This window comes from Micromesistius poutassou (genome assembly GCF_964030765.1).
Source record: "Micromesistius poutassou genome assembly, chromosome: 14".
NCBI lineage: Eukaryota > Metazoa > Chordata > Actinopteri > Gadiformes > Gadidae > Micromesistius > Micromesistius poutassou.
In genome coordinates, this window is record NC_140284.1 from 16,459,114 (window position 1) to 16,582,107 (window position 122,994).

At 45.4% G+C, this 122,994-nt stretch overlaps 6 protein-coding genes across 7 annotated transcripts in view; 5 read left to right on the forward strand and 1 right to left on the reverse strand.

Moving 5' to 3' along the window:
• The window catches only part of LOC311358254 (uncharacterized protein), a gene marked incomplete at both ends in the record, with an annotated part of 150,307 nt that extends 145,489 nt beyond the window's left edge, over positions 1-4,818 (reverse strand). The window contains 2 exons of the mRNA XM_084478253.1: positions 4,237-4,558; positions 4,809-4,818. Of these exons, the coding sequence (XP_084334379.1) occupies positions 4,237-4,558; positions 4,809-4,818 (332 nt within the window). The remainder of the gene's footprint in view (positions 1-4,236; positions 4,559-4,808) is intronic.
• Positions 4,819-11,447: 6,629 nt separating this feature from the next.
• Positions 11,448-44,981, forward strand: acvr2aa (activin A receptor type 2Aa). The gene is made up of 11 exons (XM_084478618.1): positions 11,448-12,609; positions 23,219-23,432; positions 27,517-27,629; positions 29,986-30,140; positions 35,770-35,913; positions 37,391-37,534; positions 38,377-38,522; positions 38,653-38,767; positions 39,875-40,013; positions 42,151-42,281; positions 44,750-44,981. Exons 1-11 carry the CDS (start codon positions 12,555-12,557, stop codon positions 44,942-44,944), a joined length of 1,551 nt encoding a protein of 516 aa, XP_084334744.1. The 5' UTR covers positions 11,448-12,554; the 3' UTR covers positions 44,945-44,981.
• Positions 44,982-51,842: 6,861 nt separating this feature from the next.
• LOC311358677 (methyl-CpG-binding domain protein 5-like) lies at positions 51,843-65,126 on the forward strand. Of its 2 annotated transcripts, none has more exons than XR_014638088.1 (10): positions 51,843-51,909; positions 55,093-55,799; positions 57,684-57,786; positions 57,922-58,081; positions 58,341-60,482; positions 62,214-62,425; positions 62,520-63,497; positions 63,653-63,716; positions 63,845-63,920; positions 64,213-65,126. XR_014638088.1 is itself a non-coding variant. In XM_084478796.1 (10 exons), the coding sequence occupies exons 2-10, from the start codon at positions 55,678-55,680 to the stop codon at positions 64,270-64,272; spliced, it is 3,930 nt and encodes a 1,309-aa protein (XP_084334922.1). In that variant the 5' UTR covers positions 51,843-51,909; positions 55,093-55,677; the 3' UTR covers positions 64,273-65,126. The 2 variants fall into 2 exon arrangements, 1 of the variants encoding a protein (XP_084334922.1); XM_084478796.1 differs by having other exon boundaries at positions 63,653-63,729.
• Positions 65,127-66,933: 1,807 nt separating this feature from the next.
• On the forward strand, positions 66,934-77,041 carry epc2 (enhancer of polycomb 2). Its single transcript, XM_084478087.1, has 14 exons — positions 66,934-67,307; positions 68,492-68,651; positions 70,270-70,415; positions 70,603-70,809; positions 71,119-71,267; positions 71,547-71,676; positions 71,798-72,013; positions 72,838-72,921; positions 73,800-73,948; positions 74,421-74,716; positions 75,101-75,228; positions 75,382-75,535; positions 75,938-76,271; positions 76,917-77,041. Exons 1-14 carry the CDS (start codon positions 67,155-67,157, stop codon positions 76,981-76,983), a joined length of 2,373 nt encoding a protein of 790 aa, XP_084334213.1. The 5' UTR covers positions 66,934-67,154; the 3' UTR covers positions 76,984-77,041.
• Positions 77,042-79,277: 2,236 nt separating this feature from the next.
• On the forward strand, positions 79,278-101,100 carry kif5c (kinesin family member 5C; the record flags this gene model as incomplete). Its single annotated transcript, XM_084478187.1, has 25 exons — positions 79,278-79,403; positions 85,009-85,096; positions 85,520-85,593; positions 86,520-86,624; positions 87,018-87,066; positions 87,157-87,212; positions 87,422-87,509; positions 87,977-88,101; positions 89,140-89,244; positions 89,723-89,871; positions 92,178-92,326; positions 93,432-93,619; positions 94,105-94,173; positions 94,977-95,183; positions 95,607-95,753; positions 96,772-96,960; positions 97,384-97,501; positions 97,726-97,802; positions 97,904-98,013; positions 98,497-98,598; positions 98,690-98,750; positions 99,087-99,158; positions 100,083-100,187; positions 100,385-100,598; positions 100,880-101,100. The coding sequence occupies 25 exons, from the start codon at positions 79,278-79,280 to the stop codon at positions 101,098-101,100; spliced, it is 2,994 nt and encodes a 997-aa protein (XP_084334313.1).
• Positions 101,101-118,855: 17,755 nt separating this feature from the next.
• LOC311358028 (ly6/PLAUR domain-containing protein 6B-like) lies at positions 118,856-120,023 on the forward strand (the record flags this gene model as incomplete). The annotated part of the gene is made up of 4 exons (XM_084478009.1): positions 118,856-118,979; positions 119,156-119,254; positions 119,414-119,547; positions 119,850-120,023. 4 exons carry the CDS (start codon positions 118,856-118,858, stop codon positions 120,021-120,023), a joined length of 531 nt encoding a protein of 176 aa, XP_084334135.1.
• Between the last annotated feature and the right edge of the window lie 2,971 nt (positions 120,024-122,994).

Below are 122,994 nucleotides of genomic sequence, written 5' to 3' on the forward strand. Positions count from 1 at the left end.
GTCTTTAAGCCCTTTAAACAAATACATCTCGTAAACTGCCTTTGCACTTCTTTGTTTTATAAGCCGTTTCATTTACATATTGACATCACTAGAATTGTAGCCTACTTTTATATCAATAAGGACAAGATGTGGTGGGTGAATGTCAGTCAACATTGTAAAGCGCTTTGGATAAAAGCGCTATATAAATGAGGACCATTTACTAAGATGTACAGAAACCTTACCAATAAACCAGATCCAACTGCTAAAATGTGCTTGTGTTTCTTATTGATCAGGCCATCAGCTAATTAAAGTGATTGCTGTATAAAAAGCTGTTTTAATCATAATACCCATAACAATGTCCGTGTGCCAAGGGAGCATCCCAGCTAATCGGCAACAAATGGTTCCGCAGCGGCTGGAAATGTAATTACACGAGTCGCCAGAAGCTCAACAGATAAGAGGTTGCCAATAAAGCATGAAGGGGACCAATTTCTAAAAAGACACTGCTATTCGCTTTCTCAAACAGATGATAATTAATACAGCATTTCATATTTATTAAGACTTGTACTGTAGGTCATTTTATGTTTGTCCTTTGTCAGTCTATATTTGTGAAATTCCAAAGGGCAACAAACCATTCATTAAGGCTCTCAATTAGCTAAAAATTATATACTGTTGCCTATACTGGTATAGTTTCGTTAGACCATCAATGTTATTTTCACCTGCAATATTTCTGTCTGCCTGTCACTATCTAGGAGAATAAAGGAGGGATATTAATAAATGTTTCTCTGATCGCTGTCTGACAATATCCCTGTTGGTCAGCATTATTCTATTATAGCCATTTCATTTACTGTAAAATGCACCTCGGATTACATTTAAACTGGAAACATAATCAATGGGCTTGAATTATGGTAAGCCTGACCACAGCATATTAGCTTACGTCTTACACATAATTCTGAAAATAGTTCCTTCGCGACATACTTTCAGAGCGTGTGTCTCTTCTTCCTAATGTTTACATAACACACAGGCAACACGTAAAAAATGCAACATTGTAAATTATCATTATTATTATTATTGCACCACACATTTGGTGTTGTTGAAAGAAAACGCTGAGTGAAGTAACAGTCACATCTTGGTCTTATTCGTCCCAGTCCCGGGGCGTCCCAGGACAGCGGTCGTTAGTGCTGGGGACGAAAACGCAGCCGAAAGAACGTTGAGAGCGCACTGCGGGTGGCCGGGGAAGAACTATCGCCGGCCACATCTTTCAGGGTCTTGAGTAGCAGGAGACGTGCCGCTCAATACGGAACCTCGTTAACCTGTGTGCCTCCAGAGATCCATCACTGCCTGCACCTCCGCATTAATGGCCAGTCAGCAAGCGCTTTTTTTTGTTCGCCCCAAGTCAGGGAAATTAGTCACATCCTACTGCCCAACTACGCTTACACTTCCAAAGACTCCTGCCTCTGGTGATGAAAAAGGAGAAAGAAAATGTTGTAATGTTTTCTAAAAGGTATTTTAATATTGATGAATCAAAGGAGAGCTTGGGGCCACGTTTGCAGGGGGTCTGTCTGTGTTTCTGAACGGATTTAAGATGTTGTTACGAGAGCTGGTTGTTTACACCTAAAACAGTCAACAAGGGTAAAGACATACTGTACATTTACCCTAGAATTAAGTTACAATGTGGGTGGTGATGGTGCTGGTGGTGTGTGTGTGTGTGTGTGTGTGTGTGTGTGTGTGTGTGTGTGTGTGTGTGTGTGTTTGTGTATGTATTTGTGTGTGTGTATGTATGTGTATGTGTGTATGTGTATGTGCACGTGCACGTGTGTGTGTGTGTGTGTGTGTGTGTGTGTGTGTGAGTCAAACATGCAAAATCAGACACCCCTGCTTCTCCCCAAACTGAAAGTGGTTTTACATTTTACGATGGATTTCATTGTTTACAATGTAGGGGCCTTTTTGAAACTCAAAACCCAATAAAGCAAACGGAGACATAGGGTAGCCTACTGCCAAATAAAACTCCACAAAATGAAAGACCAGAAAAAATCCACAGTGTATACGTCCAGTGTCCGAGATGACGCAGGCAGGACAGGAGCACACAAGTCGATGGATTGATTAGCTCATGCCGACGGATGGATTAGGACCGCTGAGGGAGCGCGCTGGCTATAACGAAAGCGTGATTTCACCCTCTGTTCTCCTCCCAGAGGGCCGTAGTAGGAGAGAGGAAGGCCATTAGTGGACGGGTTAGCCGCCGCTGTTTACTCTATTCCAGCGTGGAGCGCTCTTTGAGGACAAAAGAGGGGCCTGAGAGGGCCCCCCTCAACAAGGGTGACAACACAGTAATGCACACTGCGGCTGCTTGCGCGGGCCTTTTTTTGTTCTCGGCACCCATTGAGATTATTCAAGGCAGCGCTGGGTGCCATAGCTTTGTTCATCCGTGGGGCCTTTTGCTCCTGGATGATGAAAAGAGTTCCCAGGGATGAGGCACAAAGCAGCCCGTCCATCAGATGAGTCTGTCCGCCGCCGTCTCAAAGCGCCATGGTAGCTGTTGTCATGGTGCTCCGTTTGAAAACATCACAAGAGATACTGAACTTTGAGCCCGTCTGAATAATTTTGAAGATGTGAATGGGAGGATATTCAAATACATTAAGAGGTCTTTTCACCATTAGATTAGCGGGGTTGTGGCGGGGATAAGTGTCTTCAATTGGAGGGTGGGCTGAAGAGCAATCATGCACATATTATTGGTTTGGAGAATTTGGCGGTTTTGATCAATACTAACTATTATACATTCTACAGTTACTGTTTCAATGAAGGCACAAATTCGTCCACAATGAGTGGGTAAAGAGTTATGTTGTTGTTTTATTCGCAGAAATAGTCAACGCTGATTTATTTTCATCATCGGCAGGCGATCTTAGCTTGAGGTTTAATTGCGAGTTTGCTGTTTGTGTTTCTACTGCACAATATTTCTCTTGTTGAGATTCTTCAGAGATGGGGGGGAGGCAGGGGCGCGCTCCTCAAATCACACGACCCCCTGCGGTGTTTAAGCTCCACAGCCCTGGGCTTCATATTTCATTTGCATTTCAGATCTTGATCTAACCGCACAGCTATTTGCAGACTGCGTCAGCCTTAAAACAGGTCTGTTCAACACCATATCACCCCCACATCACAACTTGAACGAGGACCGTCAGCTGTAATGAAAAAATGTGTGTGTGTGTGTGTGTGTGTGTGTGTGTGTGTGTGTGTGTGTGTGTGTGTGTGTGCATATGCGCGCGCGTGTGTGTGTGTGTGTGTGTGTCTGTGTGTGTGTGTCTGTGTGTGGGTGTTATTGTGTGTGTTTGTGGGTGTGTCTGTCCTGGTGTGATCAGCTAATACATGCTTGATAACTTTATTACACGCTGACACGAGTAGTTTTTGTGAAGGCAATGAGAGAAGCAGCAACCAGGGACTGGCTAAGAGAGGTTCATGATGGGAGAGGTGGTTCTTCTACCTAAGTGCTCTGCCTCAGTGGGCCCCTAATAGGGTGACTGGCTGTCCAATATGCCTGCTATTTTGTTTGGTTTTCTGTGTTCAGACTGCGTGAATTCAGCTGGCCATGGTTTGCCATCAAGTGTATTTCCAGCTTGGAACAGCCCATTACTGTTAAGTCAAACAACGAGTGTTCACAGACTTTGCAAATGCTCCAGGTGATCCTCTTCCATGCACATAGCTCACAGCAAATGGTTTGATAAGAAAATCACAACAACAAAGGAAATAACCTAACCCACTAAACTACTTTGCTAATAATGATCCCCCATGAATGACTTAAACTGCTGCGTGAGTAAACTGTGGCCACTAGCGCTATTCTACTGTGTCAGACTACCATTAGCGCTCCGGGCATTACTCTGAAAGACGGACATCAACTGGATGTGAATCATAACATGCTAGACAGATTTTCTTTACCAGAAAGAAAAATGCTTGCTGGGCGATGGCTTAAACACAGTCTAATAAATGACTTCAGTGATAAGGTATCCCAATGATCGATGGGTCGAAATAAAAAAAGCTGGCTAAGCTTGAAAGAGGCATTCAGGGGATTGCCAGAGTTGCTTTTCAGCATGTAAACTGCTCCCAAAAGGCAGATGTGGTATCTGGGTTCACATCAGGACAGGGGATATGGGGAAAACACACCTTACTATTTCTATTTTTAACAAGACAAGTCTGCATGTGTGTGTGTGTGTGTGTGTGTGTGTGTGTTTCCGCATGTGTGTGAGCGCATGTGTATGTGTGTGTATGCACGCATGTGTGTGTGTGTGTGTGTGTGTGTGTGTGTGTGTGTGTGTGTGTGTGTGTGTGTGTGTGTGTGTGTGTGTGTGTGTGTGTGTGTGTTTCCGCATGTTTGTGAGCGCATGTGTATGTGTGTGTATGCACGCATGTGTGTGTGTGTGTGTGTGTGTGTGTGTGTGTGTGTGTGTGTGTGTGTGTGTGTGTGCGTGTGTGTGTGCGTGTGTGTGTGTGTGTGTGTGTGTGTGTGTGTGTGTGTGTGTGTGTGTGTGTGTGTGTGTGTGGATATGTGTATCCAGTGCTATCGATGAGTACGTCTTGACACGCAAGGTTCTGGCTGAGTGCCAGATCAGTTTAAAAGGAGAAAAACACACAGTTTTATGTTTTTATGAGAGACTTTTGCCGCCAAAGTACAGCTTTGTATTCTTAATTACGCTGCGGTTAACCCAGTTGTGCTTTCAAAACGGGAGCTAGCAAGGGAGAAGCTAACCTGCACTGTGTGAGCATACTCTTCTTGACAAGTTGTTCAAAAGCTCTCCACTAATAATAGACTCAGCAACTAAATGGAGCTCATCTCATCGCCCAACCCATGAACATTACTTACCATTGATGGGAAGTTTTTCCCTGGTCAGTGGTTCTGCCGAGGACAAATAGCAGCATCAGCTTCTGCAAATGACACGATGTGTCTACACCATTAAAAAGGCCTCATGAAATCAGTCCCGACGGAAGGGTTGAAGGAAGGAAGAAAGTTGCGGGGGTGGAGGAGAACGTTTTGAAAGTAACATGATGAAAACATGCTTTTGAAACATGATCAAAAGGAGAGAAAAACTTGACGTTAAATGCAACTCATTAAAGCAGTGGCACCCGTGCCAAATGAGTGGGTGCCACTGACGAGTCTCTGGCAGTGACCCTTTGGCCAAAATACTTTTAGCCTATAGATAACCTAAGCATTCACCGGGCGTTTCTCCAACTACTTAAGTGGCTAATAGGATTACAGAGAGGGCGAAACTCTAATATAATTGGACTGACTAACTCTTTCTGTTATATATCGCGACTCCACCAAAACAAATCAAGGACATTCTTCTTAATATTGGGCGTGTTGTTTACCTTTTTGACTTTTTAACTAGGATCAAATATTATTATTATAAATGATATGAACGTATGAATCTTGAAAATAAATATGATGAAAATTACTTCTGTATTATTGTTTATACAGTATAACTGTATGTTCTACCTGTTACTACTACATTAATAATACCTTAAAAGATTTTATAGATCCTGAATGGGGTGATTTGAACTTTTTAAATTATTAACATCACCACAAAACAGCCAAACAACAACAGCCTATTGAATAGGACCTGTCTCGACAAACGCACAGCCGCTACAACCTTACCCCAAGTCACCGTGAGCTCAAATCAAAAGCAAGGCCTCTCCTCCAGTGTGTGATAGGTGGCGCTATATGTAACCGTACACATTGAACCGTACCATGTTATCAAGTTGAGAGTTACAATGAAGTGTTCAGTGAAATGAAGTGGCTTTTTAATTACTGGAGAGAGGCCATTAGCAGCACACCCACTCACGCCAGGCTCTGCTTGGCACAGTCTCAGCACCTCAGCGGAAAGGAACAACAGCGGGTGCTGAAGCCCATCAAGCAGTCAGTAAAGCAGGAAATTCAATTTACAAAACGGAAAGATGGAGCAACAGAGAGAGAGAGAGAGAGAGAGAGGGAGAGACGGGTGACATTTGAATTGTAGGTGCTTTTGCAGAACGATGTTTTCAATTGGACATATTTTTCTCTTTTGGGTGGCGTGGGGCAGATATTGCTTTTTGCCTCCAATTCATTTTCCGGATTGGTTATACTTGGGTAGAGGCTGTCTGTCTGATTTAATTGGATTGCACAAGGGAAATATCGGACAAATAAAAGATGCTGGACCAAATATGGGTCCAATAGCTCTGGTCCAATGGGCCTTTACGACGCCAAAGTATATAAAAAACAGACACAACTGAAGTATTCTATGAAAAAACGTTACTTGACATAAAACATTCTTAAATTGGCTGACATTTCGTTCAAGGAATCAGGATAAGGTGTCTCTCGGTGCCTTAGGTTCTGTCCTGTCCTTGCATTTTACCCAGATGGAGAAAGCCAGCAACACAGGTCTGGACTTGAGCCGCTGATATGAAACCGCTCTTTGTAGACCTGCAAAAAAAGAACCCACTACACGCGTCTGTTAAAAGGCAAACAAGACGTCCTCATGAAAGGCCCCGAATGGGTCAGCAGGGTACATTCTGCTGGAATGGACAAGGGGCTGGTGACGGATGGGTCCGGTGGGGCGTTGGTATGCAGAAGGCTCAGGCTACATCCCACCGCTGCAGTGGTGTTGGGTGGAGAGATTAGTGGCGGTGCTCAAGCCCTGTCGGCCGTGTTGACGACCAGGAGCAATGACAAACCAGGTTGAAGATACAAATGGTTTGGAGGCGACGACGGCCGTGCGGTGCGGTCCTCGTCTTCGGTGCGATGTTGTTGCGATAGTGCCAGGGGGTTAGGGGTGGGGGGGGATGAGGGGGGAATGACCTTTCTAGGGCATAAGATAGAGTAACACTTTTACTCAACACGTGTTGCTCATGATCACTCTTGTCTGATCCTGTACTATTCTGTGTTGTACAGTTCCTGGAAAAGTGATTGGGTGGAGGAGGGGGGTCCTCCACCCAATGCACCCAACAAACAACGTTTAAACAGCAAGTAAAACAGGTACAAACATAAGCAAACTATGCAGTGATCTGTAGTGGAACTGGCTGCATATGCGATGTCACATTACCGTTGCCTGCTGTGGATCTTGAGGCGTGAAGGAAGAAGGAGGGCCATCGTTATTCCTTCATGCCACCTATCTTAAACTCAATCTGCAAAGTTAACACGCTTCATCAAAAAGCAGAAACACCTCTGACACAAAACAACAGCAGCAGACAACCGTTTCACCGGCTTTCTTCTCACATGCAACATCACTTGCGATTTGCAGGCGTCACTCGATTGAATAATTGTTTCATGAAGCCTATGTAGATGCAGAGATCCATCCAACAAGGAGAAACTAGTCGAAGGATGCCAGAAAGATAAATATGTCCAAGGGTAGTCGAATGCCTGGTGTGAACAGTTCATCTCTGCGGCGCTAAGCGGCTGCCTGGTGTGCTGTCTGCCAAGCTGCCGCTCCTTGGCCGCTGCCCCACTTGGCAAACAACACCTTTGGGTTTTTCATTTATTTGCTCCGTGCACGGACAAGTGGTGGAGCGAGCATGGCTTTTTTCTTTTTTTTTCCCTTACGGAAGCTACTTCTTCGCAGAGCAGATTCCACATCAAATGAGTAGGAGCTGTGGTGGTATCGCGTGTGGCAGGCCGTTTGTTATCATTAGATGCTTAACACACACTTTAATTGGAAGGGTTCCTGTTGTACTCAGACCCTCCATAGAGAAAGTGTTTGTGTACGTGCATGTTAGCCATTTATTGTCAACGTTGATGTGATCTGGTAGCTACAAGGCAGTGCACATCAAGTTTTTAATCATAATAACGACTGTGTCGACTTGACGGTGGCCATATTCCATCAATGTCCCGGTCCTCCCAGATACACCATATGTCTTTTTATGTGGTCCCTCCCCCCTCTCAACCCTCTATCCCCTCATGTTCTCTCTTCATCCCTCTCTCGCTCTATCTTATGCAAATACAAAACATAAGAAGGCAAAGGCGTTCAGTGTACAGCAGTGTTCCGAGCGGTTATGTAAAAGCCGCGGTACATTGTGTACTCTGTAGCCTTCATTTTAAATGCTATTCCTGTAATAACCCCTCCAGCGGCACTGCCCTCAAGAAGAAATCCCACAGGAAATCACTCACTACTGGCTGCACATCTTTCTTTGCCCGATACGTATCTCTATTGTTGAAGCCCTGCTAACTGAGTATTGCGTAACAAATAAAATAATATCCCTGAGATTGTATTCAATGTTTGAGAATGTGGTACTGAAATGTGAATGTTTTGTGTACCTGTGTTCAGTCCCGCAGCCGAAATCTTGATATCTTTCGCAGCAGCTATCCGTCTATGTATCTATGTATCTATGGTTCAATCTATGCATTTGTGCATCACCCAGGTGGTTGAATGCAATATGAATGCAATGAATTAGGAATTAGGGATAATGAAGTAGTATTGTAAAAATGTAATGCTACCTTCACGTAACATCCTTTACGTTTCATCTTGGGGAACCTTAGGTCTATTTTGTGATGACAGAAGTTGTTGCTCATGGGGAGTTAAGACCTGAAGGCATGACACTATTCTAATTAGCACACTAATGCACTGGTGTAAGCAATAGTAATATTGGTAGAGTGAGTGTGTCAACTGACACGGGGTGCTGACATGCACACACATACACAAACGCTTACGCATATGCACACACACCTCAGTTGCTCCCAGAAAGCCACATGTTCACAGTGAACCTTAGTTGGCTCAGGGAGGAAGCACTGTTCTGTCGATCAAGATTAGAGAAGCGGAATGGTGTCATGGCTGCCCAGGTCACGCCAATAAGCTTCTGTCACCTCTACTACACACAGCTCTTCTTCCTGGTCCCCACACATGCTCCGCCTTTTCTCTGAGCACCAATTACTGTGGTGCCTCTGTGTCAGGAAGCCTTTATTTAACTTAACCTTTGGCTCTAAAGATTTGCATGCCATGACTAAGGGAAATGCAATCAGCTATTTATGTGCTTTATGATTTGTATAAACAAATATTTTAGGATCAATGGAATGTATTATTTCCCTCTATGGCTATTAATAGCAGCCTTTGCTTGGACAATGATCTTGCATAGGTGCAGTAAGGCACATATTTTAGATCTTAACATATGTGATGCTCATATAGATTAATGTGTTGAGTAAGAAATTAATAAAATATGTGAACTAAACTAAACTGAAGACTGCCCACATACTTCATGTTCCCTTCCAAAGATAGTCACTCATGGATGATGCATAGTGCTAATAATTATGGAAGGATTATGTCAGCTATAGATAAAATATAAGAAAAAATATTATAATGATCATGAGAAAGAAAAACAGAATGTCCAGAATGGGATGTGGAGTCATTGTACGATTTGTAAGTCATTTTCTTCCTTCTCATAGTCACTGTAAGAAGGAAGAAAAAGCATGGTGTTTGCTATAGTGCCATGGCCAGTTTGTCTTACTGTGAATGAGAAGGATAGGTTTGCCATGTGCCAAGGCTTAAAATTGATTTAAGGGGACAGGAGATAATGTGATTTACTACTGCTTAGGCCAAGTAATTAGCTATCTGTGCAGTGTGCACATGAAGGAGAATCACTTGGCCCAAGTTTGTGTCATAACCATATGTAGCCAACATTGGCAAGGGCTTCCTTGCTATTTTTTAATTTTGAATGGCAAAAGTATCACATAGATTGTTTTACATTAGGCAAGGTTTTAAATCTGTTATGATGCATTATCACACACTAGGGACTTTGTACTCTGAGTGGGTGTGTGAGCATGTGTGTGTGCGTGTGTGTGTGTGTGTGTGTGTGTGTGTGTGTGTGTGTGTGTGTGTGTGTGTGTTTGTATATGTACGTGTGTATGTGTGTTAGCATGTGCATTTTTGTGCGGGCTTGGGTGTGTGTGTGTGTTTGGGAGGGCTGGGAAATGTCAATCCTTCCCAGGGACAAGGTACATGTATGTCCGTCCAAGGACGCAGGCCTGACAGGGATGACATACACTGACAGATGCACTGCCATTCCTCTGACATCTACCCGACATCTGGCTCCAACTCTTTGAAATCCATCGGGTTAATCTCTCTCACTTTTAGAACTTTGATTGAAAGTTAATGAGCTCACCGGGAAGCGAATGCCGTGCTGCCTATTTCCATCTCATGGACCCTACAAAACAAAATGTCTGACATATAACCACTGTTTGCTCCTGGTGAACACGTTTTAACTTTGGATTTGTGGCTCTGTTGACGTTTCTCAGTTGCTGTACCATGCCTTTAAATATCATTAATCAAAATAAGGTCATGAACAAACCAAGGTACGAATACACTTTATAAAGTCTTTATAAACAGTTAAGAAACACATGGAAAATATAATGCAATAATTGCTTCTTATTAATATCATCATCTGATCGTAGCAAGCTCTGTCATGATTAATGCTTCCATCCAAGCCAATGTATTTGGAGTACACACTTTCAATCCAGGGGATTTCCAAAACACCTGGAGGACAGACAGACAATTAATCTTCCATCAAAATGTATATAAGATAAGTCCACGATGCATGTTCATTCGGTATTATAGTAATGCACTATTTTTTTTAGGAAACATCTGAAACAGTGGCTTATCGGGAAAATGACAGTAGATAAGGACTAGTGCTGAGGATTATTGAAACACGGATTATATGGATAATAATTGATCTGCATATAATGGTCAGCATTGGTGACTGCATTGAGGTCAATCTTTATGCTTTAGGGTTCAGGATTCAGTTAATGCTTCCCCTTACTAGTCCTATGAATCAAATTGCATATATGGCCGACAAATTATTAAAGTTTGGAAATACAAATTTGTGTAGCAAGCTGGAACACAAATAAGCTTGTGTCTTTACTGGGAATGTTGGAACAGACTTTTATCCCAAAATTTGCCCACAGATAAGGCTAGGTGCCCCTTTATAATGTAACATAGGCCCAAAAGTGGCAAATATGGAATTTTAATAAATATAGGGGAACATAGAGGTTTTTAGACTATCGCTGTTTCTCTATAATCCTCATAATATAGCTCCTGTTAATTATCAACATGTTAAGTTTAACAAAAAAACTAAAATGTATTTTTTTTTAAATAAATAAAGCCAATGTTATTCGTAGGCCTATTTGTATATTTTACTTGTGTGAAGCTTTTAAAAATAGCTGCTATTAGATATCTATCTATGATCAAAACAACAAAGAAGAACCCATTTCATGAATTGCAAAGACGATAAGCTACAGTACATGCATTCTAGTCTGTTGGACCCGACCATATCCAACATTCTTTGACGGTAGGCGTCCCTTTTTGTCGAACAGCAGGAACAAACGTAATTGGTTGAGGCTTAGCAGGCGGACCTGCTTCGAGGATTCTGGTTGGTCACTGTGAACGTCACTCAGTCTTTGGCAACATAGTGACAGATGAGTGTGAAAAAAACAAAAACAATCTCGCTGTGCTAGCAGCCATCTTGCGTGATCTTGTACAAGAAGAGAGGGGGGAATGTGATTACCGATCGGAACCGCAGCCGGAGTAAACCTCAGACGTTTACAAGGATACGCGATTCTCCAACCAACACTAAATTCAACCAACACTTGCAAAGCTCCATGTTGGTTTCGGATATAAGTTTGGTGTAAACAGTGTTACACGGCAGGCTGAACGCTAACGTCGGCGCTAGCCCCGCTAGCTCAGGTCGGTGTTCGCGGTTGTCATCACCCGGGGACTGTGAGTTGTTACCGGACCGGTTCGGGTCGTTCAGAGACCCCCGACAGACTCGATGGTTCAATAACGGACTGTTCTCCAGTGGTTCTTCGCTGTCCACTTCCCCGTGGATTGCCCGCCGTGATTATTCGGAAGAAGAAGACCGATGTTTTTCACATGGGGGGGAAAACATCGCAGCCTCGGCCGAAGTTGACTTTAAACTAGAAGCTGCGTGCGTTTAACTCCGTGTCTGCAGTGTTCATATTATAGTCGTTTTGAATAATAGTACATCTATGCAATTCCATATACAATGTGGATTATGTGTGTGCCTTTAAAGGCTTTTCTGCACAGGGCTGTCTCCTCCGTGCGTTGTTGACCTCGATTGTCGTATGAACCACATCGCGCAGCGGGCGGACACGGTGCCTACTAGTACTTTATTGATTGTCGGTCTGTTCTGCCTTCTGATCTGGGGCGACCTGAGACGATGCTTAATGTACATTATGTTGAGTTGTTGTGCATCGGTGCGACCTCCTACTTATTTACGCAGCTTGCCAGTCGACCTGTCCAATAAGCTATATATATATCTCCAAACAACCTCAAGGGATTTGCGTTCGACGGAGAGTCCAAACCTTTGAGACTCGTGTGTTTCTAACATCAGATCGATAGTTTTTTTCCTTCTTGCGCAAGCTGGACATGCCAGTGAATGTGAAGTGGATGGTCAACTAAACACCCTGGTCCCCCCCCGGCTCCATGCTGCGGTTCTCCCCGCCGCTCATCTGATACACACCGCTATACAAAGCAGCCGTGATTGGTTTGGGACTCTAATCCTCTGGAGTCACTGCTTCGGGATTTAATCGAAATAAAGGATTTGTCATTTGATCGAAAATGGGATCAGCGACCAAATTGGCATTCAGCGTTTTTCTCATCTCCTGTTCCTCAGGTGGGTTGAAATCATAACCTATGTTCATAACCGATGTACACACACGCTGCTTATAGACTGGCATTTATGTTGTGCGGTCTTATTGTTCATGTACTGTTATACAAAACATATTTTGAGAATCATATGTGGGCATTGGTGTATGAAAACATTGTACTTGTGTGATGGTGTACTTGTGACACCGTAGACGCTTAGGAGCGAGCGAATGTATTGTTCTACAATGCTGCTTCCCCCCTCCAACTAGGGCAGTCGTCATGACAAGTTTACTTATTGTACAAATCAAACATTTGTATTTGTGTCGACGATAATGCTGTGTGTGTGTGTGTGTGTGTGTGTGTGTGTGTGTGTGTGTGTGTGTGTGTGTGTGTGTGTGTGTGTGTGTGTGTGTGTGTGTGTGTGTGTGTGTGTGTGTGTGTGTGTGTGTGTGTGTGTGTGTGTGTGTGTGTGTGTGTGTACGCACGCACATGTATGTTCCTGGACCCATTCATCCAGTTGGATAAGTGGCGTGAATGCTGGGCCTCTCTATGCGGAAAATGGCCAACGTGTGCGTGATTGAGAGCGGGCAGTTGTATAATGCATACATCATGCAATGATTAATGCATTGTGTTCTTTGCGTGCGATGTAAAAACGCCTGCATTTTTGATCAACCCGCTACCACATTAAAATATTATAGATGTATGCAGATGTATGATTGAACAGCAGACCTGAAACAAGGAGCCTACTCGATGTTAGCGGGTCAAAGAGTAAACGATGCGAGTACATCGTTTCTGATGATAAAAATCGTAATACAACAATATAAATAGAGATTGGAGTCGTGGAATCTAAAGGGAAATGAGAGGGAAAGCTTTGTCATTTGAGATCCAACATGTCCACATGTACTCAATCCAATTAAATACAACTAAATCAAAGTTGCTGCTTCAGTCACGTCTAGATTATAGCGGGTATCTGCTGCACTCATAACTGCCATGGACTTTGACCTGATTAGAAAGATATGGAGGTTCTTGAATTGAGTGCAGGCTCTTTTGTGATGCGACGGAATAACACATTTTTATGTTTCTTGTTACAACAAACCCAGTCTCAAGAAAGTTTATTTATATGCTGCAATTCACTATACCCATACCCGGCCTTCCCAGGTTCTTGTATAATCCAATGTTGGTGTCGGTAGATGCAATGAATACCGAAGGCATTTGATTATGTAGCTATCAAATCATCATTTGGAATTAGTATCTGACGTTAACACCAAAGTTGAAAGGTTCTTTGGCAGGTTTACCGTATGGAGAGATTGTGCATGAAATCTACATCTCTGTCTCTCAAGGTTTGTTTAGAACTGATATCTTGCGTCCAGGGATAAGACTAATTGTATGTGACTAATTGTAGTCACACCTGGCCTTAAACGTTTCTCTTCAGTGACCACTTGTGACACAATTATGCTTTTATGCTTAACACTTAGGCTAGTTAATTGCATACAGCCCTTCCTTATGTTATAGGGGCTTTATTCAAATCTGTCTTTCCCCTGAGCAGGCTGGCTCTTGTCCGTTTCATAGTTGTTTCACAGCGATTTATATATACCGGCGTATATAATATACAGTTGCCTTATACAATATTAAATGCCACCGAGCCATTTTTGTATTAGTTGAGGGGAGTTGAGAGGTGGGTTTCATGACAACTTGATCTCTCAATTACGTGTGTAATTGTCTTGTGTACTAAGCTTGTGTCCCTCTGTTAGATGAAGATATCCAATCAGCCCCACGCACACACACAGTAGTTTTAGCCAATGCCGTGCAGGGGTTCAGGGCTGTCCACATCTTGCTCTGAAGGCCTACTGCTGTTCAAATCAAACAAGTACAACGTGGACACAATTTTCTCACTGGCACTTAATTGTTATGTTAAATTCTTTGGAGTTCAGGGCAGGATAGAACTAAATAATAATCCAAACGACAACCAATTCCATGTCCTATTACTTTTGCATCACATTTGCCCTTTTAGCTCAGGCTTTGCCAGCTTTTCCCGATCCTTGCAACTAGACCAGCAGGATGGATGGCTGCCTATCATTCCCATCAGTACTTAACCAGACAGCCCAACAGTGGACCATTAGAGAATGACAACACTTCAAATCCTCCTAAAACAAAGAATTATCTCTTCCCTTTTTGATATGGCAGTCAGGGATAATGTCACACTTAAGGCTTGAAATCCTCCATTTATGGAATCCTCTGCCTAAAGTGATGCAAAGCTTCTTTGTTCACCCCTGAATTGATCCCTTTTTTTTTTTTTAAGATTAAAGGAATGACGTCTTTATTATGACAATCTATCTCCAGTTGGATGACAGCACAGTGATTAAAGTGGGGATTTTTAGTCACTTAATATGTGCATTGTCTGCAGTTATATTTAGTGATAGTGGTCCTCATGCTCTAAGCTACTTTAAGAATAGTGGATCGCAAAAGTTGTGTAAGGTTAGGGTACACATGATAAACTAACTATATGCTTTGTTTCCCATGGACATAAATAAAAAAAAGATTAAGTACAAAAATCGACTATATACTAATGTTTAATAGTGCTGTTTCATGACTTTAAACTTGCTTATTGCTAGGGGCTATCTCCTTGCTTATTGAAATGATCCAAATGCTGTGAGCCATGCGTTGTTTACCAGAACATCAGCAACACCACTAACAATGTGCCTATAAAGGTACAAAGGTACAGAGTGCCATATTCAAAATGAGTCATGACCATGAACCTTTTTCCTATCTTTTAATTCCTTTTAATCTGTACACTTAGTAGCCTCATGCTGCTTTCCCCGTGTTACTTTCCCTCCCAAATTCTACAACGAATGCGGAAATACCACCTTTGCCTACTCTCTGAATTAAGAAAATAAAAAGTCCCACAGTTACGATTACCCCTCAGTGTGAGAGGCTTCCCTCTTAGGAGCACAATTAGTATGTGCATTGCTCATTACTTGAGTGTTCTGCTCAAATTAGGTGATCATTGGTCTCTTATTGTTGCTCCCGGCCTATTAGGATCTGGAGCTCAGAATAACTCAGGAGACGCTGCCTGTGATAAAAAAGAATCAAGTGGTAGATCACCAAGTGAAACGATATCCTCAAAATAATTGCTCTTCAGCTAGGGTATAAGATGAGTGCGATCAGCCTGCTCAAGGCCATTCACCCACTCTATTCTAGCACATAATCCTACCTGCCTCGACATGATTCATTAATGGAACAGTGATGGACGTTTGACGGCCTCTCAGTATCGTATACCAGCAGGCCAGAGCATGGTCGTCGTCCTGTGGTCAGAGTTCCCTAGGTTGTTTTTAGGGATCGACCGATATGGATTTTTTTTAAGGCCAATACCGACACAGTTTTTTTTTCATCAGTCTTAGCAAATGACCGATATACCGATTTCCTTGAGCCGATATTTGTAGCCGATACTGCATTTGCGCCCTCAATTTACATCATAATTACAGCAAATTACACAAAACAAGTCTCAATTTAAAAAAAAAAAGGAACATTTATTAAAATCATGCCGGGAAAAAATAAAAATAAATAAAAACGGCCGATATATTGGTCAATCACTATTGTTTTTCTCCATGTCTCTCTCGCTCTTCACACACTGGTGGTCCACTGCTCCCATCCCAACGTGGAGCCCTTTTTTGTGAATTTCAAAAGTGATGCTTGGCCGACGTAGAGCGTGCCTTCCTGTCTGCAGCCCTCATCCCCGCAGCCATGGCACACTACAGCATTGCCAAAGCAAATAGCCCAAGTCACATGTGGCACTTCTTACCAGTGGGGTTGTTTGTTCTATTCTTAGGTCAATATCCAACTTGTTGATCAGTGACAATATGCTAAGGAGCAAGTTTGTTCATCTCCAATAGTTGTTTGAAAGTAATTTCCCTGTGGCATTTGTTGATCGTTCAATTAGAGAATCTGCTTCTTCTGCCGGTTATGTTTTTGTTCTGGATTTTTCTTTCTTGAGTTTGGCTGTGCAGAGGCCTTGGATTTCAAGCACCAAGTTAGTGTGGCAGGCCATAGTACCATGATTGCATGCATTATTTATACCAAGCAGTTGGAGCTAACATTGCTCATTGTTATAGGCAGCATATTTGGTAAACGCATGTATGCCTTGTTTGTTTCCATTTGGTTTACACCAGGCTGCTGTTGTTCTCCCATGTGCCTGAGAATCGGTCACACAGTTTGGGGTAGAGCTGAGACCCAATGTAACAAAGTTTCAAGCAACCCCCCTCACCGCTTTCTCTATCTTCATCATTACAACGATGAAAATGGTGGATTGGGTTTCCAAGTTAAATTCAAAAGTGGATCTTTGATCGTGTGTCATTTGGTCATAAGAGCAGTTTTTCAATGGAGGGGAGCATTTAACTAAGGGGTGCACTGGGTGCATGCACCATAATGTGCACCCAGCTATTTTCAAGACGTGGGCTGAGGATTGCAATTGATCCCCGGTGGGGATGAGGATTGCAATTGATTTCAATGATGCACACGCCCTCAATCTGCATCTGAAACCCTAAACATGTCGTGCTAGGCTTCAGTCATTTAAATAAGCCATTTTCATGGGGGAACTGAGTCATGTTCCGTCTGACACAAACATTTTGTGAATACACTTACTACTCCATTCCTGTCGATCATCAGAAAACATCCACAATGTAGCATTGCAAAAAAAATTATACAATGACACAACCTCATTAGGGCAACAAGAGGTCCATTCTCAACATTGTGTACTAATGCCACTTGTTGGACTCAAGGACTGCAAGTCTATTCATTCTGTTAAACAGCCTAATGCAGCGATGAAGTCAGAGCTCCTAATCCTGGCTGGAATGTCCAGCAGCCCTTGGCTCTCTGCTTCAACTCCTGCTGCTCCACTCCGGTCTTCCTCCCCTGGCACTGGTCTTAAGCACTATACCTGCCTTCCACACCCCTCCCCCCTCCCCCCCCAGAAAAAAAAGCTTTTAATGGAATTTCATGTACACTAGAATATGATACTTTTGTTTTGATACTTGTGTTTACTGGTTCAAGTCAGAATACAGGATACAAGATACGTTTGTTTTTCCCTTGGTTTATTTCAGAATACATGGCCAGGCACCACATGCAAATATTGTGTAACCAAAACTAGCCCAGATCGCCCAACATCTACCCTGGATGCACATCAGGGCTTCCATTTGCATATGTAGTAATTTTCTCGAGCAAATAAGGTATTGATGTATACCAGATGTATACCAATAGGCAAACATTGCACATATTGGGTCATCTATGAATGATTGAATAGATTGGTTTCCCCTTTGACTGGTTTGTTTGTACTTGACCAAAATATATGGATACGTTGTGTTGCAATCGGTTTACCAACCTATAGGCTTTGAGTTTGATCCCATGTGTGTGGTCAAAGGGGTCAAAATAAACATTTACGATATTTAACGCCTGGTTTCAGGCTTAGCCGGCGGACCCATGTTTACAATGCAGGGGGCTAGAATAGGCGTTCATCCATCTGGAAAGGGCATGTATTAGCAAATAAATGTTCTTATTTAACTTGAGAGGCTTGGTTTCGGGTGTAATCCGCACAAAGCTCTCAAACTCTTTCTTCTGCGTAGCGTTCAATCCACAACCCTCGCTGCATGTCCCTGGCCTGTGGTCCTGTGCACACTTGTCAACGTTTCAAACACGCCACCACCAGAGTTTTTGACAGGTCACTTGATGTTTGCCCAGGGACATTTAATACCTGACGAGCGAGAATTTGATACAGGGTTTTTGCAGCTATATGCTGGGCGGTCTGTAAACAAATGTGGGATATATTTGAGCCCTCTGTCCCCGCGTCCTTCGCGGTCACTGCGTGTTTCGTCCTATGGAGTTTGCATGGCATTCAGGGGAAAGTGTCAGCTCCCACTCCCTATGGCAGTTCTTCAAAGCTCCGCCCCCCTCGTGGTTAATCCCTCCCTCGCTCACGCCGGGTCAGATAAGGAGGAGGGCTCTTCAGGATGCCTGCTGAGCCGGTTGGGATGGGGCGAGGGAGTTGGACGTAAGCTTTTCCTAAACTGTGCCACAAGGAAAAGTCAAGACATGGAATAATTCTTCCTCTTAATATCCTTGGGTTTGAGATGGTCGACTGAATGGATGAGACTAGATATGTTGTGTGATTATGGTGAGAATAATGTGATGGTCTGTTCTTAAAGACTGCGACGTATAATGTTCTGGCTGTATACTTTTTTTTTTTTTTTAGCTAATGAAATGAGTAATAATTAGCAACATTGATTATCGTCTGAAGAATGATGCATTGTCCTGCATATGCCAATCCATTATCATTACTTGTGTTTTGAGCCACAACGGCTACAATAGAATTTGAAGGTTTTTTGTTTTTTTATACACGCAGATTGTTCTCCTCTTGGCAGCATTGGGTCTTTGACCAAGGATTTTTGTTGGTGACTGCCTGCTCCTGCTGAATAGATCCCGGCGAGTGCACTCCCTCAGTGTTTTCATTTAGGCCCCGGACAATCCCACTCACCCCAGCAGTCAATAATCAGCAATGACTTTTGAATGAGGGTGCCGGGGTGGGGGCTCCCCGCTTTGTGGGATTTTGTTAAGCGTCTGGGTCAATTTGTCCGATTCAATTTGCTGGCCTAGATCTGTAATCACGGTGCGGAGACCTCAAGCGCTCGATGTGCATCTTCTCCAGCCCTCTTCCCACTCCCATCTCCCAGGCGTGGATGTGACAGTAATTCCAGCAGATTCCGTGTAATCCTAATAATGGTGACTTGTTGTCTTCTGGAACTAATCCACCCGCATTAATCCCCCACCAAGGGCCAATTAGTAAATTAATTCCTCCCCAAAATAAATATATTTCTATAATTTTTTTGTTATTCTGTGCAACAGCACACTTGGCTGCACAGTGTTGTTGATTCTTTTCTCTCGTTTCATTGAGACACTGTTCTGTCTTCGTTGTTGGCCGTTCGTGTTCACACAGTGCTTAAAATGAATGAAGAGGTTTGTATTGGCCGGACTCCATGAGTGATTGGAGATGTATCCTCGTTCCAGTCCACTCCGCATGACACTCAAGTGCTATCACAATGAAGCTCCATTAGATTTCACTTCCTTGTGTGTTTACATTCCCCCCCCCCCCCCCCCCCCCGTTAGGAGCGACCTCTCTAGCTGACCTTACCATATGAACATACTGTATGAACAAACTCATCGCAGTAGAAGCAAAGCAATGCTCCGTTGTATTCTATGCCACCTCGTAAATCTGTCTTTTAGTGTGCTTTAAAGTGCTGTCATGTAGTTACCTAGTATGTTTTGCTGAGCTTTAACAGCCGGTAGTAAATGGCACCATCCGGATCCACGATTTGACGTGTGAGGAAATGTTGCCTGTTTCTTCTCACGGAAAGTCTTGGTCGTTAATGGCGATGCAAACTGCGCAACCAACCGCCTCTTACTCGACCTGCGTGGCGAGTTACCCTGTTGCAGGCCCGGGGCTCTCAGTGTTCCAAGTTTAGCTGACACATCCAGTCATCCATTATTGATTGCTTGCATAAATGTCACCGTGCATACCTCCTCCACTGTCTAGGGAGTTAGAGGAGGCAGGTATGTAGTCAGTAGTAACCTCTTTTTTTTTTTTTTCTTCTGCTACTCGTAGTCCGACTGGCACCATTTGCATGCTAACCATTGGCAGGTGTTGCGGATTGCCCTTTTCTCTCCTACTTTATGCCTCTCTTCAGCAAAATTGATTTCAATTATTTTGAAACGCCAGCTCAAGGCTGTGACGCAAAAGGGCCTTTCTTTTTTTTGGTTGAGGTTTAACAACAAAGCAATGAGTCCAGGGAACGAACACACACACACACACACACACACACACACACACACACACACACACACACACACACACACACACACACACACACACACACACACACACACACACACACACACACACACACACACACACACACACACACACACAGAGAGAGAGAGAGGTGTGCATGTATTGTGTGTCTATGTATACCTTCTTTGCTTTGGCACGTTCCATGCTTTTCTTTCACGCAGGCAGAAGTGTGACTGCCTCCTTCGAAACCCCACCCTCCGCTCCACATCCTCAGGCCTTGAGTGAGCTGTTTTTTCGGTTTCGAAGAACCACTTGAGGTTTTCACTGGGGTTAACCACAAAACAGCCAGATTCCATTGTTGTTCTTTCAAAACCCTACGTTTGCCCGCAGGCCCGGTTTCTCAAAATTTGTATTCAATATTCCTCTTCTTGCATTTGGATTATCTTAAAATCCAAGGATCAGCCTGTTCTAAAGAATTTAGCTTTGTGTTTATTTTCGTTCTCCTTGGGGTATGAGCCGCGGCTCTCTATTGGCTGCGTAGCGGCGGCGTAGGAGTGCGAGGTATTGTGATGTGGATCCCATGGACGCAGCTCACTGAGGAAGTTGGGGTTTAACCTGCGCCAACTGAAGTCAATGCTTTTTATTTCCGTTTGTTCCCCGTAGCCAATTCCTTTGTTGTAAACACTTTGTGGCTTTGTTCAAATCCTAAAACATCACTACCTGATATTTTCTTCTTTGTATGGCAGTAATAACCGCAGTGTATTCTGGTTTTACTGCCATCTGAATTGTTCACGGAACAGGCAAGGAAATGGGTTGCATTGCGGTACAGCGCAGCAGCACACAGCGAAAGCCTCTCCATCCCCTCTCCCGTGCAGCCTGGGTTATGCTGAACACGAGATTCTGCATTCCCAGTGTGCTATCCCATTACCCTCCTATCTGGGTCCATCACATCCATGAGCCAGTAAATCATAGCACAAGTAGGCAGCGGGATTGTTTTCTTTGCTGCGCAGCCCAAAGGAGCATTGAAATGCCCAGAAAAGCAATGGGATTAGTAAAGGTCAAATAAAATGTACCACTAATTAAAAAGAAAAAATACGTTGGGTATCTTGATTTTTTTGCTTTATATTTAACAAGTCTTTACTGGAGGACGCTGCTGCAACCTGTGTGGAAACCTACTTCCTACAGAGTGGCGCATGTAGATAGATGATAGATGAATACTTTATTGTATAATTCAAAGTCACAGTGGCTTGTACACGTCACACATGACGGCATACACATACAACATAAACAAGGCGATAAAAAAAAAAAATCTATCCACACGGATGATATGGACGATAAAAGATGTACTAAGTAAAATGTAAATGTGTCAAAGCTGGAGTACCCTCGTGGAGACCCCCCCCCTCCCATGAAGTGACTTTCCCTCCAGAGGCTCGTCAGCCATGGTTAATTACAGGGCCCGGTCAGGCCCCTTTGCTGGAGTCTGAGGACAGCTGTCTGAGTGGATGATCAGTCTGGGCACCCTGCGGCGTCCGCTGCGCGCCCAGCACGCCACGATGAACGCTGGCCCAGCGCTACGGGCAAATGTGTCCGAACGGCGTGCTCCGGGTTAGGCTGTGGTAAAACGTCCGCTATTTTGCAAATGCTGCGTTTAGGTCGCCAACAACCGATCTCAATTGTATAGCCTGTTTGTCTTTTACCGCAGTTAACCAAGGACAGATGATGTTCTTATTTTATTTATCAACGGCCCCAAGGCAGGAATACGTGTTTGGCTGCAAGGACGAGAACGCTTTCCTCGAAACTCAAAAGCTCTTTTTTTTTTTTTAGTTATCGGCCAAAATACAGCATGCTTCATGTATTCAATCAAATATGTTTATTGGTAAAGATGGTACATTTTTATGCCAACCGATATTAACACATCTAAGTAAGGTATGTGTATGCACATTAGCAAACGAGCTCCTTAAGTGCTGCAATTAAAACTTTGTGATTAAAACTGAGTGTTAAATTACATTTTTATGGCTATTGCTCTATCGTTCCAAGAAAATAGAGGCCTTTGTAAATTGCTTTGGACTTTGGCTTTGTGAAAAGCTTTTTATAAAAGCACAACCATGGATTAGAAACATTAGTTTAACGAGGTTTAGCAAAATCGTGTTGTTTGTGATATATAGGCTATTTGTTGGGTATATATGTTAGTTTGGATTGTATCGTGCAGTTGACACAAGGGTGGATCCTTGGCATCTAAAAATAAAGTGTCTTTATTGTAGCACTTAAAGAGTTGCTTTGCTTACTCTCTCTTTCCTTTTTTTGGCTACATATTTCGTTAAATGCACTAACTGGAAGTCTCTTTGGAAAATAGCATCTGCTAAATAAATGTAATGTTATCTTAATTGAATCAAAGCAATTAACAGCATACACATTTCTTTCAAGGGTTATTTTCATTAAAAGATAAGTACACAGCTTGTATTTTATCCCTTATACCTCCAAAATCACTTGTATTTCAACCATTTGTAAGCTTTTAACAAAGAATTGCAACATTAACGGTAGTGCCAGTTAAATTGATCAGTTACAAATTCGATTGCAATCTGGTCTGTACTTGCACCCAGGCATTGTTGCTGTGGTCTGTTCTAATCTGCCATTACAAACCACAAAAGTACGATTCAAGACTTTTGGCAGCATTTTTATCGGCCTACCGGAGTTGACCTGCGCTTGCATCATCTGATCTGCCGTTCTGCTCGTAATGAGGCTCCGGTATTCTGCAGGCAACTGTCATTTTCATGTCCAAACGTCTCCCTCCCCACCTGCTCAGGAGCCATCCTGGGACGCACCGAGACCCAGGAGTGCGTCCACTACAACTACAACCCGTCGGCGGCCGAGAGCCGGGTCAACCGCAGCGGGGTCGAACCATGCGCCGGCGAGAAGGACAAGAGGCTGCACTGCTTTGCCACCTGGAGGAACGTGACGGGCACGGTGGAGGTGGTCCGTCAGGGCTGCTGGCTGGATGACGTCAACTGCTATGACAGGTAACCCCCTCGCCCCCCCACCCCCCCCGCCAACCAGCAGCAGAACCACCACCACCACCCTCCCTTTCCTTCTGGTCGCATAACAAATCCTGTTTTTCAGGGGTTTGTGGAGAAATGTTGTGTTTGGAGCAGGCTTGTGCAGTACTGTCCTGTGGGCTGTTTATACAAGTAGCTACTAATGCGCCGTGCTGCTCGTGGCCCCTGTTTGACGGTCTTGTGTTGATCATGTGCGGGATTCCGTGTTCAGTGGCCCACTGTTTTCGTGAATGAGTTGTTTTCCAGCGTGGATAGGCTCCATAGTTGTTTTTACTAGTGCTTACTGAATAATTTCATTCACGTCATCACTATATGAATATGCTCATTGATCTCTACTGAATAGACTGAATTGGGATAAATACTATATTTGTAAAATGTACCATTTAAGTTGGTGTTGGACAGCCAATATCTTAAATATGCACAAATAAATTGTTTAGAGCTCTGAAATAGTTAATATCTATAATTTGAATAACAATGTTAATGTGTGTATATATATATATATATATATATGTATTCATTCATTCTGTTTATTAGGTTTTCCAATGTATCTCAATATACACAATCAATCATACATACGGGTCCTCTCCCTCCTCCCCTCACATCCCCATAGCAGTGATGAACAGGAATGGGGAGACCTTCAAGTACAAAATAGGTCGTTGTTCAGACTGCAGACACAAAGAAGGCATTTAACAAAAATAAGAACACAGAACGGATCACAGTGTATGAATGCGGAACATTTTAGCTATCATTATGGGGCTTTAGTTATCCCCATCCTCTGGGACAACTGTCACGGTCTAGAACGTCTAGAGAAGGTGTCCATGTTCTTTCAAATGTTCTCAATGAACCTTTCAGGGAGAATTTAATCTTCTCTGGCTTGACGAAATGTAATACATCCTTTATCCATCTAGTGTAGGTAGGTGGCGATACATGTTTCCATACCAAGAAGTATGAGGCATCTTATTTCATATTAGCAAGCATGCTTGCCAAGTCTAACATCAAATGTTAGATTTTGTATTGCTGGATTTAAATCTTATATTAAACAGTTTTTAGAATGATGATAATGTCATTCATAGAATGATGAATGATGAATGATGATAATGTCCAGTGTTCATTAATAAAAAGTTGACAATAATATCATTAATATGATCACGTAATAAATAACAACTGTGCCGCCTTCAATACTTGTTGATTTATCGCTGGTCGTACCGTCGTCGCAACGTTCAACAATGCAATTGCATTGCAACATGATTTCCTTATATCGTGCAGCCTAGTTTGTACTTCAGATATGCTGCAGCCTAGCATTGAATCTCGTAAGTGTGAAATTACATACATTTTTGCACTTGTTAATTCCTGAGAAACGCAGTAAAAGCAACTAGCCACAGGCACTGCATAACAACCAGGGAACAGAGAACAGAGGAGGTGTCGAAGAGCTAAACAGGTTTGCTCACAACCATCTGATGACATATTACTTTGTCAGGAGTTTCTCAACACCTAGCACACAATGCAAGTTAAAGCACGATTGAGCATTAATCTTTTCTGCATTTGGTCCAGTTTGCCAGTCATTGATGTAGTTCGATTGTACAAAAAACTGTCGGAAATAATTTATTAACGAATAATTTTGAATCGCCGCCATTCATCAACAAAGATAGAATTCAGGTGAAAGTCACACAGTTGACTTTACCTGGTTAGCTCTCCAACCAAGTCAAGTTGGGGCTAAATGTGATTCCGTGTTTCACAGAGAACTTGAGTGGACTTCACTGGAGAAATCTTTCCATATAATAAATCGTGCAACTGTTGCCGTCTTCCTGTCTCTCGCCCAGAGCCATGAGGGTTTTGACTGATGTTTAGGGCTATTAAAATTCTCAGAAGCGCTGTGGATAGAAACTAGCAGATGCTCCGAGCTGTCTGGCAGACTGAAGCCTGAATTATATCAATGTGAATGGACAGAAAGTGTCGGCAAATGGGTTCACAACAAGCGTGTTCAATGCTCACCGAAGATATGTTTTGGACGACAGTTTTGAAATCAAATGTGCACCGTCCATACAGTGTTTTGTCTGTCTGACATTCTAGAATCGAAGGTATCAGATATGGTCAGATTTTACGTTAACATTTCTTGAAAGTCTTTCATATCATTGTGTGAGCCACACAGTTTGGTGGATGAGGAACATTGTTTCACATTGCTTATAACTGCATTAGGTACTCTATTATATTATAAAATAGTTAGATTTGGTTTGTTCAATATTGTGACCAGATCCCAATAGCCGCCACTTTGGAGAATTTAAAACATCCTAACCGCTAGTAATCATATCAGCGAGCATATAGTGTCACTCAGCCAGTTTCTTGTTCAAACTTCGACCAACGGCAGATAAACGCTGAAAATGTTCCTTCCACAATTTTTTGGATGGTTGTCCCTGCGTAGGCCGAATGACCTACAAGCCAGTTAACATGACCTAGTCCATTGTTGCGGCAGTTTCACAGAGAGCTTATGAAAATCCCTCCCTCTCAACACTGGTGCGTTTCCACTCACCAACCAACAGCTGCCGAGCATGGAAAGGCACTTTTAGTCACAACAACTCCAACTGTTGCGTATGGGAAAGAAAAGGTGACGTGTATGGGAAAGAAAATGGTCTAAACTATTTGAAGTTCAGCGTGCTCAAACCACGGCTGATATTAAGAAGGGGGGGGGGGGGGAAGAGAGTGAGATGATGGAAGTTTGATACTTGATCAAAGGTTTTCATTTCATAGGTCCTTTTTTTTTTAAACCTTTTTTACTTGTGTGTTGGAGCAATTATTATTTTCGGGCTGATTGACGGAGGCCTTTCAGGAGTTGCGCTGAAGGTGTTGAGTGCACGGGGCACTGTGAGCCGCTGCCAACGCAGACGTCACCCGGACGCCGCCTTGACTTGTTCCACACACTCTGAACTTTTTAATAAAAGCCTGACGTTCACTCTCTCCAGCGAGGGTTCTCTTTAGAAAATGTACACCCACACACTTTGTTACACGGAGAAAAGGACAACTTTGCCATTGACACCCGGTTCCACGGCTCAACGAAACGCCACCCCACCCAATTGTTGCCGCACTTGAGGCCCTCTCCATGTTGTGTAAACATGTTTTGCCTTGGAGTGCACCACCGCCCCCGCCCCCCTCCCCTTCTCGCCCCACCAACAGCCTTTCCCGAACCTGATGTTATCTCGCCGTGGCTTAACGTCCAACGGGGCTGCCAGCAAACATTTCTCGCTTGGCGTGACAGGGCGAGAGAAAGAGAGGGAGGCGGGGAGGCCCTGGCTGAGCTCTGGTTACCTGGAGGCTCTTGTCATAGCATGCCACTGAACCCGTTTACCTCCCACCTGCAGTAACTGGATCGATTTGTTTTCCGTTTCTTTTTTTTTTCTCCCAGTGTGTGTGGTATGTTGACAGGTTATTTTTTACCCTGCATAACTCCACAGTTAGGCTGCTGACCCAAGAACCCCCCCCCCCCTGGGGGCAACAAAGAAATACACAAAGTGACCAAACCATACAACTATTGTGTAAATAAAGGCTGGTGTTCACCTGAGGAAAACGTCTCTCATGCTAATTCAAAGCTTCCTTATCCACATTCTGACGTGCGACTGCACTGGGGTAAAAAGCGTTCGGCAGTGGCATGTGAGACAAAGAGCATGCATTTCTCATGCAAGCTGTGAACCGATATGCCACATTGGTCATGGTAGATCCAAGTCTATGCATCCCCAGTAATGAGGGTAGAAACTCAGATTTCTTGTTTTTAAACAAGGAGTTCCCCCTTTACTTTCCTAGCTAGCGATACTTCCTTACTATGACCCTAACGTGCTCAGTGTTTTTCTTTGCCAGTAAAACCCAATTTCAATTGCTTGAATAAATCCTGCTTCAGGTGTGCATTCGTTAATTATACGGTACGCCCTTTGGTTATACTTTACATTATTTTTTTTATAGTGCATCTGAAAAAGGCCAGATGGCTCATTGTGGATCATGAAGCCAGAGGCCGTTGAACATCCTGTGACACACCCCTCTCCCCCACCCTGCTCTTTTACAGGAACGAGTGTGTGGAGAAGAAAGACGATCCAGAGGTCTTTTTCTGCTGCTGTGAAGGCAGTATGTGCAACAAAAAGTTCTCCTACAACCCAGACACGAAGCCCCCAATACAAAGTAAGTTTGTGTGTGTGTGTGTGTGTGTGTGTGTGTGTGTGTGTGTGTGCGCGTGTGCGTCACCACACCTGTGCTGTCAAATAATGGACTTTGTCTTGCTAGTTGTCGCCCTGCTTTTCAGCATGATGACTAGCAAACAACATGACACGAAACGCCTCTGTTTCTCTCGTTCCCCGCTAAGCCACAGCAGCTGCGGTCCCCCGCCCATTGTTAAATATAACACAATAACCATCTGAAGGCTGTGATCGTCTGAATTCAAAAATATCCGTAACATCCAACCGGAGGAGCTCATACAAAACAGTCTCATCCTTGGCAGCACAGGTGATTATTAAGGAACCAGTATATAATTACCCTATGGGCTCACAGAACCACCAGCTGGGCTACCAATGCCTGGTGCCTCCCCCATCTGGACCGATGGCCGCTACTTATACTGCTCCTTTACGTGGCAGGTTATAAGCAATCCCAACGGCTCACGTTGAATGTCATGCGTTTTATTCCGACCCCTTCCCTGCTGAACAAGCCTCATCCCAGATCCACGGCTTGAACGTCACTCACCTTGACCTGTATTGTTAGTTCATTTATTCTTAGACAAGCCCCCAGTGACACAAATCAAAAAGTTGACAGACTGGTTGACAGAAAAATTGCGATTGAACCTGTTGGTCTCACCAACTGTGTGTGTGTGTGTGTGTGTGTGTGTGTGTGTGTGTGTGTGTGTGTGTGTGTGTGTGTGTGTGTGTGTGTGTGTGTGTGTGTGTGTGTGTGTGTGTGTGTGTGTGTGTGTGTGTGTGTGTGTGCTCCCATAATAGGGGAAAAGCGCTGACACTAGGTTGTTTTAAATAGGAAAGAAAAGCTGTGTCGGGCGGGCGGTTGGTTCAGCCAGCTCCCTATCTCCCTACTCCGTTGGTGTGGTCCGCCCAGTTATGCAACCATTCGTGTATTTTAGGAAGCCACTAACTAGATGTGGAATGTCCCGGATATTTGGAATGGAGATAATATGGGCGTAGGGTGGGCACAAATTTAAAAAAAAAACAACCCTTATGAACCTCACTGCCCTCATGAGCACAGACCCGGCATGTCCGTGCAGCAAACAAGTAAGGCCAGGCTGCACGGGCCACGCGCGCACATACACATGCAGGGGCCACTGCTTTTTTTAACCTAGCAACAGTGTACTATCTGTGGCAGAGAGAGAGAGAGAGAGAGAGAGACTCGAAGATGGAGGGGAGGTTTAGAGCGAGCGAGCGAGCATGACCTGCTGACCAGGGATCTCACAGCGGAGGAGTGGCGTGAGCCGTAATGCCCATCGGTCAAGGGGAGGACAGGGTCCCATTTGCCAGAACGCATCACGCACGCAGTGGGCCAGGCTGACGCTGTTTCTGCCGCCGCTGCCGCCGCCGCCGCTGCCGCTGCTGCTGCTGCTGTGTTCCAAGAGCTCAGCGGCTCTTATCCCGCTCAGGGCTAAAACTGAGCGCTGGCTGGTCGGGGCTGCGGGGAGGGAGGGAGGGGGGGAGAGGGAGGGTTAATAGATTTGGGTTTGAGGGGGGGGTGGGGCGGGGTGGTAGAGTGGTGCTTAGGCATGCGTGAGGGAGCTGGAAGGGAGGGAGGGGGGGGGGGGGGGGTACGGGGCGGGTTGAGCTGCAGCGCCATGTAACGGCACCCCAGGGGTCGCACGCATGCAGAGGCAATACAGCAGAGCCAGTGCAGTTGAGGTCAGCTCTCTTTCTCTCTCTCTCTCTCCATCCCTCCCTCCCTCCCTCTGCTTGCTCACGCTCATGTATCCATCCATCTGCACACAAGTTCCGGATCCCGCTGTTGTCAGATGGGATTGGTGGTGATGGGGAAAGGGATGGTCCGGGGACAGCGTATGCTTGGCCTCTTATCAGCAAAACACCGGTGACCTTAAATGCTCTAGCTTCTGCAAAGCATCTCTATGAGGAATGTGTTGACATAGTTTGTATGTGATGGTTTTAGCCCCCATTTGAATACAGGGTTTGGAATTAAGTAGATGATGTATTATATATGTGTTGTTTATCATCCAATATTAGTAACTCTAATTCACTCCTCAACTTCTGATGACGACCGTCAAGATGGGAGGCTTAAATTCCTGGCAGGCTATCACCGATTATGTCACATCAAAAATTCCCCCTCATTTTCCAACGCCTTTTTTTTTTTCTTTCTTTTTTTTTCAGTGCTATCCCATGTCACTGTTGTTGCTTTCATTGACCTTTGTGCTCGTCTCTCTCTCTCTCTCTCTCTCTCTCTCTCTCTCTCTCTCTCTCTCTCTCTCTCTCTCTCTCTCTCTCTCTCTCTATGTCTCTCTCTCTCTCTATGTCTCTATGTCTCTTTATCTCGCCACCAGCGACTTCCAACCCAGTGACCCAGAAGCCCCCAGTGTTGACCACGCTCATGTACTCGCTGGTGCCCATCATGGGCATCACGGCCATCATGCTCTTCTCCTTCTGGATGTACCGCCACCACAAGCTGGCGTACCCACCCGTCCTAGTGCCCACCCAGGTATGAAAACCTCAGCCGCCATCTGACCAGTGTACATGTTGTGGTTGTGGTGGTAGTGGCTGTTGTTGTAGTTGTTGTTCCTGGTTTGTATATTGCCAACTATTGCATAATGTTGATATGAACAGGAAAGATTGTGTACGTTCCATCAAGGCGGCGCACTCATCCCTTGTTTTGGCATCCCTTCTTTGTATTTTTAAGAAAAGTTTGACAAACCTATGAGAACGCTACTGGCTGAGGCTGTCACTGAGCAGCACACATGTTGGTTGTTCTGTGTAAAACTTCTGCCCACCGGACTGTCAGACCCTTGACAGACGAGACTTGCTTTTAAACTCTGCACCACATATCCATGACAGCCCGGGCTACCAGGGCTCAAGTCCTCTGTCGGGTTGGACAGGTGATTGACAGCCCACACACAGGTGAAGGTCCAGTCGAAGAGGACTTTAAACACCATCCCTTGCGATGTGATATGATCCGTAATTTATGCAAGGGGAGGTTGGTACTCAAGTCAATTTACTATGAGTCAGATAGTATAATGGTTACCTTAGAACATGTATGGTAGACTGCCAACAGGTTATGTGGTTTTGTTTTGTTCTGGAACAAAGTTCTGACACTGCAACAATAACAAGTTTTCTTTAGCAGCACAACACGCCTTTTCTCTAAAACAAACGTGTCCTTGATAAATGCTTGCACTAAAGCGCTACAGTAGGTTGCACTGTAGAAAAATGTAATGTCTATTTGTGGAGGGGGAACAGGAAGAGCAATTTGTGCATTGCTTTGTGCATCAAAATGAAGAATTTCATGGTCAACTTCTGGAATATGAAGAATACCAGATGGCCAGAATGCCAGAATAGTCATTGGATTTCAACCAGCTGCTTCAGAGGAAAAGTTGTGAAACTGAACTTCCCCGTCACATAAACAATGCTTGTCATTTGCACATAATCATCTTCTATGAATCTGTTGCCGGAGTGTGTGTTTCAGTATTGGCAGTAGTACCGTGTTTCTTCATGATGTGCACCCATCAAGAAAATGTGAGCAGTCAAAAGGAAACTGAGCCCCATCACATCCTGGCTATGCTGCATTTGGGAAATGATCCATATAACAATAATTCAAAAGTTGTTCCCCAACAATAAAAAAACGATAAAAAAACGTAATGCATAATTGATCATTCTTAACAACATCATACAGCATTTGTTAGACCTGCTTATGGAAGAAAAGGGGATCAATCGAAGAAGGCACCATTGTCTGTATTGAACAGAATAAAACTAGAACGCACCTCTAGTCCTAGCCTAAAGCAGAAGGACGGATAGGGTTCACAAGCCGGACCCATGGTCCCTCCCTCCACTAAGGGTTTTTATCTGCTGCCGCTGGTCCAAATAGCAACCATAGTCTCTCAGTCCTTAGCCGCTCATGAGTCCCCCCTCTTCTACCTGATCCCACACCAGACCCTATATCTAAGTGGAACATGAACGCTTTCACAGCTCGGCCATTAATGGATGTGAAGTGCATTTACGCAGCTACTGCACGAGGTGGGCGTCCAAGCAACGTGTCATTATGATTGCGGGAGGTGGTCATTTACAAAGCCTTTCTCCGTACATCAGTTTCCTGGTAATCAGGAGTCGTTGATGCGTGGCCTGACCAGAGTGACTTGCTGTACGGGTGCTTGTCTGCAATTTTGTGTGTGTGTGTGCGTGCGTGAGTGCATGTGGTTCCCGCCCACTCATCAGCCACGCCACAGCACATAACACTGAGTGCAGGCAAAACGTTGAAAAGTGGGGTAGGGGCAGCTAAATAATGCATGTTCCCTCCCTGCTTGCGCTCTTCCTCGCTCTCTCTCTCTCTCTCTCTCTCAGGTCTCTGGTTTGCACCCGTCCTCCACATTGACAGTATTGGAAAAAAAAGCACACCGTTTGCAGGACAGCTAGTGTTCTCAGGCCTTATATCAATAGCAAATCAAGCATTTGCGAACGCACAGTCCCCCTTTTTGCGACACAGCGGCCTTCGCCCCGGCTTGCTGACTTTGCAGGCAGCATGATTCAGACGCTTATTGGAGTCCTGCCCCCGTTTGCACGCTGTACCGTCTCAACACACGTTTGAGCAGGAAAACAACCCAAACGCGGCCCTCATTGACCACACACACTCATGCTTCTGGGATTCACGTCATCGCGGCCACGTTGGACATGGCTTTGGCTTGTGGGACGGCGACGGGGGGGGGGCGGGTCGGGGCGTGAGTGACGACAGACCCTCCCGCGCGCCGGTCAGCGTGGAGCCAGACCGCCGTTAAGGCCGGGGCCTCACCCCGCCCTCAGAACTCCATTCCCAGAGTGCAATGTGATCCGAGATGGAGGGAAGAGCTTCTCCATTATTCATCAGCCTCATACAGGCTCCTTCTGAGTAAGCAGGGCCTTAAAGGCCCATAAAGAGTCAAATAAAATGCCCCCCCCCCCTCGTCTCCCTGTGCCTAGACTCCGCCACCATAGTGCTGAATCCCCTCCCGACTGCACGCACATGCGGTACAGAAATCATGTGCGCTGCTCGGCAACACCGCCGGGGAAGGGAGAGGGGTGCGGAGTGAAGCCTAATCACACGCTTTTAAGAGCACATGTGAAATTCTGGGGGGGGTGCCACGATCAGCTGCTGAAATGCTTACCGTCAGGCTGACGGGCGTTTTTATGACGGCCCGTGTGTGTGTGTGTGTGTGTGTGTGTGTGTGTGTGTGTGTGTGTGTGTGTGTGTGTGTGTGTGTGTGTGTGTGTGTGTGTGTGTGTGTGTGTGTGTGTGTGTGTGTGTGTGTGTGTTGATTGTAACGTGTGAGTGACCCTTATGAGAATTGTTACTCATGTAACACTTCCCATTACTTTCCCTCCCTTATGATGTCAGTCAAGCAGCTTAGACGGAGCCTCCTTGCATTTGTTTTTGTCCTTAACGTGTGTGAGGCATGTATAGATCCACCAGCTAAAGCCTAGCAGGTCTAAGTGCGTGCGTGCTCCTGTGTGGGTCATTTGGTTGCCATTCATTTTTCTGCCTTCTTTTCAAGACTCTCATGCAGACAACTGTGTTGTTTCCTATGCCCTCTTTTTCCTCGACCAGCACGCCTTTCATATTATGATCGAGGTAAGACATCAAGTCTGATTCAAGCTGTTGCTTCATGAAATCCACCAGAGATATTTAATTTTGGATAAGTGATAATGGATGACTAAAGAGTAACTTCACCCTTGGATTTCTTTGTTCAGTTAATATTTACACCCCCCCCCCCTCACCACCACTGAATTATCGTTTTGCATCTTCCTTTTTTGGTCAGTAATATCCCCCAAACCCGAGCCTGCAAGCTTTCAGTCCTGTTTGTTTGATAAAGTCACAATGTTCCTGTTTAGTCGTATTTGTGCACTGCACTTATTATTTTGCTATGCGCCCAGACCTGGTATGGTTGTTGATGTCGTGTGCGGGTGGCCTCTTTGTGTCCTGGGAGGGAGGGAGGGCCGCTGGGTGCGAGTGTCGTTCAACCAATGGATGACTCACAGACCAGAAATGCCAGGAAGCGCATGCGGTGAATGATTGACATGTGAATGCAAATGCAGCCTCAAAAACGCCAATTGCAGGGAGTGCTTGATACACGTGTGGCCCTCTCCCCCTGTCCTCTCTCCATGACCACTACTCTGTTTACCTCTCTCCGTTAGGCCTCACAGTGCTCGGTCCTATCTGAGAGCCTAAGGTCAAGTGGTGATCCATTTGGTTCAACAGTCATTGGGGGATGGTGAATTGCTCTCAAATGCCTGTAAACAAAGAGCATTGATCCCATTAGCCCACCTTATGACGGCAGAAAAGGTTAATACCTTTTGAGTTCCTTTTACTTTCATTTAAGGTGAAAAAAGGACTGTATAAAAAGGGGCTCTCTCTGTTTCTGTCTCTCTTTTTTTATATATTGATTGATGTATATATGACTATACATACACGCATATATACAGTATGCGCCTACCTGCTGTCATCGTCCACGCCGCGCTTGTTATTCTGTGACTCACTCCGCCCAACAATAACGGCGGCGGCGGTGCTACACATAGTTGATTTAGCCTTAGAGCGATGTGTGCAGGGGGGCGGGGGGGAGAACAAACAGCATATATGTTACATGCAGAGCCTGGTGTCCTACTTAATCACAGCCGCTGACGGTTCAATAACAAGCCTCCTGTGACCTAGAAAACATAGACCGATATGAAAAAAGTAAATAACTAAAAAAACGCTGAAGTGTCCTTGCGGTCCTTCAAGGCCGATTTTATTTGTTGCCGTGGACACAGTGTCGCTCGGTGGGCTCCCCCGGAAACAGGCTTAACGTCGGCCCCCTCACAGCGGGGCCCCTAGCGCCGGAGCCCGCCTACACTCCGGCTATGGCGACAAAACAAGCCCGCCTTCAGCCGTGTGTGTGTGTGTGTGTGTGTGTGTGTGTGTGTGTGTGTGTGTGTGTGTGTGTGTGTGTGTGTGTGTGTGTGTGTGTGTGTGTGTGTGTGTGTGTGTGTGTGTGTGTGTGTGATACCCCCCCACGCACACACTCACAGCACAGAGACTCTAGAGAGGAGTCTGTGTGTGCTGACCAAGGCCTGTGTGGTTGTTGAAGGTCATTGTAGGTGGCCAGTGGTCACATAAAAAAAAAAGGGGGGGTGGGGGGGGGTGGGGGGTGTGCACACGACACCGCCGAAGGCCCTGGCTCAGCGTTCGGACAGGAAGCTGGTGCGCCACAACAAATGAGCCCCCCCTCTCGATTTCTCTCCGACTCTCTCTCTCTCTATTACCCTCTCCATAAACTCTGAAAGGCCAGGGCCTTATCGGCTTGCTTTCGGCAGCTCTGTCATCCTTGCCTTTGAGGTCCTCTTCCTTGATTTTTTTTAAACCAGCCAAAGGTCTCCGTTTTATTACCCCCCCGAGGCTATTGGGTGCCTTGCAGCAGCCTCGCCATACATGAGGAACCCATGGAAAGTTGAGGGGGTTTTTGGACCGGTGGGTCTATGAACCGGATCAGATCACCCTTATTCCAACAGAGCCCCCCCCCCCCTTACAAAGCATCTACCGAATAGTCCACCCAAAGACAGGAGTGAGCACAGCAGCTGCGTCACTGCAGTCCCCTCCAACATCTCCCCCCTCCTCCCGCTCACCATCACACACACACACACACACACACACGCTCTCTCCCGCCTCAACCCCCTCGCTGGTTTGAAAACTAGGTCAGTCCCCCCCCCCCCCCCCATCCATTCATCTCTCCATCCACTGCCTCCATCCCACTATCCCTCTGCATCCACTCCGTTGTCCGGAGACAGAGGTTGGTGATTTGAGTTAAACAAGCTCAGTCCTTAGTCGGCTTCCCTAAGCCACCTTCAGTCGAAGCCACATAGTGGCTGCTAGCAGCTGCAGACTTCTTCCCCCCCACCCCCCCCAACAACACGGTGTTCCTCTCTCTGACTTTAGGCCTTCCGCCTCTGGGCTTCATGCAAAAAGCGGCTTCGGCAACCATTTTGCCACCTCACACCTTCAGTTAACTCTGCTAGCTAGAATGCCGTGGCGCGCTTGTATGCAAAATGCAACGGGACGGGTTTTTTTTGGGTGACGGCGTTACATGCTGTGTGTGTCTGCCTCTCTCTCTCCCCAGGACCCCGGCCCCATGCCCCCCTCTCCCATCCTGGGGCAGAAGCCGCTGCAGCTGCTGGAGATCAAAGCCAGGGGGCGCTTCGGCTGCGTGTGGAAGGCCCAGCTGCTGAACGAACTTGTGGCCGTCAAAATATTCCCCATTCAGGTAGGAGCGTGTGTGTGTGTGTGTGTGTGTGTGTGTGTGTGTGTGTGTGTGTGTGTGTGTGCGCGTGTGTGCGTGCGCGTGTGTGTGGGGTAGATGGAAAACGCAGAGGGCGTCAGCCTTAAAGCTCCGAGCCTTAATCCCTTCCCAGGTTGACCTGGGGCCTTAGCTCAGGCCGATCACCACCCACTAATCCCCCGGTGGCCTGGATTGACCACCAAGCGGAGAGCACGCGTTGACATGGCCCGACGCGGCTGTGTGCTGCGTCAACCCAGAGCGCAGGAGTCGTGGGCCTATCCTCAACCAGCGTGGTGTTTTTGTTTTCGCTTCAGTCGACGTCACTGTAAGGCTTTGACGAGTCGAGTCGCGCAAAACGACGGCATCTTCATCCCCAAAGCTGGATTTGTGGACGCGGTTCTATGTGCCACAACGCTGCAGTCGACCACTCAGTGGATCGCTGCGGGGATGTCTCACGTTGGCCCATAACAAGGAAATGACAGAAGCATTATTGCATCGGCTCCCAACCTTTGACTTTAGGTGGACCGCTAAATTGTCATGAAGACCTTTGCGGCCCACCTTGTATAAAAACGGTAAAGAAATAGATGAATGCAAAATGGTAAATGGTCCGCATTTATATAGCGCTTTTATCCAAAGTGCTTTACAGTGTTTACTGACATTCACCCATTCATGCACACATTCACACACCGACGGCGGAGTCAACCACGCAGGGCGAAAGCCAGCTCGCCAGGAGCAAGTAGGGCGAGGGCGTCTCGCTCAGGGACACCTCGGCACTCAGCTAGGCGGAGCCGCGGACCCAACCACCAACCTTGCGGTTACCAGCCAACCCGCTCTGCCTCCTGAGCTAATCTCCGCCCTGGACATAATATACAAATACACAAATACACATGCAGTGGCTGAGCGAAGAGTGCCAGGGACCCCTCCAGACACAGTTATTACTGCAAGAAGGTCATGGCCAGTGGGAGACAGTAGAAAGAAAGCGACGTTTGCTGATGTTCCCAGTGGGTTTATTTAGCAAACAGAACTTAAAAGAAGGGAAATAATGCAAAACAGGATGGAATGAAGAAGGCAACATAAAAAAATAAATAAACCCATAATCTATATAGTTTTTTATATTATGATAATCTAGTCTATTTCAAGAATAAATCTCACCTACTGACTGCATTATACTATGGACTTACTATGGAGTGGTATGACAATGGAAAAACAGCCAGTGTGGTTGTATTGTTTTGACAATCTATACAAACTACTGTTTGGATTGCAAATAAACAGGAGAAATATGAAATACATTCTGTGGTGTAAGATATTCAGAATGATGGCCCAATCTTTGCTTGAGATATGCAGGGACCTAAAATGACCGGTATAATAATACTCATAGCGGTCCTATAAAATATGAATGTTTTTTTACCGTTTTAAATCATTCATGCGCTCTCTCTCTCTCTCTCTCTCTGTGGGTCCTCAGGACAAGCAGTCCTGGCAGAACGAGTATGAGATCTACACGCTCAGCGGCATGAGACACGAGAACCTCCTCCATTTCCTCGGCGCCGAGAAGCGAGGCACCAACATGGACATCGAGCTGTGGCTCATCACCGCCTACCACGAGAAGGTAGCGCTCCCCCTGCTGGTCACACCGCAGCGTTACAGCGCAAACACACACAAAACAAACAGTGTTCGCTCACGGTCTGGCTTACATTGCACCCGTTGCGTGAATGCTTTGTTAAAGTGTCATTTATCACAGCCGAGCTGTGCAGTTAATTATCCTCAAATCTTGTTTGATTATACACTGCAAGCAGGATAGACGGGACTAAGACCCACGCCATATACTGTATATACGTGTGTGTGTGTGTATATATATATATATATATATATATATATATATACACGTTTTGATGTACATCTTTTGGAAACGCTGGTGCATAGGTGATGCTGATTCTGCTTAGCGTTTGCAAGTTTCAGCCGTGTTTGGGTTGGCTTTCTACCATCGTTTGAATAATCATTTAATGTGCCTGTAGCTATGTGAACTTAACGCCAAGATAAAGCTGGAGGGATGAAACACGCCTTGCATTGTTACTAAGGGACTAGATGAGCTCAGCCCAGGCCGCGCTCAATCAGTTACACAGGACTTGAACGCCAGATTGTGTTGGTGATTTGTAATGCAGCGTTAATTGCTGCTCCTTCAGCGTTAGTAAGCATATCTCACATTGATAGACTTGTATAAGTGCCTTTCTAGATGCCCAAGACACAGTGCTGTATTTTGTGAAGGAAAAGAACATCTTCATCACCGCCAGGTCGAACACACACTAGTGCAGTTCACAGCGAGCTAGCTTCTGCAGTATAAAGGCCAGCGTTGTGCGTGACCTTCTGTAAAGGTCGCGCATCGTCTTGGCTCCGCACAATATTGCCCTCCAGTAACCCAGGGCACGCTGTACCGTCCCCCGTTGGCTTCAGGGCTCTCTGACGGACTACCTGAAGGCCAACGTGGTGTCCTGGACGGAGCTGTGTCACATAGCCCAGACCCTGGCCCGCGGCCTGGCCTACCTCCACGAGGACATCCCCGGGCTCAAGGACGGCCACAAACCCGCCATAGCCCACAGGTAGCTGATACTACGCATCCCACCACGTCTTCAACTATACTGTATAGTTGTTTTTTTTGTTTTTCTTGACTGTGTGTGTGTGTGTGCGTGTGCGTGTGTGTGTGTGTGTGTGCGTGTGCGTGCCTTACAGGGACATCAAAAGTAAGAACATCCTGTTGAAGTCTAACCTGAGCGCCTGCGTGGCTGACTTTGGCCTGGCCCTGAGGTTTGAGTCGGGGAAGTCCGTCAGCGACACGCACGGACAGGTGAGGAAAAATAACACTTGTCAGCATAGCTTTGGTATCCGCTTGCTGCCTTTTTTTAAATTTATAAGCATCTCCAACTTGAGGATATATAATATAATTTAAAGCAAATTTTTTTTTTTTTTCCATGATGTCATGCAGTGGTGACGTCACAGCTACAATTCCATACGTTATCTGGACGCTTCTTATCACGCTGGTTAATTAGAAAACATTGTAAAAGTCTTTGTCATCACATAGGGTTATGCAGGTGAACTTTGTTTTACAAGCTTACTAGGTGATGTGTGTGTGTGTGGGGTTGTATAATGCTTATCTCTTTAGCACACTGACTGATAATGCTTATCGCCAATGCTTGTGTGTCAGTGGGACAAATAGCTAACTTTGATCGCCATCGCTGTCCTAGCCTCAAACTGCGTTGACGTGAAAGTATCCACTTGCATTTATTACGTTAGATGACTTATGGATGAGGTATTACTTGCAGAACTGAGGCACATGAATCTATCATTTGACATGAGGAATGTAGGCTTTTTGAAAATGTATTAGAGGAACTGCAAGCTGCTAGTATTTTAGTTTTCATATAAAATACTAATTGCGTGCCGTAACAATGTCATGTTTTTAGGCTTGGATAATTATGTTGGTCAAGTTATTTAGCCAATTTGCCAAAACATGCGTGACATATTCAAAAAAGACCAAAAGGTTCTTCGTTTTGTTTATTGTTTAAAAGGATCCCCACATTAGAGGTCACCAAAGTGGGACGAGCTAGTCTTACTGGGGTCCACACAGAAAGACACAAAACATAACAATACACAAGATACAAATCATAATTCAGTTAACAATGAAAATCTAAAAGCAGTCAATCATTATAAACATCATCAGAAGTGAAGAAAAAGGTAAAAGTTCTTACATTCAGAAAAAGTTCTTACATTCATGGGTATTACAATCATTATTGCATTCATACAGTAGGTATGTCCATTCCCTACTCACTCAAATGTAAATAGTGCATTCTCAAATGGTACTTGAAAGACACTTTGCCGTTCAACTTCCGTGTATTCAGTGCGCCTTGAGAAGCTTCCAGCTGCTAAACACCGCGGTACTTGGCGTTTTTGGTTGCAGGTGGGCACCAGGAGGTACATGGCCCCCGAGGTGCTGGAGGGGGCCATCAACATCCAGCGGGACGCCTTCCTCAGGATAGACATGTACGCGCTGGGCCTGGTCCTGTGGGAGCTGGCCGCACGCTGCAAGGCCGCCGACGGTAAGCGCCGCCGAGGGAACGGGGAACGCCGGGGTGCTCTGCTTCCCCCTCTGGGATGACAGAAGTACCGCTCTAACGTTGTCTAATGTCACCGAGAGGCTTCTGTATGAAGAGGGAACGTCAGAGGTGTTGCGGCCAATTAGATGCACGGAGAAATGGCGATATCTACCACAACTGTAGGGACTGTAGGTTGATGTGAATAGTAGTTGGGGCGGAGTGAGGTTTAGCGTGCAGGTAAGAAGACGGTGTTATGGGTGATGAATAAGAGCAGGGAGGAGGCAAAACAATTTGGTTTATTTTCTTAGTCTTCCGGTTGATTCGATGGTTTATTTTGCATCAGTTTCACTGCGGCAGTGTAATGTGTTCTCAATGCAACGACCGCACTGTACACGGTGACTTCAACGCGCCTCCGGCAGGAGCTGCTGTGACCCGGGGTCACCGGGGTCACGACCTCGTCCCGCCCAGGTCACCAGGGCACAGCACTATGGATCCCACCATGTCTGGCCGCTATAGGATTGTATTGATCAGGGCCTTTAGGGCCTGCAGCCCATCGTACTAGACACACACACACACGCGCATATACACACACACACACACACACACACACACACACACCATTTTGTCATCGACTTGTCAATGTTTTGCAACATTGAGTTTCATAGAGTTCATAGAGTTTCCAGGCTGGCTCTGGTCTGTTAGTGAGATTGAGACCTGGCTGACTGTACTGAGAGCTATGTGTCCAATCACCGGATGTTTCCTTAACTTTATCCTGAAATTAGCTGTATCCGGGGAAGCCCATCCCCCCCCAATTGCAAAGACATTTTAAGTCATGCGAGATTTTATTCTCAACTTTTACTCTATTATGGCCATTTTTGGCAAAACAAAAGACAATTCCAACCCCTTAAAAGATAAGAAACATGTAACAAGAATAGTTATGTATTTCATAACTGTGCACATGCACAGCAAAAGTGATATTTTTCACGTGATGTGATCTTCACAAACTATATATCAATCATCAAAGTTGTGTTTGATCCAATAAAACCACCATAAATGGATAATGCGTGGTCTGGGCTCCATTTTGCAATTTTTGTTTACTATCGATGTACAGTAGTTTCAGAGGAAGTAGGTCAATTGTCGTCCATCAGAACACACATTCTTCATCGCCATCTGGTGGCCGTATGGTGCAATTGCGATTGTTTGGCTTTGTGTCATTCAATTCTATTCACCCTGAGCCTTCAACAGAGGGATTGATTCTCAAAATTGTACATTGGGTTTTCAAGATATTTACCCGTTTGTGTTTTCATCAAGGTTATATTCTCAAATTTGCATTGGATTGGATTTATTAAGTTAATTTGAGTTTTCCTTTAACCTACCTCTACTAAAACCTCTCTCTCTTTGCTCTACTTCACTTTATTGGCATCAAATATTGACCCAGGGACTCGTCCGATGTTGTGCTATGGCCACCAACTGATAATGCGCTAGGTGGTAGGAAACCACGGAAATGAAATCCTCCACCTATGCTCTGTTCTAGCTTTAATCACTCTTACCAAGTCGTATCTACATACATCATTTCACTTGCGCAAAAATCTCACTGGTGTCATCTTTCTTCCTGTACCAAGATTACATATTATAGCCCTTGCTGTTTTGGAGTAATACTCTATTTGTTATTTTCAGAAAGATTACTCTGAAATAGGCCCAGTGACGAAGAGGTGAAACCACCGCTGTGCTTCCCATTCATCAGTACACCTAGAGTGTCACCTTTATATCAAGCCTGTGTAGGGATTGACCCATATGGATTTTTTTTTAGGGCCAATACCGATATTTTTCCATCAGCCTTAGCCGATGGTCGATACACCGATACCGATTTAGTTGAGCCGATATTTGTAGCCCATCCTGCTTTTGCTCCCTCAATTTACATCATAAAAATGACACAGTGATGATAACAAATGTGACAAGTCTCAATTTAAAAAAATGAACATTTATTAAACTGTCTGTAAATCATGGCGGGGAAAAAACAAAAACGGCAAAAAAAAAAATAGATTGGGCGATAAATGGGTCGATCGCTAAGCCTGTGTTTTAGCACACACACACTGTATGTTGTGCCAGTGTCGTGACCCAGCCGTCTCTGCCCCGCCAGGCCCAGTAGACGAGTACATGCTGCCCTTCGAGGAGGAGGTGGGCCAGCACCCGTCGCTGGAGGACATGCAGGACGTGGTGGTCCACAAGAAGCTGAGGCCCACGCTCAGGGAGTGCTGGCAGAAACACAGCGTGAGTACAGCCACGCACGCACGCACACACACATCACACGCGCGCACACACACACACGCGCGCACACGCACACGCACGCACGCACGCACGCACGCACGCACGCACGCACACAGGGCTATGTGGATGGTTTTCAGTAAAACAGGTCACTGCCGTATTTTCTGGGCCAATGAAGTCGTTTTCTTTTAGGTGTAGCGATTTCATTGAGTTGTATTATTCATTAGTGCCTCCATTGCCATCCACGGCAGCAGGTTGTGGGGTATCATTATTCTTGGGAGGGAGCTGAGTGCTAACTAGCTTGCCTCATACCAGAATAAATTGTGTTTCGCCACTGAGCCAGCACTTCAGTTGTTCCCCTCGCCAGGTGTGATTTTTTTTTTTCCTTTTCAGCTATTGTTTTTTCGGGACCAATTTTGCTGCACAAGTAGAAATAAAAAAGGATCAGAAAAAAAGGTGTTGATGTTGCACCAGTAAACTGCAGGTGACCCTGGTGTGTGTGTTGGTGCTGTTACTGTAAACTGCAGGTGACCCTGGTGTGTGTGTTGGTGCTGTTACTGTAAACTGCAGGTGAACCTGGTGTGTGTGTGTTGGTGCTGTTACTGTAAACTGCAGGTGAACCTGGTGTGTGTGTGTGTGTGTGTGTTGGTGCTGTTACTGTAAACTGCAGGTGAACCTGGTGTGTGTGTGTGTGTGTGTGTGTTGGCGCTGTTACTGTAAACTGCAGGTGACCCTGGTGTGTGTGTTGGTGCTGTTACTGTAAACTGCAGGTGAACCTGGTGTGTGTGTGTGTGTGTGTTGGTGCTGTTACTGTAAACCGAAGGTGAACATGGTGTGTGTGTGTGTGTGTGTGTGTGTGTGTGTGTGTGTGTGTGTGTGTGTGTGTGTGTGTGTGTGTGTGTGTGTGTGTGTGTGTGTGTGTGTGTGTGTGTGTGTGTGTGTGTGTGTGTGTTGGTGCTGTTACTGTAAACTGCAGGTGAACCTGGTGTGTGTTGGTGCTGTTACTGTAAACTGCAGGTGAACCTGGTGTGTGTTGGTGCTGTTACTGTAAACTGCAGATGACCCTGGTGTGTGTGTGTTGGTGCTGTTACTGTAAACTGCAGATGAACCTGGTGTGTGTGGGTTGGTGCTGTTACTGTAAACTGCAGATGAACCTGGTGTGTGTGTGTTGGTGCTGTTCCTGTAAACTGCAGGTGACCCTGGGTTGGTTCTTACAGTGAAGTACAGCCGCCACTTAACCGTTAACTTAACTGTCGTGGCACCATTAGTGCCGACTGGTGTGTGGACACTGGGTTGAACTGGTCGTTTGAACTGAGTTACGATCCCGATCAATCGTTAACGCGATCGTTACCCGTTTAGCTTGGCCTTCTGGGTAAAGATCCGGACGGTAACGGCCCCCGTTGCATTCGTCAGCCGATGATCAAGGCGTCTGTAGATGGCACGACGAGCTCCTCCCGGTGGAGACGCTCAGTCGGCGGGCTCTTCGGATCCCTCGCGTTGCGGTCCGAGGGAGACGTGGTCGTCCTATCTGGCGTCCAGTGATGCACAGAGACACAGCCCTTGGGGATCCCCGGGTTTCGTGCTCACCACCTCCCGTTCGCGTTTTCCCCCGAACGCCTCGGCCGCAGACGGGCCGCAGCCTGCGGCGTGTCTTTCCTCGGGCGTCCCAGGAGGGCTTCTCTTTTTATCCACATGAGGCAAGAGCAACGAGCTACTGATCACCCCCGCAGACTCTGGGAGAGCTCAGCGCCTAAGTTGAAGTCGTGCCGCTCCGCTATTCCGCTGGCGACGCGGAGCCCGGGTCAGTGCAACATTACACGTTGTCGATAAGAACGCAGACCGCATCCCATAATCCTCTCGGGTATAAAAGAGACCTGAGCGGTATTGACGTTCCTTTGGTACGTTCCCTTCTTCCTCAGCGATGGGATGCCACCTCACATTCGTGATGCCCCCTCCGTTTCTGCTCTTTAAACCGAGGACTCTAAACCCACCTGTACACCCCGGCTTTAACTATCTCGCCTCTGCACTACTCTCTTTGTTAATACGTGGATGCCTTGGTTTTATGTCTTTTTTTTTTTTATTTGATGTTGTTATTTTTACCTTCATTTTTACCTCCTCAATGCACCATGTACAGCACTTTGGACGGTTGTGAACTGTTATCACTGTGCTTTATAAATATATCATATTTTACTGCCTTCCTTACTTACTTACTGGCTGCAGGGCCCGGCCATGCTGGGGGGTCGGGCGGCTGACTGGCTGGCTGGCTGGCTGACTGACTGTGTGCTTGTCCCCCCTGCAGGGCCCGGCCATGCTGTGTGGTCGGGCGACTGACTGGATGGCTGGCTGGCTGGCTGACTGACTGACTGTGTGCTTGTCCCCCCCTGCAGGGCCCGGCCATGCTGTGTGGTCGGGCGACTGACTGGATGGCTGGCTGGCTGGCTGGCTGACTGACTGTGTGCTTGTCCCCCCTGCAGGGCCTGGCCATGCTGTGCGAGACCATCGAGGAGTGCTGGGACCACGAGGGCGAGGCGCGGCTGTCGGCCGGCTGCGTGGAGGAGCGCGTGGTGCAGATGCAGCGGCAGGCCAGCGTTACGGCGACGGAGGAGATCGTCACGGTGGTCACCATGGTGACCAACGTGGACTACCCGCCCAAAGAGTCTAGCCTATGACTAGACTGAGGGAACACCCCCACCCACCCCACCCCCCCCCACCTCACCCCAACCCAACCCGGGCCGATTTTAAAGTCGCATCGAAACTGACGATTGATCATTCAGGACCCCGCCCCCCGCCCGCCCGCCCCCTCCCTCACACCCCCGCCCCCCTCCCCCCCCCTGGCTGGCCCATGCGACCTCCCCCCCCCCCCCCCCCCCCACACCCCCCTCCTCTTCCCCCAACGAGCCAACGAGGCGTGGCACCCGGTGTATCTTGGATTTCCTTTTTGTTTTTTGTTTTTTGTTTCTTTTATTCTTTTCATTTTTCGAGGCGCGTGCGTCACCGATTGTACACAGAGCTGTCGCCATGACGCCCCGAGTGGCATCTGGTGGGGGAGGGGTCTCCAGCGCCCAGACGCTGGAGGTCCTCTTCCTAAGCGCTTCCTGTAGCGCGTGAGGCTGCTCGCCGCCCCCGCGGCGGACCAGAAGCCGGGGAGGGGGGGGGGCCACATGATGACAAAACTCCTCCTTCCGCTGAGGGTCCCGCAGCTCGGCACCACTCCCCCCCCCTCCCCCCCACCGCTCACGATGGACAACGCTGTTTAACAGTTGCCACCCCCTTCCCGCCCCACCCCCTTCCCGCCCCCGCCCCGCCCCCCCCTCTTAAGACAGAAAGCTTCTGCAGGAAAAGGTACAGACTCCCAGGCAGACACTGGACTTCATGCTGTCTTTTTCTAAGAAAAAGGTGGGAAGTGCATTACGGACATCAGTACGGAGTCAGTACGACGCCGGTCGGGGGGGGCGGGGGAGGGAGGGTGGGTGGGCGGGGTGGGAAAAAGGGCGACTTGGGTTTTATGACACATTTGCTGGTTGTTTGTTTGTTTGTTTCTATGAATGACTATGTAATGCCAATAAGAAAACAGCTTCTGAATGTCTGTGTACCGCTGCTGTGTATATATATAATTATATATATAGTATATATACACACACAAACATGTCATACGACACTATAGGAGTATATCTATATCTACATAGATATATCTATATATCTGCATCTATCTCGACGGTGAGAGAGGTGTCAACGAACAGGTGTGTTAATCATGGGTGTTTCTCCGGACTTTGCCGTGGGCGCCTACCCTCAGCGCGCCGTTACCCCACCGCTCCCCTCAGACCTCACGCCTTTTCAACGCGGTTTCAACTCAAAGGCAGGCAGTAGTCTTCTCTGGTGGACCCCCCCCCCCCCTCCCCCCTTCACACGCGACGCTGGAACCCGGCCTTGTCGACGTGGCCCTGGCCACTCTCAATTTTCAACTCTTCTTTGTTTGTTTTGGCTCTTTTTTTTCCCCACATCCTTCTTTCAACTGAAAAATTAATTTTTCCACGATGCCCGAGAAAGCCATTTCCCCCCCCCTCCTCCTCCTTTTCACCTGGAACCGAGGTGTCCGTGTGGCTCTTGTGGACGCCCGAGAGCCGGTCACCATGACAACTGCCTCCGCCGTAGCTCCTGTAAACAACAGCAACAGCAGCAGCAGCACTTACAGCAGCAGCAGCAGCAGCAGCATCGGCTTCAGGTTAGCCAGGTGGCACCACCAGACTACTGTTCAACCAAAGAACCACGGGCCGGGGAGGGGGGGGGGGGCGGTGAGGGGGGCCAGGGGGGGCCGAGGCGACGGAGGGGGGGGGGGGGGAACGCCATCATCCACCACCTCAGAACAGGAGCACTCATGATTTTAAACCTCTCCTCAACCAGGTATACCTCAGTTTGACATTCTACGAAATGAAACGGTCTTTCCTTTCCTCAAGGGGGCTGGGGGATCTTATCGCTGCAGAACATTCAGAGACGCCCGTTTGCTCAAACAAGATTTTGGAAATGTGTGAGGAGAGGACTGGAGAAATGGACAGAGGGGAGTAAGGGACAAAGGGGGAGAGGGGAGACGTATTCAAAGTATGCCAACGACGACACAGAAATAGCCATTCACAGACCAGTGTTTATTTTATTGTTTTGTTTCATTTTGGGTTTTTTTTTTGCCTTTTTTCCTAGTTTGTATATTTCCTTGTTGACCATCCCAGCCAGCCTGTTTTAAATGTGACTCTGGCGGTTGTGGCTGTACCAAAATTGGAAGCCTCTTTTTAGCTCCATGGAGACGCGAGAAAAGATCCCTGCAAATATGAAATATCTTGGAGAAAAGGAATAATAATTGTAGGGTTGCGGTTCCATTTCACCATGTAACCGATGCCTTTTTCGAGGAATTGTTTATCTTGTTTTGTTCTCTCCTATACTTCTCTCAATAGTGATGCTCTATATATAAATCTACATATACAAAGGTGTGACGATGATGTCTGTTGTAAAGGAACTCCACCCCATGCCCTTAGTTAATTGTTCCCACATTTTTATAAACGGAGATTTCTTCACCCCCACCCCCGCCCCCCCAGTGACGGTGCTCTGCTCGGCTGCGCGCGCCCCCCCCTCCCCCTCCCCCCGTCGTCTTTAAAGATGTCTCAGGTAACATCCCATCGTCCGGTCCCCCCGACTCTCCTGCGGTTCCCCCCGCTCGCTCTCCTGTCACATCCGCCCCCCCCCCCCCCCCCCGCCGCCCCGTGGTGTGGGGAGGAGCCAGCGTTGTGAAAATGTGTATTAAAAGAAAAGGGAGCAGAATGGGGGTTCTCTCTACCCAGTCCCACCTCTTCCCCCTCTTCCGGTAGGGCAGGTGATCGAGCCTTAGGTCACGGCTCAGGGGATGATTTGCCGCTGGAGTCAGGTACCAGATACTATGTTTGTTTTTTTTCCTCTGTCCCTTCCATCGTCCGCTTGGCGTCCTTACGCGGTCCGAAGGCCACTGTATATTGAGATCAGTGCTGATTAACGCTGTGGTCAGGATAAAGCAAGCCCCCCCCCCGTCAGCTTCTGTGTCGACCCACACTTCACACCCACCCCCATCGCAAGGAGGCAGAACCGCGACGGCCTGGAACGGAAAACACCTAGACGCACCTCTTTATGGCTGGACATCGCTGGCTGCTATGCATGTTAGCCCGGGACACATGAGCGGCTCATCTCTGCACTCCCCTCACCCCCACCCCCCTCCCCCACCCCCCCCCCTCTGACGTTGAAAACCTTGGAGATATTCAGGGATCTGACGCTCAAGTTTCCTCCACTGTATGCAATCAAAGGTTGGAGCCAACTAAATCCTACCAACTTTCACTACACTATCGGTTTTTCTTTTTTCTTTCTCTCATTTGTATTTTCTTTTGGGTTTTCTGCGAACTCGTTGACATGTAGACATCCTCTGGTTGTACAGAGCATCATGCTTCATGGAGACCTGGACGTGAATCAGCAAACGTGCCGGGTTCAATTATGGCCACCGCAGCACCGAGGAATCCTCATTGTTTAGTGTGTGTGTGTGTGTGTGTGTGTGTGTGTGTGTGTGTGTGTGTGTGTGTGTGTGTGTGTGTGTGTGTGTGTGTGTGTGTGTGTGTGTGTGTGTGTGTGTGTGTGTGTGTGTGTGTGTGTGTGTGTACGTATGTTGTTTCTTTGCTCTTTAAAGAGATTCACTACACGTGGCGACACAAGATTTGCTGATGCTCACAGGGAGCTAGCTTAGCGTTTTTGAACTCCCTGTGACCAGAACCGCTGGGTGGAATTGTGGGTGAAAAGCCAACAAGTTTGTAAGATCCAGGAAAGAGTTGTATTTTGATTTTTTTTTTTTTTTTTTTTGCAACTGCTGCCATTGTCATATAACTCATGATAATATTGTATTATTCCTAGCACGGATGCAAAAGGTTGACAGTCTGAAGAAAAGGAAAAGTGTTCCGTATTTCACCTCACAACTCACACAAACTGCTGCCACTCCCCAAACCTTCCTCACCCACCCCCTCCCCCCGCCTCTCTCCCCTCTCCCCCCAATCAGTTCTGTGTCGACACGGTTTTTCATGTGACCTGGGAGTGTGTGACATGCTTTTTGTGTCACAGCCTTCACAGTACAACAGTTCAACAAAAAGCCAAACCCCAATCCCTCTTTCCCTCTCCTGACAATATTAGTAAATGACTCGATGGACAATGCACAGTATGTACATATGAATGTTGTGTTAGATTGTGAATTTAGCATGAGGTTCTTTTTTTTATGGTCTCAAGGCAAAAAAATCTTTATAATGTTAATATTAAAGAATTATGTTGTTTATTTTATAAGTCGATGGTATTTTAGAAAAAGGAAAAAAAATATATACAAATGTTTTTTATTAATTTATGTCCAAGACTCAAAACACTAACCTTCCTCTAGGGGGAGCTGTGTGGAACTGGGGGTTCCACATTGTCGGCGTTGTTTTGTTTTGTTGCTCTCCGGAACGGACTCATCGTACCTCATCCATCCCTACTGGTGCTCACCATGCCCGTGGCATCGTAAGCAGATGACGGTGCCACATCAGAAAACAACTCGCCACATCTGACCACCCGTTCTGATCTCATCGTTTTCCTGACACCGCCCTCCACCCCCCTCTCACACAACACTTTTTTTGAGACACTAATTAGGACTTCGCTAAACACAGGGAGTTTATTCAATCGTCTATACATGGCCATGCCCATTGTTAGGAAACATGCCATCTTGTATCTTATTTTTTCTTCATTTCGTTGCAAGTATTAAACAAACTTGTTTCAGGGCTTGGTTGGAAGTGATTGTTGAATATTGTACAGAAGAAAATGTATGCTACCCCCCATCTCCCTTTCTCCCAAAATAAAGTATAGTGACTGCTCTATACATGGTCTTTTGGGATTGTTTTTCAGTGTCCCCCCTGCTGCGCCCACACTATTCACTCAGTAGTGTCCTTTAGTGTTAAATGTTCTAAATTACAATCAGAATGATTGTGAAGCAAAATTTCAATTCTGGTGTATATCGTTTTCCAATATTCATTTTATTATTTGGCAAGAGTCTTAACCATATCCTTAGGTAAGAGTCCAGTGTAATTTAGGCCTGCCCTTTATACATTTGTGAACATCATTTTGGAATTCAAACATTGACCTATAAACCAGTTTAGTTAATTGGAAAGTACCCTGGGGATTCCAATGATAATCTATTCAATGTTACTCAGCATTTTTTTTTACCTGTTTATGACTCATAAATTCTCATTTCAAACAAATCCAATATTATAAACAAGATATCCAAGAAAAAAGGTATCTTGCCATGCATGTTTCTTTTTTCCTCACTAGGTGGCAGCATTTGAGCAATCTCAACCTTAATTCATATTAGTTAGCTTTTTATAATTAACTTTACTATGAAACCACTTAACCACGAACCTACTGTTGGGAATAAGTGACAGTTTAAAATAGTTGGACATGGCACATAAACAAGTCATGTTTATGTGCCATGTCGTCACATAAACAAGTCATTATACCAATATGACCATTGGTTGAATGGGAAATTCAACATAGATCTAGACTGAATTCTATAAAATGTCAGTATTCGAGAATCTGTTTGATTTTCCGTAAGTCCAACACGATCATCACTGTAGGGGTGCATCTCGCTGCATTTATTTTACACTGTCTGAATTTAATTTCATGGAGGCAGTTTATTCTATTTTTCTATACCACCAGTTTCTTAGAAAAGCCCCATCTCCCTGGGCCTTAACGGGAGTTATTAGTAAATCAATTTCCGGTGATTTGATCTTGAATTTCACATTAAAAGTTGGATTAAAAAACTGCTTTAAAATGGGTCGCTGTCGGCGTACGTTTCCACCGTCCTTCCTCCTTGTCTCTCTTGCCATTATTAGAATCTGAAAATAAAATAATATAGTGAATTGACCACCTCAGGAGGCCTACTACCCTAAGTCATACACTAGGCCTATACATAAAATGCACATTGTTGCAGAGCTTGATAGTTGGGCTCAAAAGAAGCAGCAGCAGTTGGGTCTGGTGGGTTATTATTTAGCTCATCAATAATATGTGGTGAGTCGGATTTCCAATTATCAATCACATTCTCACCAGCATCATGTGACTACTGCAGCTGTCGTACAGAAGATTAGATTAAAACTGCGTTTCTGTTTGCTTTAAATAATAAACAAATTGTTTCTTGATGATTTCAAATGCCGATTTAATTGCATCGCAATGCAGATTCAAGTAATGCTATTTAGAAACATCTGACAACTTTTCCGGGACTTTTTTGAATTAAGTTCAAACAGGAGGAGACCAATAACTCCTGGGACTTCTAACAATCTCCTAACAAGTAGTCTGTGGCTGCATTGACAACGTGCAACTTAAAACCATGTTATGATGACAATGTGTCAGAAACCGCAGTAACCGCAGCAGACACTGCAGTCGTGTACAGGAGAGCTCCGGATTGGCAGCATCAGCTGTCTGTCACAACAGTTCATTAACGTGCATTATGCCTAGCTGTTTCCCTGGGCGCTGAACTTTGAATTAGTATCAAAGACGTAATTGTATTTCGATTCGGATAACCCTGAATCTGAAGGAAAGGAAGCACAGACGTAACTGTGAACTATAGTTTGTGCTTCTCAACAAAAAAATATATTTGTTGTTATATTATTTGACTATTTGACTATCCAACCCCTGTATACAGTTTTGTTTTGAGTTCGTCAGCAAGGCACAACGGATTTTGTATATATATATATATATATATATATAATATTTATATATATATATTATATTTATTTATTTAAAAAAAAATAATAGGCCTATAGTTTTCATATTTTTTCATATATAAAAATATATGAAAAATATATTATTTTTATATGAAAATAATTAAGATATTAATATATATATCCACACTTACATTAAATCGGCAAAAATAAAATAGACGGGCAATAACAATGACATGGACAATATTGTGAACCTGAGTTTGTTACCAACGCGCCCTTATTTTGAAAATCCCGGCCGTCGTGACCATTCTCGACAGCTTGACAAAGAGCATTACGCGTAAAGCGAAGACTAGATGGGAAGAAAGAGGGGTTATTCTTCAACACAGTGGGCACTTGGACTGGTGAGTGACCGTCTCTCTAATGTCTTTATGTTCTACTTGTGTTTCCAACTCAGCTCGGTTCAGGACGCACTCCGGTAGATTGTCCAGAGGTCATCGTCTGTGTACCAGGAGATAGGGGGGACCCTGACTTTGTGGCTTCTTGTAATAACGTGCCTGACTGATTGTTAAATTGTTCCTAGTTGTGTCTTATTTCTCCCTGGCTCAACTGTTGTGGCTGTGTACAGTAAGCGAAGGACCTGACCCGATACAGACTGTAGTGGCTCTCTGCTTGTTGTCCCCGTAGCCGTCCAGCTAGGCTAGTCCTCATCTGAGGTGATCCAGACTAATGTTTCATGATCAGTGTCGTCGGATTACGTGATCCGTGATTAGTTTCATCAAGTGTTCAACACTCAGGAATACGAAGATGGCTGTCCTCTCCGGAACGCCACCATAGTATTCCTGGTTATGTTCATCCTAACCAGCAGCCCACCAAGTTGAACTGGTTAGCTCGGCGCTATTGCAGATGTTTTCCTCCTAGCTAAGCCTGCTAACGTTGGCCGCAAATTAGCCCGGCTTTAGAATACGGTTCTGTGTGAAATGTATTTGTTTACCACATGCATTTGCATGCATTTGTATGTAAATGTGTCCGGATATATTGCACCACTGCATTCGTTAATGCATTGAACGCGAGTGTTTCAGCAGCAGGCTATATGTTTGTATAATGGTTGCTGCGTGATCCCTCTTGATCTGCCAGTAAAGGTCGGTCTATTTCCTCGACTGTGCCTCAAATTCTGATTTGTGTGGGGGTGGGGGGGTGGAAGAGCTGCGGATTCCACATCGTATAACGACATGCATTTGCCACTCTTACTGTCGTTCCAGGCTTATACACAGGGGAGCTTTTATTGGGGACCAAACGCGTCTCTGCTTTTAAATTATTCAAACCCCATTACAAAAAATAAAGACAGAATTCCCTTGTTAAAGAGAACTATATTATGTTGGTATCCGTGGAATTGTAAAATGCCATGTCGTATATTATTGGCAGCACCCACTGCTCCTCGGTTCGCCACGGCCACTAGTTTGGCTGCACAGCCCACAGCCAGCATCCATAACTTCTGGCAGCAAATGGAATTTTGAGATTTATGATTTGGAGAGAACAAGGCTTGCTGCACTATCTGTTCTCTTGCAAGGCAAAGAGGTGGTGGCTTCGTGTTGTTGCTATGCTGGATGCAGTCACTCATGCTAGACAGACAGTAGGTTTTCTAATCTGGATAAAATATTACTTTGCCTGCATTCCATTTTTGCCACAAAAAAAGGGATTGCCAAGTCTGAAGTATTTAACTAGAGTTCAATTATTGCAAATATTGTGTTCCCATTATTAATTTGTTTTTAAATTGGTGTCTGTGTTGCACTTAATGGCCTTTCCTGTATTATTCGATTTTCCCCATGTCTCTTTCCCTACTGTACGCTATCACTTGTTTGTTCTATGAGACATGCATAGAGACTAGCGTTTCTCTGCAACCATATCCATTGCCAAAATAGTTCCTGTTGGATCTCTGACTGACCCCCTCCCCACCTCCTCCGTCCCCTTGGGACTGCCTACCTTCCTTGCAACCAAGGCAGCAACCTGTCCTATTTTTCAACTCTCTCTTTCTCTCCAGGCATTGAGCACTGGTAGGACACCAGGGTGCTCGCTCTGCTCACGTGTGGCTACTGTGTCTCGCCAAAAATAGTATGCCGAGACACACTATGATATGTTGCCTTGTCTTGCTGCTGTGCAATCAGTGTTAGTCACAGGTAGGCGTCCTAGTAGTTGGCCTAAAGGATCGCTTGTACAGCAGTGAGCAGGCAGCATGAAGCAGGTTTGTGTTGTAGTGGTGAAAACTGAAAATTGCATTATAGTAGCATAATACAATTATCATGGTAGGAGGCTAGATATTGTGTGGGGTTTGAATGTGGTATTATGAAAGACCATAATTGTCTGTTTATATATATCAAATGTTTCACTTCAAGTAACAATATGTTTAATTAAATGATAAATGGGATGAGACAAACACAGTAGCACACTTCCCAGGTATTGTGTGACTTTTTTTTAATGGTGGAAATATTTATATATTTTTTGCAATGATATCGCACATCTCTAGTGGGTTTTTCATCCATTTACAATTCCCCTCCCCACCTTGTTTTTCTGGGTCACTCTTTAATGCCAAATGAACTTGATCAGTTACTCCGCCATTACCTTGGACCAGGACTATTTACCCCAATCAAGAATTAAATGGTAGAGTTTGGTTCTTATGCTTTTATGGTTCTGTTTTTAAATGTGCAACATGAATGACATGGAAAAGCAAAGTGCATATGATTTACTTCTATTTTCCCAAATATTTTTCGATATAAAGATAGATGCATTTGGTATATGCCGACCGTGTAGTCTCAAAACCACCCAGTCTGAGCATCGGCAGACGTAACAACCATTTGACCAGAACGGCGATACATCTGGGGATCAGTATTCAAACGAGAAGGCTTGTGCTTAGTACGCTGCAGGATCGGGGGGGGATGTGGATGTGGATGTCAGAATAGGAGATATGTGTGCTTTAATCTGATCTGCACACAGTGGATTGAGTTTACTAGCAAAATGTACATTTCTTATCCATTCTGTTATGTATGGCTAACATGGTGATATGTACATCGTAAATATATAACACTGCTTTTAGGGACTTAATTATCAAACGAATGATGAATCCCGTAAATAGGGGTTGGATGTGATTACGCGATGGTGATAGATCCCTGTAGGTCCATTTCCCCAAGGAGGCAGCCGCTGTTGGCTGTGAATGAAAAAGGAAACTGCCAGGGGACTTAGTCATACCTTTGTCACCACCACTGTAAAAAGAAAATGCCCGTCTGTCTTCCCCCATCCCCCCCGTTTTAATCTAGCCCTTGGCTTGGCTGTAGCCTTATGATGAGATCACCAGTGGCAACAAGATGGTAATATTCCTCCAGTGCATTCTTTATTGGCTTTCTGTCAGCCACTGCCACTTCAGCCTTGGAGGATCTGAGGAGCCCTTATGACTTCTTGTTGTTCATGCCGGTGTGGGGTTGCAGATTGTTGTTTTTCACATATTTATCCCAGCATATAATATTGCACGAGTTATAATTATCATGGTTAATTAAGATGTTTATTTTTTGTCTGTGTTTCTGTTCTCTCCACAGATGGGTTGCATGCCATCCAGAGGCGGACGTTTTGAGGCCATCTCAAAGCCTCTCTTTCACCCATCTTGCAGTGGAGTGGACGTTTGACGTTCTCCATCAAAATGCTGTGAAACGTGCGGCCTTCCTCGGTTCTTCGCCTTGGTACAGAAATTTAACGGGACATCAAATTGAAGCTGTCATTTCTAACCGAGTGACCACTGTGGTTAGCCCTACTGTTGGTGCTCCACCAGAGAGAGAGAGAGAGACGGACGGACATCAACTAATCCGTGCAACGCTTTCGACATGACCAGGGCGATGCAGTCAATCGCCCATCACCGGCTCCCTCCTCTGTGAAAGTCGGAGGAACGGACAAATGAAAAATGGCCAAGATCATCGCTCGGGCTATTGATGGTTTTTCCGTTGTCAATAATATCAATCTAACATCAAATTTCCACATTGGGGTGTCCATGAATATGCCTGTCCCAACCATGTCTACTCTGGACGGGTTCGCCGGCATGCTCCAGGATGAGGCGCGGGCGGTCTGCTTCTAGTCCCACACGGTTGTGATATTTGCTGTGGTGCGGTTCGAGCGCGTGGTGGACCTTCATGACAATGGACAGGACCGTGACATATGGTGGTGGTGGCCACTGCCCGGTTGGAAAGCCGCCAGCCCAGGTCCCCATTGGGTGGCAAAGAAAGATCCACCATGGCGGAGTCGTCTACATCAGGTAGGGCTCTGCTGCTCTGCGGAACACGATGCCGGTTCGATGGGGATTGATGTGTGTCAGTGTGTCTCCTCAGGGGTTTGTGTTCAAACAATTTGATCAGGAACATTAAAATGTATCCAAAATCGTGTGCGAGTCGGAGTATGGTCCTACTGTATGTTTCAGGGATGAACCAAATCGCACTCTTGTGAAATGTCTTTTTGAAATTGGGGAAAGCATCGGAGAGACATTAAGATATGTAGTGAACGTATATTTCTCTGTAGTGTTTTTTTCTTCTTGAGGCACCGAACTGCATGGATCCGTCTTCCATCGTCGACTTGGCTTTGTGTCTCTCTTTATGTCAAATGTAGAGTAAGCCTCCTCTAAAAGCACCTCTAGCTGGTTAGCCTAGTGTTTTTGGACGTGATGATGCACCCAGTGAAGACTCAAATCTTACCTCAGGAAGTCAAAATTGTTGCCTGTACTAATCATGTTAGTTTGCTTTATCACCGTCTTCCACGGTCTGCGTTGCACGTAAGTAGGGCAAGTCTAGAAAACCCTGGCAGAGTTCAACATAAAGGCGAATGCTGTAGATGGAGCATGACATTTCTAAATCCACCAAACTGGGAGGTTGTTTTGGACCGTAGTAGTCATGTCCACATGGCCATACCGACGACAGGTCGTAAGTAACTAACCCAGGTATGGCAAGCATGGCATTCAGTTGGCAGTGAGGGAAGCAAGAGCAGGAAGAAGAGACGCTGGGAACTTCTGACTGATCTCCCTCTCCCGTCTTCCTTTTTAGCTTTCTCTTTCATTCAGTCTTTTTAGTACATCTTTACTTAAAAAATATATATATTTTTAAAAGAAACCCTGCAAACCTTGATTTCTGTGACCTTTGTAATGCAAACTGCTTCTCAAATCACTCTGCGTGCCATCATCTTCCAGGGCCGGAACATCCAATGGGGTAATTTTGCAAGCACCATAAAATAAAATAAACTTGGATCGATGGACGCGGTTTTAGAAATCTGCCATCTCTGTCATGAGCTACGATGCTTCCAAATGGTATATTTCCATATACTACCCACCCCCTCAATTTCAACCGTTCTTGTGTGGGTTTTTAATTTAACTCTGAAGCCAACATTTTGTAAAGGCGGCTGAAATAGCTTTTGTCTCGTCTGTCACAGCTCCCTAGTTCGGATGTTCTCCAACTCTCGCTCGCTCTCTCTTTGCCCTTTAATCCGCCTTTTACATGTAGCTCGGTTTGGCGGGGTTGTCATGTAAGAAGAACTATTTTGACCTTTTCCTTTTAATGTCCTAAATATAATAGAATACATTCGGTGTTGCTGCTGTGGGCTGGCCGGGCTGTGGGGAAGCATGCTCTGGGGCTGGTATTGTCTCAGGCTGCTGAGCCTGTCAAGTGCTGGTCCCTCTCTGCATGAACAATCAGACAGACCCACACAGCCTTCTGGAGGGTTCTCATCTATGCCATAGCCACAGATGTAAATGGACATGCATCTATTGTCGTGGCACTAATATTGAGCACTTTTATTATCCTATTATCTTAGGCTATATAAAGATAGTGTATGCAATTATATACTTTCAGCTTATTACATTTTCATGACACATGACATATTTGTTTTCTTGTGCAAAATTAATCATAAAGACTGAAGATAGTTTTGCATGACTTCCTCTTGATATCCATTGTTGGTGCCAACCGAATTCTGTTTTGTTTAGTTCTGGATCCCCAATATTAAAAACTAATTCACAGCCAAGCTGTGTTTGCTGTGTTGAGAGATTAAAAGAAACTGGTACACACATTTCACATAACCAAGCACAAAAACATCCTGCACATGAGAACAAGTGCATTGTGATTGTCTGATCACTCCCTTTCCCCCATCCTCTCCACAGCCCCAGTGGCTCAGTGCTTGCCTGTCTGGAACAAGCCAAGAGCTACCTCCAGACAGATGGGACCTGCAAGTGTGGCCTGGAGTGTCCCCTCATCCTGCATAAGGTCAGTGTCTCGCCATGTGTGCGTTGTGTAACACCCTCTCAGGAACATGGCACTGGCCATTGCTGGTACATTTGTTGTATTCCAAACCCCTGCGTGTATGCCTTGTCGTCAGCGCTCTCTCCCGCCTCCTCCCAGGTGTTCAACTTTGACCCCGGGGCCGTGGTCACGCAGAGGACAGCCGAGGACGTCAAAGCGGACTCTGCCGTCACCAAGCTCTGCATACACAAGAGGAAGATCATCGCCGTGGCAACCCTGCACAGGAGCATGGAGTCCCAGATTTCCAGTAGAATCTCTGGTATGTTTACGTTTGTGGGGGTGCGTGTGTACCTGGTTCACTTACAATTGTGTGTTTGGGATTGTAGAAATGCATGTAATATTGTCTATAAATTTGATCACATTTATAGATAACACACAGATAAAACACAGGTGAACTAGGCACCAACTGCATACGGAGCCTCTTGCTTAAGATCACTCAGGTTGTAATACAGCTTCGCCGATCTTTCCCTTTTTCTTTACTAGTTTTGGATAAGCTTATTTTATTCTTCACCTTGCAGGTGGTTGTCACATTGGCTCTTTGACTCCTCAAGCAATAAGGAAGGATCTGCGCAACGGCCCCTCCAACTCGCTCCCCCCCGACGGCACCCACTCCTACAAACTGCCGCCATCTGGTCCGCAGCACTACATACACAAACACCAACTGGGCTCCCCACCCCAGAGGGACGCGTACGCACACCAGGCCAGGTTGAGACCGGGCGCCGGTGACCTCAACGCCCAAAGGTCGCCGTATCGCAGCAACCATCACAGCGGCTTACTCAGCCCCCCAGCAACCACCACATGTAGCTCCCAGCATTACGGTGACCGGACCCCCTTTCTCAGGAGCCCCGAGTCTGCCGCGCTCGGCTTTCACGGAGCCCTCAGCCCCGGCTCCGGCCACGTGAACGGCGAGCGCTTCGGCCCCCTCTCCCCGCCCAGTGTCATGGTGCACGGTCCGCCCTCGTCCGGCCAGCTGTCCTGTGCCCTCGCTGGCAGAACCAGCGTCTCCTCGTCGCCTTCCATGCACACCAAAAGCCCAAACAGGCAGCGCTCGCCCTGCAGCTTCCCTCAGAACACAGACTACACACACAAATCCCCCTTGTCGTCCAGCGCCCAGCAGCAGCAGCAGCAGCAGCAGCAGCAGCAGCAGCAGCAGCACCACCCACCCGTCCTACAGCATGCTCCCTACGTTGTGCAGAAGAGATGTATGAGCTCTTCTGAAAAGGACCCCCTCGGCATTCTCGACCCGATACCGAGCCTGTTAGACTTCCACGATCAAGCTGCCCCCACGCCCTCAAGACTCCAGGTCAATAACCATCCTCAGGGGCCGTCTGTGCACGGCCCTCCTGCCGTCGTCCCCTTGCCCAGTAATCTCCCTATGCCGGCGGTTAAGTCTGGAGCTGCCGGGCCTGGCCCTGGCCTAAGAGGCCAGCAGCACCCAGCGCTGTCGTCCATTTCATCTTCACCCGGTAGATCTCCAGTACACATGGCAGCCCCGCCTGCGCCCATTAGGTTAAAGGATCTGTCTCTGCACCAGCACACGCCCGTTTCCTCCTCACACTACGGTAGCGTCGCCCTGGCGTCACAGGTGCCGTCGCAGCAGCCTTCCCGGTCTTTGCAGGGGCCCGTTTCATCCCCAAAGACCTCAGTGCCGCTCCATCACATGGCCGAGTCTGTGATCCAGCCACTAGTAGCAATAAACACTGGTGGCAGCGTGCATTCTGAGTCCATACGCCTTCCTCCTCCCAGAGCTGACAGCCTCAATCAGACTAGACTCGCTCTGAAGACGGGGCCTCGCCAACTCGACCGACAGAACCCTCCCACCTTTCCAGCCAGTAGTCTCCTGTCCGCGGCGGCCAAAGCCCAGCTAGTCCACCAAAACAACCTGGGTGGCAGCTCGGGCCACCCTGGGTTGGTGGGGGGCGGCAGGCAGCCGTACGGCGAAGGATGTGGCGGTTTGGAGCCCCAGTATCTACGCAGTGCCGGAGGCCCCTTGGGCGAGGGACAGAGCGGAAGAGCGGCGCTCCGGGACAAACTGATGTCCCAGCAACGAGGGGCACTGCGCAAGCGCAAAGCCCCCGCCGAGCCCGACGGGAATACCGCCTTCCACATGAACATGCAGCACGGGCCCGGTTCGCATGGCTACCCAGAGCCCACTAAAAGGCTCTTGCAGCAAGTGGCAAACAACGACGCGTCAATGGCACCGCTTGTTCAACCTATTAGCAATCAGCTGGAGGCCCAGAATGGACTAAACCATGCGTGTCAACCACTGCCCTTGCCTGGCAAACCGCTGTTTTTTGAGGAGAGTGTGCCTTCACTGTCAAACATGCAGAATGCGCATGGACCCCTTCATCTCCAAATTCGAGACATCGCAGGCTATCGGAACTTCAGCAAAGACTGCCGTGATGATCAGGGGGAGCCCCTGGACATGGAACAGTTTGCACGTCAAGTGAATCAAACGCACAACCTGCCTTTTGTCGGGAATATAAGAACCCTAAGTTACGGCGGCCATGAAGTGGAAGGGTCCATATGTAACCAAAACTCTCAGCAGCCACAAATGGGTCATCATGTAAAACAGTCCCAGGGCAGCCTCGGTTTTAAAGATGGAACTGGATTTCCCCCGGTGATGTCCAATGGTGGTTTCGAAATGTACCCAGAATCAGGTAACCCATTTATCCAAGGTATTGCCCAAAACATTGTAGATGTTTCATAATCTCTACATGAAGGAATAAAATACGGAATATAAATATTTTTGGGGGGTATTTTATTTTTACCCTCCTTTATTGAGCAATCAACAAATCCCTCCCTTTTTAGTCTATGAATAAACTCCTTTTGTCTTTGTGTGCTAGCTGTTTTCATCTCAATTCCATCATTTACATTTTTTCTTAAAACATTACAACAATACCCTACTCTAGGGGACAATTTGAATCTCCCATCATTTTTTATGGATCATATAGGGTTTTGTGAAGGCAATGGCAGTTTTCCTACCACTAAAAAGTTCCTTTGGTAACGCTAACATGGCAGACTTTTCCACAAACTGTCGTGGTGATATGACAGTTTATTATTCTTGTATAGCTCCCTGGTCAACACAGCCACAAGTTTCGTTAAAGGTGATGGCTAACTTGAGAGAGAACATTCATCACCACTGCAACTCGCTGGGCTGAAATACCCTGGGAAAGTGGTCTTACTGGCTTGGTTATCTATTTTTTCAAAGGGGAAATGCCAGCCTGAGAATATATGATCGCAAACACACAAGACAGTGATTTATAGTGACGGTTTATAGGTACTTCACTGAAGAAGGTGGATTTGTTTGTTTAAGTTGTAGTTTTTAGTTTTTATTGTCTTTCCACAAGGTTGAAAATTTCTTTGATTTTAAATTCTATATCTTTTTTTTATATGGGTTTAGAATTGGTAAAGATGTCTTTGGGGGAATTTAAATCTGAACTCTTACTGCAACTTTTTAATGTCCCTAACTTGTCGGTGTTCATAGCCTAGTTTGCCTGGGAACGCAGATCTCTTTTCAGCGCCGAGCAGCCAAATCCATACACGCACACCTCAACGTAGGATGCATTTCTCTCTCAATACAGGAGCTCCACACAAATGATCACACTCACTTGGCGTCCGAGCTCTGTGGATTCAGCACATGTCCTTCGCAAAACCACGAGTTAGCGGATCATGCTGGCCCCTTTGTTGGAGGTTTGTCATCCCGTTTTTGAAACCTTTTTGATTTGGCAGCAAAGCTCACCGATTCCTTCTGTCACTGCTCTGTGAACACTGCCGCACACTATTTCTGTCTATGGTAGCCTAGGGACTGTCTGGAAAAGGTAAGGTTTGCATTCACCGGCGGAGAGTGTAAGACGGTTTATTTTGGCAAACCACTCCGTGTTTGCCTTGTCCCTGATTTTTATGTAATTTGTCCTGGTGAAGGTCTTTCTGATAGATAATTACTCAACTCCTGAGCTGTTGAGTTTATCTAAATGCTCAAAAAAATATGATTTTCTTTTCCTCTCATTATTACATTGTCTAATATATGATTTCCGTGTCACTAATTCATTTCTTAACCCTTGTTCTTTTTCACATCATCTGCACATCATCCCTAGATTATGATTTTAAGCGTCTTTGAGTCCTAGAAAAGCGCTATATAAATCAAAATTATTATTATAATTAGATTATAGATGTAACACCACCTCTTTATTAGCGTTACCTAGCGCCTCTGATATGCCTCTCTGGATCCTTCCATAGCAAGACTCTATTGTGATGGGTCTTCCTTACCCCGCTTATGAACACATGGTTTCTGTTTATCTTTACCTCTCATTTGACCCCCTCCCTTTCTCCCTGCCCCCCCCACCCCCCACCCCCCCCCATCTGGGTCGTATCTTTCGACACTTCCACAGGTAAGGCTCATTTCCTGGACTCGGCTTCAAGAAAACTCCAGAACGGTAGCCTGCGGCGCCGGCAGCAGAAGCAACAACCAAAAGACGCCTTGGGACAACTTCCTGTCCAGGCCGTGGACTTCCTCCAGTGCCCAGACAGCCTTTCATGTTGTGACTCCAATCACCACCCGCGCTCCCCCGGCGCCATGAACGGCCTTCACAGAACCTTCAAGGTCAGATGGATGTGTTGAAAGGAGTAAAAATCCAGCTCCTCAATAGAACATAATAGGTAGATTTAATCTAATCTCTTGGTTTTCCTTGTGGTAGGTGAGTCTCGCGGAGAGGACACCGCACCCTGCCAGCATGGTATCGGATCAACAGCAGGGCGTGGGTCTTCCGGATGCCATGTGCTTCCAGGCCGGCCAGCAGGAACTCTCCATAGCCCAGGGCGGGCATCAGAGCACAAACCCCAGCAGCCAACAGGTCAGAGCCGGCTTGCGCGGGGAGGCGGTGTCAAGCGTCATCGTCCGCAATTGCGCGTTTTCGGCGTCCCAAGCGGCCACGCAGCCGGACCTCTCCCAGTCGGTCGTCGAGGCCGCTCAACACCCGGCCGGGCCGCGGCGGGCCCCCGCAAAACTGAAGCCCTCGAACGGCCTGCCCTCCGCCCCGGAGGCGCTGCATCACTTCGGCCGCGGTGCGCACTGGAGCGCCGGTGCCAACGGGGGTCCGCCGTACGGGCTCGGCCAGAACGAGAGGAGTCTGGCGCAGGCGCGGGCTCAGGCTCAGGCTCAGGACGCCAACGGGAACGGCTTCTACACAGAGTTTCTGGCCAGACACGCCTTCCCCACACCGCAGGAGCAGAGTCCCGCCCAGCTGAACGGTAACCACCCCAGGAACGGCCACCTCGGCCCAGGGAGGAGCGGAGGCCACGGGCCAGGCGGGGTCATCCAGTCCCCCGAGCACTGCCCCGCGTCTGACGGCCGCCAAGCCTATTTTCCCAAGCGGTCCAACGGATATTTAAACGGCCAGCTCAACGGGAACTACGGCGGTGGCGGTGCGCGTGATGAAGGCAGCCTAAACGGGTCCTTTGTGCTGAATATTGCAGAAGGCCAGATGAGTGAAGAGAGGCTCCTGGGACCCGTCAGCCTGCATCACCCTGGGCGACCGCTGGCCCACAGGCAACCGGCGCCGCCCGGAGGAGATCTGCTGTGGGCCGGGGCCCCGAGCTTTCATCCCTGGCCGAGCAAGATGAAAATGGAGGCCCCCTCTTATCTCTGCAGTGTTGGGGACATGATGCAAAGCAAGGTGAGGGGTTCACGATGCGTGGTGGTTATTCTTATAAAAAGTTGACATTGTAAAATGAAATGTTCCTTAGACGCTTGGCGTTGCTATTTAAGTCATGGAAATTGTGTATGAAGATAGATATATTTGACTAATGTTTTTATTTTTTCTGGTTTCAGATGGAGCCTGTGAGATTTCACCAAACCTTGAAGGATGACCTGAACACATTGCACAAAGCTAACGGTATTCACCTGAGGTAATTCAAACCTCCATTGATTTTATTTATCAAGGTCTATTTGCTGTCTCACAGTTAAAACAACAAATAGCAATGAAATAATAGATTTAATGTTGTGTGTGTTTGTTTTTCAAAGTGCTGGGGCCGTAGACGACCACATGGAGGATGCTCTGCACAATGCAATGGGCCAGTGGCACAAATTTACAGCTAATGTGAGTCTAGGCTTATTTAGATGTTAAAATGGGTTGCTTGCATGGTGACTCTGGTTACCATGTGTTGTTGTAGGCAGTCCTATAGCTCTTCATAGCTGGGAGCCAGTTGTGTCCCATGGGCTTTAAGGAAGAATACTAACGTGCATGCCACCATTACTCACACACTATGACCAATATTTTGTGTGAATAACGGCAGCAGAGGTAGCAAATGCGGGGGTAAACCATTTCAATTTGATTTCAACCCGTATATTCAACCGTTTAACAATGTTTTTTTTTTAAATTGACTCCACAGGTAGGCCTAGCTGGTGTACGGAAAACCCCCAAAGCCAAAAAGAGGAAGATCTTTAGATGACAGGAACCTATCGATGGATTTTATTTATTGTTTTTGTTTTGTTTCTCTTCAAAGCGAAAGCTCTCAAATTTTATTTTGTATTTAATATGAGAAAAATGTCTGACTTCTGTGAAGCCACTTCAGTTTGTGGAAGTTTACATATTTGGCACTATCTGGGGGACAAAACTACATAATTGTTTTTGCGTGTGAACTTGGATGTTCTTGTGAGAACTACTCAATACCTACAGTTTGTTATATCATGAAGATGGTATTCATATCAAATGGTTAGAGGGGCTGTAGGTAAGATTTGGTTTGCATTACTTTCTCATTGTACACACTTAAATACCAGATTAATACATGTTATAGCGAGAATAACATGCCTCTAAAGCTTTGAAATATTAAATGATATTCAAAAAAACATGTGTTGCTTTGTTTACTAAATTGCCACGTCCCTAAGGCTTGGAGCAGTAAAATGTGTTCCTAAAGCGGTGCATGTTCAAACTATCCTTTTAGTTGACTAATATATATGTAGATTAGGAAGTTCTCAAGGTTTCCTCCATCACATAAATCGAGTAAAAATTAGCTTGAGTAAATGAGTGTTAAAAGCAACATTTGATAACCTTTGTTAAAGCTCTGATTTAGTAGACCTTGCCATTCCTTCAGGGCTTACATTCTGCCTAAAATCTAAACCAACCAGTCAGTTGCAGACTGTTTCACAATGAACCTGAATGTCCTCAAAAACAGACATTATATTACATTATATTGCTTTACGGTTTCACAATTATTTTTGAACAGGTTATCACACAATGTCAACTACTGGATGGTGTTCCAATTCCTGCACTGCAAAATTATAATTAACTTTCATAAACTTCCCATTCTCCATGTTCCACGTGTGCTGCTTTAATTCCTTATTCATAAACTATATTAATGTGTATGCGTTCTACTAAACTATAAAAAGTAATGACAAAACCAAAGTAGAATTGTGAAGCGTGAACCATTTGCTAACAGCTGGTACATGATTGTCTGCACCTTGTAGCATTGTACTAACTCTAATATGTGTGATATGATTCATACAATGCATTATTTGTCAAAGACCATGCCTCAAAATAATATTACTAAGCGTTTGTTTTCAGTCTCCAAATTCAGCTTTTGCCAATAGCCCATCCACTAGCATAACAGCCTTCTGTATATGTCCAAATGTCCTCTTGCATAAAATGTTTGTAGATTTTCTAAACCTTATGCAGAGGTTCCTTCTGGTGTTTATCAGTATAAATTTGGAAACCCTGTTTTCCAAAGCTGTATTATCTTTAGAGTCAAGTTCAATAATTGGATTTTCTTTCATCAGCCTCTACAGCCTGTGACTTGGCCCTAACACTATTACATTGCTGTGCAATCTCAAATCATATGGTGTTATTGTGATTCTTTATTAAACTAATTTCAGGATGTCCTTTTATTGTAATACTTACAGTATTCAGAAAGCTGTAATCATATAATTATACCCAACCCTTAGTTATGTATTTGAATTTATTCGCTCCCACTTGCATATATCAGTGCTGAATGGTTATTGACCAAGCAGCATTTTGATATCACGTAAGAAAATCTTCATCTTGTAACCAACCACATGAAGATAATTCTAGATATCTAATTAACCTGGCTTATAGCCAATGTATCCTAATGAAAAAAAGGTAATACTTGAAAATCATGAATATATTGAAATACTTGAATATGATTACGATTACTATTATTGAAGTGCATGTAAATGATCAAACTGATTTACTGTAAATATTCTAAGTGATTGTATGCATATTACAATTTTAGTTTTGTCTTTTATTTTTAAATGAATGTTATACTAATTAAGGAAAATCTACCCCATGTCAAAGATGGTGCTTTATATTTAAAATGTAAATTGTATATAATGTAATGTAATGTTATTTGTAAATGCCCATAATGTTCTACCCATTTATGAAATGCTGTTAATCAAATTCTATGGCATTTCACCATCTTATACAATTTTAAATAATGCTCGACTGCAACAGGAAATGTCTATTAAACCTATATTTTGTTACATAAATCTTCCAGTTACATTTATTCCAAAGTTTTTATGAAGAAAGAAAATACTGTCTTTACTTTATATTAAATGGTTGTATCAACTGACTGTTTTAAAACACAAAAATGTAAATTGTAATTTCCTTATTAAATCCAAAATCGGATGTAATATCAGCCCAGTAAATAACGGAGCCTGTAGTTGGGTATCCCACTACCCCCCTAGAGTTAACACAATTGTCTCTTGCAGACTGGAACTGCTCGTGTTTTTCAAGTATTACCCCAGCAGAAGACAATTAATCAATTTAAAGAATATTAATCTGGAAAGCATAATAAGAGGCTGGATCCCCAACATAGACATCTCTTTTGTAATAATACGATCATAGCAATGCTCTCTTGTTATTAATATTGTGAGAGCATATTCTGAAATTATTGTAGGCCGCGGTTAAGTCTATTAATGGGAGACGCTGCCTATAAATAAACGTTTCTGTGATATTTAATATGCACAATTTGGTCTGACGTGCGAGCCGACATTGCGAGAGCCGCTCATGCTGCGCACGCACCACCACGGCCCATGTTTTTCAGATGTGTCGCACTGGCTGCCGGGATTGCTCCGCCGCTGTGTGGACATGTCCGCCATGTTTTCCATGGCGCAGAGAGTAGACCAGACGACAAAAATAGCCATTATATCAGGTTAATCTCGACCAAAAATGGCTTTTCGTGCGACATTTCAAGCAAGTGAAAACCAATGAATTCTACTTTTGTGGAAACAGCCGTGTCCCTCCTGGATTTGTACCGATATCTCTCTCGTATTGTGGCGGGATTCACGTTTCCTTCGGTGTGATTACGTTAGGCTAACAATGAGTAAATTATCGTTCCGAGCGCGAGCGCTAGACGCCGCCAAACCTCTCCCAGTCTACCGCAACAAAGACCTTCCGGACCTCAATGACTGCGTCTCGATCAACCGGGCGGTTCCGCAGATGCCGACGGGCATGGAAAAAGAGGAAGAACTGGTGAGTGCTTTTTCAAAAAAAGATCAACTTTGATGATGGTCTGCCCCGCTGTGGAGCCAGCGCGATTCACGAACGGATTACGTAGAGCCTTGCGTAGTCCGCGCCATGCTCTACCCGTGGCCGGGGCCCTCGGCGTTACGTGAACGACGCAAACTAAGTCGATTTTATACATTTTGCGTAGCGTTACGGGGACCTGGCCGCCTTCAGTGGGTGTGACGTCAGTCTTTCGGCGTAGTTCTCTTGGCGACTGGCGACGCGAGCGGCTGAAGCAGCATGCTCGCCTCTGCCCCTGTGTTCGCGGTGCTAGCGTCCAGGGAAAGACTGCCGAATGAATGCTGCGCGTCAGTATGTGTGCAGCTTGTTTCCAATGCACACGTCGGAGCCGACGTGACACTCGGTTCAGCACCGTTTACATTCTGAACGTAATGTTCTTTACACAATTCAATGAGCTAGCTCCCATTTGCCGTTCGCCATTGACAGTTGTCGTAAAACGTACCTGTTCTATATGTGCTCATTTTAGCTTTAGCCCTGTCTGATTAAACATTCAGCCATACACAGTTGAAGTCAAATCTGTGTATAGCCCACTATCCCTTAATGCAAGAACAGTTTGCACTGTTATTACAGTTACGAAGTTCCGTCAGGTACCAAGTACGTATAATCACACCAATTTCTATATTGGTAATCAATCCAGCCTCCATGGCGAATTGCAGACCATCAGGCCGATTTCATATCCAATATGTTTCTCTTGGGTATATTAGTATTTGCATGCTCTGTTAACCGGTTGTTTTTGCATACCCATGACATTTTATTTCATGGTACACCTATATTGTTACCAACAGTCAACACAACAGGTTTTTCACATCATATAATTCATTATATAGAGCATATTCATAATATTATTCATCCTAGTATATTATTAACAACTCCCAGTATGCAATTCATATTATTCATGAGGATACAGACGTTAACATAGCACACCAAGGCCATAGGAAGCTTCTGCAGGCTCTCATTCCTTGTGTTAACGTTTCAACACCATGATTTGGTATGGGGTATATTGCCACCTAAATTCTACATTCCTGACGCTGGTACTTTAGAAAGTCGACTGAACCAATTCTATGGAGCCTATACATCTGCAATCCCTGTCTGTAAAATCATATCTGTAAACTCCTGGCTGCTCTCCTCAGGAGCACCATCTGCAGAGGGCCATCTCAGCCCAGTCCGTGTTCCGGGAGAAGAAGGAAACCATGGTGATCCCGGTGCCCGAGGCTGAGAGCAACATCACCTACTATGACCGCCTCTACAAAGGAGAACTCAAGGTTCCCAAACAGCTCATGCACATCCAGCGTGAGTACCAGCATGACCTCCTCCCAGGTTGATATGGGACCACCTGGTGTGATGTAGAAGCAGTGCCGGCCCTTATTTAATGCCTGTGTAACTCAAATGCGTTGTGCACATTTAGTGTGGGCTCTGCAGTTAAGAGTAGGACTCTTACTCTGTCTACTGAGACACTGTGGTCCATGCATTGTCTCTTCTGCATGCATCAAGCAGTCAACCGTTTCAATCCAGAATGATTTAGTGAGTTTAAAGTGTAGATGGATTTGATTCCCATATACTTTCTGTTAATTAAATGGGCTACCGACCGACTGTGAACGACGGACGTAAACAAAGACTGGCATGCAGTCAAATCAAACTACAGACTGTTAAAGAGGAAACTGTATCACACAACACAAGTCAACAAACCAACAATGACAAACATACCAATTTCTTCATGGGATTCTTGTGTTCCCAGTCCAGCCTTCAAACTAAAGTTTTTTTTACTGCCTTATTGTACCTTCAGAGTGTGTCTCTTTGTTGTTCTCGACCGATGTTTGAGGAGGCAGTGTGTCTGTCACCAGGAAGGCTGTTTGTTCTTGCCAAAGGCTTGGGATGATCATTTAATACCAACTATTAGCCAATTAAAACATGCACTAGTTCAAGAGAAGCAGGGCTCCATGGTGTTTTTCAGCTATTGTCACAAATCATTTGGTCGTACAAAAACTTGGTGATTACATCTCATCCTTTTTTGGAGGTATTTGATATGAAATCCTAGTACTTACAGCATATTTTTGAATGTAATAACAATTGATTTATTTTTTATTATTATAACGTACTAAATAACAAAAATCCAAGTGTTCTCGTTTATAATGCATGCAGTTCAATAACTTGCATGAACATAAAATAAATAAAACAACTTGAATAACCTAAAATAATAGTTTCCCAGAAGCCCCATGGTCTGCAGTTGGCCATCCCTTGTCATTTGGCCTTCATACTCTTTGTCCCTTCGTAGCCAGGTGTTCACCTTTTCCTAGGCCCTTCAATGCTGATTGTAATCAGGTTTTCCACTGTGTCTGTCTGGAGAGATGGTTGACACCTGATTAGAACTTCTTTTGAGAAGAGACCCTCTTTCACACACAGCCGAAGATACTCTTAAGGACCAGCATTATGTGGACCAGGTGCAGGATGGTCATTCAAAAAAACACCAACTAAAATCAAGTGGGCCCAAGTTGTACTGGACAGAATTTCAGTCACAAAGTCTGGAGCCCTGAGAAGCCTTTTTAAGGGCCCTTTTCTCTCCCCTTAACAAGAACACTTGCTTTGAGTGCCCTTAGCTGCAAGTCGGCTACCGAGCTGGCTAGCGTTCAAGGCTTGATTTTAAGGGAAAAACAGCCCTCCCCCTTGCTCCCTTAAGTATTTGGAAACCCTACCCCTTTGCGGGAACGAGCAGAATCTAGGGTTAGGGCTCAAATCTAGGGGAAGGGGGAGAATTGGGACAGGGCCATAGTCTACTCAACACTGTGATCTTAATTATGAGAAACCGCACAGCTGTTGCACCGACGCCAACAGGAGTTGACAGGTTTATGGAATTGTAACAGGAAAGCCATTAGTTTCATAACATAACAGTGTTTGCTTTTCCGCTGTGCAGCCCTGGGCCTTGACAATGAGCAGCCCGACTACGATATGGACTCTGAGGACGAGACGCTCCTCAACAGGCTCAACCGCAAGATGGAGATCAAGCCACTGCAGTTTGAGACGATGGTGGACAGACTGGAGAAGGCCAGCACTAACCAGGTACGCCTTGTGGTTCACTTCTTTATCTGGATTTGCACTATTATCTCTCCCGGTGCATGGCATGCTGGCATTTCCCTGTATTCCTGTATTCCTCCACAACCCTTTAGGTGGGCTGTGTGTGAGTGTGGAATTAATTTCTTGGCCACAGTCTCTCTGAACTCTTGCTCTCCACCGATGTGTTGTGTAGCTTGTGTCGCTCCCGGAGGCCAAGGTGCTGCTGAACGAGGACGACTACCTCCTCAAGTCAGTGTATGACTACTGGGTGAGGAAGAGGAAGAACTGCAGGGGGCCGTCGCTCATCCCGCTGATCAAGCTGGAGAAGCGGGACGGCTCCACCAACAATGACGCCTATGTGGCCTTCCGCCGCCGGACGGAGAAGATGCAGACCAGGAAGGTAAGATGCGGTGAATCATCTCTGCCGTGACCTTTTGGGTTGGATAGAGATCGAGAGTGGGCGAATGACACACTTTTTTGTCAATGGAAACGTTGGGGTTTCCATTGACTACATTCTACTGAATGTAGTCAATGGACTATTAATAGGACAATGAGTAGAAATCCCCCACCGACAGAATTCACAAGTTCTTCAATACCATCTCATCTCCATTTAACGCTCTGGCGTCACCCGCAGAATGCTCGTTTTCGAGTGGAATGCTCGTCTTTAAGTGTCGTTTAGTGTCTGACGCCCTCTTCTGTTTGTGCCCAGAACCGCAAAAACGACGAGGCGTCTTACGAGAAGATGCTGAAACTGCGGCGGGAGTTCAGCCGTACGGTCACCATCCTGGAGATGATCAAGAGAAGGGAGAAGGCCAAGCGTGAGCTGCTCCACCTCACCCTGGAGGTGGTGGAGAAGAGGTGAGAGCCCCACTGGGTTGGCCTTAAGGGCCCTCACGCCCACATGATGATTCCAATCATAATATGTACCTAGAGTCGGCTCATCCATGTAATGATCATTTTCATACTCTTGACCTGAAACCCATGACCAAATTGAACCGATCACAAAACACAACATGAGTTTGATCCTATTTCAGTCGTGTTGTTACACTTTTGGCGCCACTCTTAACAGCAGAAGTCGCCTCCACAACGGCCTTTTCGTGTGGGTTCACCTCTGCGCACGTGCGCTTGCGTTCCCAGGTATCAGTTGGGCGACTTCACCGGGGAGGTCCTCAGTGAGGTCACCGTTCCCCTGGCCGAGAAGCCGGCTTACATCGCTCCCGTGAGCCTGGCCAACGGCATGCGCCACAAAACAGAGCTGAAGATCAAGGTGCGTCCAGCGAGACTCCTCCATTACGCCGGTCGTGTGGGAATTCTGTGCGATGAAGTATACACTACTGCATACACACCATAACCTCATCTCTCCCCGCCCCCCCCCCCCACCCCTGTAGACGCACAAGGCAGGTCTTCCCCACGCCTACCACACTTCCATTAAGGATGAGCTTCCCTTCGACTTTGTCCGGCCGAAGAAGAAGTACACCAAGAGGGACAAGTTGAACCCCCCGCGCCGCCCCGGCCGCCCCCCCAGCCACTACACCGTCAACAAGGCCGACATCAAGCAGTACGACTTCCACAGCTCGGGGGAGGAGGACTTCCCAGCACCACTGGTGAGTAGCGGGGCGACCTCCCCCCCCGAGCCCCACTCCCACATTGTCACGGGTGGGGGTTTTCCTCTCAGCGTGTGTGTCTGTGTGTGTGTGTGTGTGTGTGTGTGTGACGCTTCATTCCTCCTCCCTTTACTCCTGTTCCACCTTAAATTTACAGCGGTCTCACATGTGTATGATGAATTACACCACAGTTATACAGTAATGATATTGGAATCGTTTTGCCATGTGCTGACATGTCTCGACGAACTAATACTATATACTGGAGATTATGAAGTCGATACTTAATATCTATTTATCTACGAATATTATATATATTATTTGACAGAAATAGTTACTGCATTACCATAACGTAATGCAATACTAATCTAACCTAGTCAAGCGGGGTTACCTTTTAATTTCCAGTTATTGTGCATTCTTTCTTGCGTCCCTATTTGTAATGTTAACAACCCATCTCTAAATGCACCATATTAACCTTTAGCCAGATCGTCAGGCATATAAACATAAAAAGTAGATGTGTAAGTTGCCACAAATCATTTTATTTTGAAACCACCAAGGGAAACCAAGGGAAATGGCTCTTGGAAAAAAATATTCATTTGTTTTAATAGGTCTATTTAATTGGTCTATTTTTTTGTGGCAACGTTTTATCGAGGATAATGAATCGTACAAAAACACATGAATAGGGCTGTCGCGTGGCACGCTGTCGGCCATTGTCTGGCCTGACTCCATCTCATCACATCAGGGATATGATCCGGGAGGCAACCACGTGCACCTTATCTCATTGCCTTTGTTGTTCTCAAGACCGTGTCTCCTCCCTTTTCCCTCAGTCTCCTCCGTCGGAGCCAGACGAGGAGAACGATCCCGACGGAGTGTTCGCCTTCCGAAGGAAAGCTGGGTGCCAATATCTCTCGGTAAGTCTGGCGTGTTGGAGCCCTGTCAGGCTGGGTTACTTGATCGAACCCTTCTGATGAGAGGTCCGTCTGGGCAATGAATGCTGGCCGTGGAAAGATAAGGGTACCTCCGCAGATGCCATTATGTTCACTTTTGCAGTCAGAAGTTGCTCATGAGCTATTGCCTCCAAGGGATTTTAATTTCTTGCATTTGAGTTGGAGATTCAGCCTTGGATGCTGCCTTGCCTGATGTTCAATTCCACAGGCCAAGTTTCATACTCCATTTGCACTGCGCACATCTGTTCAGTCTCACTAGAAATGTTTGAAAATACAGTGTGAAGTTTGTTGATATCTGAAGCTACTCAGAAGGCCCAAGAGTTGCCACCAGGGGGACACCGATGGGCAACTTGGATTATACAATTCATGTTATAATTTAATTGTGTCATGCGTGTATCTGTCCCTTTTACACATGAACCACACTAACCCATTCAAAATGAGACGTGGTGAAACGTTTTGCCACCGACCCCAGGTTCCTTAAATTACTTAAACAATCAAAATCTGAACAGTGCACATGTTTCCAATGACCCTTTTCATTTTTTACACTATATGTCATTTGTTTTGTTTTGTGTCACTGGCTTCAGTTACGTTTGTTAGCCTGTCTTGTCATCATTCTTTCTTTCTTCTTTGTTATTTTTGTCCTCATTAGTCTTGTCATCAATGTTTCTGTTGTAATTTGTCTATTTGTGGCCCCAGGGCTCCATTGTAAAATAGATTTCATTATCTCAATGGGACTTCCCCTGGTTGAATAAAGGAGAAATGTTCGCCGTCCGGCCCCTGGCTGTGACGCCTCCCTCCCTTGTGTCCCGTTGGGTGACGTGTCCCTCCCGTGTGTCCCTTAGCCCTGTGCGGAGCAGAACCAGGGGCCCCTGTGGGAGCACCCCGAGCTGGCGGGGCTGGACGTCCTGCGCCACCGCCACTCCCTCACCGCCCTGTGTGTCCCCCGCCGCTTCGTAGGCCTGGCGCGACGCAGGATGGGCCGAGGTGGCAGGTGGGCTTTGTGTGTGTGTGTGTGTGTGTGTGTGTGTGTCACTCTCATCCCTTCTGAGACGGGTCTTTTTTCATAGTCTTCTGTGTTGTCTAGGTGACGGCACAACAGGCAGAATGTATTTTGTAGTAATTGCATGTTTTTTTTTATATTGGCACTGACTTTAATCATCGTTGCTGAGTATGATTCTACTCTGAAGAATAATCCTAGGATTGTTATTGTGTTTGTGTTAAAACGCTCTCAAAACAACACGTCGCAATCCAATTTGTCGGGGCTATGTTTCCTATCGTTATACCGTCTGTGGTTCAGTCTAGATGCTGAAGGCCAAACAACAAACCTTCTGCTACCGACTTTATTAATACAATGTTGCATTTGATGGTATGTATGTGTGGGAGGGGTGTAGCGTGTGTGTGTGTGTGTGTGTGTGTGTGTGTGTGTACCAAGGCTGACGAGACGTGTGCTTATGTTGCATCAGGGTGGTCCTGGACCGGGCCTCCTCCGGTTCAGACACGGTGCTGAGGCCGCTGGACCCGGGCGTGGTCACTGCGCCCGGCGCCACCGACTCGCCCGCCGCCCCCCAGAGAGGTCCGGGTCAGCGCTGCGCACCGAGCAACTCCCTGTCCGACATCCTGGACAACATCCAGGCTCTCCGGTGGCGCTGCTTCAGGCCGCGCCCCTCTCAGGACCACAGCCAGGCCAGCAGGACGGGCCGGCTCTCCACAGACTGCAGGCTGGCCGCGCGCTTCTCCGCCTGCTCCAGGAACGGCATAGGTACGCCACAGCCATTCCCCCTGCCTTGACGGGAACGTCGTCCGTACATTCGGGGCACTCCGTCGCCCTGCTTTCCCATCGGGTGTCGTCAAGCTCACTTGCTGCAGGTTTTAAGTCACGTGATGCACAGTTTGTGAGGTATGCGCACAGGCCGTACCGTTGCTGTGGACGCACAGTTTGCATACTTTGAGCTTCACAATTGCAGAGGTGTGCGGCACGCAGCCAAGCGCTGTCTAAACCGTCGATAGGGCTGTGATCAAGTCCTTTTTGGTTCATGCCGGCGTCGTTTATGCATGTAGTCCATGAATGCAGTTTTCAGCCGTCGGAAGGCTAGCATGCTTTGCCATGATGCCAGGTCCCTCATGGCTCCTTTGTACTGTGCAGGGGGCATCACAGAGGAGCAGTACCAGGACCACCAGCAGCAGCTGGCCCAGATGCAGAAGCAGCAGCTGGCCCAGACCTCCACTGCTCCCGTCAAGCATTCCTCACAGCCTGAGCTCAAAATCACACAGGTAGGCAATGCACACTCTCTATCAAGTGTCTCAAATAACACCAGGAAAACACGCAGAACATTTTATGTTGTTGTTTCAAGGAAATCAAGCCCTTGACCTGTCTCATCACCTGTGTGTGGTCTCTCTCTCTCTTTGCTTCTCTTGGTTTTGCAGACCACTTGTTCCAACGATTGCACTTCAAAGACCCTAGACTCTGCCAGCGCCCACTTTGCTGCCTCGGCCGTGGTCAGTGCTCCACCCCAGGGCCACGTCAACAACGAGAACAAGCCCCACAAGCCCAGCGTCAACGGTGTCCTCCATCCTTCAGGTGAGCTCAGCGGCTGCTCTAGATTCCACAATCTCTCATATCTCATACTGGCAGTCAAGCCCCAACGTCGAGCCTTAAGCACAGCATTATCTCTAGTAGACTGATTGGACCGGACAGCAAGCGGGTCATCACTCTGTGCCCTTTTAAGCCAATCAGAAACTGAATTTGTGACATGGTGTATGCAAAGCACACTTTTGTGTTCGGATGCTCTTAAAACATCTGCCAACATAATGGTGCAATGCACAACTTGGAGAGCACCTCATTCACACCACACTCACTGTATCAGAGTAGGGCCACACTCACCTGTGATTCTCGGGGAAAATGTCAATAAATCAGGATACTGCAACGCCTTATCAGTTCAACCTGCAATGAGACGTATCTGTCATGCACGGATCCTCACAGGCACCACCCGACCTCCCCACTCCACCACCACCCCCAGCACCAGTACCACCAGCATGGGCAGCAGCGGCGGCGCCACCACCACCACCACCACCACCACGTCACACAGCGGCGGGCCCCGGGGCCTCGGGCGATCGTCTTCCTCCACCATGTCTTCCTCGCACCAGTCTCTGCCCAACGCGCGCAGCCACGTCAGCGCCGTGTCGCCCGCCAACAGCCACCACAGCGCCCGCCCGTCCGCCCCCTCGCCGTCTGCCTTAAAGCTGGCCGCCGCCGCCACCGCGCTGGGCCGCGTGCCCAAGGTGCCGCCGGCCAGCACCGGCGGCACGTTGCCCAGGTAGACGGCCGCGCCACCTCCATCCACCGCTTTTATTTTCGGCAGCCGCAGGCTCCACCTCAGGGATCTAGTAAGCGGCTCCCAGTTTGCTTCATGTACCCCTTTTGTCTTTCTTCATTTGTGTTTTAGTGCCGTCGCGTCACACGACCGGGTGTTCAGACGTGCACGCACGTAACTGGAGCAGCACCAGAATGTGCAGTGTATTAAAGGTCCCATGACGTGCCACCAGGTGTGAGTGTGATTAGCCGTCACAAGCCGTTTTCGAAAATGTGCCACCTAGATGACGGCCTGACACCTAGTATGACGGATAGATGAGCAACGTTTGCTACAGTCCACTGGGTAGGCTGGTGGACTGATCCATCCAGCGTACATCTAGGTGGACACGCCCACTTGTGATGTCATAAGAGCCAGATTTTCAAAACGGCTTGTAACGGCTAATCACACTCACACCTGGTGGCATGTCATGGGACCTTTTAAAAACGGATGGAATGAATTTTGTCTAAATGTGTATTTTATGGAGGCTTTTGTCAAATGTCTGTCAGGCCTGTTGTTGCCGCTGCCCTGCTCCATGTTGGGAACACGGCGCATGGTTTTACGAGGCTGTCATCATGAGCCTAACCCCTTCTCTTCTCGTGTGTGTTGCAGGGAGAATCACGAGCCAGAGAGACTGAATGGACTATCAGAGACCACACTGGCAATGGAGGTCACATAGCCCTCTCCACAGCCATCCACCCCCAACCTATCCCTCCCTAACACACACCTGCGCTCCCTCCCCCCCCCCCCCCCCCCCTTATTACTTTGCGCCATTGTCCTCCCGCCCAGACTCTGCTCAGACCAGTGAATGTGACTAACGGAGCCCCACCCCCTCCTCTCCATAATGAATGCAAGCCCCCCATCCACTATGAGTGGCAGTGGGTGGAGGGAGGCTGGAGGAGATTATACAAGGACCTATACAGAATCGAGCATATCAAAATATTTTAACCCATTTGTCAATATTATAAGTGTACATTTTGTAAATTGGAAGTATCACGACCGTGTAAAATAGTATATTTGTATCATTAGTATGTTTCCGTTTTTCCTTCTTTTGTTACTTGAATCAAATGAATTTGTCATCATGCTTTTGCACTTGACACACACACACACACACACACACACACACACACACACACACACACACACACACACACACACACACACACACACACACACACACACACACACACACACACACACACGGAAGAAAGAAATGCAAAAGCTAAGTGTTGGGATCATGAATATGGGTCCTAGTTCACTTCCAAATCCACTTATTTATTTTGCAATGTTTACATTTTGTATTTCACTCAAACCAATCAGCAGAGTCTCTGCCGAAGATGGGGAAAGATTGTCCTGCCAGCATATTCGGTTGCAAGCCTTTTTTTTTCCAAAGATGGGGGAAAATGAACGTGATACGATTTGGTTTCACAAATTGGATATAGACTTCTTTTTTTTATTAAATAAGTGGCATTTTTTCCATTGAGACAAATATTTTCTGTCCCTTTTTGTTTGGTGGAACAGGAATTGTCTTTTTTTTTTTAATTTTTAGTAATTTGTTTCGCCTTTCATTCGATATGTAGAAAAAACACCATCCCGAAGAATTCTAGCCATTTTCTTCACCCAAACCTATTTATTTAAATCCTCTCTGGAAAAAAAACACAAACAAAAACAAATATATGCATCCTTGGAAAAAAATGTTAAATGGGGAAACTTTTTTATAATATATTTGCCTTTTTAAACGGGTAGGGACACAAGCCAATGAACACAGGAGTGGAGCGGTCTATTGCGTAGAGCTTTTCACACACGTGAGGAAGTGAGCGGGGACTAAACTCCTGGGTTGTCAAGCCATTGATTTTGCTTTTCGAGAAAACAAAACGTTTCCCTCCTCTCCTTTTGATCAAGTAACATGTTGAAACAATGTCTGATGGTCAGTGCCAGGCCTTTCCCCCATAGTGGTAGTGTAGTCGATGTAGTTAACCCTGTACAGATGTTGGACACAAAGAAACCAAACACATTTGTATTTAAATGTGTAATGCTTAGATTCCATGCACTATGTCTTCAGACATACGTTTTTCCTTGTTACTTGTTCTTGTGTGTTTCAGAAAAAAAATGCTGGGAAATAAAAAAAAATACATCTATTCATTACGTCACTGCTGACCGACTTTGTGTGGTTATTTTTTTTTAACCATAGATCACCAATTTCATATTCTAGGTTCTGTATCTTTGATTTTTAGGGAGCGTATTTTATTTTTCTCCTGTCAATCGTATTGTAGCTCTTATTGTAATTTCCAGTTCTAAACTGCAGGTGGTGCAGTAATTGATTTAGGCATCAATAACAGGCAGCCATATCCATGGTCCAAGTGGTCGAGATCGGTCATATAACTCAGTTATCCGCGTGTTTTAATTTTTTTTCCCCCTTCCAAACAAATATTGTAATGAGGTTCAGATGGTGGGTCTAGTGACATTGAGCTGCAACGACAGGCATATCCAAGTGAACTACATCTCCCACCATTAATCTCTGTCGGGCTACGGTCCATAACCACGTGACCCTCGAGCCTCTCGAGTGGTCCTCGGTGGGATGCTGACAGCATCCCTGGGAAATGGGTCTGGCTCCTGCGGTAGGAAGGATGGCACAAGAGGCGCGCTTTGATGTTGAGACGAGCAGAGGATAAACGAGCGCCCAAACTCAACGCGGGAACCTCGATACACAAAAAGGCAAACCAGGTTTAACCAATTACGTTCGCCCAATAGTTTTCCGTGGAAATAGAAAAAAAAAACATAGTTTATAATGAATTGTTCGAACGGAGGGCGTCTGCTCGTGTTGTAGGCTGTCTGTAGGTGTAACCACGGCGGAATCCCGCATCTGACGTCGCGTTTTTCCAAAAGCGTGAACATTTTGGAGCCAGGAGCAGCGCAGGTTTCGGGGGTTATTTTATTACTCAACATTTTCTGAACTTCACCCGAGGCGTCGACATGGGGGACTCGTCGGAGTGCGGCGTTAAAGTGATGTGCCGATTCAGGCCACTCAACGACTCTGAACTCTCCAGGGGGGATAAATATATCCCCAAATTTAAGGGGGAGGATACTGTGGTCATTACGGTGAGTGGATGCGGTTTGTTGTCTTTCTACAAAACCACAACATTCACACACGTGTCCGTGCGTCTATCACAGGGTAGGCCTGCATGGATGTCTCATTAGAGGTGGTGCCTTCTGAGGAGTTTGTCTGGGCTTCACGTTGGCTCGCCTTTTTGGGATATGTTCAACTAATATGGATTATAAAAAAACTGTTGTTTTGGGGTCTGTGCTGCGCATTCTCGTGGGTTCGCCTACATCTAGGTGAATTGCCCCCTTTCTGTCTGTTGGATATGGAGATTTGTATTAGGCCTACTACCACATCCTCAAAAAGTCAATAATCCAAGAGATCAAACTGAATCCTCAAATTAAAATGAAGTTAAGCTAGTTAAGAGTCTGACAATTCTCATCATCTCGCTCATATCTCATTCTATCATCGTATTGCTATCTAATTACATGATCTCTTCATCTGCCAGACGACAAAGAGCTCCTAATCAACAAGGTCTCTGTTTCCTTCTTCCCCTCTCAATAGTATTACTGGAATTACTGTCCTAACTGGTATTACTGGAATGATACATATAGACTGAACTGCAGCGCTAGGAACATGTTAAGTATATGCAAACTATAGTTTGTATATTATGACTAATTATTAGGTTTTACATAATTTTGCTTGGCATTACTTGAAACAATATTATATGATGTAGCCTTGTCAACCAACAATTAAATAAGACATATCAATTACGACCTGAATAAAGTTTGCTTGATATTTATTAGGGTATTTTTGACGAATACAATATATATTTATTTAAAGGTTTAATTTATTCCTTTTGTAGCTTGCTTGTATTCCTCGAGTGAATAGCTAACTACCAAGGTCTTACCACCTCATCTGAGATATTCGAATGCTTCATTTCATAAAAAGAAACAGAACAAATGTGTAAATGCACTTGAAAAAAAAACAATACTAAATTCTAGTTGCATTCCTTGATTGAGAAAGCTGGACATAGCCAATTGATCTTCTGCTCTCTGTATGAAAGCTTTTGTATTGTCTGGAATCACAATACACATATTGTTGTTAAAGCCGGGTTAATAACCATACTCCTTCATCCCCAGTAAGCAAAAAAAAAACACTCCTTTGTGTGTTTTCAAGCAAACAGCGATGGAGATGATGGAAATGTACGCCTGCTTGGCCGCTTCATTCAGCCTGAATAGAGCCCATTACTGTCTTTTTGATGTCTAAATTCATGAGTGAATTCTCCCAAATTGGCCAGGTCGCTACAGCAGACGGGGACCTCTAAATGTAGGAGTATAGGAAGAAGGGATCTGGGGTAGAGGGGCCAGAGTCTAGCCAGCGTGAATAAGTATCCTCGCTAATGGCCGGAGGATGGAGGCGATGAGGGAGGGGGGCGGGGGCAATATAAAGGTATTCACCACTGAATCAAAAGGAGCCTGCCTCGGCTGTCTGTGCTAGCTATGTAAATTATATCAGCTATATTTACTAGCTATTATATTAATAATAATAACACATGATGCACTCATGACATCTCCTCCCTGCTGATAGTGATTCAGTCCTATACGCTTCATGTTATTGACCAGTCTAATGTATTGATTTCACAGAATTTATGCTGACCTTTCTTTTGAAGGGACGTATGGGGACCTATAGAGAAAATTGTATAGCAAAAATACATGACCTATATAGTATTTGGTAAGGCTGTTGCTATTGGAACCCAATTGTATTGGAGATATTCTCCAACACCTTAGTTCTAGTATCCATGGTGTTGTAGTACCAGTTAAGCCAGCAATATAGAGCAGACAAGCATATTTATAGGAATCAGCACACTTCCTCCTTCTCCACCTTCTCCTCCTAGTGCTGGTCGTCCTGGCAATCAGCAATCCGCTGTATCCTGGTCTCTCTGAGGACCCCTGGGGCACACAGGCTCACAGATTAGGCTGCCTGCATAATGTAAAAAAAAAAGATTTAGGGTTAGGGTAAGGAAAATGTCATTATTACCCACATATTTGACCATTAGACACTTATGGCATATCATACTTAGCAATGTGCTATTAGACAGTATGTATCTCTCTATGGGAGTCCCACAGAACAGCTGCCTAGTTAAAAAAAATATCCATAGAGAACATGTTAAATAACCATATCTAAACTACGATATATCCTGTATCATACTGAGCACCACCTGTATACCAACAGTATATGTTGTGTTTCCATATGCTGAGGTGTGTGCAGTACTTAGCTGACCAGAAATGCAGTAGAGAGGCACAGCTAATTACCATTGGAGATGATCTGATAATCTCTATTCAATTCTCAAAAATGTGGGCCTATGAAATGTCATCATAATGGCAAATGCTCTGCACAATGTCTTCACTAAAACCTAAAGCAAAAATGTTGGGTTCTCTAATTTCTTGGAGGCTATTAATAGATATTCACATATGGACGCTTTTGCAACGGGACCTGTTGTCCACACACACACACAGCTCATTATGAGAAGACATCCATTGGCTGTTTTAATTGCAAACTGCAGCGTAACAAATTCTTTGTTATTATTAGCTACTGAATAATAAATGGTTACCCACGGTAACCCAGGCTTTGTTTAAACATGTATGGTGCTGGTGATGATTGGAGAAGGGTGAGGGGCGATGGCGGTGATGATGAGGACATATGGGCTCTTGGGGAGGGGTAATGGGTGGTGTGAATTAAATGTATGAAATGGGAAATGTCTAGCAGTCTGTCTGTCATATAAATGTGTATAAAGTCAAATTGTAGGTGGGTCCACACTCCCATTCAACATCTGCCGTTCTGAATTGAAATCGACAATACGTGTTTTGTTTGCTGGCTTCTGTTGTGGCCTTGTGGTTATGTTAATTGTATTGATTGGCTCCACCTTTGACATTTTTCTAAGCTAATCATTAAAGTGAGCTCATATATTACAATAATTGTAATAAAATGATAGCATCGTTTAAAAAGGAGGTGGCCACAATGTTTCCATGGACTAAATCACTCATACCCTAGGTTGATGTAGGCCTCCATGTATGTGTTACTCCTATAAGCCTACAGCTCCATACCAACATGTAGCCCCTGCAGCCAACAGATGGGCCTTTGGGGGAGGGGGGCTTCCCCAGACATGGTTGGGCTGGAGGGGCCTCTAGGGCCTGTGCACCAAGGCCTCCTCAAACAGAGGATTTGATAGCTACTGTTCTCTTTAAATCCATTTGAAACCTTCTGTCAAAGGTAGCTCTATACTGGTAGTCGGTTATTGTTCAGTACCGTGTTCTATAGGGGAAAAATATTAAAAAAATATTGCTTTTATATTTCATTACAATGCAATTACACTATTTTACACAGTTTATAATTGTCCAGGCTTATTTGTAGTGTGCGTCTGTGTGTGTGTGTGTGTGTGTGTGTGTGTGTGTGTAATATGTACATCTGTGTGTTTAGAGGAATGGTAAATGAATGAGCGTTGCACGGGGTCCCTGGGGTAATTTTGTCTCCATGGAGATAGGGGACAAGGGGTTAGTGGATATGATTGGTCGGGGAGTGGTCAGACACACGCCTCATCAGACGTTACAAAATGATTTGAGTGTGTTTGTGCGTGCACAAACGCACGCCCACGCATACACATGACAATAAAGGAATCAATCATGGTTTCATGAGAAGCAGCGACATTGTTTTAATCGTCTGCCGTCGTCTCCATCTCTGACACGACGGAACATGCTAGATGTAATTGGACGATCAACCTGCTGTGAGGTGAACATGCTCTTATCAAAGTATCAACGCCCCCTGTGTGTGTGTGTGTGTGTGTGTGTGTGTGTGTGTGTGTGTGTGTGTGTGTGTGTGTGTGTGTGTGTGTGTGTGTGTGTGTGGAAGGAGCATGTGGATTCAATCATGCAGGGCTCTTTCTGCTGGGCTGGGGGAACATCATGCATCACCGTGGAGAGGGGCCCCGGGGGGCCCGCATCAATTATTGACAGGACGACCAGCATGCCATTTTAGAGCCTGTGTGTGTGTGTGTGTGTGTGTGTGTGTGTGTAGGTCTCAAGCTTGGTCTTATGTAGACCTTTTGTATTCTATATCAGTGGACCAGGGCTCTTAGTTTAATGCAAAATAAATGGTGTGCACAACGGTTTGTAGTACAATGTGTGGCGTTAATGACCACACAATAGTATGATAATAATATACAGATTAATATACAGTCTTAGATAATAATATATATATACATGTAGATGTTTATTTAATGCCTTAATGCCAATAATAACTGATAATGTCACTAGAGGAGTCCAAAAAATATTCTTGCATTTTGAGCTGTCATCTCAACAGGCTGATCAACACGGTATGTGTTGGAGTCAGATTAACGTTGAGAAAGCGCTCTATCGTTCAGCAAACATCATGCTTAAGTCCTGTTTCATTTACTCAGGGACACCTGGCAGCCAATCAGCACAGCCTGCTACCAGCAGGATGCAGTTTCCGTGGCGACTGGCTTGTTCCTTATTGTAGAAACATTCCACTCTATATGCCCCCTCCCTTTCCCCTCTCTCTCTCTCTCTCTCTCTCTCTCTCTCTCTCTCTCTCTCTCTCTCTCTCTTTCTCTCTCCCTGTCCCTGTCTTTGTCTCTGGCTTGATTCCCAGCTCCCACTCTTCTCGCTATTACAGTATAATGTCATCAATAAGTACAGTATTACAATATAATGTCGTCAATAAGTACAGTATTACAGTATAATGTGTATGTTAAAACCGTCTGTAATTCACACTGCGTATGTGTCTGTGTGTTTTCTGCACATGAAAAGATGCTTTTTCAGTTCACTTTTCTTTCTTGGTGAACTGAGCAGCTATTCAAGATGGCGACGGGGATTCACCAGAGGAAAGGGTCAAGGAGAGGTCAGAGAGGGCTAGTCTCTTCTACCTAGCTACCTTAGCTCATTCTACACCGAGCAGGAAGATAGAATAAGATAGGGAGAGGGAATTGTCAATAACATTCATTTCAAGGTCGCGTGTCTCCTCTAACCAGACCTCGCCTTCGGAGGGGGTTGGGATTCAAAGTGTTGCCCCTGGGCTGTGGTTTGCTTCTAATGCAAATGAGAAGTCTTTGGCGCTGCATAGTTTAGGCATCAAAGTAAGAAATGTAAGGCGTGAATCGTGTAAATGCTGAACAGTATACATATCCTCTTTGTGTAAATGTCAGTATAGAGTTCTAGAAGTCTAACACCTATCACTACACCGTCCGATTTGCGTTTCTATCATGCTGGATTTTTGGATTTATCTAGACGTCATAGATGAACAATCTAGATTCATATATTTCCTTTTTAAGTAAAAGTCAATATATATGTAATATGATAGAAACGTCTCAGTTGGGCTAAGAATTCAAATCCTGCCTTGACTCCACGGTTGACAGCTGCCTGCATTTCATGTTGTATAGCTCACAGCTCATGCACTATTATTGCTTTTCATTGTATATATATTTAATTATAATTTCTTCACATTTATAGATATTGTATACATAAAGTCATTTTCTCAGTGCCTGAATATGCTTAGAATATAACCAGCCAGTGGAATTACGTGACACTGCGTCTTTTCTCGTTCTATTTATTGAATTGAATGACTCAGGTTTTGCTCTTTTTCCTGCAGGGCAAGCCCTATGTGTTTGACCGAGTCCTGCCCCCCAACACAGTCCAGGAGCAGGTGTACGACACCTGCGCCAAGCAGATTGTCAAAGGTTTCATTTTTTTGTTGAATGTATTCAATCAAAGCCTAGTCGCTTTTCAGTTCTTGCTCTTGTTGTATACTCCACCACAGCCACACCATTAGGAAGGTTTACTCAAACTCAAAGAGTGAAACTGAAACACAAACATAAATATATATCAGTTACAAAACTGGATGCACTAAAAATGCAAATACACAATATATTAACATTATCAGAATGATACCCTCCATGATTCTATAATAATAACATAATAGACTCACCGGGAGCAGGAGCACAATTTTGACTTTCCCTTGTGTCTTGCTGTGATGTTCAGCTTCACAGTGGAGACACAGGCAGTAGAGATTGCAGGTTGTTCAATATGATGCATGTGATCTAGTGTTGAAATCCTTGTCCAGTCTGTGCTAAATGAGGCCTGCTGCTGCTGCTGTGTTACAGATGTCCTGGGAGGGTACAACGGAACCATATTTGCCTACGGGCAGACATCATCCGGGAAGACCCACACCATGGAGGTCAGTCCCAGAATCTGTCCTCAAACATTCACCCTCAGAGCTTGTATTTGTTGGGTTCATTCAAACCTTTGAATCCTCCCATCTTAAACTATGTGTTTGTTCATTGTTGTGTTCTCCTAACTATGTACAGCTTTTCACAAAAAACAGAAGAAAGAGCTAAATGCTTTTGTTTCTATAAACAGTTTGAAATGCGACTCCTTGTGTTTTGATAAACAGTGAGCATTTAAAAGGACTCATGCCTAAGACATTATCTGTTGCTTCCCCCTTTCAACCCCAGTGATTTACTTTCAGATGTCAGTCTTCAGATGTCTGTCTTCAAAGCTAAAGCACATATATTTTCTTCACAGACCGTTTTATTGTTTCCATGACCAGGAAAAAATAGCCCCCTAGACATAAAACTGGGGGGAATTATTTTATTTATAATTTTGCACACTTCCGTTACCAGGGAAACAGGCGACCATTCTAGTTGTCCACAGCGATTATTTATAAAAAGGTGATTCAGAAAACATTTGCAGTCATAACCGCAGTCCGATATCTATAACCGCCACACCCAGAGCCCAAACCATTTCTCCCCGTGCTCAGCTCATTATTATTACAGAGTCAATAATCTTTTATTGCATTCATCTTCCCTGGGGAAGCTCCCTTGGGCCTGGAGCTTGGAATTGGATAGCAGATAGCAGAGTTAATAATGTCCACACAGGGAGCAGCAAACTATACACAATTTCAGAAGTGATTATGAATAAAATACTTGTTTACCTTACATATGGACATAACAGGAAAAATATCCTTGTGCCACATCGTAACGATGTAGTCACTATTCGTTCATTATTGTTCTACTGTCCATCATTGTTGGTCAGGTGTGTGTATGATGCACTTTAGCCTGTGGTCGTATTTTAACTTTAGCCTGTGCTCGTATATCCTCCCAGGGTAAGCTCCACGACCCCCACGGGATGGGCATCATCCCGCGCATCGCCACGGACATATTCGACCACATCTACTCCATGGACGAGAACCTGGAGTTCCACATCAAGGTAAAACACACACAGCCCCCCCCCCCCCCCAGGAAAGCGCTTCTCTTGGGCTGGCCTTGTTGGTTTCCTGAAAGCTTTTCACACTCTCACACTGTTTATTTTTGCTCTCAGTTCATTGGCTTCACTGAATGACATGAATAAATTAAAATCAAAACAACCCTGGAGTCAACACTAAGGCTTTTTGCCATTTCCAATATGGCGAAGGACATGAGCCATATGGTGTACAGTTCATCCAACTGCTGTGTGTGTGTGTGTGTGTGTGTGTGTGTGTGTGTGCCAGGAAGTGTATGTGTGCATGAACAAGCATGGTTCACCATTTTATAGAATAATAAAATTTGAATGCTTGTTTAACTTCATATTTATAAATAATGAACTTCTTTCTTCTCGATGCAGGTCTCTTATTTTGAAATCTACATGGATAAAATCAGAGATTTGCTTGATGGTAAGTGGTTAGCACACTGGCTAGCACGATCATTTCACATCTTTAGACTAAACATAAGAGTTTACAGCTGTAACCACTTTGTTTCCCTAGTGTCAAAAACCAACCTGGCTGTTCATGAAGACAAGAACAGAGTTCCGTTTGTCAAGGTGAGGCTGTATTCTTTATTTCTCTAAATATTGATATGTATCTATATATATATATATATATATAAAACCTCAAAGAAACCACATAGAAACCTAGAGAATTAAAATACAATAATGTGTAAGAATTGATGAATAACTAACTCATCTTCTCTCTCCCACTCTGTGTGTGTGTGTGTGTGTCTGTCTGTCTGTCTGTCTGTCTATTTGTGCAGGGCTGCACGGAGCGTTTTGTCTCCAGCCCGGAGGAGGTGATGGACGTCATCGACGATGGCAAGGCCAACCGCCATGTGGCCGTCACAAGTGAGCGAGCTGCCGTTTCTCTAACCAAACTGTCCACAACATCCGGTCGTTACTAGAGCAGTACTTCAGCGTGACACTAGCGACAATAGGAAAGGTATCAGGGTGACCAAAGCTGGGCATTCAACCTTCAGCTTCATCGATTTCGGCCGTTGTCCTGATGTTGAAAAAGTGTTTCAACTAGTCAACATTACACTTGTTTAACTTTTACATAGCTGTCGAGCTAGACCAGTCCACCCAAGCACAGCTCAAGCTCTACCCCTGACTCGTGATTGGCCTCCCCAAACTGTTGGGATCTCGCTCCATGTTCTCTTGTTGGCCAGTGGAGCACACAGCCAACAGAAGTGAGCCTTAGCAGTCGAGGCTGTGTCTGACCCAACCACTAGTTCCCCGACTGGTGAACCACCAGTGCCCGTGCATGCGTCACTGTGCTGGGCTCCGTCAGAACCCTCCGGAATCTCTCTCACCAGACATGAACGAACACAGCTCCCGCAGTCACAGCATCTTCCTGATCAACATCAAGCAGGAGAACGTGGAGACAGAGACCAAGCTGTCGGGGAAGCTCTACCTGGTGGACCTGGCCGGGAGCGAGAAGGTACTCCTCCCCTGTGCTCTCCCACATGTCTTTATGTGATGATAGAGGGGTCACTTGCTAAATAAGTGATCAAGGTACCCACAGGTAGCCTGATCAATAAGTGATACCATATTTTTGTCTAGTATACATGTCTAGTATGTACGTCTGTTATATTTAGTTGTTTCCAGAGCTTAGCCAAGCTACCAGCCCCCCACTAGGGTCCACTCCCACACTAAGGTCTAGCACAGCTAACATCTCCAGACTATAGCCTAGCCTAGCTACCAGCCCCAGATGAAATCCTGGCCTTCTTAGCAGCCTCAGACTATAGTCTTGCTTTCTACCAGCCCCAGACTATAGCCTAGGCTAGCTTCCAGCCTCAGACTACAGTTCAGCCTAGCCCAGCTACCAGGCCAAGCATAGTTACCAGTGACCGAAAGGATATACATGTTTACTGAATAGTAAAGGTAGGAAATAGATGACAAGATTTGCTGATTGTCATTTTATGTATCAGTTTATTAGATATGTATATATATATATATATATATATATATATATATATATATATATATATATATATATATGTGTGTATATATATATATATATATATATATATATATACTGTATATATATATTAGATAACACAACCCAGAAATTAATCTTCAATCCTTTTCAGCCCAGGCACATAAGGCTCATTCATACAAGTTAGCAGGCCTGAAATACAATGCTTATGGCTATGCAAACATGTAGGCCTACTTATGGTTTTTGCACACTGTGTAGTCACTGCAAAGTACTCAGTCACTGGCAGACCAATGGCCTGATGGACGGGAAGAGGCACTATGCGTCTTATTGATCGTGTTGCTTTGCATGTACATAATGTAGCATAGCTGCAGTCATTTCCACCTTCCAGTCATTTCCACCTTCCAGTCATTTCCTCTGACCTAGTTTTATCACAACACGCCACACCAACTATCACACCGTGGTATTAATACTCCTGACGCGCAGGTACTCTCACGTTGTTTGACACCCTGTGGGCCGTGTGTCCCTGGCCGTGTTTTCCAGGTCAGTAAGACGGGCGCAGAGGGATCCGTGCTGGACGAAGCCAAGAATATCAATAAGTCTCTGTCGGCCCTAGGGAACGTCATCTCTGCCCTGGCCGAGGGAACCGTGAGTTGTCTTCCTGTCTGTCCCTCTGTTTGACTGTCTGTCTGTGTGTCTCGTCGTTGTTGACTCTGGTGAGGAAAGAGGTTATTTGCCCCGGGGAGGGGTATCACTTGCAGGAAGGCATCGCTGTGCTCTTGCTCAGGAAGTGGGTTGTATATAATAGCGATATAATTTTACCAATGCCCAATATAGACTGCACGAAGACAGGAAGTCCGACCTCCCTAGGCGATATCCATTGTTTTGAGACTGATCCTGTATCTTTTAACAATTACAAATAAAAGTAACGTAATAAAAATTGTCGAGATTGGTTCATTGTCCAACAATAACCGTGTCTAGAGGGGAAAGACATGCATGCTGATAATGCATGAAAAATAAATCTTGACAAATTTATGAACTTGGTTTTCTTTGACACTCATTTTGCCAGCTGGTGAAACCATCGCTCCCCGCCAGGGTTTTACACATGCCCCTTTGTGATCGGTAGAAAACCCACGTGCCGTACCGGGACAGCAAGATGACCCGCATCCTGCAGGACTCTCTGGGCGGGAACTGTCGCACCACCATCGTCATCTGCTGCTCGCCGTCCGTCTACAACGAGGCCGAGACCAAGTCCACCCTCATGTTCGGACAGAGGTGGGCGCACTCTCCCAGACCCAACATCCACGCATTACACGCTGTACTGTCCGACCCCACTCCACATTTTAGTCGTCAAACAATTCATTTTCTGCATTCTTGAGAATTTTCCTGCACCAATTTTCTGCATCAATTTATTAACGTCTTTATTAATGTAAAGGAAAGCACACAACTTTAGGCACCAGGTGACACAAACAACACAACGTTTATTGCAATATAATGCAATAAGGCTCTCGGGCTCTCATGTGGTTGTGTGTGTGTGTGTGTGTCTGTGTGGTTTTGGGAGTGTGTGTGTGTGGTTGTGTGTGTGTGTGTGTGTGTGTGTGTGCCTCTTCAGCACACGGTGCTGAAGAGAAGAGGCAAAAGTCCTCTGCTTCTCTGATGTGGGGGGGGCTAATGCACGTGTTCTAAATATTGAGACCTGCATCCCCCCTAAATCGATGCTAATCTGTGCCTACGCCCTCTTTATAAATAATAATAATAAATATAATTAAAAAAATATATATAAAAAAAATAAATGATATACTCCCATCTCATATATTTTTGTATTATCAGTCCCACACAGTCACATGATAAAGAAAGCCCCGTGTTTCCTGGGTGTACAAGTCGGTCTGTCACCGTGTGCAGTGGCAGCTCCATTTAACGATGCGCTTAAAACGGAAGGGTTCTTTAAGGTGATTTATCTGTGTGTTGCTGCAGTGGGAGCCGTCCCCTGGTAGATTGGGCAGAGCAGACAGACATTAAGAGGCCATAATAACCGGCTGACACTGCTGTGACCTTCACCAGCCGGTGTCAGCAGAGGGACAGTCATCAGTCCTCTGGGTTTCTGTTTGAGGCTGGGTTGTAGAGAGAAATATCCGCATTTTCATGTACCAATGTGCTTTATTTTGATATAATGTAAAAATAGCTTTTATTTTAATTACATTTTTTTGTCTTTTTTATTCCTTTATTCCTATTCCTATTCCTACCCCATGATAATTTGGTGGATACATCCAATTAAACCTGGTGAGATGTCTCCGGGCAAAAAAAAATGACAATGACCTCTATGAGCACTATTATTTTTCGTAACTTGGTAGACGCTCTGCAATCTGCAGAAGGCTCAAGACAAAATAAAGTTTTCACATTTTCGTGTCCCAAATAGACTTGAGCCCCGAAGCAAGTAAAAAAAAAAAAAATACAGCGCGCTTTATTCAGACTCTGTGTGCTTTCAGGATAACAATGCAGTGCAGACACCTCTTCTGTCCCCTCTCACTGGGCATTTTTACACTGCCAAGCCTGTGCGGCCGGCGGCTTGGCACGCCCGGCAATTTCACTGTCTTGCCTGTGTAAAACCGAGAGGGTAAAACCCCCCGTCTTCACGGAGCGGGCTTTCTTCATTCACTGGAGAAGGCGGGGCTACGCACGGAGAGAGGAGGTCTCTTTAGAATCATTTGCATACAACTAATGTTTTTATTTTTTTATGATTCAAGAGATTTGCATGCAAGAATGAGTATACATCTGAGCGTAGGCTACAAACGCATTAACTATTTACAAGTGCTAAAACACGCACACATTCTTTATTTTGCTGACTTGTTTTTATCTCGACAAAAGCCTCGTGAGGAAAGTTCCACTGCGTCTTTCTCGTAAATGGTAAATGGACTGCATTTATATAGCGCATTTTCTGTAACCAGTGGCCACCCAAAGCGCTTTTCAATATTGTCTGACATTCACATTCACGTCAGCCATGCAAGACAACAGCCAGCACGTTGGGAGCAGTTAGGGTTAGGTGGCTTGCTCATGGACACCTCGACACTCAGCTAGGAGGAGCCGGGGATCGAACCACCAACCTTTGCGGTTACCAGCCAACCCACTCTACCCCCTGAGCTAATGCCGCCCCCTCGTAGATCGCACCGTCTTTCCCCGTCTTTGTTTAATGCGACTGCATCAAATTCTCTCATCTCTACATGATCAGCAGCTCGCGGATTTCACTGTCTCTCCAGTTAGAACTACTCGTGTTGATATCACTGCGTTGTCTCTGTCTAGACAATGCAGCAACACCTCTACCCAAGTCCCACCCCTGGAACCATGGAGCCGTCTCATCACATTTACATCAAAAATAAACCGCCAATGTGTGTAGGGTCCGAGGGGGTAAATTGGGGTGCTAGCTCAAGCCGGCAATTAACCTTAATTGACCATGCTGTAAAAACGTTTACTGTAAAACACATTCACCCGGCCCTCCGTCCTCCAGCCATCCCACGGTCCACCTATCCTGATCCGCTGCCACTGAACCCTAACCCCTAATGAACGCCCTGGCTCCTCTCTCCCAGGGCAAAGACCATCAAGAACACGGTGTCGGTGAACCTGGAGCTCACCGCCGAGGAGTGGAAGAAGAAGTACGAGAAGGAGAAGGAGAAGACCCGGGGTCTGAAGATCATGATCCAGAAGCTGGAGAACGAGCTCAAGCGCTGGAGGAAAGGTGCGGTGGAGACGTTTTTTCACCGGTTATACTGTGTCCTGGTGAGAGGGGAAACATGAGACGAATGGGAGGCGATCGAAGAGAGAGAGAGAGAGCAAGCAGAAAAGGAATGAGCGAGCGAGGGACTGAGAGAGGGGGTGAACAGGTAAGGGACAGGGTTAGTGCACCTTCAGAAAGAGAGAGAGAGAGAGAGAGAGAGAGAGAGAGAGAGAGAGAGAGAGAGAGAGAGAGAGAGAGAGAGAGAGAGAGAGAGAGAGAGAGAGAGAGAGAGAAACAAAGACAGCTTAGGCTTACAGCAACAAGACAGAGAGCCTGGGAGCATGTTTTGATAGGACGTGACTTGGGTTCCTAGTGGGGTTGTGTCTGGGCAGAATCCTAATATGCATGTTAGAGCGGTACACAGTCTCCTGAGCTGCACCCATGCACGGTGCATCATTATTTTTGCCTCATCTCGTTGCGCTCAATAAAGGGACATTATAAGAAACAGAAAACAGACATAATAAGAGGAACAGACGTTTACAGACAACGGCTCAATCTAGTTAGTGTTGTGTTGTGGGTTTGATGAGTATGAAACCTTTTTGGGGACATGGCTATATTATTCCTTTGTTCACATTGCGGAAGGTAAATTAATGTCAAAATAATGAATGTGATGAGCAACAAGAGACAAAATGGCGTACTAAATGGTAGCAAAAGAGTGGTACTTTGTCACAGCAGAATGTCTCACTCAGCAAAGAGGAGGCTGGCAGAATGTCTATCGCTATGGTTACCATCTCAGCAGGATGGCTGGATATGCCTTTTAGCCGCTTTCTGTCGACTCTACAGATCCTGATAGATACATACACTTACTGTACAGAGCCACACACATTTTTGATTGTTGTTAATATAAATCTCTATCGTATGTATCTTTCTTTCTCTCTCTATATCTCTCTCTCGTCTCGTCTCTCTCTTTCTCTCTATATATCTAAATCTGTCTGATTGATTGTTGTTAATATAATCTCTCTCGTATGTATCTTTCTTTCTCTCTCTATATCTCTCTCTCGTCTCGTCTCTCTCTCTCTCTCTCTCTCTCTCTCTCTCTCTCTCTCTCTCTCTCTCTCTCTCTCAGGCGAGGCCGTTCCGGTGGAGGAGCAGCTGAGCAACAAGGAGAGCAAGCGTGGCGGCGGCGGCGGCGGTGGCAGCGAGGCCACGCCCACCATCGAGGCGCTGGCCCCTCCCACCGCCCCCCTGGCGGACGAGGAGAAGGCCCAGTATGAGAACCTCATCACTGAGCTCTACCAGCAGCTGGACGACAAGGTGGGCTCCCACACATGAACGCACACCGCTGAGTGAAGGAGGAGCACAGAGTCGCTTACAGGCGTCCAAACCACAGCCAGAGGTCGGAAAACTGTACTAAATATACTAAACGTGTAAATATAGAAAATACACACATATAGAAAGACTTCAGTGCTAAAGGAAATTAGTTGAAATGCTTGTTTGCCAGCAATGTACTTTGTATGATATCGTATGAGATACAATACGATATGACAATATTGGTGGGGTCTCCGGAACTCCGGAACGTAACTCCGGAATAACAATAGTATTCAAGGCCTTTCCATTTTGTATGTCCAGAGGCAAATGAGTCAGTGAATAAATAATGAACCAGTCAGAATCATTTTAACCTTGTGTATATGGTACATTAGGATTATCTATCGGGCCTGGCTAATTCATTGTTTGTAAATGAGCATGCGGGCATCCTGTAACACGAGGTGATAATGCTGACTCACTGTGTCCATGTTCAGGACGATGAGATCAACCAACACAGCCAAACGTCTGAGAAGCTCTCAGAGCAGATGATTGATCAAGATGAGGTAAGCCTGGTCATATATAGCATCCTCTCCTCCAGTGAAACCCCGCTGGCCTACGGTGGTCAACGCTATCCCGTCTAGGTCGAATTACCCTGATTTTATCGAAGCTTACATTTATTTATATACTGTAGCACATGACTGTTCCATCGGCGAAGGTCTACAACAGGCTTAGATGTAAACGCCCAAACAGTACGTTGAACATAATGCACTAAGAAAACGAAACTAGATTAAATACCTTTGTACTCTAGCACCATCTTGTGGCAGGCAACGTACTCATTTGAACGTGTCTTGAGTTTTTTTTTCTATTATAACCCGGTCATACATTACCCACCTACTCACGGCCCTGCATCACAATAATCGCCTGAAAGCAATTTTCTAGAAAGTGTTTGCTTTGAGTGTGGCGGCTGTCTCCATAGCAACACTGCGGCAGTATTTCAAGTACCGCTGAAGAGCAGGTAGCTTTTGAAAATGGTTTACCTGTCAGAAGAAACAACAGTCGCTCTATAATTTAGTCTTTTGTAGATAAGTGCTCCTTTATAATGTCAGGATATCCCAGGAGAGCCATCGGATCGACCGGGATTCCGATTGATATTTTAGCCAAACATGCATCCATTTCCTTTGCTGCCATCAATTAATAAAATTCTCTGTCCATCATAATTCCATTTACCACACATCCATCTCCACATCCATCCAACCATCTATCTACACATAAATCCATCCCTTCACACATCCATTCACACATCCATCCACCCACACATCCATCCACACATCCCTCCACACATCCATCCATCCACCCATCTGTCCAGATGCTGGCCTCCTCGCGCCGTGACCACGAGCGCCTGCAGGAGGAGCTGTCGCGCATGCAGAGGGAGAACGACTCGGCCAAGGAGGAGGTGAAGGAGGTGCTGCAGGCCCTGGAGGAGCTGGCCGTCAACTACGACCACAAGAGCCAGTCGGTGGAGAACATGAACCGCCACGCCGTGCAGCTGAACGAGGAGCTCAGCCAGAAGACGGTGAGGCTCGCCCCCCCCCCCCCCGGTCCGAGCGTCGCACGTCCCCGTCAAAGAACGGACCTCCTGTGTCAATGCATGAGGGGGAAATGACTTGAAGGGGGGGTTTTTGCTGTGCACATCATTTCACATCCTGAAGGAGGAGCAGCTTTCTGTTTCATCGCTGCAGCCCCCCTTTGTGGCCAATAAATGAACTGCATCAAATATCATCTGTGACACATCTCACATGGGAAACATGCTGCGTTTTGATGAGGTTACCAACCAAACAAGCAAATATGCAAATATAAGAAATATACCATGGCAGACGTAGAGACAATTGGTTTTCCCCAAATTCAATGTGTGTGTGTGTGTGTGTGTGTGTGTGTGTGTGTGTGTGTGTGTGTGTGTGTGTGTGTGTGTGTGTGTGTGTGTGTGTGTGTGTTTCAGAATGACCTGCAGGGCGTGCAGAGGGATCTGACCACGCTGCAGGAGATGAGCAGTCACCACAAGAAGAGATCAGCTGAGATCCTCAACCTGCTGCTCAGGGACCTCAGCGACATAGGCAGTGTCCTGGGCACCAGCGACCTCAAAGCAGTAAGCCTTTATATATACATATACATATATATAGTGGTATCAAAGCAGTAGGCCTTTATATATACATATAAATATATATAGTGGTATCAAAGCAGTAAGCCTTTATATATACATATAAATATATATAGTGGTATCAAAGCAGTAAGCCTTTATATATACATATACATATATATAGTGGTATCAAAGCAGTAAGCCTTTATATATACATATACATATATATAGTGGTATCAAAGCAGTAAGCCTTTATATATACATATACATATATATAGTGGTATCAAAGCAGTAGGCCTTTATATATACATATAAATATATATAGTGCTATCAAAGCAGTAAGCCTTTATATATACATATAAATATGTATAGTGGTATCAAAGCAGTAAGCCTTTATATATACATATAAATATATATAGTGGTATCAAAGCTGGGAGGGAAACCTTTAATACCACTGTATGTTTGTATACAGTAATAAAAATATACAGGTACCATGATATCAAAGTCGTTAGACACCCTTATATAATTATACAGTTGTATCAAAGCTGGGAGGGACCCTTATATAAACATGCAGTGATATCAAAGTCATCAAGTGAAATGTATGACTTTGATATCGCCATGATGCGCCGTGATGCGTCCTTCTTGAGGTGCACAGACGGTACCCCCATATATCTCCTGCTCTGTAGTGTGTGCACTGTGTGTGTATTTGTTAGAAATGTTGTGTGTGTGTGTGTGTGTGTGTGTGTGTGTGTACTTGTGTGTGTGTGTGTGTGTTGCAGTCCATTCACGGTCCATGACAGATATAGTCGACATTTCGCCATAATGTTGCTGTGGACTGGCAGCTCGCACACTCTAATGCAGCGGCATGACTAGGATGATACATCACCACATGAACCAATGTGCCAGGGCTTGTGATTTAGCCCCTTGAGGTTGGACTGGTCATGTCAGTGTCGGTCCCCAGGGGGAGTTGTTCCCTGTATCCCTGGGTCTCTCTGCTCACCTCTCCCGTGGGTCGCTCTGTGCTCAGATGACCGAGTCCAGCGGTGTCATGGAGGAGGAGTTCACCATGGCCCGCCTGTACGTCAGCAAGATGAAGTCTGAGGTCAAGTCCCTGGTGAAGCGCAGCAAGCAGCTGGAGAGCAGCCTGTCCGACACCAGCCACAAGGCGCAGGCCAGCGACAAGGAGCTGGCCTCCTGCCAGATGCTCATCTCCCAGGTAACCGGCGCCGAGACACCAAAGCCCTTTTGGATGTTAGTTGACAGCTCGTTCCACAGCGTACTCCCTAGTAGCCACCACTTCCCCCGTTGTACCCATAGCAAGACGGCAGAAATACCCCTCATTTAGTGTGCTGGATAAACAGCTCACGTCTGATTAATCTTGAACTCATTACTGATAACTTCTTACTTACTTGTTTATGCTATCGGCTCATTTTGGCACCTATTGCCCTCCTAACCATCCCTGGATGATCCCTGGTTTCGTCCTTGAGATTCAGAGTGTTTCCTTGCCCTTTAGAAGGCGTGGGTTGAGGGTGGGGGTGGCTCACTGTGGCCTGTGAGCCCTTTGAGACTGGAACTTTGATTAGATATTGAGTAACACGTGAGCCGAAGGTTCTGGGTTCATGGTTCTGCCCTCCAACAGCACCAGGCCAAGATCAAGTCTCTGACGGACTACATGCAGAACGTGGAGCAGAAGAAGAGACAGCTGGAGGAGAGCCAGGATGGGCTGATGGAGGAAGTGGCCAAACTGAAGGCTCAAGGTTCGCCTTAGTAATATAATAGGACTAATAATATAACAACTAAGGAAACAGCCTCAAAAATGTTAGATCTGGAAAAAAATATTTGCAGTTTGATACAATCCTCATCGGTAAAGACACAGTACGTATTTTGATTTTAAATAGGCAGATTGGAAAAATGGATTGAAATATGAAAGTGAAAACGACTTGCGAAGACCGTAGTGAAGAGATGGTCTTTGTGTCCTCAGGGAAAGTACAAGAGGTGGATGTGATGGACAAGGAGAAGGAGCACATGGCCATACTACAAGACGCCGTGGAGATCAAGGTATTACTTATTTTTTATTTCCTTTTATCCTCTCCGACGACCACTTCTACGCTTTGCCAGAACCTCAGGGCTCGTTCACATCACTCCCATGGCTCCCACAGAGAACCCTGGAGGAACAGATGGAGAACCACCGAGAGGTCCACCAGAAGCAGCTCTCCAGGCTCCGGGACGAGATTGAGCACAACAAGAGGAGTCTGGACGAACTCCGAGAGTGAGCGCACACGCAGCACACTCACCGCTCACCGTTTCACTATCCTTTAGATAAGAGCTGGGGGGGAGGAACGTCCATTATCCGTCCAAGTAGATACGTGGTCCTCTTCACGTGGTGATGGAGACGGCTTTCTGAATCAGTGCCACATAAGGCTCACTTACTTAGTAACATACAACATGCACAGGAAATCGTTATGCTATATAGGCGTGAGCGGCATACATGAGATTGGTTGGGCTACTGTATATAGGATCGGAACCTTATGAATTACGTTTTTGAAATTGAAATTAGGAAAGACATTTTGCAACACACTTCAGCAGGTGCCTGAGATTATTCCGTACGAACCATTGACATGTCATTCATTTACATGTATTTTGATGACTAGAATGACTTGAATTGACTCGATGAAGTCAACTCTTTGAAACGCTGTCTGAAGTGATGTGTGATGTACGTGTGTGTGTGTGTGTGTGTGTGTGTCTCCCCCAGTCTGAACCAGGGCCTGCAGCTGGAGCAGGAGAAGATGCACGCGGACTACGCCAAGCTGAAGGCAGAGGAACAGGAGAAGGAGAGGAGGCTCCAGAAGCTCATGTAAGCGTCTCATCACAGGCTCGACTCAGCGTCCCTCCGCTCTGATGTAACCATGGTAACCACTTGCACTTGCGCACTTTGTCCCGCTCAGGTTTACCAATGAAAAGAGAGAGCAAGCGAAAGACGACCTGAAGGGTCTGGAGGAGACAGTGGTATGTTATTGACATTAACATGTTAATGTTATTGATCAATCTGTGCACCAGGCTTTGGATTCAGGAGCTTTAATATCTAAAATTCCTTGCATGACAGCCTGCAAATATTATAAAATGGCATGAATGGAAAACAACAACCTTTGAACTTTTTTTCAGAATATAACTTTATACTTCATCCTTTTTTTTGGTTATTTACTTTGAACTTCCTTGCATGATGTCTGTAATGTCTGTAAACAACGAGAGCTAAATTGCTAAATTGCTTGTTATGCGTAAGCCTATTTATTCCTATGTGCTAGGAGAACTCTTGCTAACTCCAACATGTTTTCACCTTGTTAGACCAAAGAGCTGCAGACACTTCTCAATCTCCGCCAGCTGTTCATTGATGACATGGGCCTGCGAGTGAAGAATGTAAGTATTGACTGTACTGTAAACATACACCCTAACCAAGTTTGCAGGCCTGACCTCCTTTAATCTATGATAAGTGCACAGACATGCTCAACAATTAAGCATAAACAAAACCTATGTTGTTGCCGCAGTGTTCCAATCATGCAAATATTATATATTATATATTACTTCTTTCTTGTATGTACTCTCCAAAAAACATTTTTGTAGGATACAAACTTGAAATGATAAAAGTGATAGTACAACACAGTAGGCCTACAAACACACACACACACACACACACACACACACACACACACACACACACACACACACACACACATTACTATAGAGTATGAAAGCATTCCATATTGCCATAGTCAAACCAGCTCTGTTGTGGATGTCCCCAGATAACAGAAGACTGTTGCTGGTGGAGGTTCAGTTGGTCTTATGGAGCACCATGCAGATTCTTAGTCTCAATTTCAAATTACTGAATTCAAGATTAAATGTTAGTGTTACATTATTTCTAGTTTGCCCTTCAAGTTCACAAAGAGGCCTTTGTGTCAATCTGGAGAAAGCACGCATTGAATTAGACTAGTTGCTCCATACTAAGTGTCCTGAGTATCTTGGAACACATACCAAGTGAGAAGTAGAGAGAGAAAGGCATTTCAGACCTTCCCTTGGAATTAACTCAACACAGCCATCACTTTAATAAACAAGATTAGTTCAAATGCCTGAATAATTAAACACATCCAGGGAAGACTCAATCAACATCAACAAATCATACTTTGAACATATCTGATGGCTGCAGGGAAGAAGTTACAAAGAACAAGTTCATGTGCTTACCGACGATCTAATGATCTGGTTTTAATTGAGGCGTTGTATACCGCATTATATAACCGCATTCCCATCTGTTTCATCTATTGTGCGTCCTCATTCCTGTCCAATCAGAGTGCAGAGAATGACAGCGATGAGGCGGGAGGAAGTCTGGCTCAGAAACAGAGGATTGTCTTCTTGGAGAACAATCTGGAACAGCTCACTAAGGTCCACAAACAGGTAGGATAAGATAGACCAGATCTCTCACACACACACACAACGACACACACACACGCACACACACACACACACACACATACACACAACATTTCTAACAAATACTGAATACACACACAGTGCACACACCACCACCACCACCACCACCACCACCACCTCCACCACCACCACCTTCTCCTAACGCGGCCTCTGTGCTCCAGCTGGTCCGGGATAACGCGGACCTGCGCTGTGAGCTGCCCAAGCTGGAGAAGCGGCTGCGGGCGACGGCGGAGCGGGTCAAGGCCCTGGAGGGGACCCTGAGGGCGGCCAAGGAGGGCGCCATGAAGGACCGCAAGCGCTACCAGCAGGAGGTGGACCGCATCAAGGAGGCGCTGCGCTCCAAGAACGTGGCCAGGAGGGGGCACTCCCAGATAGGTGGGGCGTCGTGGGAGTGGGGGGGGGGGGTTGGTTGTCAGCATTGTCGTCATGGCAACTAGAGCCCTCTATCTCAAAAGGCCTCACAGGCCCGGTCCTATGGTCATAACCTTGATTGTTGTCAAAGTATTGTGTACTTTCATTTCATTAAACTTTTTTCGAAAAATTAACTCGGTCGTTAAAGTAGAAAAAAATGACATGAAAATAAATAAGCAAAAATTCAGTCTTCAGTTGCCGCATTACAGCCTCCATAATGTGTTTCCCTCTGCTCTCCCACACAGCCAAACCTATCCGCGCCGGCCATCACCACCAGCCGCAGCCTTCCTCCTCCTCCTCTTCCTCGCCCTCCATCCGTGGCAGCGGCGCTAGCAGCAGCAGCAGCAGCGCTAGCCGCGGCGTCTCCAGCCCCCGTCACCACCACCCCAGTCAGCACCACCCCGGTCTGCACCGGGCGCAGCCTCAGCAGCCCTACCCTCACCCCCAACAGCACCGCAGCAAGTAGACAGGTGGGTGGAGCCAAGGTGGACCAAGGCACAGGGGGGGGGGGGGTGGAGCTAAATAGGACTAAAGTGCTAGGGTGGGTGGAGCCAAAGTCGAATAACGACCTGGTTGGGTGGAGCCAAGGTGAACTAAAAACGTGGGTGGGTGGAGCCAAGATTGAGTAATTTCCTGGGTGGGTGGAGCCATGGTGGACTAAGGTCCTGTGTGGGTGGGGCCAAGGTGGACTAAGGTCCTGTGTGGGCGGGGCCAAGGTGGACTAAGGTCCTGTGTGGGCGGGGCCAAGGTGGACTAAGGTCCTGTGTGGGCAGGGCCAAGGTGGACTAAGGTCCTGTGTGGGCGGGGCCAAGGTGGACTAAGGTCCTGTGTGGGCGGGGCCATTCATAAAAAGTATCATGTTTTCAAGCCTCTATTGGGTTTGAGAGCAGTGTGGGACGTGGCCTCACCACAGGTTAGTGGGTACTGTATCCTGCTTTGGAAAGCATGGGAACCAGGCGCTTGGACGGGAGTAGAGCAGAGACAGAGAGTGTTGAGACAGGAAGTCTGGACACTTTAACATGAATGGAGATCAATAACCACTCACTGCAATCCAGGTTCCCACACTTACACTAGCGCCCTTCTTTTTTGATGATTTAATACAACAGCGCCGACATGACTTGAATGCTTGATTCAGGGACAAATCGAATGAGAGTTTCCTTTCTTTACATTCCTGGTTTTTAACGTCATGGTGGCACTGGAGAGAGCCCTGTGCCGATTCCTCATTGTCCTCCTTCAGAAAGGATTAATCAGGTTGATTTAATTGCCGTCAGCCCGCTCTCCTTCAATTGGCCCTTTGTTAAGATGAATCCCCCTCGGTCAGAGAATCCAGAATAATTAATTACATTTCAAAGACATTCAGGATTCAATCTGTCCTGAGGAGGCCATGGGAACGGCCCCAGTAGGTGGCCATTGGTGTTTGTGCCCAGCTAAGCCAGTCTTGGACCTGCACATCCATATTCAGCCCCGTGAACAAGAGCAGGACCTTTTGGTGCAAAAGGCAACATCTGTGGGACACAAAGTAGCCGACCTATTGGGGACTATACTTTCAGAAGAACTTTGAATGCCAACAGTTCAGTTGGGATTCCCACAAGCCTTTTGAGAGATGTGCTGAGGTAACCACTAGATGGCAGCATATACCCATTTGTGTACACGCACCAAAGAGGAATCAGGCCGATTTTTAATGACACATTTCCCTTTGCTAAAACAAATACACAATGCTATTTGACATTGGTTTAATGATAGATGTACTACTTTTTCTACAGATAGGAGGCAAAGCTGCTGGATGTCCAGATCCACTCTTCACAACGGACCCTATACTCCTCAACCAGAGGATTTTCAATGTTTTATTTGTAGGATTTTTACAACTGCTGGGAACTCTCCTCCCTTCACCAATCTGCCTTTACTGGTACCACAGACTCCTCATTCTCAATAGATTCCTTCTCCACTGCCCACAAGTGCTTTCCTCCTTACCTGTCTGTAAGCCTGACCTGAATCTTGTATTTCCCCCGCTCTGTCTCTCGCCCCCCGTGGTTCCCTCTCTCTCTCCACTTCGTCTCTCTCCCTTGCTCCCTTCTCTCTCTCTTCTATGGCTCTCTCTCCCTCTCTTTCCTCTCTCAACCTCTCTGGGTCTGTCCTGATGTTGAGTGAACTTAGGTACGGTAGAACAAACTAACTAAACAAACGAAGCTGTCTTTACCAGCTACTTATGATTATTTATAATTATCATAATTATACGATATAGTTGTCTGTTTATAAGGATATATGCCACTCTAGAGGCAGTGGACACTGAACATGTGTGCTGAAATTCCCTTTTGTATTTTGTTGAATGTTTCCTTTTTCACAGCCTTATTGTTAAGGTAGCACCTTTTAACTGAATGTACTTTTTATTTGTGGGATTTTTTTTACAGATATATATCAGTCAGTGTTTTTTATTAATATTTTTGTTTTATATATTTTATTTATTGAAAGTTTACGTTTATTTATGTATTTATTTTGACAATACACAAACACAAAGTAATTGCAAGGGAGAAGATCAATACATATTGTAATTGTATATGTGTTTGTTTCTTGAGTGTGAATCAAAGTGGATATAAGTATTATCACCAATCTTATAAGCTTTTGTAACTTTATTTTGGCCTTTCTGAGCTCACAGTCATTAATGTAAAACCATAACCTAAACTTCCCAGTAAATATCATTGGTTAGGTTTTAGACGTCATTCATAAGGCCATGATGTGTCTCATGCAGTATTGTTAGTGACGAGATTTCAGTTAATAAATAACTGAAATCTCAACTGAATACGATGTAATGAAAAACAACATCCGTTATATCTGCCTTGTAAAAGAGATTCAAAACAACGAAGAAATACAGAAACAGAATGTGTGAATTAGAAACACACTGCACAAATGCACAATCATGTCGTGAAACATGATTTCATCGAGATCAGTTTGATCCCAAAAAGACAAAAACAATCAGACCTAGATCTATTAATTGAAAAAGCGTGGTCTTTATCTTTTATATTGAAACTCTCTACTCTGTCTGTACTTTTAAGACCACCCCTACACAAATGGGTTCAGGGTTTTTCGATGTGCGATGTTTCGAAACGTGAAATATCAAATTCTGACATATTGTGGCGTAAGGACTGGGTGCGCTGCCAAATGGATGAACGGGCAGATGTTGTTTGTCCTGATTGAAGGTGATCGTGGCTGTCTGATTCCCAAGTAAGCACCATACGTGCCGGGGTATTTTTTGAGAAGAATATTTATAGAGAATATCTGCTCCTTGGAGTTTTCGACTCGGAAGGACAGCTGACTGGAGGGGGAAAAAAGGGTCTATATTTGTCTCAAAGTTACGAGAAGGAAGGGTTAACCGATACAGTGTCATCACTCAGATATAGCGTTAGATCTTCATCTTGTCACAATTGTACACATGCAATCTCTACAGGGTTCTTGGCTGTGTCTGTAACGGTTTTGTACTGTAATACTTCTGAATTCACCCTATTTTGTATTCATTCAAGTGTTCCACAGAAGAAGACATACATATTTCGTATTTTTTTTCTTCTTTTGCAGCTGGTGTCAGTGTGTAACTGACATGACATGGATCTTTGACCCTGGTGATTAATGTTCTGTCGTCAAGATGCTGAAAATAAAATAAAAGGTTACACTCACCTCTAACTTGTGAATTGAATTTCATGTCCTGGCATGGATAGATCCCTGAACTATGACCGAACTCAATATAAATACAATTTGCATACCAAAAAATACATATAATAATAATAATAATAATAGGCCTACATAAAAATAATAATACATATAAATAGATATAGCCCCAATAACTATATCAAGGAAAGGAAAGAATGGAAAGAATTGTATATTATAGCACGTATATTATTATTTTCATGTTTGTACATAGAGGTGTTGTTAAAAAGGCTACACGTGACTTTTTTTAAATATTTGGAAATCTGGACACCCAGCCCCGCCCTCTATTGGCAAGTCTCCGCCTCTTCGTACGTTCCTCCGCGGCCTGACTGCTGCTCTCAGGTGCCCCCACTGCCCAGGTACCGGAACGAGGACTCAGATCCACGAAGATCAGCGTGACGATAGCCACCGAGCTTACTACAAGAGCACACAGAGGTAAGCTCGTAGTAGTGTAGCGGAATCAAGCGGAAGCCTGCTTATTCATTTCACTGACGCACTCTTTTGAAGTTGTCTTGATCTGCTCTAACAATGATGTCAACGCGTTTATGTCTTTTGTTTCTTGATTAAATAGGTTGACGCTTCATTGACGTCTTGGACATTGCGTACGCGCTTTAGCAATAGCCTATTGGTCCAGGCAGTGTCCAATGACGCAAATGCCGCGAATATCCACATGGCGCCAAATCGTTATTATTGCAAGAGTTGTCATGATGAACAATAACGATATGAGCGCTCATCGTGAGAACCCCGCTACTGTTTCAGTGGTGGCGTTTGGTTTATTTGGTGCTCCGCTTGTACTTAGGCTGACTTACTGTTGCTGTCTGCAGTTTGCAACGATACCTTTTGTATCTATTTACCAATCATAGAGAACAGTTGATTCTGAGACATGAAATTAATCAAACACTCCGTGTCATAAACGTATCACTCATCAGCTTTGTGTGGACACAACTTTACCCAGTAAATATCAGTGCTGTTGGTGTTAGAAATACAAGTGGCTTATGTCCTAATAAACCCGAGGGTCTCCCTTAGCCCAGAGACCTAATCCATTACAGAGATAACAACAAATCAACCCTACTTATACTCATATACTCCTATCCTAAGGTATTCCATTTTATTATGTCAATTTATTTGACATTCATAACACACACACACACACACACACACACACACACACAGGGTAATCATCTGCCCGCCCAACTCATTTAGAGTCTGTGTCCCGTCCCTTTCTTCTTATCTCAGGTCAGCCATCAGGAGTGAAGGTGATAGCTTAAGCTATAGGGGCCGAGTTAGACGGACTGGGGAAGGGGACCGTCCACGGGTTAAAGGTGCCGTAAGTACGATTTAAGAGCTATACTTTTGATTTATAATGTCTTAGATATGCCGTAGCCACTAGCCACCCGTCAGCCAGTAGTGAGTGAACTGCTGTGAGAATATCTGTTGAGCGTGCTTGCTTCTGCATGAGACGATTTAGATTTAAGACCACCCCCCTCAATCAGGGAGAAGATAACTAACCCTAACCCTGATTTAGTTTAGGAAATCCGATGGAATCTTTTTATTCTGGTGGTGCTGTCATAAACCCATGGGAATAGTTAATTCTAAAATACAAAACGATTCATATTGTCTGGTGTGGAATATTGGTAGACATCGTCATTAAAAGGGCAATACTACATTTTAATCGTAGCCTTCCTGAATCCACTGTAACTCTTTCTGAAACTTTTAAGCTAAAGAAGGAAACTTTGATTTAACTGGATTAGGAATGCTGACACACAACATAGAATTTGCAGCAACATTCGAGTTGTACTTTTACCAAATGCTCTAGTTTAAATATCAAAACACTTGGGTTTCAATTTCACCATTTGCTCTAGGTGTTACACTATATAAAGAAATATATATTTTTGAGACAGAGACAGAGAGCGATATGGCTGAGTATATGTAATCGCAGACATATCGCAGTGTAGCGATTGTTAGTCCTACATCTTGTATATCAACCATAGTCTTGGCAGAGAGTTGAGACTGAGCCTGCATGTTTACAGTCAGGGAGGGTCGCAGATATTAAATCTGCCAACCAATGACTCTTTTAGTGCTGATTCATAAAGGAAACACTGGTTGTAGATAAGGGTAATGTTTGTACATAACTCTTACTTACCAAACCCAATTACGCCACTTTTAGCGTGTTAAATTCAATAACCTGAACTGTGTATGAACTTAAATGCAGTCATATTGTCAAAGGTATCCTAAGGTGAGTTGTTTTCTGTTTTATTTTGCATTAATACCTTTGTTCATTTCTGCACCAATATCAAGAATTGTTTCAGAGATTAATATGGACTCCAGGTTGATTGTATTTGTTGTTCATTTGGCTTCTTCTTGCCTCTAAAATGCTGACCTTTTTTCCGTAAGAAGCTGTGCAGCTGAGGCTACAGCTTATACTGTCAGCTGGTTTAAAATGCAGTCTCACTGGGCTTTCTTACCATTGCCGGTTCACCAACTGCATCAAGGGCTACCCAGCTCTAAGCAATTACCAAGGAATTCGAGAGGGGTCATAGACTACCAATTAAGTTGTTACCACCAGCACCACCAGCACCACTACTACTGCTGCAGCAAGAGAGCCTTGTTTCTTGAGTTTGCTTTGAATCCGGCCCTCTCTGCAAGGACGAATTAGACGATAAAAAGAAGATAGGAAAACGTTTGGTCGAGTAAAAACGGCACCGCTCTGTAGATAGTAGGCTTAAGGGTTTTAAGACTACTTTAATACTGTTAGTCTAATTAGAAAGCACACTTGGTTTTTGATTACTTATCATGTAGTGGATGAAAGGGGAAAAAAGCCACCCAAGGAGCATGGTAAATGTTGTTACTATGGAGACATAAATAAATGTAATGATTCTCTAGTGGCGCAGGATGTTTCAAACAGGGCTGTTTCAATGCTTTGCTATGTCTGTCTCTTAGATTAACATGATAAAACGGGTCAGCACCCCAGGCTGCAAAACACCGTACCTTCACGGGTGTAATTTGGCTGGTGTTGCGTCACATGTTGAATGATGTCATCAAAGAGATAGACGAGATAGACAACCTTACCTCTGCTTATTGCCCTGGAATCTGAGGATTGTCAGGTGGAACTCAAGCACTTTGACATGTGACTACAATGTCACACAGGACTTTACCTTCCACTTATTGTGTGCAACCCCATTAGCTTTTATAGACCCATTGAGGTATCCTTTGTAGTTAGTTCATAGAATCATAGAATGTATCACAATCCTAGCTTTTTACAGCCCCTTGCTATTACCAAGTATTTTTAGTGGTATAATATAAACAACACTTTTGTAGTTAGGGTTTAATCAGTTTAATCGATGCTTGTATGGCCTGCTTCACAGTGATGCTTTTCCCAGAAAAGGAAAGTGGGCGTATCAGCAGATAACAGAAGGTTAGCCTGTTGATTCCAGGGGACGGTGCTGCCCACTCATCCAGAACCAGTTAGTCCCCTATATGGCGGCGACCCTGCCCGGGCACAGGGGCTGTCCGACAGATTACTTCCTCTGTCTATACCCGTGGTGTCCCTGGATGAGTGGGTCATCAGTGACCCCATTGTGCAATTTCCTTCGAATAATAATATAGACAGCTTTTAAAAAAAATATATTTTGTACATTTGTCTGTTCTTTGAAACGTTCCCCTTTGTCATTTGCTTATGACTTAGATTGTGTGTGTGTGTGTGTGTGTGTGTGTGTGTGTGTGTGTGTGTGTGTGTGTGTGTGTGTGTGTGTGTGTGTGTGTGTGTGTGTGTGTGTGTGTGTGTCTCTCCAGTGTTATCTGTTTGTTCGCCATCCAATCAGATTCCAACATTCACCCCGTTAGCCCCGCCCTGACGATGTAAGCGAGTGGGATTACGGTTATCAGCCCGCTCTGAATAGGCAGCTGTCCTTCCTCGTTTACCTTGGCCGTCGTCCCAGGTGGGACAGCTCAAGGGTTGTTGTTTTTTTTATTTAACCACAGCCCAAACCTGAGCAGAGCGGGATAGAGTACCCTAATCTCTCATCATCTCACAAGATTAAATCTCAGAGCAGCAAGGTCGATGAAAAGCCCGGACCAAGGAGAAACGCAGAGCCCGTTAATGCCACCATGGAACTTTGCCCTGTCCGTTTTTTTGTTTTTTTTTGTCCCCATAATTAAATGTGATTGAAGACATTTTGCTCTGAAGTGGAAAAGCACTATACGTAATGAAGAAAATAACCAGCTTCAATGTCCCAATTACGCATGCAACATTGTTAGGCCGTCTTTCGTGGAAGTCAGAACTGTCACTTGTTCTGATTTGTCTTGGGGGGGGGGGGGGGGGGGGAAACGGCTTGCTTATAACTTTAAACAAAGATGAGTGTGAGTGAGTCAATGGTAAAGGCTATGGTTTAGTTTGGGTAATGGAAGACGTCTCCTTCTGTGTAGTCATGGTTACTGTGAATTGTATTGTGTTTACGCAAGGTAGAAGAATGTAGATCACACTGAATCTGGATGGGTCAACCCTTGCTATTAATTAAACCATTTTATTGCCTTTCCTTGCTTTTCTTTCTTCCCTCTCTTTTTTTCTCATTGTTCACTCCTCCAATATTCTCCATTCTCCAATTTGTAACATAGAAATTCTGAATGAATTCGGTTTTTTTATCTAATACATGGATTCCCTTCTTGAGAGGCTTCTCAATAAGCCTAGTGTAGTCCACAACCTTTTTTACTTGTAGTTGTATCCCCAGGGAAAATCCACTTTTTTTTTTAGACGGATTATACCTGTGGTGGTTATTCACCTTAACGCTCTCTAAGCCTGCTCTGCAAGCTGTATTGTTAACACTGAGAGGCCGGTAGTTAGGCATGCACTGTTCCCCACACCTGAGGTGGGTGGAGTAGCTCGCTGGCCATTTGAAACCAATTGAAATCCAAGAAGCGTAAGCCTTTTTCACCGTAAATGACTCGGGTCAAGCTGTCAAAGCACAAAGAGACACATCCCCGCTCCATCTGAGAGCCTAACAACGTGTCCGTTTGAAGCGACGGGCCAAGACGAGTGGAAATGTCTGGGTGTTTGTCCGCTAGTCCCGTCGCTCACAGTCCGGATGGTTTAAACACAACTTGGTAGGCATGAGGGCAGTGATGGGGTATGGTTGCCCTCGGATGAGAATCCTTGTCTTCATTTTGGGAGACTTTGAACAATGCCGTAGCACTAAAATCTCAGGTCAAAGGCGAAATGCAGGAGAGGAAAGGAGAGCCACAACAAGAACTCAGTCAGACTTATAATAATAAGCGGTCCTCAAAAAAAAAACACTCATCTACTTACGCCCGCTAGCGTTACCTGTAAACCGTTTAGCCAGCGATACCTGAACCACCACATGGCTTTTCTCCATGGCCTCGTCCAGCCTCTCTCTCTCTCTCTCTCTCTCTCTCTCTCTCTCTCTCTCTCTCTCTCTCTCTCTCTCTCTCTCTCTCTCTCTCTCTCTCTCTCTCTCTCTCTCTCTCTCTCTCTCTCTCTCTCTCTCTCTTGGCAGGTAGTAGTAGAGGAAGAAAGAGGAGGAGAATGAAAAAAAAAAAAAAAGTGTTTGGTTTCGTGGCGCATTAACGCGGCACAAAGACGGCCGTTGTGTGGCTCCGCATCGGCTCCTGCACGACGGGGCCCCCGCTGGAAACAGGAGCGCGGGGGCCCGGGCGGTAAGGGGACGCGGCGCATCGTAATCAGACGGTCAATTTAACTGACCCCAGTTTCGCGGCCCCGTGTAATGACTGCGTATTAAAGGCGGATGGCCGGGTCTCCGCAGGGAGCCGCCGCCGCGAGGGGAGGATTCAGGTGGCGACCCCGGTCAAACGGTATCATCGCCGACACCGCAGTGGGAGAGGAGCAGGTGTGCTGCTTCAGCAATGTGTTCAGGCCAAGGGAATGGTTGGTTTCATTTCAGACTTTACTTTTCTCGTTTTGATAACCATTTGCTTTCGGTATAGATTAGAGAGACAAGGTTAATTCACACTGTGGACTTTTGGTTGTCAGTTGATACGATTTTAAGTGATTTGATTGGGAAGACAAACGTCTCATTTTTGGTTACATAATTGTAGGTTCAATTTGGGGTTTTATTTATCACTGGCCGGAAATGATGACGTAACTCAGAACGGAAACGAAGAAGACAGAGGACTTTTTGTTTTTACTTTTAAATCAATAATTAACGACTTCTAATTAAATTACTACACTGAGCATTAAGATGTTTTTCTTTAGGATAAGATTTCTGGTGTTTTATTGCTTTAATTAAAAAAAGGTCAGATGTTAAACTGTCAGATGTTAAATTCATTAGCAAAGCAAGTCTTGTTATAAGAGCAAACTATAAAGTGAAAAATCCCACACTTTGATAAGGTCAGGTAACAACCGCCCATTATATTAACTGTGTCTCCTGCCTCCTCACCAACCCAAACATCTTAAGCACGCCTTGAAGAGTTACTAACACACACACACGTGATTTGAGGAGTGCCACTTGGCTTTATGCATGCAACACACACACACACACACACTTTTATTATATAGCCCACCCACTGACTTGAGAGACCAATATTTCCTAGTATTGCCAAAGGCCAGTGTCTCCCAAAGCCGTTCAGTAAACCAAAACAAAAAATCCCAAAACAAGAAGGGGCGGAATCTGGAAACGTAACCATCAGTCCACTGTAACCGGATAGTTGTCAAAGTTGAGGGTTCTGCCTGTAGGAACATCAATGCTGTCTGTGTGTATGGGTTTGCATTCCATACATTTGATCATATCACAAAAGTTTTGCAGTGGTTACAGCTAAGGTAGATGTTATTATAATTTTTTTTTTTTCGGCTTTTACACACTCTCACTCAGCAATTGACCACAAGCACGGATCATCCATTTCAATGTGGCTGTCAAGTCTCATGATTCTACAAAAGCAATGGAGCAAGGCTGTAACTTTTCCAAACGATGAATTTAGTTCATACCACGTTATGTTTGTGAGTACATCTTGTTCTTTTCTACAGATTGTTTCCAAGGTAACACCAGCGGACTGCTCCTCACTATTCTATTAAAGCACCCAGAGGAGTTCTGTGCGCTCTTGGTTAGATATGAAAGGGTTAACGTTGGTAACACAACAAAAGCATTTCTCCGGGACGAATCAACACATAATTGTTCTCTCCTGCCTTCTCATATATGCATACTCAGCTTCTGTCACTGCAAAACAATGTAGATGATAACATGCTGGAGGGATTACAGCCTTTATTGTACCGAGAACCAGTTATTACTTCTGGGCGGCCACTGGTGAAGCAAAGTGAACGCTAGCTAACTGAACATTCCTGTACAGTGTGCCAGCGTTTGCTTCAGAGATGGAGAACAGTTGGTCAGATATGTAATCCAGCTGCTGCCTGTTGTCACGTAGAGCCTTATGTGAACAAAGAACAAAACTATCCGTTCAAACGGCATACATATTCCAATACCTAGTAGGGGGAGGGGTAGCAATATACATAATGTCTTCCCTTATTCACGGATACTGAATATAAAGCGAGTTCTCACACGGAAACGGCACTGCACATTGTGTCTGGATCGGTATAGTTTTTTCTGGCTGAAATAGATATGTTTAAGCTGAATATGAGAGTGAAAGGCAGAAAACAAAGAGATGAAAGGTAATGGCTTAAAGCAATCGGGAACGACTAAAGGCATACCATGCATTTCTCAAACTCTTGGGTGAGCTTGGCGTTGCTCCAGGCCATTCAGTAGAGGATTCCTTTGTCACACCTCCCAGCTATTGTTTAAAAAAAGACATGCAGTTGGACATTGGTGCACATAGGGACACACATGTTCACATACACATCTGAAAGTGTTGCGTAAGTGTGTCAATGTTACTGCTGAAATACATGAAATACGGGACATGGAACGGCATGATGGCTGGTTTATATTTTTCTCTCAGCATGCTACTCTTTCGACCTAAAACACAAAACAAAAACCATAGAACATGTAAAAAAAATGAGAACTATCCGCTTAAAAATGATTCAAACCAGCTGTGGGTTTCATCAGAAAGCCACAGCTGGTACACAACCAAACGCTTCAAAGACAGAGTATTCCCGTCAGTGTCCCATGTCAAACCCCCATATACAATCTCATCATGTAATCATCCTGTAGTCTGCTATTAGACTGCATTAACCGAGGTCGGTCCATATTGAACTCCTCTGTGATGACACACCATTAGCCTAGACTTGCTTGTCAAGCAACTGCTCCGCTGAATACACAAGCCAGTACCTCAAACGGATATGGCCTGGACGTTTGGTTTTTACGACATGCGTGCCTGTCCTCTGACAGTAGCATTGTCATACAGGTTGAAGAAGAGCCCGGCTGCCCATAAAAGTGCAATAAAGTCTAAGAAAAGGCCTCAGGCTTTGCCCAGCGGGGGGCCGTAGACTTTACGACCATCTCAGACCATCCTCCGCTGCCCTCCTTCCTGCCCGAGAGGATCTGGTGTGCGTGGGAGAGGAAGAGAGCTCCCAGAGACAGTTAAAGAGGCACATGCCTACAGTTTATGTTTGAAGCCGACACAGACCAGACCCGCCTCGTGGTTTGGGAAAATAAACAAGGCGTTAACGGTTCACCACTGTAAAATGCCTTGTATTTCAACGCCTACAGTTTGATTCCTATTATCGTGGCACAGAGCACAGCAAAAATGGCGGCAATCCGGAGCATTTGACACATGTCAAACGCCATGTAGAAACACAAGAAACAACAACAGAAAGTTAGGGTTAGAAAGTTCAAACTAAACACATTTATTGAGCTAAATATGAGACATACAGAGATATTGCACTCCTGGATATATTTTCTGAAATTTGTGTTGCATTCCAATGTCCCTATATACAAATAGGGTGGTTAGACATGTACATACAACGGTGCACTTGTGATCCAGTCATCTGTGTAGTGTTCTATAATTATATGTTATTCTATAATAACTAGTACACACAAGTCGGCGTTTGGCAGTGTTGAGTTCTCCTATGGCTCTGGGGTAGAGGCGGTTATGAGGTCTGTTTATCCGTGATGAACCTGTAGCATCTATCAGAGGGCAGCATGTCAAACAGATGACGTCCAGGGTGGGATAGCTCTTACAGCATGTTGGCTGCTTTACTAAGGCAGTGAGAGCCAAATAAGTCAACAGCCCAAGATCTTCTCGCTGCTGTTGATGGTATCTGAAGGGTATCTATGGGTTCCCTTTCATGTAGTCAGACGTGTGAAGATGGAGCCTGCCACAGACTTCTTTAGTGACGACCAACTGCCTTGGTAAACACTCTCATGGCTCATTACTAGAGATCGACCGATATGGATTTTTTAGGGCCGATACCGATAGCGATTTTTAGCTGATGACCGATACGCCGATACCGATTTTTTTTTTTTTGCCGTTATTTGGAGCCGACACTGCTTTTGCTCCCTCCATTGACATCATAAAAAAGACACAATGATGACAAAAAAAGAAAAAACGGCGAAAAAAAACGGCCGATGCCGATACACCCGCAAATATCAGCCGATAATATCGGCCGGCTGATATATCGGTCGATCACTACTCATTACATTTCTTTTATCCCCGTGCCCCCCTCGCTGTGTTCTCCCATGTCGGCACATTTGCGCTCGCTTCCTATGACACGGCCCAAAACACACCGAACACTGAGCCACGCCACCTACATGAGCCACGCCACCTACGGGGCACCTCGGTTAAGTGGCGCAGATTAAGTGGCGTCATTACGTGGCAGCGGGACGCGGTTCCGTTACCGTCTGCCTCTGTTTGAAGTGCGGCCTCCGTCGGGACTTTTATTTCAGGAGAGGCCTCCGTGGCATCCCTTTGAGCCGTCCCCGCTGCCTCCACACAACAAACAGAAACCCGATCCGCTGTCTCACTCCGTCCCCACGGCGCATCCAAAATAGCTGGCGCATTCCTGCGGGCAGCAGTTGATGGGGCGCTCCCAACCAATCGCAGGTCGGGGAGCGGATGGACAGCCCCCCCCCCCCCCCCCCAGTGTGGTTTAAACCCACCTGGTTGGTCGGAACGGTGTCATCACATCCAGGTGTTTCTCTTGGGTCGTTGGGTGTGTTGCTCACCGTATGTCAGCTGATGCAGTATGATCCAGCTGAGGATCCACTGCTGTATACTATTTTCTTCTCTCCTCCCCTCAATGGTTTTTTATTGTCAGACGACGTGCACATGCATGTCAAGTCTTGGAGTTTTTCCATTTACTCTTTTTGCACAATCAGCACTATCGCTACACCGAACTCCGGCCTCCTGAGAGTCCTGTACGAAATTCTGACCGAAAGACCTTCCTCTCCAACATATACAACCAGCCACGGCTAAATGGAGCCCAGTCCTTGACCCCTCTGAAGAGTCACGGTCAATGAGGCAACGTCACTGATCTCCTTCCCAACAATAGATTCACTGCCACAGGCTAAGTGTGTTGTGTCCACTTGTGTGTATCTGAGTGTGAGGATGTGTGTGTGCCTCTCTCCATCTCTCACATTCCTAGAGTCAAGGAGAACCTCAAGCAAAACACAAAGCTGTGGCTCAAACAAAGCTATAAATCTGTCATTTGAATGGCCCATAGCATACTAAACAGGTATGGTGCGACGGTAGACTGACAATAGCTGGAACATCGAGGTGTACCTCTTAGTAAGAGAACTATTTGTATATGTACGTGTGTCAGCTTCCAGATCTGCCCTTGTTATGTCTCTCACCATCAGATTACTTAAGAATCTGATTGGATGGTTTCTTAACGATAATGTAACTGCAATTTTTGGAAAATTGTAAGAAACGAAATCCAATGATATTCAAATATCCTTCCCTTCCCAGTGAAGGCAGTAAATTATCTCAAAATGAATGTGAGAATGCTTGTCTCTCCCCTGGGGCTGAAAACCACAGGAGTTCATGTGGTGAGTTTGCATTCCCCCTGGCTCCGACTTGGATACCAGTGTGCTAGTCATTCTCTGATCCTCCCCAGAGACATTACATTTACCATTCCTACTGCATAGATCGTCACACTCTCCTCCCGAATCCGCACAGTGCATGCATGGGGTTTGTGGATGTGGTGAGACCTTTATTTGATTTGCTTTATAGAATATCATTCCTAATACCTAATCTTTGCTAGGTCTGGTTTCATAATATTATTAAGTATATTAAACACAAATCATTTGATGTACTGCCTGTGTAAAAATGTTGTACCTGCTCTTTTAACTGTTTAAGAGGCCGTCCTATTTGCTTTGGCATAACACCTCTTTAAATGTGTGGCATTAGCCATACAACTTTGTTGGAGATTGGCATTTCAACAAGGCTTGTGACGATATCTTTCCCTAGCCTTCAGCCAGCTGGTGCGAGTCTCTGGTTGGCTTGGTAAAAGAGCACTTCCATATCCGATTACATCCCATCCCATTATTCTGCCTAACCATAACTGAATGAGACCTGTCACTGTGAGCTCGTAGCGTTCATGTAACGGCACGCTGTGCTGTATGGGTTCCTTCGAGAGCGAAATCGAAAGTTTAAGAAATGGAAATCCCCCCCCCTCCCCCCCTACACACACACTGAAGTGCTGGGGAATCAGAGAAGGCAGAGCATCAGGTGCTAAACCCGAGTTGCTGATGATTCCCGGAAGTCAAAGGGGGGGGATATACGGTATTAGCGATGGGAGGTTGGGGAGAGATTTAGTCGACTCATGTGGAGAATGGATTATACCTGGAGTTGGATCTTCCTCTTCCCAGACCAAGCCTTTCCTTCCTCTTCCCTGAGAACTTGACCTCACATAGCGCTCCCTGTCCCCTCCCGGATGGAAATCCCACAAACCCAACGGAGAGAGGAAGACTGTAGTCTGCCCTTGCGTCACTCTGTTGAATAAGTTGTTTTCCTTAATTGAATGGGTTTGCCATCTGCACCATAGTGGACAAAAAAATAGTGTCATGGCTCTTTTGTCTACACTCGTACATTAAAAATGTTCATATTTTTTCAAACAAGCTAATCATACAGGATCTGGCCTGAGCTGGACATTAGTCCACACAGGCATACGGCAATCTCTTGGATGGCTAATCTCAAGTGTTGGGTGGCACGTCGTAGGAATAGAAACGAGGCGATAAGGCAGATGGGGCTTCCCTTGTGTGACCTGTTCCCCATGTGACCTGAGTCAATACTAAAGATAGTGGCCCGTGGTCCCAGGCCTTGGTAAATAAAGCCAGTGCTCGTTCTCATGGCCCCGTAGCCCCGGCCTGCGTCGACTTTCCTCTGGGCGAATCGCCCTATGTCATATGAGCTGCGCCGTTCCAGTCAACTTTGCTGGAATGACGTTTAATCCGATTTTCCATCTTGAATTGGCCTAAAGATTTGAATCACCAGCTCAAGACATCAGATCAGATTTGATATTAACCTACTGGGATAGTGAATGGTGAATGGTATGGAAACAGCCATGTGTCTTGGAGAGTCTTGTAGAGTCTTGCATGTTCCCGTGTGAGAACAGTGATGGGAAAGTCTGCTCTTTTTTTTATTTGTTGCCAACTAGGTGAGGAACGTGCTCACACTACCTTGTTAGACGGTGGCAGTTCACATAGTGGCCCCAACCTCTTGACCAATCACGTCGCTCTAATATCTTTAAGTGTGTGTGTGTGTGTGTGGGTGGGGGTGTTGTGTGTGTGTGTGTGTGTGTGGGGGGGGGGGGGGGGCTGGGGGTGAAAAGGGGAGGTCTTGAGGAAATGACCCGTAGTACTTTAACTAGGAATCAATCCATGCGTGCACTCTTGACCTGAGTGCTCCCCAGTGTGCTGCAGCACTCTCTTGAAGACACTGACAATATCTACACAACATTCACTTGGGGACTTAAAGCACTTACAGCTCTGCTGTGCAATGGATATCCTCACTTTTTAGGTTGTGAGTTTGCATTGGATTTTGGTGAGTAACAGTTTGGGTCTTTTTTTATGTTTTTTTTTACACAGAATCTTCTTGTGGTATTATCTTTGACATATGATAGGAGTTTATAGGATACATTTGGCTTAAAAGGCACTCAAACATATTCTTAAGGAAAAGAAAACAAGCTATTTTCTCTTGCACAAGTTACTGCACGTATCTGTACGTGTGCATGTGCAAATGCATGTGCGTGTCCGCAAGATAACTACTTGACGTTTGTGATGCAAGTTAATGTGACATTTTTTAAGTAATGCATACCAGACAGAGGCACAGTTGGGATCAACACATTAGTGCCACAAGGAACTAACTAGTAACTTGAGTCACCACCTCAGGATAAAAGGCTGCATTAACCGCCTAGTTTATATGACGCAATGACAGATAACGTTTTTATAGTTATTTATTTTACCCCTGAAACATTCTTAGTTTGTACCAGAGTGGCCATTGTTCAAACTTTAAAACAAGTTCAGATGGGTGGGGGTGGGGCAACCCAAAAGCACTAAACATAGCTAGTTTGAAGTCCTCCTGAAACCCAGCCCCTAAGCATGCTCAGCTGCAGCAGGCTTGTGCACCCCCCTGGGCCTCTAGACATGACACACACCCTAACCTCTTGGGATGCCGCCGGGGCCCCAAAAGGATTGTTTGTTGGTTTAAAAAGAGCGACTTTTGAGTGGCGCGCAGAGCGTGGCTGATTTAGTGTTTGAGGCGTGTCTGCTCTCCTGCTTGCTTTAGCAGTAAAAGGTGATGACTGACCCAGCGAGATAAGAGCTGTTTGTTTTGGGTTTAGATATTGTTCCTGTGTTGGGTCAGCGGCGATGACTGGCTGTGATCGCTAGTCATTGTGTGGCCCTCCGTAGTGTGCTTATCTGAGGGGGAACGGGTGACTGTTGACTTGGCAAACGCATACAAGATAAGTCTTTTATGCCAAGTCATTTGTATCTACACAGCATTCGTCATGACGGTTCCATGTCAGGTGCTTTAGTTTGATATATTAGAGGGTCTGTTTCATTTGAATTGTGGGAAAGTCTGCATCACTCTCATAAGCCCCTGAGCAGCCGGTTATTAATAAGCCACTGCAGAGCATTATGCAGATCTTGTATGGGCTCAGTTGAGCGTGCGTTCGGGTTCCTCGACTCAGGCAATTACCGACGGTCACCTGCCCACCTGACCGCTCAATCACCTGACATTAGGGATCCCAAAAGGTCAGAGGTGGCGGGCCCAAGCCTGAGAGCAACCTGAGCCATCCTGAAAACTCCCAAAGGTCATGACCTGGCATTGAGAGCGATGACCCCGTCCTAACAGGTACGGCCTGGCTGTAGTGCTATTGGACACAATGGATTGTCTATAGTCTCCGAGATGTCTTACCCGGCTCTCAGCCACAGACTGACGTCTTAAGAGATTTAGAGTAACGTGAGCCCAAGGTGAAAAAAAAATCCCCAAAAAATAAGAGATTGTGTTTCTGCTTTTGTTTCTTTGTGCCAGATCATGGGATCTGGAATTTCAGAAATGCATGACCTGGAGATAGTCAGATAGGTTGTGATTTAATCATGTTGATAATGTTTGTTCACTCTTTGCTTCAGGTTTTTATAGGTGCTAGCATCAGCTAGCAGAGCATGGCGTTACCCATGGCTCTGCTAACTATCACCGCCGTTCACCTCCTGTCCCTAGTGGCCGTGTGCGGCGCATCGGGGAAGAGCGATCGCGTCAACTTCTACAACATCAAACCCCCGGTGCAGGGTAAGAAACTGATAACAGCTAAACAAATTGCTAAATGTTCAATGATTGATGTCAACAGAAGTAGAAACATTCATCATAACATTTCAGTTCCATAATATCAACCGAATAACATTTCCCTTTTATTGCCACCATACTTTTATAGCTGTTCTAAATGAAGCATTTGTTTGGTATTGCAGCCACACCATTCCCCAATAGCTTTAAGTGCTTCACCTGTGAGCGAGCACGGGACAACTACAACTGCAACATCTGGGCTGAAGACAAGTGGTGTCCAGAAGGTAGGATCTCCTGCCTTTTAACTTGAATTTGTGGCGAAAACACTTGCAATGATCCTTGGTTTCCTTGGTTTGGAATCGTTCATCGTGGCTAAGCTGAGTGATTATACAGTTTTTTTCCCCACGCTAAATGTTTTCGCCCATGTCGTTTGTCTTCACCAGACACTCAGTTCTGTATGTCAGTCCACCACTTCCACTCCACTCATGGAAAAACCAAGTTTGTGACGAAGAGATGCGCTGTCCACGAGGAGTGCCGCCAGTCGGGCTGCAGGCACCACAAGGAGACGGGGCACACGGTGAGTCCGCCATCAGATCACATACGATGTTCTTCTTTTTATACCTGACAGGAAATTTGATTGTCATAGCGGAAAGGTAATGAGAATTAAATGAGAATTAAAAATGAAAAAAGACATTTACAATTAAAGTATAGTACAAATGTTATTGTGAAAAATGGATTTAACCACTATAGACTATGCTACATTATTGAAACTATATAATATTGACCATTATACATAAAATCCCAATCTACGCACCCTGCATGTCCATGCAAATGTTCCCTCTTGTCTAACACACTCTCTCCCCTTTGCCGGCCCACCAGGAGTGTGTGTCTTGCTGCGAGGGAATGATCTGCAACGTCGAGGTTCCCACCAATCGCACCAACGCCGTGTTCTCCCTCAGAGCAATAGCGCTCGGATCGGCGCCGTGCCAGACCACCCCGCCCTGGAAGACCCTGGTCCTAACTCTGGGGCTGTGCGGACGGTTCATATTGTGACCCTGCGGCAGCCTGGAACTTGGCAGGGCTTCTTGTCTGGGGACAGAGCCATCAGACGCACCGAAACGACCCCTCCATTGATTTGGTGTGGCAGCGTTTCCCAGGCAAATGCCACAGATGACGGAGAGTTCATTAAAACGTGACGCTGGATGGCCGCGGTCGCGCCGGCTCCTCCGGCCAAAACAAAAGGAGAGAAAGAACTCTCACTCACCAGGGGGGGCGAGACCTGTGGCACGCGTCGCCGTGCACGGCCCCGTTCAGAAACACGGCCGTCACCGGATGTCCTCCCACGCATGTGCCACCATAACGCTGCCAAATTGTTCTGAATGAAACTGCAAGGTATAATTTGGATCGAAAACGTCCTTGAGGAAACTGCGGATATGGGCAAGGTGGAAGTGATTCCACATGAAGTTGAGAGACGATGGACTCTGTCTGGATGCAGTTGGTTGTGTACGCCTACTAGGCCTGGGCGATATGGCTGAAAGACATATCACCATATAACTTGATCATATGGATCGATATCGATAACTATTGATTATTTTAATGACCTTAAAAGACTAGGAATTACCATGCTGGATTTAAACACTTCTGTTTAACGCTTAATATGACCATCCACTGTTCTTCACAACAATGAAAAACACTCAAATATGCTGCTAGATTCAATGGTCCAGTCTCTTATCGATATATATTGAACATGTTTTATATTCACATTGATCAAAAGTCTATCACAATGCGATAAGTTATTGTTTTATTGCCCAGGCCTAACGCCTACACAATAGCAACATGGCCAAGCCAAGCCTTTTTAAGCAGGTCTTGATAGAACAGTGACTGGAGTGTTTCTTAAGACTCTGGCTAGAAGGCTGTCCAACAATGCTGCCAGCAGACTGACTAACGCAGGTTGGGGCGTTTTAAGCGTCCCCAAAACAATCTCTGGGATTATTAACGTTCCAGGGAATGTTAATGATATGTTTTTCTTTTTGGAATTACAGACCACTTTAAACATTTTGCCGGATGTGAAATAACACGTGGCCATGGAGAGACAGTGTTTTCTGTGTGACCCAGTGAATTTGGCACTTATGATGTTATTGCCAGATAGTTATATACATACAGTGTGTATAAACAAACATATTTGCACTTTTCATTCGGAACATTGTATATTTGAAGTAGGTCTATCAGACCTTTTTGTAAGGAATCTAAATACAATTGATTAATAAACTGTGTGATGTGTTGCTTAATATACTATACTAAAAAGTAATTGTAATAATATACAATTAGTTGGATAAAGGTTAAGATTATTTAGGAAAATAAAACATTGGCTAAGCATGCCTGAAAAACTCCACACCAATATCAGTTTAAATCTCACCCCAACTCCCTTCATCTATCTCTATCCATCTTCTTTTCTGGCTCCGTCCTTATCAGCCCAGCAAATAAAGCTTATTGCATTACTGCTTTCATTAGATCTGCTCTAATGCAGTTTAGAAGCCCCTATAGCATTGCATTAAGAAAAAGCTCTCTTAAATAATTAGTGAGGCTTTTCAGGAGGAGTGTTTTGGTAATTAAATGAATCAGTCAGTGCCATCTCTGTTCAAAGTGTACACTGAAATAACTGGAAATAATACAAATGACAGCGTTCAAAGGGTGTACATCCCTAACAAACAAATAAGAAATACAATCAAACCACCAAATGATTTACTCAATGTTAAAAGTAATGCATAGGCTACACAACAGAAGTGCTAATATGGTTTCTGGATACCAATTTGAATAAGTTGATTGGATTAATATAACAATTCAATGTATTGAATTCTGATTTGAATAACGTGATAATTAGGAATTCACAAGTGAAAACAAGACCACTTGCCTCCTAGTAGGCCTTACTGAGGAAGATTGTTTATTATGTCAAGGGATCTTATGGAAAGCTGCACCCTCACAATATAAAGAAAATAAATCAAACGACAAACCCTGATCACCGCAGAAGAGAGAGAGGATCTTTCTGAAGATAGGGGGGTGGAGTTAAAGGTGGTGGCACGCAGGGCCCTCACCCTAACAGACCTGCATGCGGGACCCTCCCTTTCCACGACGTGGCGGGAAGGTGTTTGAGCCAGGTGTGCTGTCAAAACAACGGACCCTCACATCCTATGAGGAGACCGTGGGGGCGGGGCCATCCTCTCAGTCATTCTCTCTTCAACTTTCTCAGCGCGCTGCAGTAGAGATAATACAGGACAGTCAAATATAGGGGGAAATGTTGTGTGTGTGTGTGTGTGTGTGTGTGTGTGTGTGTGTGTGTGTGTGTGTGTGTGTGTGTGTGTGTGTGTGTGTGTGTGTGTGTGTGTGTGTGTGTGTGTGTGTGTGTGTGTGTGTGTGTGTGTGTGTGTGCGCACACACACAGATGTATAGACATGTAAAAGCCTTAGTCTGTCAACATACACAGACAAGACACCAACATGATTGTTTATTACATTCATACTTTTGATTAGAATCACAACCAGAAGCCCATAGAGGCATGATTTCAGACTTCATGGAGCCCTTGGGGGAAGGCCATCCTTTTCTTTTGCCAAGATACCGTTTGAGGTAGAATAATACAATTGTGATCATTGAATTCCAATTTTTGATTCTTCTTATTCGATTCTAACTTTAATTTACACTATTCACGCATTCATCCTACCTCGCATTTATACCGCATTTTTGGTAGTTGGGAGTAGTTGTTTATGCCATCTCATGCCCTTCATTAAATAGGAAATAAGACAAACAATGTTCTCATGAAGATGGATCATTCACAATGTTGCAAGGCTGTGCTTATAAATAATCGATTGCCTTTCTCCTATCAGATGATTGGATCAACACGGGGCTCTAGCAGTGTTGGCGCCCCTGAACAAAGAGCTGTTGCAGGTAATAATACCGCCCTGTTGACGGTGAAACAACCAATCAGAGATTAACATTCCGGTACGTGGGCCAGTGCTAATTGGCTGCACTG

Coding starts and splice junctions, on each gene's coding strand:
- acvr2aa (XM_084478618.1), top strand. CDS start 12,555: ATGGGATCAGCGACCAAATTGGCATTCAGCGTTTTTCTCATCTCCTGT. Junction 38,523..38,652: donor AAACCCGCCATAGCCCACAG/GTAGCTGATACT, acceptor CGTGCCTTACAG/GGACATCAAAAGTAAGAACA. Junction 42,282..44,749: donor AGTGCTGGCAGAAACACAGC/GTGAGTACAGCC, acceptor TCCCCCCTGCAG/GGCCTGGCCATGCTGTGCGA.
- LOC311358677 (XM_084478796.1), top strand. CDS start 55,678: ATGACAATGGACAGGACCGTGACATATGGTGGTGGTGGCCACTGCCCG. Junction 58,082..58,340: donor GATTTCCAGTAGAATCTCTG/GTATGTTTACGT, acceptor TTCACCTTGCAG/GTGGTTGTCACATTGGCTCT. Junction 60,483..62,213: donor CGAAATGTACCCAGAATCAG/GTAACCCATTTA, acceptor ACACTTCCACAG/GTAAGGCTCATTTCCTGGAC.
- epc2 (XM_084478087.1), top strand. CDS start 67,155: ATGAGTAAATTATCGTTCCGAGCGCGAGCGCTAGACGCCGCCAAACCT. Junction 70,416..70,602: donor AGAAGGCCAGCACTAACCAG/GTACGCCTTGTG, acceptor TGTGTTGTGTAG/CTTGTGTCGCTCCCGGAGGC. Junction 73,949..74,420: donor AGGATGGGCCGAGGTGGCAG/GTGGGCTTTGTG, acceptor ATGTTGCATCAG/GGTGGTCCTGGACCGGGCCT.